At 42.8% G+C, this 121896-nt stretch overlaps 4 protein-coding genes and 1 long non-coding RNA gene across 18 annotated transcripts; 1 reads left to right on the forward strand and 4 right to left on the reverse strand.

Annotated features, from left to right (window-relative positions):
• Positions 1-48313: 48313 nt before the first annotated feature.
• On the reverse strand, positions 48314-53632 carry CH25H (cholesterol 25-hydroxylase). Its single transcript, XM_037399222.1, is given in 2 exon segments — positions 48314-49309; positions 49311-53632. Coding segments are annotated over 2 exon segments (825 nt in total). The 5' UTR covers positions 49685-53632; the 3' UTR covers positions 48314-48858.
• A 304-nt stretch (positions 53633-53936) lies between these two features.
• Positions 53937-69783, reverse strand: LOC119153184 (putative lysosomal acid lipase/cholesteryl ester hydrolase). 2 transcript variants are annotated; one of them, XM_037399221.1, is made up of 9 exons: positions 69370-69783; positions 67567-67687; positions 63578-63776; positions 63068-63177; positions 62315-62451; positions 60748-60894; positions 59509-59580; positions 58359-58430; positions 53937-57601 (listed from the first exon to the last, which is right to left on the reverse strand). In XM_037399221.1, exons 1-9 carry the CDS (start codon positions 69472-69474, stop codon positions 57368-57370), a joined length of 1197 nt encoding a protein of 398 aa, XP_037255118.1. In that variant the 5' UTR covers positions 69475-69783; the 3' UTR covers positions 53937-57367. The 2 variants fall into 2 exon arrangements, with proteins under 2 accessions (XP_037255118.1, XP_037255117.1); XM_037399220.1 differs by lacking the exon at positions 69370-69783 and adding an exon at positions 68354-69244.
• Positions 69784-70890: 1107 nt separating this feature from the next.
• On the reverse strand, positions 70891-77343 carry LOC119153864. The gene is made up of 3 exons (XR_005106246.1): positions 75738-77343; positions 75270-75370; positions 70891-74659 (listed from the first exon to the last, which is right to left on the reverse strand). It is a non-coding gene; the product is annotated as an uncharacterized LOC119153864 (long non-coding RNA).
• On the forward strand, positions 74593-79379 carry LOC119153862 (interferon-induced protein with tetratricopeptide repeats 5-like). Its single transcript, XM_037400790.1, has 2 exons — positions 74593-74693; positions 77350-79379. The coding sequence occupies exons 1-2, from the start codon at positions 74689-74691 to the stop codon at positions 78788-78790; spliced, it is 1446 nt and encodes a 481-aa protein (XP_037256687.1). The 5' UTR covers positions 74593-74688; the 3' UTR covers positions 78791-79379.
• A 3692-nt stretch (positions 79380-83071) lies between these two features.
• Positions 83072-121064, reverse strand: SLC16A12 (solute carrier family 16 member 12). Of its 13 annotated transcripts, none has more exons than XM_037400782.1 (13): positions 120670-121064; positions 119283-119421; positions 118001-118164; positions 117257-117703; positions 105573-105688; positions 105241-105479; positions 104587-104688; positions 94314-94396; positions 91855-91955; positions 90471-90614; positions 87508-88099; positions 86120-86379; positions 83072-85005 (listed from the first exon to the last, which is right to left on the reverse strand). In XM_037400782.1, the coding sequence occupies exons 6-13, from the start codon at positions 105262-105264 to the stop codon at positions 84746-84748; spliced, it is 1566 nt and encodes a 521-aa protein (XP_037256679.1). In that variant the 5' UTR covers positions 105265-105479; positions 105573-105688; positions 117257-117703; positions 118001-118164; positions 119283-119421; positions 120670-121064; the 3' UTR covers positions 83072-84745. The 13 variants fall into 13 exon arrangements, with proteins under 13 accessions (XP_037256679.1, XP_037256676.1, XP_037256672.1 ...); XM_037400779.1 differs by having other exon boundaries at positions 91852-91955; positions 105241-105467; positions 120670-121059; XM_037400775.1 differs by having other exon boundaries at positions 91852-91955; positions 120670-121059.
• Positions 121065-121896: the final 832 nt, after the last annotated feature.

Raw genomic sequence — 121896 nt, forward strand, 5'->3', positions numbered from 1 at the left:
ACGCTGCAAGAGCCTAGTGTGCCTCTTTGCTCTCTACCCCCAGGGAAAGGCAGTGACTCTCTGTGCCTGGCAAATTTACCATGACGTACACCACCAATGCATCTCCCAAAAACACTCCACAAAAGGAACATATTCCCAGCATTGCTGTCCAGAGGGAGTTTGCTGGAGAAGAAACAATAGGCTGTTTCCACAGTGTCATAACTATCTTGCTTCCTGCCTTCTCAGTAAAGCAGTCTTACGAGGTCTGCACTAAGTGGAAGCAACAAGGCTACCACCAGTGAGATGAAATAAAAGACAGGATATGTTCGTGGAACAGCTGAAGTTGATGGCATCAGCTGAAACAGGACAAAGCAAGCATGCTGGAAACAGAGATGGGAGAAAATGTGTTGCAAAAGTAGACGACTGATTGTGTCATGTCTCTGTGGCAGTAGCTAACAGAGATGCTGTACAAATGGACAGGCCATTGCAAAAAGGAGGATCAGTTATACCCCTTGAGTCGGGCAATTCTAGAGTATGTAGATTGCTCTGCTGTCCTGACAAAAAGCTCTGGGATGCTGAGTGTTCTCATTTTGCCAACAAGATGCAGTGTTCACCCATTAAGCAGCAGTGCCAGGCATGTTTATCCTGCTTCCATCATGGTTTCATGACAGAGGAAGATATGGATCTCAGCCCAAGCTCCTCCACTGCTCATCTGACCCAGCAGCACATCTTCCTCTTCCTTAAAAAGATGAAGGATCTTCCCCCTCTGCCCCCTAAAACCTAACGATCTGATCACTAACCAAAGCTAAGTCTCTCCATCTTCCCACACCACCACTTCTCACTTCCCCTCCAGAGCAGGGTTTTGTAATTGTCTCTGTGTTCCACAGCGCTGGCGGTACAGGCTCTTCTGCCCCTCAATATTCCACTTGATGTGGCTGAAAAGGAAAGAGAAGTAAGACGTTGCACATGGAATCAATGTGTGAAGGTCTCGTGTTCTGCCTTGTCCCCTGAACTTGGCACGATGTACTGGCCGCAGTTTCTAGAGTGTTTACATGGAAGTGGTTTGGTTTTGTCTGGCTGCTTGCTTGTCATTTGCTTGCTCTGTTTTGTCTGTTTTCTCCACTTTAAATTCTCATCCTAAGCAAAAGTTTTATTGCAGTGGTGTGCAGACCTTTTTCTGACCACTATAAAACCATGCACAGACTGCAACCCTTCCCTCCCTAGTCTGAGCTCTCTTAAAGTCAGGTGCAAACACCAACATTAACACACTGCAGCAAAGTGTCATCTTGATGTTACAGGAAGTAGTTTTTTTGTTTTGCTTTGTTTGTTGGGGTTTTTTTAACTGAACTTGCATAAGGCCATTCAAAATCAGGGGACATTTGCTTTATTTCCTCCCACCACATGCTAAGCAAGACAACTTCTTTCATCTTCTTGCAGGGTGTGCCAGCTCCCTGCCCCTGGACACTGTGCACCCAGAGAAGCTGCCGGAGCCCCTGGCATGGCAAGCCCTGCACAGGGCTGCTCTCCACGAAGGCGCTGGGCACCAGCCTGGCACTGCTGCACCCACACAGCTCCAGTTCAAGTGACTCAGCAAGGAGCTCCCAACAAAACCCCGTGACACAGATGCTGTTTCCACCAAGTCCTTTAGCGTTCCTTGCACTTCAGGCTGGAGTTGTCCTCCCACTGGAAACTGGGGTACTTTTTTTTTCAAAAAAGTTTTTAAAATTCAGAAGAAGCTACATTCCCAGCTGGTTAAATTGGAGAAGCTCTACTGAATTCAATACATCCACACACTGATGCACAAGAAAACTTGCTGCCCATATTGCTTAGACCTGTGGGCTGGGACCTATCTAAATCATCAGAATCAAAATGTAAATTTTCTGTCTGGCCACTGCTAAGAACATTCTAGTTCTTAACACCATGATGAACAGATCAGACCCAGTGTTCACTACAAAAGTTGTAGTGAGCAGTTGCGGGGACTGGGGTCTTCACACTGTAGAGATATTTTCCTATCTCAGAGACTCTAGTAAAAATGATTTTTGGTGATGCATTAACATCATGATTTTTGTTTGTTGATTAAAGTAGCAATTCTATTTTTTTCTCTCACATGAAACTCATATAGATTAAGAACACTCTCGAGGGCGGGAAATGAACAGAACAACAACAAAAACCCCAAACATGATCCTTGTCGCAAAGTTAGTACCATCTGAAATTCTACATCAGCTTACTGTTAATAGGGAAACTATTAGAACATTTGGTCAAAGGTCAGGAAGCAGCAGGGGCTACTCAGGAACTTTGCCATAGAAAATTGATAGATTCAAATGGAAATGTGACTGGAAAATATGTTTTCTAGCTCAAATAAAATCACCTGACCAGGAAGTCTCATCAGAAACAGAATTATTCTATACTCTGAAACAAAGAGCCAGGTGAGTCTGATCTTGAATGCACTGAACCTACAGGATTAATTCCAGTAGGTTCCCTAAAAGTAGAAATAGATCAAATATTTCCTGACTAATTATAAGCAAAAATCAAACCTTTGTAGTGACGAATCATCATTTTCATAGAATGCCTTAGATTTTACTAATTTTCATGAAACACTCAAAAGACTGTGGAAGAGAAATTTTCACCTCCTCTACCTTGCTAAAAGGTAAAAACAATCCCAGTTTTGTATCAATGAGGATTCCTTCAGTGCTGGCTCCTTGGAGCATAGCCGTAGGGTAGGGAAGTCCATTTGCTCAGCAGACAATACAATGAAATGCCCAGGTTTTATTCTGAACCATAAATCAGTCACCACTTACATAAACACCCAGTTCTACTGAATTACAGCCAAGGTTCCTCCAGCTCCCAGAAGAACATGAATGGGGTTTACACAGGCCACAGCTCACTGAGCTTGAAGTTTTGGATTGCATACCTGAGAGGCGCAGCCCAGAACTTTAACTTTAGACTTTCCTGAAGCTGTTGTGCAGCCAGGATCATTTAAAAGTCTACAAATGCTAGTGCAGGTAACTGGGTGCCCGTAGTTGACAGGCTCCTTAATTTAATCTTGCATACTTTTATTTTCAAAATTTTGTCTCAGCAAGTTGCTCTGGACATACCATTCAAATTATAAAAAGAGCCACAAGGATTTTTCTTTAAAGATCACTTAATGCTGTCTAACTTAGCTGGCAACAACATCAATAATGTTGTGTAAGGGTGATACAGTTGACCATTTGCCAACAGAAAATTCATTAGGCATTAGCTATTGTCCGGACACCAAATGGTGAAACTTCAATTTTTATTCAGCCTTTTCAAAGGGAATGTGCCTGTGGTATTGACAGGTGCTGAGATCTCCATGGACCTGCTGTGCATATAAATGCACACTTGTAAGACAAAGAAATATAGATGGTTTGGCAGAGAAGCAAACAGATGCTAAGAGAAACTACTAAACCAATTGTAGAATAGGAAGTGATTTCTACATATCCCTTTGCCTTTTCAGTTACTGCTATCAGAAAACTTTTAATCAGCGTTTCATTTTTTCTGATCTCACACATGCACAATAAGCAACACAGAAGATGGGAAGCAGTTATGAAGAGAAGCCAGCAGAGTCCCTGTGGATTCATAGTTGTCCTCAGGGCTAGGCTAGAGTTATATAAAAGGATGAAGTCTGGTTTATTCCACTCTACCCAGATTAAATTCTGCCAAATACCAGCAATCGGCTCTTTAATCTTAAAGGAAAACATCAAGAGATAAGAGAGAACAGGCATTCAGAATGACTGTGCTTACAAAGGGCACAAACCTGTGGCTGCATTCCCAAGGCAAGGGCTTCTGGGGATGGAGAAATTCCATGGAGTGACCTTTAGCTTCTTGATTCCTGGAAAGAGATAGAGGGATAAATCAGCAGACTCTTCCAATGCCAACATTCCCTCCTCTTTATAGCCACAAAGATTTAAGGGTTCCTGCTCTCCCGCAGATGAGAGCTCCTCAGTACTTGGAAGCGTCCCAGTACTGCCAGAAAGGCAGAATACCTAGCGCCACTTGCATGGCTGGGGCAGCTGCTCCTGCAGCCCGTAGCTGCAACCTACCCAAGAGGTTTATGGCAAAGCTTACTTAGCCATTGCCACAGGTAGGCAGCTCACAAATGCCACCGTCTGCTTCGGTGGAGAAAACTATCCAAATCAGGCTTTGCACGGACCAGAGAATTCCCCTGCATCACTTCCTCCGCTCCACTCTACCTCCCTTTCCTCCCATCACAGAGCAGTAAAACTGTCACATTCAGCACAAAGGTTTATGTGATTGCTCTGCTGTTGTATGGCAGTTTGTCTGTCGTTCATGCTGTTGCCTCCTTTCCCCCATGGCTTTACACTCTCTGACCAATTTCAAGCAAATCTGACAACAGGATACCAGCCAAAGAAAAGACATTCTCCAGGCTGCAGAAAACCAGACAACAAGAAAGGAGATTTTAAAACTAAGAACAGGCTGCAGTGTGGATGCCACTTAGGTTAGACAATGGGGAATCCAGGCACAAGCCACAACTCCACAAGACTGGCATCCCACTAACTCTGCTGCTTGTGCAACACTTTGACAGTCACGCCTGCAGGAGCATTCAGTCCTTTGGTTATTTACCTGGGGAAATTGGGTATGTCATCGGTACAGGAAGTTAAAATAAGTTATTAACTGCGTGATGTTTTCACATCTGGAGAAACTTGCTGTCTTTAAGATTATTATGCCACCATCAGCCTTTCTTGGAAGTGGCCAAAGGCTGGTAGGAAGCTGTTGGAAAAAGGGAGTGAGTAGGCAGCAGACAACTGTGTTAGTCACTAACATAATTCTGTTTAGACAAAGATTACCAAAACATAACAAAAGTAACTGGTAAAAAGTAAAGCTACTTCTAAAAGTGTTTACTTACGAAGCAGCTTCTGCAAACATAGAGCTATCTCAGAACCTGAGTATAATGAATATCATAACATTTTCAGGGCAGTACAACTTCCTTATGCAAGTAGAAGATTGTTCAAGAGTTCTCTGTTTTAAACATGACAGTATTACAGAAAAGTCATACATTGAGAAATCTCAGATTGCACTGTAGAAAAACTTCTGTTTGTCAGACGCCTGTCTGCCTCTGTATTTTCTGCTCTGCCATTCAGTAACTAATCAAACATATAATCAGCTCTTTTGTGCCTGTAAGGAAGTCTGTGTGAAGGAGAAAGGTTATTACAATGATTCAGTAAAAACAGAGTAGTAGTGTGGTTATCCACCACCATGTCATGGTCATTCGGGCATCTGTAGGAAACTCGATATTATGGTTTTGTAACACAAGGCTTTGGTAGCAATACTGCCTTAAAGTAGTCCTGCCCAGGCATGTCAGCCACGTACTCCTGGCACAGTGGCCCCTGCCACACCTGACCATATCAAGGAACAGATTTGACTTAAAAAAAAAAAATGAAATTAAGATGACCCTTTTTCTTTTTTCCTCAGAGTTGTTTTACCAGGGCAGATCAACTTCCCGAGGTGGCCCACAGGATAGCTGGGAAAACTTGGACCAGCACTCCTGAAAGAGCAGCAACAGACCGCCGGTGCCTGGGGTCTGGAGCTGGAGCAATAACACCTTTGCTGAAACAACATTCAGGACTTTCTGCTGTAAATCACCGTCTCAGGCTCCAGCTCAACTATATGCAAAATGCAGCTGTGGCCTTCTTATTGCCAGATCTGGCATGCCACAGGCAGATCAAACAGACTGTTGATCCTTTCTAGAAACATCCCAACATCTCCAAAAAGTGTTGCCGGTTTTCAGCTGTGCCCCCAGGGTTTATGGTAGCAGGTGCTGCCGTGGGACCAGGGGCTACCCTGGCATGTGTTGACATCAACCCATTCCTTCCTTCTGGTGCCCTCCGCTCTTCCTTAAACACAGGTTTATGCTCTGTTTTCCATTACAATTTTAAACCCAATTTCTAGTCATTTAGACCCAGATCTTGACCTCAGATTACTTCTTTGCCTGTGACTTTAAGAGTTACTTGCCTCAGTCCCTCTCCAGTCCCTGGCTTTGTGTCCAGCATGCCGTGTGACGTGTGACATAATAATATCGGCACCAGGCCAGAACCTCTCCCTCCGCGCTGCAAAGGCTTATCCTTCTGCTGGATCTCATCCCACATCACAAGCCCTGCATGGGAACCAAGTGGAGCCGACAGACCTGTTAGCACTGTGGCAGGTCATCTCTGGCTGGCTGGGGGCCTCAGCAAGATGTCGTGTCACACCGGTGGCTCAGCATGTGCTCCAAAGGGGGCTGGCAGAGAGCAGAGCCCAAGGCGGGGTCAGGGTGCAGGACAGCATAGGATGCCAAGGATGGCTGCACATAGGGGAAGATGTTTTGCCTATACTCCTGGGAGCTTATCCGCATCCTGAGTGGCACTGTATGTCCTGAAGAGGCCCTAAGGACTTCACAGGAGCATCCTACAGCTTTCCTGCACTCCAGAACAGACAATAGATTTGTCTACATAGGAGAAGGGGGAAGGACTGGAAGGGAGGAAGAACTCCCTCATAGACAGACAGGGCCTTTGGGAGTAAGAATAACCTCAGTTCCCCAGTGTAAACTGCTACTTGGCTCGTAAAAGGCTTGTCTTTCCCACCTATCTATGTTTCTCATTACTTTTGAGCTTTACAGGTGGAAACAATTCATGCAGAGTGCTGTTGCTCCCTCTCCTAGCCTGCTCTGGCCTCAGCCTCTTTGCATGCTCAGCCTCTGGAGCAATGCCACATCTTCCATGACACCACCCAGCCTGACCTCGCAACACTCTCTGGTCCCAGATCCCATGTCTGCCCCACCTCTGGAGCAGCTCCCAGAGCCATACCTCTCACCATGCCTTCCCAGAAGCCTTCCTCCCTGCTGCACATACTCCTCCAGTTGCATGCTACTAGCTTCCACTGCCACTTGGATTACCTTTTTTTGGGAAGAGATGCAGACACAGCACAGGCACAGACCCAGCAATAGCTTACTGAGCAGCAGTTTATGACAAGGGTGCGGTACATAACAGGACACCAGGCTTTTTCATTAACCTGCTGGGATGCTTTCCCTTGTTCACATGGCCTGGACCCATCTGCTCTTGTCTTGGGCAAGTCTTGACATGGATGGATGCTGTATTAAGCTAGCCTGCAAAAAGATACTTGTGGACCTTCTTTCTCCATTGCATCTGACTGCCCTGCTCCTTAGATCCCATTTTATCAGTCCATCCTGCTCACACAAGAGGTCCAGACCAAAGATGACAAAACTGCTAAGGCTACTATGAAGCCATACATGTTCCAGAAAAGCAGCATTCACTTTCCCCCAAACATACTCCACATAGGATCGTCACTGCTCAGGATTGTTCATCAAGTGCTAACCACCTCAAAAGATGGCCCAAGCAGAGAACTGCAGCACTTTGAGCAAAGTATTGGAATGAAGAGCCCATGGGGAGAAAATGATAGGTTTTATTTTCTCACTTCAGGAGTAGTGAAATCCTCATCAAAAGCTGGATGACCACTAATCTCCAGCCCCAGAGCCCAGGCGCAGCAAATGGACTGGAAGCCACCCTCTCGGACCATGATGTGGACTGAATTGTTCTGTGGCTGCCATGAATCGGAACCACACAACAAGTACCCTGAGGTCTTGCATACAAGCATCAACTGGGAGCAGTGTGGGGCAAGACAAAGCTGAAGGCTGCGTGAGATGTAGTGCAGTCACTGCAGAGCAGTCACCTCTTTACCTCTCCAAGACCTGTATCTCTGCTCCATGGATCCAACCCCTCCAGCACACAATCTGGCCCAACAGAATCCATGATCTGGCGGACCAACAGCAGGCTGCAAGACATATCTCGTGTCTGAGCATCAGCAAGACTCCATCTGTGATTTGATCCAGCACTGTAGCTCTGCAATCTCTACTGCACACAGCCTAACACTGCAGGAAGCCAATGGCCTGCAATATATTTTGCTCTGTGCAGAGGCTGGCAGAAGCTTAGCCAAGCCAAGATCCATGCTGCAAGGGCTGCTACAGCATTCCCTGGTAGCTCTTGGTAGGACGCTAAAGGGGAACACTACTTTCACAATGACAAGATGCACATAATGACCAGCTCTGGCATTGCTTAGAAAAGCTGCTTCCTGAGACAGTAACTGGTCTGAGAAACAGAAGGTTCAACCACCAAGAAAACCGCCCCAAAATCCCCACAAAGAAACAGACTATAGACCAGGAAATCTGTGATACAACACATCCCTAACTCATGCCAGCACAAAGTCATCATTTTCAGATGATCTTACTTACTGGGCCAAACGAGTCAGATCCAACTACAACCACACCTTAAACTGTCCCATAACTTTTGAACTGGCAAATCTGTCATGCACACATGTTCTAACTGCTCGTAAGAGCACATTCTCACTGATCTCTGGAATTCCACAGGGTATGCGGCTCCTGCCACATCTTCTTCCAGCTACCCTTTCTCAGCTTTGGCAAGGCAATCAATCATTCAGTGAGTGTTCTGTTTATCCCTCCAGGGACTGAGTTGCAGGTCAGGTGTTGGGTATTTTATGCTGATTCAACCTGCATTAACAGGCAGAAATTCCAAAAGGGAATGCCTAGGTATGCCAGGAATACTGCCACAGGCATCAGAACAGCCACTGTCCTTCTGTGACACTTCAGTGCTTCACATGTAGTTCTCAAAGCCATGAAGCCTCACAAACAGGACATTCCTGGCTGATATCTTCTCTTGGTCAAGTAGAAGGGCTTGTTCTTCTACCTCAGCCAGTTTTGGAAAGTATTTGTATTGTTTCAGTTCTCTTATATAAGACACAATAAAGCAGATGGATGACCAAGCACGTGGTATTTAATTAATTAATTGTTCAGTATATCTCCTAAAGTTGTTACTGAGGCATTACCACTGCATCTTTGCCCATCTTCTGCCGTAGTCCCATTTTGCGATGCAGAGAATGATGACTTGTAGTAGTTGCCTCAAAATTGATCTTTTATATTTCTGTAAGATCTGGGGCAATGAGAGGATCCAGGTAGGGAACAGAGATAGTGAAAATGTATTCCACCTATTATGCTTCACTTTGGCATTCAAGTGCCACGTCCACAGAGATATTTAAATAAACACCAAATTACTATATCTACCAAATATCTAAGTGATTTCCATGAAGGTCTAGGTGACTAAGTTCCTCTGTGAGTCTCAGTTAAGCTTCCTGAGACAGACCAAACTTACTATTTTACAAAAACTAGAAGAATAAAGCTACAAAATTATGTGATGGGGGAGAACAAGAAGGAAAGGTCATGAGAGCAGAAAAAGGGTAAAATGTTTAACTATTCTTGTCAAAGCAAAGAAAGATGACTTAGAATGTGACATGTGGATCTGAAAGAAATATTGGGATTGTTAAGTCAAGAATTAAAAGCTCATAAATTGTCAGTCTGGCCCATCTGCATGTGGGCAGTGGGAAGGGTTCCTGTAATTCTTGCTGTTCAAGCATGCACACCAGCACCGAGCTGTGTGCTGGGGAGTTTCCAGGATATCCCAGGCCACCAGTTATCCATAAGGCTAACAAGCATGCACCGCTTACCCTTTGGGTAGGCTGGAGAATGCACTAGAGAAAGCAGGTAGTTGTTATGACAAGGCCATGGCCCAGCTCTCAGTTCCCTAAACAGATGGTCAAGGAAATTATGGAAGGAATCAGAAAATTCTTATTCTGATATCCAGATTATTTGTTTTTTAAATGGAATTGAAAGTATATTGCCCTTGACTGAGACCAGATGCAACCAAACAGTTCAGAATGATCATTACTTTGGGGTGACTGTTCCCCACAATCTTTAAAACATGCTGTACCATGCTCTGAGTGCGTTTCATGACGTAAACTCCACACCAGCCTTTTCACAGACTGGTGGAAAACACCCAGGCTCTCTCAGGATGCATTGAGACACGTTTCAGAGACAGAGAGTGTTAAAAAAGTGAAAGAGAAAGGTGTGATTTCTCTTCTTCCCACCGACCACAGCCTTCAACTTTCTTCATCTCACTCCTGTATCTTGTCCCTCCCCGACATCTGGTCTGGCTTTTGACTCCTCAACATTCAAATCAAGCATGGGGCATCAGCTCACAGTCCCTTGCCCTTATGAGTCAGAAAGGACCAAGCATGCTTGGTTGCAAGAGACCTTCAGAAAAATTTGGTCTTCATTTTTAAGAAGCCAGTGCTGAGCTACTTGTCAGTGGCCCAAATCTGGAACATGCTTCATTAGAAAAGCAACGTGCCTGTTACAGATTCAAAGGTCACCCTCTGCTGATATCTGAGGCCCTGGTCTAATGCACAAGGGCAACAGATCACCTGAAGGTATCATCAGAATAGTTTTAGCATTGCAAACAAACTCATTCTCAATCCCTAATGTAAACATATTTCTTTTGTCTATTATGGGACTTAATCCATTGTCTTCAACTATTGTCAGTTTTATCTTCTGATCTTAAGGAAAAATTGGCAGTAACGTATTTGGAACAGACTTTGTGCAATGACTTTCATGAGGCACTGCCTCAGGATTTTTACTTTTTAAGGTTTATACCAAAAGCAAAGCTGACCATTTTGCAGTGTTGCAGTTTGGCAAGAGGTCATGCATCCCACTTAAAGCTGTGTGCAAAGTGTACAGGATTTTAGATGTAATTTCTGACCAGGCTCTTTATGTCCTTAGTTAACAGTATGTCATGCATGTTTGCACAGATATGTGTATAATCTATGTATGTATTCTTGCTGAAGTACAATTGCTTTTGCTGTGTGGTCTGCAGAGGTGAATTTTTGAAGTGTGGCCTCAGTGCAAGCTGTAAAATCTTTGTATCACACAGCAACTATGACAGTAAATGGTCAACTACACAGTCCTTTTTGACATCAAAGTGTAGAACCCCTAATAAATTTCTCAAAAGAAAACTGAATGCATTTCCAGCTTTCGGCAGAGACAGTTTACAGTATTTAAATAAGAGGAAGGTCAGACAGACTACACTTGACACTGCTGGGAACTGACAGATGTTTTTGAGAAAAACCATAAAAGGTCACTTTAAAAAAGCAGCTGAAACATTCCCATTTCTTTACTACATTGTTAATAAAATGAAGTTTCAGAAACAGTCACAAAAAAGAACAGGGAATTTCCCAAGATTTTAGGACTTGTCCATCTATGTCCCTATTCATATTTAAAAGCAACTACACGTTATGCAACAGAAGGGAGACAGCTATAATATATACCGTTAGCCAGCAGTGCATTTCTAGCAACCAAGTAAGAGATTATAAATGCAGAGAAATAGAACAAGAAACGTGAAAAACCCAGCCAGTAGGGGAAGTAACTTAAATTCACAAAAGATCATCGTTTCAGTCTTTCCATGTTATATCAAATCTGTTTGCCTAGATCACATTCACACTCGCATAACACGATTGGGCTGTCTTCCAGCCCACTTGGGCTTTCCTTACCTGAAATGAAACTGCTGACTTTCCTGGTTACTAGTAATTTTATTTATAGTTCACACATGGTTTCCTTTTACATAGAGGCATAGAAAAAGCAGTTCACCAGGAACTGAACTGAAAGTGCCCAGAGGATAAAAGGGGGGGCAGCCTGGGGGCACAGTAGGGAGTGGGAGTTCAAGCACAGATTAACAGTGGCAATTAACAGCGAGCTGCTGACAGGGCGGCAAGATGCTCCACACAACACAGAACAGGTCTGTGCTGCTGCCCCCAGCCAGCCATGTGCTTCTGGTTTTTCCCAGGACTGTACAGAGCTGAGCAAGAGGAGAACACTGTTAACATGTACACGTTAACACTCCCTGTCTTAGGGCAGAATCACAAATACATATGGATGCTAATGGATGTCTCTGAACTGCTCTTTCTGATGATGACTGAAAACCCTCCTCAGAATCACCTTCCAGCTTTTCATGATCCTTACCCTCATACGTTTTCCTAATACATTTCCCTAATGTCTAACCAAATACTCCTTCATTGCAGTTGAAACTCACTATTTCTATCCCACTTACAGTAGGTATACAGAAAAAAAAGCTATTGCTTCTATCTTTGAAGCAGCTCTTTATGCATTCGAAGACCAGTATGTCTCCCCTTAGTCTTCCTTTTGATTAAGCAACTCCAGAGTGCCAGTTTTTTCTGTCTTTCCTCATAGGTCATGTATCTTGAAAGCTGCCTTACTACTTTTACTCCTCTCACAATCTCTAATCTGTCTACATCCTTCTAAAACCATACTGCTCCAAGGAGACATAGTGTTTTAGCTAACATTTTGCTAATGTCAAGTGGAAAAAACTTGATGTATCCTGCAAGCTACACTGTTTGTTTATACGACCCAGGATTTGTCATCTGCAGAGTAGCAGCACTGTTGATGCGTTTTCATGTTTTCACCCACCCAGTTATTTTTCTGCCACTTAACCACTTGTTCCCCACCAAAATATGTGACAGACTGCTTGATCTGTTTTAAAATCACATCCTATTTTTATCAGACTATTTCTTCAATTTGTCAAGATCATTTTGAATTCTACTGCCCTTTGTTTTACTGAAAATATTATCACACAAGACATGCTCTTGAAGCAGCTGATTCTTCCACTTTATCCATCCTATACTAGATTAATCCCCACTATGTTTCCTTGATTTGCTTATCTGAACACCATCAAAAGCCTCAGTAAAATCACAAGTATCTGAAACTTACTCCTTCCTCCATGCTCGCAAGGCTAGTTACATGAAGTCTTGAAAGGGAAATAGCCTCACCTGCTAGGAATAGTTTTATAGTCATTATGACTTGGTTAATTAATTACTTAATTAAGATGATGAGCCTTAATCTTCAGTTCTTCTTTCCTACTTCCCTTCTCACTGATGGGAGAAAATACAAAAAAGGTAGTGGATACAAGTATGTATTCAGCTCATCTCAGAAGAATTTTGCAGATAAAGTCACTGAAGTCAGCAGTATGCAAGGAGATACAAGGAAAAAAAAATAATTACAGAATTAAACATAACATTATGTATGATCAATTTACTGCAGCAACACTGGACCTACTGGAAAGTCAGAGACCTCACAGATAAGCAGTAAATAGCTAGTGTTCAAAAGGAAATAGTAGAGAGAGTCATCAAAAGTGCATGAAAATTATTAGCACAATGTGAAAAATATTTCTAAACTGTAGTCCAGAAGCAAGTTTAACAATTGAAGGACATCCTGTCATTTCCAGGAAAAGAGAAAAACCTGCTTTATCTTGTATATATTCCTGGTAAGAAAAAATAAAATCATATATCTGAACTTGCTTTTAATTCAAATAGCCTGAAAATTCTGAGGGGATACTCTGGGGAAAAAAACAAACAAAAAAACCCCCAACCCAACAAGAAAATTATTGGCTCATTAGGCCTGGTCTGTAAAGTGATTTTAATGGGCTGAATAGGACCTCTTTACCTATAAAAGTGCTTCAGTCATCACAGTTAAGTATGCTGATGGTAGCGGGGGTACATATAGACAACCCTTCTGTAGCTTCCTATTATGACAATGCAAAATTTTCATTTTCATCCACTAGACCTCATGAAATCATTGAAGTTAATCAGTTAAAAGATCAGCTAATGTATGGATAGAATCAGTGAAGTTGGAGAGGATCTCTGGAGGCCATCTGCTCCAACCCCATGCTCAGGGCAGGGCCAGCTTTGAAGTCAGATCAAGCTGCTCAGGGCCTTGTCCAGTCAAGTTCTGAAAATCTCCAGTTCGTATTAATATCCCAGCAGTTATCCACCATGAAAGCTTTTCTTGAGGAATGCTGTTGCAATTTCCATGTCAGTTGGCTTTACCATGCACACTGCATGTGGTACAGCTCAGTCCTCTCATGCTAGATGTGGCCAAAGTCAACAACTGCAGCATCAGTGCTCTATCTACCACGTACTTTTTATATTTTACTCAAATAGGCACTCCTAAAATAAGTGCTGCCAGCATATATGACAAGAATGGAAACGACTAAGTAGCAACCAATTAACTTGAGGAGTTTCTTCTCCCATAATATCTTTGTGCTTATAGAACCACCTACAAAAACCTTCCAAAAGGTATTAGAACTACAAGTTCCACACATATTTATGGTACTATTTAGTGAAGAAAGAAACCTTTTGGGGCCTAATATAGAACAAGGAAGGTGGGATTTGGCATCAGCAAGCTATTTGAAAAGCTTTGCAATTTTTCATAATAAGAAAGGAGAATTTGTCTGCCAAGTAACTGTGCTGCACAGAGCAATACCAAGTGCCCCCAGGGGGCATGGCTAAGTTCTGGAGCACCTCACTGGTAGAATGGAAAGTAGGAATGCCTCCAAATGCTGACAAAAACATGTGTAGGAGTGGAAGTCCACAGGCCTACTTCAGTTTCAGCCACCTGACGTCAGCTAGTAGAAACAAGTCTAACACAGCCATGCCTTCTGGTCCCGGCACTGCTGGAAGGCAGCGTGGGTAGGTAACTATTATCATTAGCACATTTCCTATTCACCTATTCAGCTTCAAGAAATAGGAATCCCTTATAAATCAAGAGGAATGCTCCCACATTCTTTCCCATGTGTTAAGGCATGCAGGTTGGCATAATGCTCAGGGCCCTTGGTTTTAATTTGTTTAAATTATCTCTTCCCTGTTGATCCCTGTGCAGGAGGGAGAACCTGACATGTGAGGAAAACTTACAGATCTTATGTACAAGTTTCTTTTTAAAAAAACTATTAATTGAAACACACTTCATCTAATCTTACCACTATTTTCAGCCAATTTATCTCATCCGCTAGAGATTCACAGCAAAAAAGGAACCCTTCAAATAATAAAAAAAAAAAAAAAACAAAAAACCCAACAAACCAACAGAAAGAAAATTGCAGAACTAATTTCAACATTCAAAAATCATTATTTTAATTTAGACTCCTTTGACAGACAGCCCTATTCTTAATATATTTCATCCCTGTTTGATTCAGTTACCACTTTACATGTTTAAAACTAAACACTCTGAAAATAAAAACATGTGATCTACCACAGAGTAAATAATCTGATGGAAGTGTTTCCTGGGAGAAAAAGATTTACAGCGTGTTTCAGCTAGTCCAATTCCCACCTGCAGCCATACAAATTTTTATTTTTATGTCCAAAAATCAGTAAGTTCTCACCACTGAACATCCCTGCCATTACTGAAACCGGAAATATATCTATGCAATGCAATGAAGTATACATCCAGCTAGGCTTACCATGGCCCAGCTTCCTCTAAAGAGTTAAATGATCTGACTGATCCTACTTCCAGCCATCCACGTCTGCTTTTTACTTTTACTGCTCCCAGGAGTCCAGTTAGATGGATGCGCACTGGAACCCTTGAACTGAGTTCTCTCCCTCTTTGCCAGTGCTTACTGGCTGACAAAATATCCCTTATTTCCACATTCATAGCATAATCCTTACCAGTGTTGCAAACACGTTACTCCTCAGTTTATATTTGCAGAGAGACAAACCCTACAGAGGCTTTCAGCCTTACGGCTCTCTCCATACCATAGAGCATGGGGAAGAATATGGAAGGACGCTTTGCATTTAGAAAGGATTACCATTTATTAAAGCTGATTGGGAGAGTGGTACTATCCTGGTGCCGTTTTCACTGCCATCATGTACCAAAGTAAGAGTCCCTTCCTGAAACAGCAACACTGGCATTTTCTGTAATATCAAAGTGTTGTTTTGGTGGACGCTCCACCCAAAAAATTATGCCATAATAAACTCATATGGTTTTTTTTGCCAGGCACCAGTTCACAGTGAATGCTGCAGACAATCATAAACAGATACAAGAACTACCAAAGACTAGTTCAGGGTGACAGTTATGCTTATGTTACATGAATTGAGGCTGGCTCTAGGGCAATCCAACTTTTCCAAAAAACTTTTGTATAATTACATCAGGTGGTCTTGTTTGGCCTCCATTTATCTTATCTACTATTAAAGTGTTATGTGACTGACATCCCAGAAGAGAGTTCAAGATTATTCCTACAAATTTCCTAGAAATGCCCCAGCATCGCCTGCTATACAGATACATGTTTTGCAACATGAATGATGGGCTTAGTGCAAACAAACTAAAGGAACAATACGGAAATGAAGGATAAGAATCAAGATCACCCAAAGTTTTTGGCTGCTCTAGGCCTGCCCAGCTTAGGTAGAACACAGACATGGGCAGAAAGGCTTTGACCATTTGGACCTACCCACCTGAAGGAAGATGCCCATAGCGACCACCTGAGGAATGCAGAAATTCAGTTTCTCTGGGAAACTGCTCTGAAGGGAAGGGTAGAAAAGAAGTTAAAGCAGGTTAAGGGGAAAGAACAATATAGTATTAGTGTCTTGGATAAAACTTGTAAGGATTATACTCATTTTAGCATAGAAGTTGAGAGAAGAGGACTAGAGAAAGACCTAAAGGCTTAATGCTAGACACAAAATCTGGTACCTGAGAAGTCATCTGATCTCCTGAAAGTGGCTGGCAAAGGCACAATGAATGCTCCAACTAAGGAAGCGCTAGATTGCTAATACTTCACATGAGGAAACATCTCATTAATAATCTCATGAGAATAAACACTTACCCTGACTACAAAAGATAACTCTCCTATGAACATTCCAGTCACTCAGTTCTCACCAAAAAGGAAACCTTCAGTAGTTTAACAAAGGCACGAACACCGAAAGCAACAACTTAATGACTCACCAAACATGTTGAGATCCCAAAGAGAAGGGTGTGTCTCTAGAGGAAACATCTGGACAGATCAAAGCTTTCTACCTTGTTTGGTTCTGGAAAACAATGTTTCAAGCCTAGCTTCTTCCCGAAAGTAGGCAAAAGTCTTCTTCGTGGAAGACAGATTTTTGCAAGAAGTATTTATTGGCTTAGTTATATTTGGTGAAGAAAATAAATACACATATTACAATATGTGAGTGATACAGAGAATCTCTCAGAGATAAACATAAGCCAAGGAAATTTCTTTATTCTTATCAGAATTAAACTTAATCTCAAAACCCAAGGGTGTTGGGTTTTGTACAGTAAAAGTTGAAACCACATTAATCTCTTTTTCTAAATCTCAGGACTTAGTTGCCAAATTGCTCTGTCTCAGCTCAGACTTGGTAACATCTAATAAGTGGTGGAAGAAGCAGCTGACATGCTGAATCTTTGAAGACTACAAATAAAGCAAATGTACACAAATTTCTCTGACTTCATGGTGTTGACTTCTCAAATGAAATTTAATCCAGTACTGACTTCCAGCTGTCTGCAAATGTTGTTTATACTAGGCTGACCACTCTGCAAGTATCTTCTGTTATTGAATACCGCTTATTTTGCTGTTTATTATGAAAGAACCCTAACATTTTGGTTGTCACTGCTGACATGGAGTACCAGTAGACGTCCACTGCTGTCAGAGTGGAACTGGTTGGCACATCAGAAGAGTGCATGCACTACCTTTCTGGGTATATCAGTGAGAACCACTATAGGAAAAAAAACCCTTCATTCTTACTCTCAACTTGCTCGATAAAAGGCACCATGGATTTTCGTACACCGTAATGAACACCTGACAATTCTCAGACACCTCTGCAAGCTGATACCAATGTAGAATAATTATTCTCTTCAAATATTTCCCTGGCTCTCCCCTCTCACTCCTGACTTCACCCTTTTACTTGCTTTGAGTGGGAGCATAACCACTCAAAAGACCACTTCAAACTTGAAACTGGTCATCTCTATTTTATACAGTGGAGAGGTACACATTCAAGTAAGTACAAGAAAGTTTGGAAATGAAGCAACTGTTCTAATGAGTTGGAAACTACGGGTTATTGAACTGTGTAAGAAAAGAGCAACATTTCTGAAAAAGCAGCTTTGAAATGCACAGTAGGAGTTGCTATGTGGGGTTGGCTACAATTTCCCCAAGCACTTGCTGTGCTTTGGGGAAAGCATCATAGAAATAGGAACTTATATGGTGTTTAATAAATCAAAATGTTTAGTTGCAACATAGGTCACAGTTTCATGCAGGACTTGTTCAAAAATATTATGTTCATTTACAATCCATACAGTTTATAATTTAAATAATGCCATCCAATTTGTCAGTAAACATTGCCTTTAAAGGAAAATGCAGTAAAGTTTAGCTTTTCCTGTATTTACATAACAGTCTGTCCACTGAGACTTATTGTTGTTATTGGCTTGCCTGAAACCATAAATAGCATAAAACTAATCCTACTTAAAAATCATGTATTAGTCTTGAATAGACTCATCATCCTTACAACACCACCAGGGAGCCAACATGAAGAAAATCAGCTTCCAAAACAGGTCTGCAAGGACCACAAGAAAATGAATACAAGATTTTGCATCATCAAGTAAAATTAAGTAACTTTGGAGGCAACTGTTAATCAGACAACATCACAGACTGGCACTACACATTTCTGAGAAAAAGCGTCATGCCGCACCCATGTTTTGTCAAGAGGAAAACAAAGAGAGGAAAGGATGCTGCTAAAACACATCTAAAACCATAAGCCTGAATCCAAAACTATAGGTCTTGTATGTATCCTAAATATCAGCAGGCCTGTAATTTCCTTAAGAAACAGAATAGGGAAGCAGAGTACTGACAAAGCGTGCTTTTGTGATCATAAGAATGTCACCTGGAAGTCAAATAAAGACATCAGCCACCAGTGTCATCTGCAACTGTGAGACTCTTAAATGGAATATTATCAACAACAAAAGCTTTTGATATTGCTAAGTAGGACAAAATAGGACATGCTAAAAATTTAAGAATACATGTCTACTATTAGTACTTTTAGTTTTCCTCAAGACTTACTCTTGCCCATTCTGATGGCCACTGATGCAGTCTGAGGAGTCCTTACATCCATGAGGTAACTTTGTTTAAGGGTAGAGGAGATTCTACAGGAAGAAAATACACATGAATAGTATTTTAAATGAGATTAGGCATATGAATACAATGTCTTCAGGAAGTAATCACTAATATAATAGTGATAGCAATAGTAGTGACACTTTCATCACTAGGAAACTGCAAACTAAGGAACAGTTTACAATCCAGGACAACTTTCTAATAAACTGTACCCTGCACAGACAATTATTTTGAAGTAAACTGCCACTCCAGAAACAAGAGGGGGAAAAGCTTGCTGCTCTCACTACACCTTGCCTTTCCTTTCAAAGGAACACATTAACAAAACATTGTTCACTCTTCATTTCATAAAACCACACAATCTGAATAGCCTTTTGAACAGCTCCCAAAGTAGAAAACTTTTATGGCAGTAGGGTGTTGAGAACATGTGTTATACTTCTCTCAAAGCCAAGAATAAAAACATTAAAAATGCAGGAACTGATCTGTATGACATAGTGCCAAATGCAGTCATAGTATAAATCAATAGTTTTGTCCTGTATTTTATCCCCAGCCTAATACATCCCTAAACCAAGCTCACGTGGGTTACTTCAACATGTTCACGAAAACCAGAAAGATCTACCATGCCATTGAACTCATGCTTTTTCCCCCCAGAAGGAGAGTAACTCTCATGTTCCAACCCACCCAGTTTCCACAGCATGTTTGACACAAGCCAAAGTACAGGGTGAGGTCCCAAAGCTATTTGGTCCATTACTGTTATGCCCAAATGAGGGAAGAGTCGGCCTGTGAGTCCTAGTCGAAAGGCAACAGATGCCATGTCCACCAAGAGGCCAAGGTAAAACTGGCACCCAAGAGCAGAAGTGCTTCTCCATTATCTTGGAGGTAAGCGACACTGGGAAACTTAACCCATGCCTGGCTTGAATTAATGTGTTTGCTGCTGCATGGGAACAGAGGAGAGCACTATAGTCTCTTCACAGTACAGTCTGATCACTGTACTGGATGTTAATTGCTGTATTTTCCATTGCTCATGTTGGAAGGAGCTTAAAATATCCTGAGCCAGTGCCTGTCCTCTCACATGTTGCTCCCAGTTGGCTTCCAGAATGGAAACATGAAGCCAAAGGAGGTACCAGAAGATGGACCAGAAAGATTAACTGCTTGAATAATCCACAATGCAGTTCAGAAGCTTTGGCCTGACAGGTCTCACTAATGCTTAAAAATAACCCCAAAAACCAAACCAAACAAAAAAAGTCCCAACACTTGACTTATCCCATTATTTTCTGTGGAATAGCTGCTGCGTATTCTACAGAAGTGAAGCTGAAAAAACTGCTCCCATTAAAGTAAATGAGAATTTTACCATGTGACTCCAGCTAGAACAGAGCATTTCCCAAAGACCTTTTTGGAAGTGGCCTTCTCCGCTTTTAAGGGCTGTTTGTGTGGCATATCTAATGATTAAATAAATTTCAGAAGTCTCGCAAAATGATCGAAATTGTTTGCTTGGGCTAGCTGCGGTCCTGCTACAAAAGCAGGCAACCTAATTCCCTCATTTCACCCTCAGAAGGACTCTGGAAGCTGAGTGCTTGTATATTATCTGAAGGAAGCCCCGAGTTCTCCTTACAGGCAACTGAAATATTTCCAAGATACACACACTCCTTGCTGTTCATGAATTCTTTGATTTCCTAAAAAAATCTGTTTAGTTCAAGAAATAGTCTTCCATGAAGGAAGTATTCACCTACTACTGGTGGCACAAGTTTTGACACAGTAAATTAAGTAATTTCCAACTCTTTCTGGAAAACAAGTCAGACAGATCCATAGTTAAGACCGCCACCTTCCTAGCAAGGACAGGCTCAGGCATAAGTTGTAGAGACCCCTGCTGAGGATGTGAACAGGTCTTTGCATCCTTCTCTTCTTCCCAAAGGCACATATTTAGTCTCTAATAGGTTGCAAGAAACTTGTTCCTCTTCAGTTACTTACTAGCCTTCTAAACAGTTAAGAGAATGACTTAGATGGATGTAGAGGTTCAGATCTTCAACAAGACAGAAAAGAAGTACTTGGCATATAGCATGTATCAAGCAGCCCAGCTGACACATACAGATAACTGTGCTCATCGTTTGGGTGAACACAGCTCTGACAATATATTCTCAAACTACACCTTCACATTTTGTGGCATTTCTTCCAGCTCTTCCGTCACTGCACTCATCTGAACACACTTTTGTGATAACTCTGTCTCTGCTTAGGGAAGAGACCCATGTAATTCAGACACTATGTTAAATAAGGGAATGAAAGTATCTGTATAGAAAGATATTTATATTCTGGGTTTCTCTGAATTAGAGTTGGTCTCGGTATGACCAACAATGTGCATTTATCTGCAACGTGCCAGTAGTCCGAATCAACGTTGGAGCTGACTACCCCATTTCCTCTAAAGCTAAAATGTTTCTTTCCTCTGGTTGTTCTCTTTTGTCCTAGACAAACAAAAGGTCATAAACGTCTTAATTATGGATTTCAAAGAAAGAAGATTATTCATATTCATGTCATCCTGTGCCCTTCTCTGTAAGAGAAGGGATCGAAGACTTGAGTCCAACATTCAATCACTCTGATCCCTGACTGCCTGAGTTGTTTGTTCTCATTAGGTCCACTGAGATCATTAGGCCACATAATCTGACCTCCTATATATCACAATCCATACATTTCACTCAGATTGGTGCTGACCAAGAATATCAGTTCTCTAAAACAACCCCTAAAATAGGTGCAGAGTGCAGGAGAAATCAGATGTTGTCACTGCTACTTGGAACAGTGGTAGCACTAGACAGCTGCAGGTACTAGACAGGTTTGCGGGTGCTGGTAGCAGCAGGGGGATCTCAGGGCACAGGGGACACTGCATGAAAGGAGAGAAAAGTAAGAGAGTAAAAATAAAAGACATCATTGTCTTCATCCAAAATTAACTCTATTATTACTGCTTTATCTCAGTCTTAGAGCCCCCATGCAATGCCCTTTCCCTGTTTCCTTTTTATTTTACCCCAAACACCAACAACATTTCCCTGCTCCCAGCCTTCCTTCTTTTTTTTCCTCTTCTGCTGATCCTCTTTTTGCTACTGCTAAGAAAATAAATTTGGAAGACTCCAGGTTCGTCTGTGTAGGAACATTCAAATGGGCCTATGCCACTAAAAGAGTTTGGATGCCTCTATTAACCAGGGGTTCCCCGGCATATAAAGACCTGATTAATGTGAGATTTGAAAGTCAAGTATCATTCATACCTACATTTCCAAAACAGATCTAAAAATACTAGCAGAAGTTATTATTATGCTTCCACAGCACAAACATTCCCTGATTTCCCATAATTATAACTAAGCCTCATGCAGAGAGGGTATAATCAGGATAATAAAACTGTTTGTTGGAGTATTCACTTGGTAGGACTAAAATTGCAGTTTTAAGCAAGATGCTTCTGCTTTCTGAAAGTTGCAAGCATCAACTCTTTTAACAGGAATATAGCATGGAAATCATTTTTACGTAGTAATATCAAGTCAGTTTTACATTGGAAAATAGAATTTTCTGGAATGCAGAAAGAAGAGACAGAGCTGCTCACCCTATTCCCTGTAAAAGTCAGCAAAGACTGAACCTGATTTCAGGCAAAGCTGATACAAACCCTCCAACAGAAAGAATTCCACTGATAGAAGGAGGCTTCCCACTAACCTGTGTGGAAATGAATTTGTCCTTTATGGTATGAACTGGAAAAAATGTATTCTGCAAGCATGTTTGTAAACTTATTCATGACCTCTCATATATAATTAACCACTGCCCTTATTTTTTCAAAAGAACAAATTATATATGGCAAGAGTTAATTTGGAATTAACGATAGATTCTACCTTATTATATCTCCCCAGGCTGGTTCTCGTCTGTATTCAAATTATGTCAAATTATTCCTGAAAATCCTGAAAATGACCGAAAAATTCCTTTGAGCTCAACTTCAACATCACAAATGCTGTTCGTCCAATGTGAAGATAAAAATATCTATTAGATATTCCTCCAAGAGTCTTGGCTATAGAGATTACTATGATAGATCTCATCATCACCGATGACTTGTACAAATTACAAAACTACCCTTGTGATGAAGGAATTACGTAAAGTCCTGTACACTGATAACTTCTTCCTCCCCTCCCACACAGGCATATACTCATGGATTAGTCTGCCAGCTGCATAGCTCCTTCTACAAGTGAAAAAATATTCCTACTACCCATATCCCATATGATATATGGAGATATATGGAGGCTCTTTGTGTTGGTTAAATTGTGACATCCAAGAAATGGCAAGGCTGATAGAAAACAAACATCAGAGTAAGAAAAAGCCAGAGCTTAAAATGTCCTTCTGGAAAAAGAAACAACCTTCACTTTGAAAATCCACAGAAGAAGTGAGTTACGGACATCAAGAAAACTCAGTCCCGCTGTAGAAGGTAAGGCAAATCAATACTCCAGTTAACTAAGACAGTAAGGTTGACCTTCATGTATGAAGTAGATTGGTTTGATGTGCATTTAAACATCAGTCATAGTTCTCTCACATGTCACCTGGACCCTCCAGAAACTCTTGGTGATCTAAGGACACTGCAAGCTCAAACAAAACCAGTCACATTAAGTGCACACAATTAAAAAGGAATGACCAGCTATCATCCCAACCAAATCCACCAGGTTAACAGATCCTTCAAAGCCCTTATGGGTACAGGTGTCTTCGCAGTACCAGAAATATGGCAGAGAGTGCCAGCTGTCATTTCTATCTCTGCAGACACTACAGTTTCTAACAGTTAATACCATTTTCCAGGCTCTGCTTGCTTGAAGCCCAGTTCTAAGTCAAAATCCCCACCCTAACCCTTCCTCAGCAGACTCTGAATTCAACATAATCTTTACTGGCCATCAAAGCTCTCTCTTGCTGCGTGACCGTAAACATTTCGTGGTGAAACAGCAAGCCCCCTTTCAAGACTTTGTTTTCTGCAGCTGACTGAGGTGCCATATGGTGTTAAAGCTACCTTGAGTTTTGGGGCTGGAATTAACGTTTGAGAAAGCAATGACAGCCATTTTGCTTTCAGAGATCCCAGTTTTCCTTTCATCTTTACATACGTTACAGGATCCAATAACAAACTTTGCTCTCCCAGCCCTACTTTCTTAAAACGTCCCTGAACTCAGCTTTATATACTGCAGATATTTCAACATGTCCAAGAAACAAACATAAGGTGTTTGTTCCCAAGTGCTTAGGGTCCTGCTCTACTACCTGAAAATATCCACCAGTAAAACATACTCTCTGGGTCTGGGTTTCTTCAACCACCTCTCTAACTACAACTCTAATTTACTCATCTCCATAACCACAGATAAAGCACTTCAGTCATCACCAGACCTAAATAAAATACTTTCTGAAGCAGTCAGTCAGCATTTTGTTTCTATAGTTTCTGCCAGTAAACCTTTCTCATCATCTCCAGCTGCCTCAGACACTAAGCCTAATCCCAAACAAAACACTGTCCCTAGGTCTAACATAGGTATCATCCCAGCTGGCCATTGAACTTGGTGTAAACCATTCTTTCCTGTTGGTACAAGTTCAAAGCCAGTCTTCACAGGCGGTACAGGCTTCCTCCTCATGTGAGCAAGACAGATGAGTAGGGAAAGCTATGCCAGTATGAATTGGGAAAGGTCTTCTAAGAACAGAAATGTAAAGGCAGCAGATCCAGCTTTCAAGGGTGCACTTTGAGTGGCAGGAGATGGGGTGGGAAAGGGGCTAGTTCATATGATGATGTCAGTGCTGACTTCAGTCAAATGATCTAAGCACAGTGTCCTTCTGTTCACGGAAAGATGGAGAAAGAAATGCTATTCAGAATTTGTATGACAACAATTTCACTTCCTCATTAAGGTTTACATTGCTGATTACATTTTCCCATTATATTTGCTGAGCCAAGCTTTTGTACTGCACTTGAAAGAACATGATTGAATGAAAGAACATTTATGCTAGGAAACTTCCTGTTAAGTCATTAAGGGAAAATAAAACCACCAAAACCCAACATCATTTCTGACAGCCTGTTTTTTTTATAAAAGAGTTTGTACTTCTTTTTGTTTCTTTACCTGTTATAGCTTGGACAGCAACAGTAATTTTATAAATCTCTCCTGATGATTTTCAGTTCAGCTCTAAAACATCCCTTGGATATTTTCTGCTGTCACTAAGTTTAGATGCCAGTGAATTCATTCTCAGTATGTTAGCGAGTACATTAAAATAAAATTAAATATTGGTTTCATATTAATAAGCAAAATTTTAATGTCTAATATTACTACAATATAGCTGTTTGTATTAATAAAATTACTATAATAACTATTAATATATATACTATATCAATACATTAAATATCATTATAAATAATATAGTAGAATTAAAAATCAATTTAATTTTTAAAAGAAATCTGACTGAAATCCATCCTATGCCTGATCTAGAAATGTCACAAAGGTGCCTTTCTTTCTTATATTTTGGAATATTAATGCTTTGACTTATCTATAGTTCCAGACCTAAATATAAAGACCCCAAATAGCATTTTGTGACAATTGAAACCAATAACCAATTTAACCAAACACATGAATAATTTCAACCAAGGAAGACAACCTGCAAGAATGCTTTTTGGAGGTCAAAAAAAGCAATTAAGAATCCCAAAGGTATTGAAAAGTAAGCAAAAGCCTGGATTCTAGGTTTTCATATTATTTTTTATATCAGAGTTAACTGTTACTCTGAAGCAATGTTTATTTCTACACTTGAAGGAAATAAGTTTTATTTCCTATCAACCCCACATTATGTATTTGGGTTTTGAATATGCTGTGAGATTGAAAAAGCCATTATGTCAGGTATTATACTTTACAAGGCAATTCAATATTGCTAAAAAAAGCCAGATTGTTGGTGTGTTGTTTTCCAGCAACACTGGCTGGTCTAGCAAAATCATACAACTTCCTACAAACTCTGTCACTCATTTTTGTAACAGTTAAATTAATTTGTAGTCTGCTTGGCTTCCTTCCCTTCTTCCTTGCTAAAATCAATTGTTCATGTCTCAGTACATCACCAACATCCTTCCTGAATCTAGTAGTGAAAGCAAGTTTGGATTTTAATTCTTCTCTTTCACTTTTGTTTTAAGACTATTTTTTCATTCTGCTTGACTTCAGGATTGGGTCAGTCTAAGACAAATTGTTCAAGAAGTTTCAAATATATTGTGAAACTCTCTCAGCCAACTATGTATTGGTGCTTCTATATTCACAGCTTAAATCATAGTGCAATTTTTTTTCCTCAGTACACAAGGGGGAAATTTGGAAAGTATTTGTGAAGTCTGATGAGCAAACTCACAAGGTTGCCTTCATAGATCCCTCTAAAGAAGCTCATTCAGAGCAGGAGCCTTACAGGTGATCTGAAGTATCTCCTGCAGGAACCATGTCCCCTTGGCTATAACAGGAGTACTGGGAATCAAACTCCTATGTGTAGAAACTAGTCTTTGCAACTAACCTGTAACAGCTGGATTCCTGTGAAAGTTACAGGCAAGAGAGCTTTTTTTTTTTTTTTTTCCAGATCCAGAAGCCTATTTAAGATGGCTATGTTGCATACAAAACAATAGCAATACGGGAAGCTTTAACTGCTGAACCCAGGTAAACTGACCTATACAAATCCTACTTAGATGTACTAAAATTTACAAATGCAAAGTTTAATTAATATCCTAGGACATAAAGCCTTCTAATTTACATGCAAAAGAAAGAGCTACCAAAGTTTCTCATTTGACCTCTCTCTCTCCTTACTTCACTTGCCCCCATCATTCCCTTCTGAGCATGTCCCCTATCTGTTTCAGGCATTGTCATGTCACTTCCATTTCCTCCTAATTATTTCTGGATATTTCCTCTAAAGGCTCCAACATGCCTTCACTTTTCCAGTATCAACAATATCCAAGCCTATCACTGGCTTTCTTCTGCCTTTCACCTCCAAATTCACTGAGCAGCCACCACCTGGAAGCTGCTTCCTCTTCCCTTGCCATCCTACCACTTTCCTAATCTTGGCACCCAAAAGAAGCTCCTCCCAGGCTATAAACAACCTGAGAACCAATATCTATTCCTTACCCCTTCTGAGTGTCAGCTCTTTTCCAAGTTCACAAATATGCAATCCTTCCCAATTTTCCATTTACACCTTATCTCTAGTAAATAGTAAGATTTGCAAACTCAGCTCCCATCTATAATCTGACAGTTTACAAATCTACTACTGAACACCAGGTACTTTTGTCCCAACAAAAACTTTCTTCCGTGTGTCAAGCAACTTCTTATAGATGTTAAGACCACATCTCAAGCCCAGCAGAATCTAAAAAGGGTGCATAATTCCCTTCCAAACATCTGTCATCCTTTTTCTCAGGCACAATGGGTAAGGTGAGTTGCCATCACTAAAACATTCATGACACTTTCTGACACTGGCTTGTCCTGAAGTCCTCATAGTGAGGCTATGCCTAAGTCTTGCCAATTCTTTTTGTACAACCCCACCAAGATAATCTTCCTTAACCTTTTACATATCTAAGACTTGCTCTTCAGGTAGTCATCACTGTAATGTCTTTCTCCTTAAGAAGAACATTCTTGACCTTTTCATACGTACTCTATATGCTATTTCAAAGTTAATTTCTTTCCTCTGAACTTCTTAGTCCTCTTTGCATCTTCCCTTTGCTGTAATACATCAAACATAGACTATTGATCTTCACCTTCAAGATTTTTCATAATACTACCATTTGTATTCACCATCTCCCTTGTAATACCAAGGTCAGATTTCAGCTTGCACTGCCAGTGATGCTTGTTGCCTCATCATTAAATTTTACATTTTAAAACTTCTGTGCTTGTGCTTATATCCACTTTGCACTCCAAACTTAAACGATCTCTTTGTTAAAATTTGCAAAATGAAAATTACTATTCTCTTTCAAGTATCTGCTTAAAAACCTTCCTTTATTGTGATACATACAGAATCTCGAAAACAACTTGGCATACGATGACCACAGTCCCTCTTGGTGAACATTATTGCCCTATTGTCTCTGCACATATGTCCTCCAGACACTCATGTTGTTCTGTACTTAATCTGCAAGCCTTGTGAGGCAGGGACCTTTTCCTCTGTGCTACGGTTAAAACAGAATCCTCCTCTGTAACTAAGATTTCCCAGCATTGCAATAATACTGGCAGTAATAATAATAACAAATAAAATGCAAACCAGAAGATTTGTGAACTGGAAAAGAATGAAGTTAACTGAAGAAATTATTCACAAGATATAGCTCTACTCATTGAGCCTGAACTAAGGAATAGTTAATCCTTTTGTGCTGAGACAAACGTTTTTTTTCAATTTAAATTTCTCAGTCTTCCATAGCCAAGAAGTTGGATGCGATGCAAAAGGAAGACTCAGGACACAATCACACACAATCACAAAAGAGTTGCTCCTCCATGACAGTAAATTCCTCTAGGAGCTATTCTGTAAGAGTATGGTAAAACCCTATTTCACAGTTTTTCTGCATGGGTGATATTCTCCAACATAAGGGGCATTCAGGAGGTTGATTTTTGTTGCAGAGTGAAATATATTTCATTTTATACTATCTGAAATTTGATATGAGAGTGAGGAGAATTTTCTCTTAAATGAAAACAGCCTTTGGGGAGTAGGGCTTGTTTACTTTGCATTTTTTCGCTGTGACCTTACTTGTGAGACTTTGTGGTTTCGGCAACTATATTATTGCTAATCTGTTCTGGAAAATTTAAAATCTTGAGTCTGAACGGGTTATTTCTGCATTAATTTTATTTTTTCCAAAACCCTAAAGATAAAAGAGATAATGAAGATCTTATTTCATCACTAAGGGGAAATTTTCTAAAATAATGATTTAAGGATAAGAAATCAGTGCATATGACAGACTTATAAAAAAATAATATTAAAAAGCATTACGGTATGTTTTCAACAGTAACACAATACCGAAGGAAGACAACATAATAAAGTAGAAAAGGCATATCTGACAAAAAAATAGAATTATTTACTATATCATCATGAAATAGGATTCTATAGTAGCTAAATATTGCAGGAAATAGCAAACGAATCTTGCATTTTTCCCCCTATAGACTTTAGAAATGAATGCTTAATTTGGAAAAAAAAGGATTACTAAACAGAACTATTTGTAAGAAAAATGCGCATTTATTTTTTTAAATAAATGTCTTTCCAAAAGCTAGAATTATCTGCCGTGTATCAGGTCAAGGTAGGAAAGACAGAATGGAAATGGGAAAAAGCAGCTTAAGTTACATTTTTACATGTCATATGTAAAAAAGACTGAAAACCAAGGGAAGTCTTTGGAATTGGTGAGACCCCTTGGAGACTGGTAACTGTTACAATTACACTGGTCACATTTTTTTCTGTATGCAACACATTGCCTGTGAGGTCCTTCTACAAGATGTATGGTTTTAAACCCTGGGAGACTGATTAGGGTTGCAGCCGTGAGGTCCATAAGCACTGTTTCCCACAGGAATTCTTCCAAATTTCCTCCATCCCCTCAAGCTTCATTTCCATTCCCAAGCTGCTCTTCTCGGACCTAATTACCCAGTGGTAATTAATTGGAGGATGAAAAGCTGGACATGAGCCAGCAATGCACACTCACAGCCCAGAAAGCCAGCCGCATCCTGGGCTGCATTGGAAGAAGCATGACCAGCAGGTCAAGGGAGGTGATTCTGCCCTTCTACTCCGTTCTGGTGAGACCCCACCTGGAGTCCTGTGTCCAGCTCTGGAGCCTTCAGCACAGGAAATACATGGATCTGTTGGAGCAGGTCCAGAGGAGGGCCACAAAAATTATCAACAGGATGGAACACCTCTCCCATGAGGAAGGGCTGAGGGAGTTGGTGTTATTTAGCCTGGGGAAAAGAAGGCTCTAGGGAGACTTAGAGCAGCATTTCAGTACTTCAAGGGGGTTTATAAGAAAGATGGGGACAAAATTTTTAGTAGGGCCTGTAGCCATGGGACAAGGGCTAATGGTTTTAAACTACAAAAGGGTAGATTCAGGTTAGATACAAGGTAGAAATTTTTTACAATGAGCATGGCGAAACACTGGAACAGGTTGCCCAGAGCTGTAGATGCCCCATCCCTGCAAACATTCAAGGTCAGGTTAGACAGGGCTCTGAGCAACCTGATCTAGTTGAAGAAGTCCCTGCTCACTGCAGGGGGGTTGGACTAGGTGACCCAAACCATTCTATCATTCTATGGTGTCCCCTCTCAGGTTTCCCTCAGGCTTTGCTCACTGCTTACACTAATGCAAAACCCTGAATTCCTCTCTTCTGGCAGGGCTTGGCTGCCTGCACCCTTTTCCTGTTGGCCTGCTTGTGTCTGACTTCACCCCAGGCACCCCACTCTCAATAAGTAACTGACCCATACACATTAATTTTCATATAAACAGAAACACTAGCATCCCCCACATATCCCTCTTTGCATGCATGAGAGGGTATAAATAATAGCAGGAGGAAGTTTGATTTAATGAAGGGAGATGTTAGAATAAACCTGTTACCATGGGATGCTTTGTTCCATCAAGGAGATCTATAGCTATGCACGTGCAGGCCACTTCACACTTCGCTTTTCCTGCCAGTTTGGCCTATTTTTTGGCTGTGAATGCTGTTAAAAACTACGGGCTGCAGACCAGCAATTTTTATTAGATTCTTCATTGGCACAGGATTTTCACATAAGTAAAGCATGTAAAATATATTAATGTAGCTAAAAGACTATATACTGAGCTTTCTGACAGCAGTCAAATGCCTTTGTTAACTTCAAGGCTGACCCTTGCAACGTTAAATCACCCTCCCTTGAAAGAAGCACCATTTGACATGGGAAGTGGGGCCTGGAAGTTTCAACTTTTGGACTGCCAAGGCCCCCCCAGTCATGGGCCCTCGTCCCTCCATTGCCATCAGCGAGGGGAAGTGCAGCTGGGAAGGGCCTGAGTCCTCCCCCATCACGAACAATGCAGATGACCTGCAAGAAACCCCGCACAGCCTATGGTCAGCGGTCCTGCAAAAGGAAGGAGATGTTGCCTGGAAGAAGTAGGCATAGGGTGAGCTGTAGAGGAGTGGGATAAGGGAGGAACAGAGGACAGTTTTAACTTGTAATCTCTAGGGATAACTACTTATTATGCAACGCTCTACTTGACTCGTCTTAATAATGGTCCACTGCATGCCAGTGGCCTAAGACCAGAAAGGCAATGAGATACACCAAGTACTGGTCACCTCTCCAAGATACGCTCCCGTCCTCCATGAGTGAAGCCTTTATTTTGAGACAAGTGGGTGGCAATTTTGGACAATGCAAGGCAAAAAGGAAACTTAGCATTATACATATCAGTCTATGTAAATCAAGATTAATGCTCAGGCCCTTTGCAGGTGATTTATTCAAACCCATGTTCTGAAGGACTGCACTGATCTTGAGATCGCAGGTTCCCTGAGCTACCAGGAGCTCTTCAAGAGCTGTCTAGGTTACTGTGCACAGGAACTAAGGCCTTTTCGGCTGCTGGCCTGAGACTGGGAAGTTCACTCCCACACACTAAAAATGGCCACAGATCTCACCACAGCACCGTCCTCCTAGCAAAGACAATTCTGACCTCCCCTCCCAGAACCTATTAACACTATGCTAACCTATTAAACAATAAACACAGAGCCTATGAACACTAAAAAATAACACTGAAATACAGAGGAAATGTTGAGCTCGATTACAAAGCATACCTTCCACAATATGGGACAAGGAAGCAGAGAACATTCATGCTGCCAAGGCAATTCATTTCATACACGATGCTTCCTGAGGTGCTCTGATGCTGAAGCACAAACCAAACACACAGAGTGGTGCTTACCACAGAGGGGCACCAAGCTGTGAAATTCCACTCTTGAAATAGCCATTTCTTGCTGTTTCGTACCACACACTCTATCTGCAAGGGCAGGCCAGAAGAATTTTTTGACACAAATTTACTAATTGGAATTTTTTGTTAAAAGAAACCTCCTACAATTTGTGCACTGAAAACTGTAGCAGGAAATGTAACATAAAAGCAGCCCAGTCAGTAAGCACTCTGGTTAGGGTAAAACCAAAAAAGAAGAAATGGCTTAGAGGTAGTTTTATGTGCTATACCTGCCAAAGTTCCCACATCAGGTTTCACGGGTTTATGCTCATATTTTCCTTTAAAACGTATTTTCTCCTTTCTCTGTAAAAGAAGCTACAGAATCATCAGAGGAAACCAGTCAGACAGAGTACTTTATAATCAAGTTCACCATAAAGTCAAACTGAAAAAAACCTGATAGTTTGGCTCTGTAATTTCTCCCATTTAGCTTATAAAAAACAAGTAATGCAGTGTTTTGCTGGTCCTTGTGGTTGCTGAGCTGATAAATGTTAAGAGTCTCTGCTTGGGAATTTCCCAATCTCTACAGCAAGTGGCTTTACCTATGATCTGGTTTGTATGCATTGTTCAGCTATCAGTGTTAAACATGTTCAAATATGTCTAAACATGTACTTTGATTTTTTTATATTTAATATTAGCACTTACCATTGTGAACTGCTTCTCATTACATTTTTTAATTTTGCAACTCTGTATTTCTGTATTGTTCTGCATGGGAACTGAAGCTTCTCAAAAATCTGATCCACTCAAAACTCAGCTTGGTTATGTGCTTTGCACTATAACAGGACTACATCATTATTAGGCAAAAATTATACACTCTAGGTCTAATTCAGTAGTAAATTCTGCAAATACTTCTAATTCAGCAGTAAAAAAAATTCCAACTGTGAAATCAGATTCAGACTCAGAAGGTTAAATGAAACTGCATCCCCCAGCTGCGGGGAGGGGATCTGTCCCTCCAACTTACCAGCCACTCAGAAATGGCAGGCAAGGGGGCTCATCCGCCCATGGGACTGCCTAAAGTGTGCTCGTCATTGCCCTGATGAGCTCTGGTCTCCAGCACAGGAAAGGAGGAAATATGCTGCCTTATTTTATCCCCCCATGTCATCGTCCTTCCTTGTATTGTGACTGGACTAACCCACATGTCATCCACAGATGGGAGCCACCTCCTGTGGCTGCTGAATTCAGGGCCATAAGGCATTCATTACCTGTCTGGTATCTGCATGCCAGATGAGGGGAAAAAAAATGTTTCAACTCACCTGTGGGTGAGTAGATGTTTTTGGCTTCATCCCACTACAGCTCACATGTGCTGCTAGCTCATGAGTTGATCCGCCTGCAACACCAGCACACACTCCAATTGCCAGACTTTCTCATGGGGCATAGAAGGGATTTTCTTGTTTGAGAGAATTTGCCAACTGCACCGTAAACATTCCAGCAGTGCAGGCCTCTGGTTACATTTCCATTTGACAGAACTCTTGAAGTTTCTAATGCATCTGGCAAACAAACGTGCAAATCCATTATAAAAGCAAAAAACCTTCCAGGGCTACAAGATCTCCTTTCTATGCTTTTACCAAACCAAACATTCCTAAAATTATAATGCTTAGGTTCTAAAATGCTGAAAAAGTATTTTAAAAATGTTTAAAAAAATTACAGGAATTGCCTCTAAATGAAAACAAAAGGATTTACGTATTGCCCTCTGATGTATGTTGTGGAGATGATGCTGACTATTCCAATACATGAGGTGCAGACAGTCTTCTTAATGTGAATTTCCTCCAGGTTTCCTGCAGAACTGACAGTTTCCTATAACAGTATGTTTATCTGTGAGAAGCTATCATCTTCTCAGCAGTGTGCCTGATGAAGACAAACTCTTGCTAAAGAGAAACTGAGCCCCACTAGGAAGACAGTGAGAGGGTCATTGCATCATTCAGCACTGATTAATCTTCGCCTTGACTGGTATCTGATAAACTACAAATAATCTAAGGTACGTTTTAACACTCTAATTGCTTTCATGATCATTATATTTGTCCAGATCAAACATAGGGAAAGAAAATGTGATAAAACTAATCCTTATGAAAACCACTCTCTTCAGACCTGCAAGTGGTACCTCCATGCTGCAAAGAAACACCACAGCTCCTTTTACAGAATTCTGGAGTATACAAAAGTACATTTAATTTTTTGTTCATTACTGGGGACCAGATGCTCCAGTGTCCTTCAGAACTCTTTCCACCTTACGATTTCCACTGCTTTCTCTAAACTCTTGTCTCACACTCCATGATCTCCGCTTCTCTTCCCTCACTTTTCACTTTAATCCTCAGTGAAAAAAACTAAAACACTTGTAACAAAATTAGCCTGCTCAGTCCACCTATATACTAAATCCTTTTCATTTTCTGCATTCCTATGAGTCAGTGTTTTAACCACAGTGTATTTTCAGCAGATCTGACCTTTTGAATATCTTCCTTCTACCCCTCGTTCCTTTCCTTTATGTACAAGGCACACCCTGATAGCCAGTTCCTATCCTCTACCTCCAAGTGTTGTTATCTGCCCTCATAATTTTATCAACCAGCTTAGGTAACAGAAGTTTGTTGACAAGCTGCAATCTCATGTACATAAAACTGAAAAGCGAGGAATGTATAACAAAAAAGGGAAATGAGTTAAAAGGCACGCTCCTGATAAAAAACCCTAAGAATGCGCCATGCTAGAGTGCCAATGAACTGTAATGCAGACCATGGCCAACACTATTCAATAAAGTGCTATACAAAACTCCTGTAAAATAAGAGCTGCAATCCAAGTGTTTACTTTTATCCAAACATGCTTAACTTTTCATCTAAATCAATCCCCTATTTTTCCCCTGCGTGCTTTTCATGGCTAGCAACCACTTCCCCAACTAAACCCATGTAAACACTCCAACTCATCAGTCATACATTAGATGTCACAGAAAGTGTTTACTTCCACAGTACAAACTGGCAGCTTCAGTAAAACTAACTAGAACAAGTCCATTAATTAATGGACTTCTGCTTTTGACAACAAAGAGAAGAAACCCTCACTAAGTATCTCACCAAATGGCTGGTTTAGGTTCAAAGATAATGAAGGAGCTATTGTGAAAGGAATAATGAAGTTCAGATGTCTGTTGCAATGTGTTCCCAAAAAAGCAAAAAGAATATTACTGTATTTGCATCCTCCACAAAACTTTTAATTCTTCTTATTCTCCTGTCTCCTCACTCGAAACTATGACTTTTGTCTACCCAAAACCAAGGGAAGAGACTTGGAGACTGGCTTCTCTTCAAGTCTTCTAGTTCAGCTCATAGCTAAACCGCAGCAGCTCTTTCTATGATATTTCCTACCTCAGCCAGCCAAACATCCTATCCATGTTCTCATCATGTTGAGTATTGCAACATCCATTTCTCAGGATTTACCAAGCAGTCTTACCATGCTCTGATTCACCCAGAAAGCAGCTAGAAAATCAGCTCTCATCTTTTCTCCATCGCACCCTTCCACTGTTGGTTCTCACATGAAACTGAAGCTCTTTGTCTTCACTTTCAAGGCCTTTCCAATTTCCGCCTATCTATCCACCTATACAGAAGGATTAGCTCCTAGCATCCATCCGCCTATTTATCACCACTGTTTGTCTCAGGAAGGCATCTCTTGCAAAAATTCACACTTGTAAGGAGCTCCCATTAAACAAAAGCAAAAGCATTTTTTTATCCTTTTCCAAGGATACACAATCCTTTTTGCCATGGTACACAGATGAAAGCAGTGGCCAAAATTGCATCCCTATCTCCTTCCAATTGCTTGGACCTTCCTGTTATCCCCTGCTTTACACTCAGTGCATACAATGTATTGGAGGGGGCGTGAGAAGGGGAAAGGATGATGTTGTAGGTGCCATATGTTCACACTGTTCCAGTGGTGGTCTTCATCCATAAGCACAGTTCCTAGACACTACGATTAAAAAAAACTAGTAACAGCATGTGCGGCAGAGACAGGCTTCTCAGTCCAGGCTGCCAGCGCTGAACCGCTCTCCAGCACAGTGCAGATTTCACATACAATTGCTAGCTGCTCTCCTTCCAGTTTGGTTCCCCTGAAGAGGCCACTGCTGGTGTCCCCAGCATGCAGCACTGCTCTCACTCATTTCACAGGAGCTGCCAAAGCCGTGACAAAGCTCCCCAGGCAGCTGGGGACTTGGAGCAGACCCCTGCACTGACGTGCCCCAGCTGCTGGCAGGGCCCCTTCCTGGCTGAGCGGGTGTCAGCAGCCCCAGCGCTTGCAGCGAAGGAGGGAAAGCATGCTGGCAGCCCCGCAAAGTGATTCACAGATCCCCAGTGTTTTTCTATTGAGATGACTGTACTCCCTGCCTTACACATGCTCTGCTGACAGGCTGCAAACGAGTTCAAAGGGTCAGTGATCCTGCAGCAGAAGCTGGGGGAAGACAACCAGCAGAGCTGACTGTAGCTACATCACCCAAAAGGAGGAAGAGTGGTGCCACTGCACCACATCGCAATGGGAACGGGGAGAAGGGGGTCAGGACTCCTCTCAGGGAGCATCACAGCCAGTTCTGTAACTCCATGAACAACATCAAACTAACAAAAAAAGTTCATCTACCTGCTGGAAGAAAACAACGTAGAAGTCTTTGCACTTGGGAGGGGGTCCTGCTGGGATTCATTGCTCCTCTTCCAACTGCGAAGGCTGAGCGCTGGTAAGGGTAAGAAATACTTGGGAAGCAGCAGAGAACTGGAGAAAAATCAGAAGCCACCCATCTTCCCCATGAAGTGGCAGTGCCTGGCACAGACCAGCACTAAGCTGGCTGGTTCAGGACAATCTGGAAACAGGGAAAACCATGTAATTCTGGAGGCTGGCAGGGACTTCTAGAGGCCAACCTCTTGCGCATAGCAAGGCTAGCTTCAAACAGCGCCCATAGGCGTCAGGGAGCTCTTCTCTCTGTGCTGACCTGACAGCTCATGGGTTTCAGGGCCTGAACTGAAGGGAAAGGTCTGTAGTAACAGAAACAGAAGGTGGCTTGAACCGGACTGAACACACCATGTGAATGCCCATAGCTGCATCATCAAAGGGACTGGGGATACCTCCACCATACACACACGTTTGTTCCTCCACCCTTCTGATTTCTCTGCATCTTCAGTCAGATGCAGTTCACTGTCTGCTGGAAAGCCAAGCAGCCTCTTCATCTGTGTGCAAGAATAAAAGGACAAAGAGCCAAGAGTGATTTGCACAATGAAGACATTGTGTCACAGACTTCTTCATTATCTGTGCTGCTCGTGAAGGAACTGGGGGCGGGGAGGACATCAAAACCCTCGGTATGGGAAGCATTTCAGTTGACATTCAAGCACAAACAGCTTTGCTCTATTAGACTTTCTGCCACCAGAAGTGATTACATCAGTCAGAATTTGAATATACTCTGACCCCCATTTTCAGAAGCCCATAAAGAAGATGGTCATCCCAATCCGCTTTCACATATATGTACTGATTCACTTAGGAATTGCTGTTCTATTTCTTGAAAAAATAAAATTAAATAAATGTTAAAAATCAATGTATACAGACAGTGGGTTGAGAGTTGGATTTTGGATGAGGATGCAAATGATCTGGTTAGGGAGTGGGAGCAACAGGATTTTTCTTCCCCAGAAAAGTCTGGAAATTTACATCTTGTTTCACTGTTTGAGTATCAGCTGGAATGTTGTAAGCAGATTGATCTGCTGACAAAATTGATTAATTTCCTGGTCCTGCTGCTATGTTTGTTATTAGCCAGTGTCAACTAATGCTTAGACAATGAGTCATCTCATACTTATTATCAGTAATATGTTGGTTTTCCTTATCAATATTTCTAAGTTCACCTGGGAAGCAGAGTACACCGAGAACCTTATGGAAATCTGCTGCTGCTTCTTTTGGGAAGCTACCTGGCAGACCTGGGCCTTGTGCTAGGTACCATCACACATCTGCTGTTGTCTTACAGTGATTTATGTATCAATACATTAATGAGGAGCCATAAAAAGCTGTATTTCTCATAACATAAAGACTGAAAATTATCGGAAGTTTTCTCCAAGAAGCATTAAGTCAGAGCTCTATGATGGCAAGGAACTTAGGATTTTTAGCGGAGAGGACAAGTGAGATGATAGTCCTGATCTATTTTCTTTGACAATTTTTTAGTATCCCCTTTGATGTTTTTAATATATAAGAAGAATGTTTCTAATTAAACTGAGTTGATAGCAAACACATCTCTAACCTCTAAGAGACAAAATGCTTCTATGAGCAATCAAAAATAACTCACCATTCAGTCCACTTTCATTTTCCTTGTGGGTGTCCATGTCATAATGTGCCTAAGTTACCTCGGGCAATTTAGCAGTAAGCAGTTGTAACCAACTGTTACCAGCCTCCTCCCCAGCCTCACCGGTGATCCAGCAGCTCACCTTAAGCCATCTTCTTCCCCCTCCATAAATCACATCCTACAGCCCTGCTATGCCAACCTCCTTTCCTTCTGCACCATGCTCAGTTTCATTCCCTGTTTGTGATTTCCTTCAGCTCCACATCCCCCACGGCTCAACTGGTTTCCCAATCAAAATAATCCATGAGGATTTTGACTCCCTCCTCCCTAAGAAAAGTGGTAGCATCCAAAGCTACTAAATCTTCCTTCTCAGAAGCTTGTTGCTGCTTTCTTTTTCTTGCCCCCCCCCCCCCTTTTTTTCTTTGTTGTTATTTTTGGTGGGGGTTTTGGTTTTCCAGAAAATACAAGACAGTGATGCCAGGACACACTGTCTTCCTTCAGTTTCAGATTCAAAAAGCCTTTAAAAGTTGTGGAGCACCATTAGGAATCTCAGCTCTGATTCTGACCACATTTTTTGCAGAAAGTGGTGTCCCAGGCTGCTGAACTCTATGTGACTTTTAAGTTCTTTGAAATACAGGCCACCCTCCCCTACAGCCCATTTCCAACAGGCTGAGGCTCTACATCTCTTTAATCCAGCTCTGCCCAGCATGTTACTGGGAGTTTCATTGCTCAGTCTTGCCCTCATTCATGCAATACACAGAGATTACACTGGCCTTCAGAAAAGAAAAGAGTTCAACAAAAGAGCTTTGTAGATCACACTCGTGCAAGCTTTAGTGACCTCTTCAGTAAAGAACTAACGATTAGTTTCAACTCTGAATGATATGTGATATTCTCTATGTGACCTAGCACCTACAGTTATGACTCCTGTTGAGTTAGAAGACATGTAATCAGAACACATTAAGAAAGCAGGAATGAAATTTCATTGTATGTGGCAAAATCATTATTGGGTATAAAAAAACCCACGGCAATTAGGGTGAAAAACCTCAGAGTTTATGTAAAATAAACACAGAGATGATTCAGCTGCAAAACGCTGAATGATCAACTGCCTTTAGGGGTGGTAGGATGCAGGTTTTTGCTTGCACCATTAGAAAACAGAAGCAGCATTTACAGCCTTTGCTTCTAGATAATCTCCAAACCCAAAATAAGCCTCAATTAAAATGAGATCCCAATGGTAGGAATGACATTATTTTCAGTATCTGGTTTATGTAAATTCCATGTATAAACTGTGCACAGCACCTACAAAACAGACTGCATTTTTCATTCCCTCCTGACATCAAATCATCCATCCAAATAAATTAAAGGATTTAAATATTCAATAAACGATAATATACACTGTCAGTAGCCCAGCTAGGAAGAGCTTTTCATTAATGAGCTTATTAAATACACATAATAATATGTGGAAAATAGATGTCTTGTATACATTCCTGGTTGCTACACAACACCAAGAAGATAAGCCAGAGTAAAGAAAGAAAGGAAAACACACTGTCTTTTGATGTCAGAGTTGAAATATGAGGACATATCCTCCAGAGATGTCATGCATCAGAGTCTCACATAGCAGCTAGGTAATTTTTTTCAGAATAAACCAAAAATTTTACTTGCTGAAAAGATGTGTATTTGGATTATTAAAAAACCTAGGAAATTTGTATTATTTTCACTGGGGCTAAAAATCAATTTTTTAAAGTAAAACACCTGTATGATTCATTTCAATTTTTCAAGATTAAATGCTTTTAGTTTTGTCTCCATATTAAGCTAATACTTTTGCATCAATATAAAAATGTAAAATACCAAGAAATAGATAATGTAACTTTCTTTCTAAAAATGGAAAGGAAAAATACCCCACCTGGTTTGATTCCAGATGGCAGTTTTTCCAAGTGAGACCATTAAAGTCACAGAAAACACTGATTTTTCCGTGATGCATGCAGCTGTTCCTGGACAGCTCTGCACATCTGTGTACCCCTTCCCGTGTGGCCCCAAGGCTCTGCCCCTGTGGAGGCAGGTGGAGAGACCAGGGAGCACTGTGCCCTGATCCAGCCCAGAGCCTGCCCCCCTTACAAGCTCCTCCACTGCTATCAAGCTGCCGCTGCAGAGCCGCCATGAGTTATGGCTACGCTACGCTGTGAGTTCTGGGAGGGCAAAGGAGCCTGAGATTAGAAACAGCAGATGTTTGGGAGGAGAACAAGAGTTTGAGGGCAGAGCAGTAAGTCTGTGGAACTGGTCATTAGGTTCAATATGGAGATGGTACAGGAAACCGGTACATGATAGGATAAAAGATGAATTGAAGAGAAGAAAAAATACCCAAAACCCAAAAAGACATTTTTAGCAAGTACTTCTGAAATGACATGCCAGAGCTTTGCGTCCCAATGAGATCATAATGTTAAGTCTCTGTTTTCACTTCAGAATGGGTTTTATATAAATGTAATTTATCTGAATTCTTAGATTAGATAAATGTAATTTATCTAACTCTAATTTCTTGCAGAATATTTGCGTGTCATTAAGCTGATACGCCCCAGTACTGGCCAGCTTTATTCTCTTCGTCCTCAGCTCCCCTGACTAGGAAAGGAGCAGGGAGCCAGACTCTCTAGTTCTGCAACCCTTAGAAATGAAGTCAAACTGGATGCTAGGCACATGTGCTCAAGCTGCAGCTTCACTGTCTAGACAGAAGGCAGGTCCACCACTAGAAGCTGACCACTTTTGAATTTCTTTTTTCTCAGTCTTTTATCCAGACTGGTTAGTTTGCCTACAAAAGGCACACAGTTCTCATTACAATTCTGAACCATTGCATCATCAGCATCGCACAACCCTCTTCAAAGTTGAATCCACCCTTTCCATTTCACCTACGGCCAGCCTGCATCTTGTAGAGTAAAATACATGTAGGCAACACCAGTCATAGATCTATGCAGAATATATTCAACTAAGATTTAGTATCTATGTTGCTCATTACTTCCTAAGGGGTCAGGAATGAACATTTTTAATCAAATGAAGTCCAGTCACCCAGCAGCCTCAGCACAGTTTGGAATCTGCTTCAGTTGAGCAGATCTGCAAGAAAATCTTTTGATTATCCTAATTTCCAGAAAAATGTTCCAGAAAGTTATAACCTTAGCATTCATTTTAAAAGTATATATTCATGAGTGAGACTTTTTTTTTTAAATAAGGCTGACAGTAGATAAAAATAAGAGTCCCAAAACCATGACAGATTAAAGGCTTTGACACACATTATCATATAGTCCTCAGTGTGTGATTAGAAGAGTTGTGAACTAGCATCACTTCTAACTGTTGATAGTCTCTCAATTTTCATTCCCTTTAAAGGAGGTCCAGTAATAAAGTTGAGCAAGAACCAGGAAGCTTTTGGAGGCAAAACTACCCTTGCAGAGTGTTATGGCATCATGAAAAAGAAGGAAGGGGGGGAACACCCAAGAGAAAGAGGGGATGAATGAGAACTGTAAGTAGAAAATTATCAGTGTTCAATGCAGGAGCAATTCTCCTTGCTGCAAGACAGAGACAGTTAACCTTAGCCAGTGTTCAGACTAGTCATTTACACAGATTTTGTTTTACTACCTTTACAATGCTGCTTGAGGTCTAACCCAGGATTTCATGTGGAAATAAAACTCCCCCTTTACCACAAGAAAAATTCCACTCTCTCTGTCCTTAAAGACTGTTATTCCCCTTTTTTATTACAAAGTTGAGAAAACCCCAGAAAATATTTCAGATCCTTGTACTTTTGAGTAAGCTTTTTTCCCCCACCCTTCCAGATTCAGATGCTAGTTTCGGCCCATAGGAAACATTGCTGAAGTCTTCAACAGCACTTCCTTTTTTCAGAGGAGAGGTTTAAACTTCATCTTGACATGCTGCAGCCTAAAACCAACCTTCTACTTGGCAGGAAAGAATTAGGGCCCACTCAGGTTTGGGGTTTTTTTTTTTTTTCATTCTTTCCACTCTGGATGCAAAACAACTTACATCAGCCAGATTGACACAACGCAGATCAATGCGATACCTGCAGGCGAGGGGGAATGCTTTCGGAGTGTTGCTCAAGCAAAGGAAGCGCAGCTTGTTTCAACCCATCTACAAAAGAGGAACCATTTCTGGAACTGGTAGCATGATGTTATAGCCAGCTGTTGCTGACTAAACAACGCTATAGAGAAACTAAAATTAAATAAAAAAGAAGAAAAGAGCTGGAGTGTTTTCATTTTCAGATATGCTCCAGAGCTTGTTCTCTCTCTGATTGGTGCAGGGATGTACTAAGCCGTGTAGGAGCAGAACGGGAGTTAGGGGCAAGAGCTGGAACTACCCCATGCAAAGAGGCTTTCTGAAGGTGGGGATGCAGAGCTGGGGGGACAGCTGAGCTGGATGAGGCTAGGGCTGGTTTTGCTAGGTTGTGGGCTTCACAGATGTTTGTAAAATGAGGTATCGAAGCAAGCAAACAGCCTGGATTGCTACAGTCAAAGAGACTGGAGGCCAGAGGTCACAGTTTGGGACAGAGTGATCTGTTTGGATCTACGGGACAATCACAAGAAGAAAAAGCCAGATGAACCTGAATGCACACATAGCTTCCTGGCTAGTCTGCTCAATTTTCAGACCTTACAGTTTTAGAGGCAAATAAAAGCAATTTGCAATTTCTAGAAAAATTCTTTACAGTGATTTCATCTCCACTTAATGTGGAGTACCATTTTTCTCAGAAAAGGCTACTTCATTTGATGATTCATGTCTCTACTCCCAGAATTTATATGTTTACATTACTATCAGGCAATCTTGAGTCTTAAACTAGATAAATTAAAAGAGAAGCGACTGACCTAGGAAAAAAGTTTACAATAATGATACTGCAAAAAATTTTTCAGGGATAGAGATGTAGAAATACAGAAAATTACATATTCACACAATTAAATCACAACATTCCTGTGCTGTCACTTAGAACTGCTGCTAGTCCATAGAAAAACTTCATGGGCTACAATTACCAGTCCTAAAATAATGTGGGCTCTGAAGTTCACAGAAGGCCTTCCTACATTAACTTCCACAGACTTTGGAAGTTGGTTTAAGGACAAAGATTATTTAGTCAAGCTTGAAGCTACCTTTCTCAGTGAATGTCAGGCAAGCTGCAACTGTCCTAGTGGTTTTAGCCACTCAAAATACCACTAATCTTTATGGTCATGTTTCTATCTTGTCTCACCCTTGGCAGGGTTTCAGAAGTTGAGCATCCCTAGGCATACTGTTTCCCTTTTATTTTTTCTTTTTAATTCTTCTTTTTTCTTCTTTTTCTCCTCTTTTCTTAAATCAGCCCTATATTTGTTATTAAGCCTCAAAGGCCACGATTCTTGTTAGACAGCATGTTCTTACTGTGAAGACATCAGACTTTCTGAAGACCAAAAGCAAACACTTGAAATCATTCAAGGGCACTGTACCTACAATGCATTACACTATTTGAGTTAGCTAGTTCAAATACGTTAGCATGCAGTGGGAGCCAAAATAAGAAACACAGCAGCAGTTTTACCGACTGCCAGTACTCTTGTTGCAATGAAAGCTAAAGGTAAGAAGATCCCTGTCATAAAAGACTCCTGGTACTATAACATATCAAACAGGCTGCTGGGAGTAAGGACAAATAGGTGATTAGTATGCGCAGAATGTCTGTCATACAAGCTACCTCCTAGAATTCACTCCATGCTTCCCACCACTCACTTTTCCTTGTGGTCAGTCTGCCACCATTCCCGCTCCTGCAGCACTGACCAGCACCTCCTGCAAGAGCTGCTTTCCCTTTTTGCAAGTAGGGGTCACAGCCCCGGAGTTCAGCTTCTTGTGCAGAAGCATGACACTGCTGAGCTCATCATCAGGCCTTTTCTGCAGAACGGTTCAGTTTGGATCACGAGTTGGCTCCCTGATTTTGTCACATTTACCTTCACCCTTTTCAACAAAAAAAAAGCGTAGCATAGTTCAAATCAAAGAAACTGCTTGCAAGTTGTAAGTCTGTAAATCCTTGTTTCCTGTGAATTATTGTCTTTATGAGGTACACAGTGTGACCACAAAAACCACAGAACCTCTGCCAGGTCCTCCGTGATGCAGCATACCTCCAGCTACCTCCAAGTTTTCTATACTGTCCCACAAAGTCCTCAGTCATCTCCCATGTTCCCAAAGCTCACCGACACCCCCCAGCCCCAGACACACACACCGCACCATCACGGTTCTATCTTGTTTGGCCTTTTGTTAAAGAACAAAGAGTACAGGCTGCAATTAAGTCAAAGCTGCTCATTTGTGCAGGGACCAGCAGACTGCTTTCACACAGAGCACAGCAGAGTTGGTTCCAATCTGCTTCTTTGTAAATGGGTAAATAAAATGGTGTAAATATCTCTCGCCTCTGCCCTGCTAGTGATTTTCATAAAATGTGAGAGCACTTTGTATCTTGGGACCTCTACTGCTCTGTCCAGTTCTGTTAAATTGTGTAACAAGTCCGCAAATCACTGGGCAGACGCTGCAGTTGCATAACTGTAGTTTCCTTCTGAAACTGAGCGGAAAATGACACTACTCCACAAGTTCAGCTGTCTTTTCTCTGTCAGCATGTCCTGACTTGAGGGAAAACCCTTAGGCCACTTCTGAGACTGAGCACACGTGCCCACCTCTCCCTATCAGTGCTCCTTCATGGTCCTTTGTGGAAAAGTTTGCCTTTCTCAAACTACCAGCCATGACACTGATTTGTTGCCACCTCCAGATTTCTTTCACCATACCTTATATACTATAGTTTTACTTATATATATAGAGAGAGAGCTATAAACACAAACAAAATAAGTAATGGGGCTTTTTATATATAAAAAATATATATAAAAATTATTTATATTTAGGTTTATATATATCAAGAAAATGCAAAAATATATATACACATATGTGTGGACTATAATGAGCTACCTCACATATTGCTAGACAATCAGCACAAGTGCCGTACATCCACTTCTAATAATCTCATCCTGGAATTCCCACCCAAGCAGAACGGAAACGCAGTTCAACCGTGAAAGCCACTGGCAAAGGTAGTTAGACTGAACACCAGTCACCTTTGTGTGACTTGAGTCCAAACCTTGCAAGGAGATACCAGTTTGTCATTCAATCCACGTAACACACTACAATAACCAAGTCACTAAATCCATTAATGACTTAGATTATTTTTCAAATCATAAAAATCATAGCAGTAGACCATAGACTGTGTTTGTTTTCCCCTGTAAAGTACTTGCATTTGATCAACATGAATACGGACGAAGCCTTTCCCAGAAGCGCATATTGACTCAGCATGGCTCTAAACTTCATACGCTCTCTCCAAAGCACCTGAGCAGCACACTTTGCAGCACCGCTGAGAACACGTCCACTAAGCAAAAACCTGTCCCTTCACTGTGTTGTATACTGTTACCTCAAATTTGCCAGACTGGATTACCATTTGAAAGACAGCCTAGATTTCAAGTATACTAACTAAACTGCCAGTGAGAATTTGGGAACTCATGCAATTTGTAAGATCAGACAAACAGTTCAATATTTAACCATATGCCTAAGAACTAAGATACATTTACAGAGAGAAATGCGTAAAACCTTATGACTTTTATTAAATTAGGATTTTTAAAGATACAAAGTGGACAACAGGAGCATCAAAAAATCTCATTTTATAGCTTCAAAGGTCTGTGCAAACATCCTCTATTTACTCACAAATGACAACAGATTAGCTTTCAGCAGATTAGACAAAGTCTGTGTGGCACGTTGTGGCATATTATAATGAGGAAGGAAGCTATAGCAGAATTTTGGAACAGAAGAGAGAAAGCTGGTTTCAGTTTTCTGACATAAACGCTTACAACAGAGAGTCATGCTGTTCTATTTGTCTGGTAAAGATTTGTGGCAAAGACCATGGAGAAATGCAAATATAGGAAGTAATGTCTGTAAAATCCTGTTTTAAAATCTCAGCACCATCAATACACAGAACTCACTGTGCTCTCACGCTCCCTGGGACAGTATATGCTGAACTTTCAATGAAAACAGGGAAAAACCACAACTCTTATTTGCTTTATCTTCAACATATATTTTTGTCTATATTTTGCTTTTCATTGAATGGCAAAGGCCTAAACTTACCTGTTTGTCTGGGTCATCTGCTCATGTGTTTTTCTTATACATACACCTAAAGTCATATTACAGTACACTTTCAGAAAGTGCTTCAAAATACACACGATATGCAAATGGTTTCAATCCCTTATAGTTTAGAGCCTAAGGTAACTTCAAAGCATTGGAGAAATAGGGACAAGGTATGCTAGGATTATGTCATGATGACGAAGGGCAGATATTTCTAGCATGAAATTCAAATAAGCCATTCCAGACACATACAAGTCAAGTTTTCATCTGACAACTATTATTTTTTAATTTGCCTTTTTTTTTTTTTAGTATTCCAAGTTCATGCAATAACGAGCCGTTACACCAAGACTCCAGGTCTGATTGGCATGAGGTTCAGTACAGATATACCCTGGGGGAAATTCCACATTTGAGGAAATGCATTCTTGGTGTATGTCTGAAGTCATGCAAACATTGAGGATGTGAGGGAGAGAGGAGTAGGCGGGATCATCGTGCAGTACTTGCCTTCTTCCATTGCCCCTTTGATCACCCTCACCTCTTACGCTATGCTGCCAATGCCAAATGAGACTTACTCACCTGACAAGAGCAAGCATAGTTTTGCCTGCATCTGACTAGGACTCTTTCTCCAGTAGTAAAGCATTTGTTATATCAACTCTTAAGCTTCACGTAAAAAAGTGGAATAATCCCTGTGGGTTCAGCGACAACCTTTCTTGTGGGATTTGCTCATAGGCATCCTATAGCAACATATCCAAGTACCAGTTAGCCTTAGCCTTGCTTACTTAGAGAGCCAATAGTACATGAAATAGACTGTTATGGTGTACAGTTACAATATATACTTACAGTATAAGGTATAACTCATTGAAACCACAGAGCACCCCCAACAGATGCTCAGTATTTCCCCAGATGAATTAAGTGGGATTTCTAGAACTGAATGAGTAACTTTGGGATACCTCAAAATGGCTAAACAGCTCAAAGAAATCAGAGACTGTATTTTGCATCCTGTATTTGGCAGAAAAAAAAAGAATACTTTCTTCTCTTTGTAGCACACCCCAAAATACTTAAATTATAATCATCAGAAAGATTTGGAATTATTTCTCTCAGCTGAATAGATGCATGGCAAAAAGTCCAGTTTTTAGTCATTTAAGTCTCAGGTTTTGCCCTCAGGATGTGTCATGTTCTTACCACTGAAAAGAAGGGTTGCTGTTCTGTGATATCCAGAGAGCAGAGGGAATAGTTAAGTATTAAAATTGCAGCATTTCATACTGTTTATGAAGATGTTTACGAAGATTATTTCCTGTTACCAAAAAGATGCAGTCAGTGTCCAAAAGCGCTGTTCCCTTTATAAGTTCAGATTGTTGGAATACTAAGGCTTCTCTCTTCTCCTGGACAAACAGCCTCTGTAAGGTCACACAACCCTCCAGATGTAATGAAAAAGACATTTTTGGATGATGATGCATAAGTGTTTGTTACACACTCTCTACACTATTTGTACTTTCTCTGCTCCCATCACTATCCTGAGAAGTTTATGAGTCATTATGATAGAAAATTACAAGCATTAAAATGTTGTGTAGCGTACATAAGAAATCCATGTGGATCTCCGCCAAATGAGGCATGTAAGACATGCGCATCTTTCATGCCTTTTTTTTTTATTCTCAGTGTTGACTTCTGTGTGACTACATGGCAATGTTCTGTATACAACTGTTCTTTCTAGCAACATGTAGCCAGTTTGCTCTGCAGGTTAGGATCTGAAGGTTTGATTCCATTCTTCTAAAATCTGCTTGAAATAATCGTTAATTCTGTAGAACCCTGTTTATTTCCTTTCTATTAGGTTTTTGCATGCAAGTAGCCATTAACTGATGTGGTTGTGAAGGACCAATACTCCCCCTTTATTACGAAGCTGCTTAATGTTCTGGTCTCACACCATAAATTCATGTGAAAAATTATTAAAGCTTCTCACAAATGTAATAATAAAATCTCACCACAGCTTTTTTTGAACTGCATTCCTCAATTCTTCTGTTTCTACAAATTGAAGACTAGTTAAAAATAACATGTGATTCTGCAGAAAAAGTAACTGGTTCGCTTTTGCAATAACATGACATATTTTAGTAAGAAAGTCTGAAACTCACACCCAAATTATACCTACGCAATAGGAATCATGCCTGTTCCTACTATGAACAGAGGACTGAATAAAATGAAAGGAATATAATTTTTTTTAACTTACCATATTTATTTTTTACTGAAAACAGACAGAACATCAAGGCTTAAAATAGAAATACTGAAATTATTGCACAGTTAGCCAACTAGATTTGTTTGGCAGCAATGTTCTACAACCTCATTGTGCATAATATGCTCTGGCAGATTAAACTCCACAATCCCATGATATGTACCTTTTTCTGTTTTACATCATAATCATCCTACAACAGTAAGATAATTGTTCTGGCGTATGCATAAAACCTCATACAGTAATACACTGCATGCTTTTATGCAAAGCTGGAAGAAGGAAAGAAGAGAAAATGTCTCTTAATGCTTCCCTTACACCTTTGACTCAAACAAATTTAAGCAACAGATATTTACCCTCCTCCCATTTGCAGTCATTTAACATAGGCAGCTCCAAGTATACATACCAATACACATATATTAAGAGGATTTCTTATAAATAGCTATTGCTTTTATAAGCAGCTTCAAATATACAATCTTCTGTATGTTTCTGAAAAGTTAATGTCCCAGTTCAGTCCATAAAAAAATAAGAGATTGTCCACAGGTAAATATCCTTAATTAGAATGCGACTCTGTGAATGTCCCAAAGAGTTTGTCCCAGTGGGTGAAGTAAGGAGCATAGTTTGACTTGAATTTCAGGTGATGGAGATCATGATGTGGTGCTCCTCCATACAAACCAAAAGGCACAAGTCGGTGAGTTGACCACGGAAGGTCATATCCTGAATGGTCCTCCACTGACAACCAAATGTTTACAAGGAAGAAAATCATTTCAGTCAAAGGATGGCATCCGAGGAACACCGGGTTGATAGCAGCAAAAAATCCCAGTGAGAGCAATTCCCATACACTGGAATACTGTGTAGTAAGAGCAAATGTTGACACATGTTTGTGATGTACCTTGTGGAAGGTCTTGTAGAGCCAAGACACCTTGTGATGAAGCAAATGCCACAGGAAGTACTCAAAATCAAAGAGAAGCAGGCAAACTCCTACTTCCAGCAGGACCTCGGCAGCTTGGAGCTATCACTGGTAGATTCACTGGTCTCCAGTACCAGTGGAGAAATGTCACTGGGAAGATTAAAACAACATGGTGATATGCACTTTGAATAATGCAAGGCACCATCATTCCAAGAGTTGGATAGTTCTGTGGCTGGATTTTGTATTTTCTCAAGTTTGGTAGCCTGGTGCTTAAAAAATCCAGTGCAATATATGGAAGACAGAAAGCCATGTATGCTGTAAAAGAAAACAGCACTGGAAAAAATGGTGACTTGATCAATGGCTCCTTTGCTGTGACAAAGTCCCAAAGAGACTGAAGGCACAACCTGTCCTGCTGTCCATCCATTGCGTGGCGGCTGAGCAGCGCTCTGCCTGGCAGGCTGCAGTTCATGCTGACTGCAGTCTGAGACGTCTGTAAATCCTGCAAGCCTTTATCTAGCCCGCTCAAAGGAAAACTCCGCCCATCAGAAATCCTCCTTGCTTAGTAATACGTAGCTTTAAAGAGGAAGTTCCCTTTCCTGTTATACAGAAGCGGTATAATGCATTATAACCTCAGAACAGAACTAGCTGGACAAGGTAATCACTGGAGCTCTACGAGAGACTTGCATGGTAAGAAAAACAAGCAGACATTCAGAACTCTTAACACTGGAATACAGAGCTCTAACACTGGAATACAGAGAAAGAGGATAGGAATATCCACACACTTGAAAAGCTGCTTCTCTTACTAGTTTTAAATGGTGTCATCCTTTGTTAGCCTTTTGCCTTTATGAGTATGGAAATACAACCTAACGTGGATTTTTTTATGTGACTGCTACCGAAGATGTATGTGTATCTAAACCCCAGGTCTGAGCTGTGGATGCTTGGTGGGTAACGGATGGACGTGTGCAGACACATGTTTTCTTAATGATCCCTTGGGTATACAAAAGGCTAAGTCAAAACCTTAAGGAGACCTACACTATGCTTCCAGTCTGAAAATGTGGTTGCTGTGACTCGTCTCCATCTACTTTTGAGGTCCTATTTTCCCTTACGCTCCTGTAACTACCTTTCCTGGCAAAATCCACCTGACTTGACGAGATGCAAAACTGAGCCAACAACTTTTGAAGAATAAAACATCCCCAGTTGCTGGGATGAATACAAGGTAAAAATCTCATTATGCTTCCAAATAGATACTTAATGACAAGTATTATTGCATTGTTACAATATTCAGTCCACATCCCCACAGCTCTTTGAGCAATATGATATGGAAATCATCCTTTACCTGTGTAACAAACTAACATATGCAACTAAAAGCACTACTGGTTAGACGTATGTCCTTTGAAAGATCATCTTTTGGCCATGGGCAAGCACACAGCTGGCAGAAGCTAGCAGGCTTGACTCCCAAGATTTCTAATTTGCCAGAAGAATTTTAGGGGTAAATGACGGAGGTTTTCATTTAACCACTAAGACATGACTTCTTTTGTGCTTTTAGAAAAAGAAAAACAAAGCTTTGTACATTTAGGGAAACAGAGCTTGCCACGAGCTTCCTATGAACTCACGTCTTTTGTAGGTACAGCATTTATTCTAATATTGGAAATGAGCTCAACTTCCTGGATGACTTTATTAGCTTGTTCAGACAGTTTTAGCTCTTTGCTATTCAGAAACAAAACCTGATGGGGGGAAATGGGAGACAGAATTTCCTTGCCTCCCAACAATTAAGAATAATTAATTAGCAGTGACCTTTTTTGAACTATGCATGGATTTCCAATAGTTAGGTTTGCTTTCAGTCACAAATGTTTTCTCTTCAAGAGATTCTCCTCTTAAGGTAAGCGCAGATTTTGCTCTCTCGTTAGACTTCAAGGAGTTTACTGAAACGGTAACATCTGTGCTATTATTCAGGCAATTAGAAGTTTTTTTGTTGGAGACAGGAATGGTATGGCCTTCGAAGACTACCCATTGCATATGCATTTTAGAAACAGATTCAGATCCTCTGCTGTTGTGAGATGCTTCTGCTGAATTTTGAGCTTGAATTCAGACTGTTGAATGTAGTGAAACTAAAACCCAGTGAGAGACACTAATCTAATGGATAAGGATCTATATCAAAGAGCTTTATTTCAATCTTCTCATCATACTCTATCCTGACCTCCATTTCACAATAAGGACATGAAAAATGCATTTGTAACTCAATCACCATCTGGATCTGAAAATATTTTTGTGAGAGATGCTTTCTGTTGATTTATGTAGGTACAATCAGAAATCAAGCTTCCCAGACAGGATATGTGATTTTCGGTTAGAATTACACAGGGACTAAACGAATTCTATAACACATTCCAAATCTGCCTAAAGGAAGACTGACAGAAATTGTTCAACTGCCCTGAAGACACTCCTCTGACTAATCCCTAACAGCCCTGTGAGTCTCAAGAAGTTTTAGAACCACCGCAGCCTGTAAGCTAAAATTTAAAGAATAGACATTTTGCCTGCAGATTAGGTCACAGAAAAGTATTTAAGTCCTTTAAGGAAAAATAACAGAATTCTACAGCCCCCTTACTAGTATACCCTGCATCAGCAAGCCCAAGCAAGGTGAGCGGAACTTACCTGGGAGCCTGGCGCTGCCCCGAGCCGGGCTCTGCACGCCGCAGTGGGGCCGCACAGCCGCCCGCGCTCCGCACCGCAGCTGCAGGCGCCCCGCAGGGCGGGCCGTGCCGAGCCGTGCCGAGCCGTGCCGAGCCGCAGGGCTGGCGCCGGAGGGGGACAGAGGCCGCGCAGCAAGTGCGTGTGCTCGGAAAGCGAACCCTCATGCATCGGAGCGGGCAAGTCCTCGCCCTCCAGAGACGCCGTCCCAGCGGCGTGGCAGAGCCACCGAGCAGCACTCAGCACGTCCCGCTCCGCGGGCCTGGTTTTCTTTGTCAGCACAAGGTACGACGCGAAGAACCGACAAAGCGCACGCAAACCCCTGCCTGTGCTTAATTCAGCAACACGACCCCAGCTTTTTTCACTCAAGCGACGACGCTGCCAAACTTTCCCATGTGCTGTGAGGCTGTAAACGGGTCTCTCGAAAACTCCTGCTACGGAGTTTAGGTTGAAGGGCACATAGTTTGGAATGAGGCCCCGCAAAGGGTCTTAAATAGATTCCACATGAGCACAAGACGCAAGCACCTACCCCAGGCTCCACCGCTAGGTACAAGTATGAGGTAAACAGCGAAACACTCAGCCGGCAGGAAAATGAGGGAAAGTTAGCAGGAGGGAGAAGCGGGATCAACACGCTGAAACTAACGGCACGGCAGCAGAGGCAAAAGTTCTTTTTCCCTCCTCCTCCTCCTCTCCTCCCCCTCTGTAGGGCAGGATACTTGTACCAGGGGCCAGGCAGCACCCCCAGGGCACGCCGAGCCCCCGGCCCTGCCGCAGGAGGGGGCCGGGAAAGCGGGCTGGTGGCCCGGCCAGGGCCGCAGCAGCCGGGGGAAGGCAGGCAGACGCAGCCCCTTCTCTCATTTTAAAGGAAATCGTTACCGCGCTGGGAAGACACGCCGGGCCCGCGCCCCTCACGCCCCGCTCACCTCACTCGGGCGGCCGGTGCGAGGCGCGGGCGCTGCCGGGCGGCGGGTGGCGCCAGACCCCGCGCGCGGCCGCACGGGCCGCTCCGCGCGCAACGGCGCCCCCCGGCGGTAGCGCCGCGCAAACGGGGCCGCCCCCCGCCGCGACCTTCCCGGCGAGCGTTTGCGCGGCGCTACAGCTAGCGGGAGGCGGCCCGCAGCGTTTGCTCGCGTTTGCAGGGACAGCGAAACACACACCGTTTCGCCGCAGCACAGAAAGTCGGCAGGCACGGATCTGCCGCAGGCCTCGCGGGGGTGACCGGCGGGGCGGGGGGGAAGGAGCTCTGCGTAGTTACGTCTTTTCAACCTATGGTCTCCTTACGGTCAGGTATACGCCGAGACCCAAGCCCAGGATCCGAATCCACCCAAGGGACTTGAGCCGCCACTCCTGGCATCCCTGGTGAGCTGCCCGAACCCTGGGCCCGCGGCTGCACCGAGTGCTTGGGGATGAAGCACACACGTTCCCCCCGTCAGTCCTGATGAAAAACTTCAGCTTCAGCACAACATCCTTAACAGAACTAACGCACTGTGTTCATCAAAATATTTTCACGCCAACGCTCCACCTCCCCAGCCAAGCGCCACTGACAGCCTCTCCAGCCCCAGGGAAAGGGAGCGCAAGCAAAGGTCTAATCAACAAACTCAGATAGAAAGCTGCCAGCAAAGCCGATTGTTAATTCTCAAGCTGTTATCAGGATCAGTTTTCAAAATAATAACCATCAGGAAAAGATCCTAAAATTCTTTCATTCAGAATTCGTAATTCAGTAGCGAGATACTGATTCGCATCCTCCGCAACTAACACATACGCATCGTCTCTGGAGGAGTCGGGAGGCAATGCAGACACTTCTCAGCTCAGTATCCTCAGAAAATAAGACTCAGGCAATCAATCACGTTACAGGTGTGACAACTGTCCACCCAACCTTTGTAATTTTTTATTTAATTGATGACTTCAATGATTTTGTTTATATTATAAAGTTATTTGAAAATAGGCTACTGAAGAAGAGAGGCCATTAGCATGCTCACGATGAGCGATGCTGCAGCATGAGTTCGTATTTTATAAGACATCAAAGAAAGGGAGAAGACGTTACAAATGCTTTAATTATAGCAAAATCTTCCACCAGAGCCACATTTTATTATATATCAGCAAAATTATTCAGCCATCAAGGTTTTTCTCTCATGTCTTACAGATTAAAGCCATTTGTAGCTTTTCATGATATTAAAGTATTCCTATTTCCTTTTTTTTATGATACATTCACTGCAAAGAGTAATTTACAGAAAATGGGTTTCTTTTGTTCCCAAGCTGACAAAACTGTTTCTTTTACAGGCCCCAAGTTTACCACCACTTCCTATGCTGAAGCACTTCTGTGTTGAGTTGGTGTGTAAATTTTTGTCAAGAGTTCTCACCACCTACGGAATCACTAAACAGTGTACAAACACTCTGCACTGAGCTAGTACATCATTCGGTACGCACCACTAACGTGCACGCACTCTACCATCCTTAGGCCTTCTGCCTGAAACAGTGTGCATATACTTACAGGTGACTATAAAAAAAATCCTTTTCAATTTTCAAGCACAACATGGACAAAACCACCTGCCTTTATGTCTGCGTAAGCCCTTGTATGCCCAGTTGTTTTGTACATCTCTAAGTCAAATCCCTGGATCATGCATTTACTTCAGATGCACACAGGTCTGTGAGTGGCAATCCATCAACCGAACTGGGACTACCTCCTTCTGGATTTCTAGCATAGTTTGTTTGCATCACAAAACGCTCAGACTAAGTCAGCAGAAGGTGTCTGATGCCCTCTGTTATGCTACTACACTTTTTTATGATCCAAAGCTGAAGTTCAGCAAACCTTCAACATCATATATGTCCTATAACACAAAGATGTCTCCGTAACAGGCCCAAGTACATTAACACCTGCTCTGAAAAATGTACCGTTCGTCACCGCTCACTCTTACCAGACCAAGCTTTTGCTCTTCTCCTCTACGTTCAGGGTGTCTCATTTCCCACACTTGTTTCCACTGACACCTCTCCAAGTTTGTGTCATACAGCGTGTGTAACTTTAGCAAGCCAGGGAAAACACAGCAGCTCACAATTCCCAGTCTCAGCCATGCTCCAGTGAAGCACAGAAGCTCCATAATGGCTTTTGTGTAAAGCTTCCGCTATTCTGGCTTTATTTCCAGGCACACTGGGGGTTCATCAGCTGACAAAGCTGGCAACACGCAGGATTTAATCACACCCTGCTATCTTGACTGCATATCTACTGTATTCAGAATGTACAGAAAGGTACAGCCTGAGCTTATTTATTATTGAAGATGACAAAGATCAAAAGCTGGGTCAAACATACCACGACAAAGATTAGTTCCCTGCCTTACTACATGGTTAAATGCAATTTATGAGGTTACCAGTTTGTCAAGCAATCCAATTACCCAAGGTTTAAGAATGTGATACAAGAAACTTTCTACCATGCCAGTGGTTTGAAAGAAGCCTCACCTGGAGGCTTAGAAAATGACTCTGTCTTGTAAACAGTTAGTCACTGTTGGTACCTTCCTTAAAAGTCATAGAGAATTTCCTCAGAACAACATGAATGGCCTTTTAGACTTAGGAAAGACCTCTTTCAAGACAAAAGTAAAATGGACACTTACTTGGCTATTTTACTTTTTTATTTTACTTGTTGTATGGATGAGTAATTGTGACAGACTCAGCTTCCTAGATTCTGTCCCAAAGTTTCACACACATTCATGAAACAAGAAGTGAAACACAGCCCATCATTCCAAACTCCAAGCAGATCTCATGTTTATTGCAATACTCAAGCTTAATAAACATGATGCACATGGCTGTTGCTGTATCACATCCCCTCACAACTGCTAGGTTAACCACTTTGGACTCCTAGAGAAACTTCCTTTCAGCACAGCAAGGTGAAGCAAATACGGCTGCTACAAACATAAAGGAAACTTAAGAGGTCCTGCTAGGAACTGCAGCTGAAATATCATGAACCACTTTTTCCTTAAACAATGTCTGAGGATTCCCTGAGTCTAAATTAGGAGTACAAAAGCCCAACCAAAAAAACCCCTAATTTATGGCTTATGCTTTTTTTATCTTATTTTAATTTTTTTACAAAAAAGAAGCTTGCCTCAGTTTAAAACACTGTTTTCTATGCCATATAGAAAAAACTTTTTATCCCGTTAGGATTACTGACAGAAATCTGGGTTTAATCCAACCATGGCACAGAAATTATCTGGACTGACGTAACTGAGTCTGGAGATTGTTCATAGATCTATGTTTGGCATGGAACTTTTGTGCAATTCAGAGAAGCCAAAGCCCTCTGCATAGTGAATGGAAACAGCAAGGCACCTGTACCACAGACAATTACAGCTCCAAAGTCAGACTCCTGAAGCAGCTGTGAATCATTTCCCCATTAAATGGGGACTTAGTCCCATTTTGAAGTGGAAACTGAGACAAATGGAAACTGCTGTTAATACTGCCAGGCTTCACCAGGTTGTTGTACGGTTCCTGACCATAATGGTGGCAAACACCATATAAGCAGTTAAGAAGTAAACACATCTTCAAAGCAGCAGATGATTAAGGGAAAAGTTCACGCAAATTAAGTCACTAAAGCTACAGAATTAATGCTTTGGCTCTTCCCTTGCCAGTAGTATACCGGGGGAGCTTGTTTTCTAGTAGTCAGTGCAAAGAAAACAAACCATGAGTACATTACCATCATTCTCCTTGAAAGTCACAACCTATTGACAAAGCTAACCAAAAGTGGTATTTCTTCTAACCGCTTCTCTTGTTCCAGGAATCTGCAAGCGTACACAAGGATCCTTATCCATAGCTGGTAATGTGAAACATGAAAGGCTTCAGGGACACCATTAAATCAAGAAAAGTGCAGCAATAGATCAGTCCCAAACCAAGAGATTTCAGCTGACAGTGGTGATCTTCTCTGGCTTCATTACAGTTCTTCTGGGCAATAATAAAATAGTAATCTGATGTAGCTAGCTTGTATGTGATGGCTAAAATACTAATGCAGCAAAAAGCCACCAAGTGCTTTTTAAAAGTACCAGCACCAAATGGGTCACTGCAATACAAGGAGTACTTCTCAAAGGTACTCAGAAATGGCAACATACTGAGAGATGGCAGTGTTTTATGCACAATGAAATACTTTTCATTTTAATTGTCAAGCACATGAGCTGCTGAATGGACTAACTTGTCTTTCAGACATGTCACTAAATTTATATATGCACATGACATACTCCTTTTGTGCACAGTCACACTGCTTTTTTTTTTTTTTTTTTTTTTTGAGTACCACGCCACTGTGTGCAAAATCAGCAGGATACAGTGAGTATTTCTGCAGCAGAGAGAAATAATACTGAGAAAAACAACCAAATACAAATCCAATTCAGTAGTTGTTGCTGGCATTTTAAAAATGCATCATAAATAAGCAATGTAGCATTATTGTTCCAAAAAGACAGGTTTCTGGTGAACTAATACTCTGAAATACCATGTCAGTTTAGAGGTACTTCCTAATCATGTTAATTATTTCATTATACATGCGGTAAGGTGCATCAAGGCCCCAGATGAAATCCAAATGTTCCCATTCTGGAATGCTTTTGTAGTAAACCAAGTTTGTGATCTGAGTGAGCAGCATAGCAACATCCTTTGGGTCTGCCAGCCAGTCCTGTCCACCAGTCCACACTGCAGTTGGTACAGTCATCTCTTTCACTTTGTAGAAAGGGGGAGCAGACTAAGGAGGGGGGAAGTAGAAACAAAAGCATTAGAAAGAAGTCTTCAGTGTGATACTACACTGCAGCGTAACATACTAGCAAATGCAAAAAGAATGTGTCAGATTACCGTTTTCCCTTCCTCTCTTGGGCAGCTAGAGATGGAGACCTGACTCAATAGAAAATCTACCTCCAAGAGTCCAGCAGTATTATAGCACACATGGCAGTAAAGGTGTGGTTTGAGTTTACAAGACAGCAGAGTAGCAGAAGCCCCAGAGAATGCATCACATTCAAGTTATTTCCGAACCCTAATCAAATGCTAAAAGTACGATACTGCAATATTTTGCAGTCACAAAAGTGACATAAGGCAAATGTTATTAGTATTGCACACAGCAATTTAGAAACAAACATGTGGGGAGACTAAACAAGCTGAAGATAAGCAATACACATGAATTGACAGTCTATGCCTCATTATGAGCAGTGCAGTGGGATCTTATGATCCAGGCAGGCAGGTCCCCCCCTCAAGAAACAGTGTGCCACCACAACGTCATATCCAAGCACGGGCTCCATACTGACTTAGGATTACCTTACAGCTCGATAACCCTGTCTTTTTTTTTTTTTTTTCTCCTTTTCCCCCCCCCAGAAAAGACAGATCTCCAGTCTGGTTACTGGGTAACACTAGTGGCTCTCCAGCATGCAGCATAAACACAGCACCCAGAGAAGTGCCCAAGGACTCTTTTTGTGGCACTCAATTTTAACATATCCATAAAAGACATCTACCTGATTGTAGTGAGCCATATTTGCAGCCTTGCTTCCCCAGTCATAAGCTTTGAGTTCCCCAGTCTTCACAGCCTAGAAATAACAAATATTCACACATACAAAGAACTACACTACTTCCATTGTAGGCATAAGAAAAAAAAGTGTAAGTCATCTGGAGAACTGGCAAAGGCAACTGACACAAGAAGAGTGAAATACCAAGTATTAACAATGACAAGTGTCACTGCTTTGTTGAGTATCACAGGGGTGGGAAACATTTACCTTTCAATACCATTAGACTTTGCCCCTCAAGATTTCACACTCTTTCATAGCAATGGCAGGAAAGATTAAAGAAAACAGTTCAGTGTACCCAAAGCAAAGATGTGACAGCTCCACGGTTACTTCTGAAATATTTACCTTGTTGTCTAAACGTATATGAATACAGCGTGGAGCTTTCTTAGAAAGTCTAATCTGTGTATGATTTACCACCTATTCTTTTCAGAAACTAAATTCTATATTAACAGGGATCTGGGGGCAGGAGAAGGAAGTCTTCACAAATCTCTTTGTGAGCCCACACTTAGACAGCTATGTACAGGAGATTGGATTGTTTCTGAATCGCGACCAAGTCCAGCTACAAGATCACAAGTAGCACTGACCGCTGCTTCCCTGGCAAACGTCTTCTCTTATTTGTCAGCATGCTGAGCAAGTTTCAGGCACAAAAGCATCACAGACATGAAACTGTGCCTTGAGGTGAAATTCAAAGTATACTAATAAAATATGAAATTAAGTCCAACAGAATAGAACAGGACAGAAAGCCTGCTGCTTTTCACTGGTTAAAAATATAACTTGTAATCAAAACAGGGTTTGCTGAAAGGGAGCAAATACTTGTTACAGCATCTCTCTAAATTAAGTTATTCTGTTGTATTATTTGTTGGCATGAAGTACGCAGTTAGCGTATCTTCAGAGAAACAGGGGAGGAACTGAGCCACCATAAGCCACTATTACCAAAGCAGCTGCAGTGAATAGCTGCCATTCTGATAATTGGCAGCTCTGGAATTTCACTTGGGCTATGCTGCATGTATATTTTGGCATTTTATTCCATTTAAATATCAAAGGCATCAATATTCTACAAACAAGTGAGAGTCATGGAGATTTTAGATTCTGGAAACTCTACCTGGCTCCAGTGGATCATGTTTTGTACAGATGTCCCCGCAGGGCAGTGTGTTGAATACACATCCACTCGGCTCTGCAACAAGATAATTAACATGGTTTACTCCTCACAGTGCAGCAGTTCTACCCATTATTGCTTCTTGAACAACTAACAAAATTTTCCATTCTACTTAAAACAGTTATAAACAAAAGTTAACTGGAGCCATACATACAGATGAGGTAAAAGTTTCAAATGTTTAAATTACAATTAACCACAGAACTTCACAGATGAACTTTAAAAATAATGATGCTACCCCTTATGAATACATAAAAAATGCTTAATATATTTTTGAAGTGCTAGTATTGTAAGAATTGGAAGCACGTTAACTAAGATTTAGATGGACCTCCACAGAAACCTTGCATTATTCTACATCTAAACTAGTAGCTGTCAGTCTAAAGATCCAGAACTTCACACACTTTGAGTTTAGAAGTACAAAATACCCAGGGGGAACTTAAATCCTGGCAGAAAAAAAGATATCCACCATTAAACCCATGAAAACTGTATGTGCTGGTCAAGAAAACATAAAACCCCAGCACTTTCACCTTGATACAAAGTAAAAAGGCACACATTTGTACACAGAATAGTGACAAAAAATAATGCTAATCCTATCTCACTGCAATAAAAAATTCTCAACCTTCATCCACCTGCGTGTAAACAGGTATCACCTTCTCGTTACCACAGGGTGTCAGCAACACTTTTAAGAAGCATTATGAAAAAAGGCGGTCTCACGCCAGCTGCTGTTAACTAGCTTTTAGATACTAAGTACTATGAAGAAGGCTTCCCCTATGGTCTGAGTTCCAAAAGACATCAGCAGGGTCAGAAATTGGTCCCAGAGAAAATAATTGCACACATCCATCAAAAGACCAGAACACTTCAACAGTGCTCTTGAAAAAGGTTGAAAACTGTATCTTTATTCCTCACTTCCTTGCAAAAGGAATTAAATACTTGCACCATCATATTAATTCACTTCCCCAACAGATCTAAAATAACGTATTTTAGCTTTCCAGTAACATTTTACAACATTATTCTATGCATCCCAACTGGGCAATTAATCTATACCAAAGAAAGATAATCATCCAAACTCAGTATGGCGAAAGCAGCATTAGTTTTCTAATTACATGTAAAGGACTATCAGTACAGTGATATGCAGCCAATACTAGGTTAGAGTTCATAACTTAGCTATTAGAAGACACTAGAACACACCATATTCAAGTTTCTCTCATTAAAACCACACAGAAGAAAGAACAGGTTGCCGCAAAGGTCATCGAGTATTCTGTGGGTACAAACATGGGTAGCAAGCCACTTCAGCAAAAAATTCTGAGGGAGAAATTGTTTCTTTCCAAACATGTCCTACAAAATAACAAACACATAGGACAAACATGTAATTGTACAGAATTACCTGGATTTAGATTTTATACTACAGCATTCTTGAGGCTATTATTTCCATTTGCACTGGTGACAAGTATGTCATATGAAAATGATTTATCTCCTTATCAACCTTGTTTACAGCTCAAGGGGAAGACGGTTAGTGCTTCTGCTACAAATGATGCAGTCCATTAGCCCCACAAAAAGTACATGGGAACTGGGACAATCTTTCAAGAACTCCAAGCTTAACCTCAAATTCAAATAAATTTTGAATTCAGCATTTTACAGGAATACTGTACAGCTTCTTGTCATCAAAACTGGTTAAGGCTAAAATATGTTAAGTTGTGTCTGTTAATATTAAATGGCTTTGTACTTGCAGCTTCCTTTCTTCAAACCATGGAGAAAAACAAGTTTCATGACCTGTGGTCGCTACTTCCTCCTGATGGGTATTTTTAAAACAGCCAAGGATTTGAAAATGGCCCACTGAGAACTTCCTTAAAAGTGACAGCTTTTTAAAGGTACAACTGACTCATGGGCTTGCCACTGTCATGTACTTCCGTACTCCAGTTTCTTGCATGTCATCATGAGAATCAAGTTCTTCAGCACAACATGAACAACTGCACAGGGCGTTGATCTCCCGCTAATGTCATTAGACAAAGTTCATTACGTGAGGAACAGGAGACCACAATTGCTAGTATCGCTTTTATGTTAACTGCCTTTGAAGCGGAGAACTAGTAATGCCAACAGACACCCATTAAATATGTACAAGGTACATTAGAGAAGGGTTTATCTCACAGAACAAACAGCTGTGTGTGGGAATCTCCATGGGTGGTGGAAGGAAAAGTGACGGTTAAAAACCAGCAGGGTGACCACCATGTCTGACTTCAGGCACTTTATGCAGCCTGCCAGTCTGCCTACATTCCCTTTGATGTTAAAGGGGAAAGGTAAACTCCTCCAGAGGATGAATCACAGCATCTATATAAAGCTGCTGCTCTTTATCACCCCCTGAAGGATCCTCTTCCAATGCTAAATCGTTAATTGTGAAACAAATCTGTTAAAGTTCATGACAATGCAGAAGTATTCTGTATAAAGCTATCATATGACTTCTAAAACAGACCAACTATTTAATTAGTCATGTGATTTCTGTAGCTTAAATTCTAGAAACATGTACACGGAAAAAAATAATTACTACTTTAAACAGATGCAAATTGCCTTATTAGACAGCAATAAACCCAGAGAAGCCACTGCTGACCTTCCACAGCATTATTATGAAAAAACTGGCCTAGTATTCTCATCCAGTATGTTACTCACTAATCCACAGCTATTAACATTCTTTGCTATGCTGTTTTCAACTAGAAAGGAGGACCCCTCATCTGGCTTAAAACATTTACACTCAAATACAAACCTTGAGTAGCAGGTCAGGAAACACTCCCAGTTTTACCAGAGGGCTAGTGGCAAACTTGACTGTAGCTACTGGTGCCAAGGCAAAGAACATTTTGATTTTCTTAGCCAGCTGTGGCAAAGTTGAAAAAGCAATGAAAGCTGTAAACAATATGAGAATAATTAACCACCTCACTGACACAAGTTAGATGAGAATTTTACCTAGCAGTGATTCTATAAAATCTAAGAGAAAGTGTGCAAAAGTATTTTTACATTAATAGTTTGTTGTATCTAGGACCAGTTTAGATTTGTAAACTGATCTAGTTACTACAGAACACCAATTAAATGTGGCAAGTCAGAAGGATTGTTTTCTTCTGAAAAACAAGTTCATGGTAACTAACTCAACACTCTTCTAGCTCTTTCTATTTGCAGCTCTAAAAGCACCTGAGCCAGGCCCTACATAAGCAAAATATTCTGGAGATGGGAATCTTTTATTCTACATGTCTGATAATTCTAATTATGCATAGTTCATCAATTTATTGCAATAGGAACTGTACTGCTGGCTAACTGACCAATTTTCATTTCAACAGCTTCCCAATTTATGTAAACACAGAAAGGTTAAGTCTTTTCATTTTAATGTTTAGTATTTCATGAAGCAGCTAAAAAACCAGAAGTAGTAGATTTCAAAAGCCCTGTTTTTTCATCATTAAACCACCTATGTGGAACTTGATACCATTTCAAACACAATATATTCTAACAAATGCATCTCTTCACATACCCATTGTGGTGCCCTGTGAATGGCCAATGTAAAATACTTGTTCCTGGCCAGTCTTCTTCAAAATAAAGTCCACTGAGGCTGGAATGTCATACTTGGCCATTTCATCAAAGCTACAAAGCAAAGAGGAAGAAGTCAGTTGTTTTCTGTAAAGTCAGTAACTTTATCATTGTGGAACGGCTGCACAGAGCTTTACTGCACTGCAGAGCAGTTGTTTGGACATAAAGAAAAGCTTCCCTTGGATGAAGCTGAACACTGGTGATTGACTCTTCGCATCAAGCACCAGTGAAAGCAATTAACATTCTACTGACCACCTACGAGGGCTGTCTCAGGACACTAAACTGACCATAAAACTCCCCTTTTACTGTCCCTACAGATGTGACAGTACATGCAACCAGGAAAAAAAATATCTTGTACTTTCACAACATGACTGAACTGAGAAGACAGGCAAAGAGAGGAAGAGCAGCCTGCTTGCAAACAGCACGTCTAGTTTCTCTAGCAAGATGAGGATACCTGAAAACCCAGAATTCTTCTTGCTTCACTGTGAAGTGTGTATGTTTCCTGGACCATGTGTTCCCTCTGCTGTTTCCCAACCAGACATCATACCCAGCATCCGCCAGCATAAAGCCCAGGCTGTTGTAATCCAAGTTTGTGATCCAATTGCTGGCATCTGCAAGCAAACCATGCTGCAGAAACACAGCAGGCCTTGGACCTGAAAAATAAAGCGTTTACTCTATATTCCTGTTCATCTGGAATTGAATGCCTAAGAAGAATTCAAGTGAATTATTGAAAGCCTGCTTTAGATTTGCACTTTGAATATCTAATCTACTTGATTTAATATACTATATAAATTGCTAATCTTAGCACAGTGCCATTAAATCTTGTGTTTTCACAAAAAGCTACTTTTTATCATTAAGAATTTTAAACTAGCATCTTGTTAGTTTCCTAACTACAGCAAAAGACTCCTTGAAGCTCAAAACAGACAGCAAATGTACAATAAGCAAACACAAGAAAAGCAAAAGCTACAAGAAAAATACAGGTAGCCCTTACAACTGGTTCTAGCTCATAAATACTCAGCAAAGTGGCCCCAACACAGAGACAGCTGAACTACTTATGCCCCTAAGCCTGGGGAAGGCATTCCCAAATATGTGCTACTGAGATCTTTGTTTTACGGTTAAGACAATGCCAAACTAGGGTGCAGAGCTGTGGAAATCTCTGCAACTGGTACTGACATTGTCTGTATGCGACTCCTTTCCATTACTAAAGCTCTAGCAGCAGGACACGAAGAGCAGTAGCCAACAAGGCAATCTATGTTTTAAAGGACCTTCTCCCCCTGACTTAAGTAATCAAAAGAACCACAGACAAGACCCAGGTGGAATTGAGGAAGGCTCTCACCTGACTTCCCCATCCTGAAAAGGGCAATGACACCTTTATGTCAAATACAGATTAAAAAAAAATTTGAAGAATCCTGCTTCTACAAAAAGAAAGTAAATTAACATATAATCCTTTAGGAGGAACAGGACCTTCAGAAAATCCAAAGATCTGTCTCTGGACCTTGCAGTTGCACAGGTGTTTTGGTTTTTTTTCCTGCTTTAATAACTGAAATCCGATAACATGGTAACTTTACCTCACTGCCAGAGATTACTCAGGAATTTACCTCCTCCAATGACACATCATTCTACCACAACACTAACTCACGCAATACTTCCTCCATTGATAATTTAGACTTGGATCGTTCAGCAAAACAGCCCAAATACAACTGTTTCAGTCACCTACACCCTCCATTCCAGGGCATGTCCATTAATGTTGGCCAAGTTCCAAAATCCAAATTAGCAATATTCCTCCCTGCTGGCAACCTTTATACCTGTGACAAGGAACCTTTCCAGTGCCTGCTTTTTCCATTTTTTTTAAAAAACCCACGTGGCATACTGTCCCTGCAACCAGAGCAAATCTCCAGCAGTGCCAAATTGGCATTGGAGACAGTACAGTTCAACACATCTGATTGCTCTGCTGCAATAATACTTCATTGTCTTATAAACAGAGTGCAGGATTTTCAAGCCTAACATTACATTCCTTTTCAGTAGTGTTCACTTTTAGTTTAGTTTTTAGCCTTCCCTTTTACTAAACTCAGACCAACCAACTTCTCATATTTTGAAGAACAGGCTCTCCTCAAGCTGCTACTTGCATGTTTCATAATGTAGGAAGGGGATAACTGCTTTAATGCTTTCTCTTCTCCCATTAGCCTCCGATTTCTGCCAGTTCCTTCTTCACCTTCCCAAGCAGTCACCAGATCTGCACATGGACTGCACAATCATATGACAAACTGACTTGGACAATAATAACTGTGTCACATCTGATCCCCAAAACCCCAGAAGGGGAATAAGAAAGGTAGGTCCTTAAACTACCCTTTCTGTTATAGAACAGTTTGTTCTTCTCACCGCACCCCCAAGAAGATGAAGACAGACTTATTTCCATGCCCTTCTTACCCATGCTATGCGGTTGCTTTAGATTTTTAGTTAATACTAAAACCAAAAATCATTGATGTTTTGCTTTTAGGTTCTCCAGACATTCCCCCTCCCCCCCCCCCCTTTTTTTTTTTTCTTAGCTGAAGAACTGTAGGTTTTGTTCCAAAACATCATGTGATACATAATTACAAGGGATCCTATTCACTTTATGCAGGTATTGCAAAAGAAGAATTATGACATATATACGCTAAGTCAGCAGTAACACATCATTGGTATCTTTCTGAGAAAAGATACCAAGTCTATAAAGACTTAAGATCAACATGAACTTTGAAATCTTCATTCTTCTAGGAGATCATACTCGCCCAAATATGCTCAGTAATCCTTGTTTTTAAAATTAAAGCACTTTGCAAAACATGAATTTGGGGTCGAGGGTGTAACAAGGGGAATGTGGAGAATTCCCACAGGTCAGGAAACTTGTGTTTGCTTATATCACCGATGAAGGATTCAACAAAATCAACAGGTACAAAGGCAACCTGTCTTTGTCCTGTGGGCTTCTCTGAAATTCTTACATACAAATACACCTGCCAGGTTAGACTGGCCTTGTTCGTGCCTTGATCTTTACACACCCACCCTGTAAGAGACAGCGGACAGCGCAAACATCCTAACTCACACAAAACGAACAGATAAGGTCAGGAAGACTGTTGCTTGGCCTTTGGCAGAGGAGAGTGTTTTTCCACAGGTCTTGTTCACACCCAAGGCTATAGGACAATCACTGGTTTCTTTTGAGCTCCATGTATTTAACTTTCATTCTAGTTTTTTTTCAATCCAAAGGGTTCTAAGAATATGTACAGTTTCTACGCAAACAGGCTGCTGCTGTATGCACGTGATTGTCTGCAGGATTTTTTAAGGGGTGGTGACAAGACTGATGGCAAATTCACTATTACTGTTCAAATAAACTGTTAATTCCATACGCAGTGTCCCATTTTTTAAGCATTCCTCATTCAGTCCTCGCAAAAACCTTTGCGTGTATCATTCCTTTAAGTTCAGCTTACACTCCCCCTAGCCTTCCTTTTCCCCACCTCCTCACCTGTACAGCCCCTGCATCCCTTTCATGGTTTTATACCAGCTTTCACAGTACTTCTTACAGCTTGTAACAGTGCTCTAGCGGCATATGCCAATGCTCCTGCCAGTCCCCTACCAAATCACATCCATAAAACAACCTGGTCTGCGCTGACTGTTGTCAACTACCTGTTACACACTCTAATTTGCAATATATATTTTAAATGTATTGTACACAAGAAGTTCTGAAGGGATTTTATCTTACTATATTGTTTTACCTATTTAAGCAGCTGTGTAAAATATGACGCACCAGTAGCATGCATTATTGGTCTGTCTTGTACCTTACTGCAAAGGGAGCTTCAGCGAGACTAAAATTAACAAACAAATTCTTATTTCATGTAGAAATCAGGCAGTAACTATTTTGTGAACATTCTAGTGGGAACTCTTGTAGTTTAGTTATATTTTACCAGAAGAGGCAAGTGAACTGCCTGTACTTCTGAAAATGCTCACACATTTTTAACAAACTTAATTGTTATAAATATTCATTTTTTTAAAATGGCCTTTGAAATAACTCAACAATGTTACAATCAATCTCTTTCCAAGAAACTCTATGACTTAAACTTTTAAAATGAACCCAACAAATCTCAACCTTTATTTCTGACTTCCCAGAAAATACAGGCCTCTCATTCCCTTAAAAAAAAATACACAAAAATCAAACAAGGAAGGACTTGTATTAATGTCACGAAAAGGCAATGCCAGGAAACAACAGCTTTCTAACCCCTTCTCCCTTCCTTTACCCAAGTCACTCCACATATGTCTAAGCTACTTTGGCCGTAACATTCACCTATAAAACATTCTAACTGCATAGGTCATACAGTCTTCAATCTTTTCCTGGATTATTACAGAAGCAAAAGTTGTATAAATCAAAAGAGAGTTTTTTCATGACTTCCCATTTTTCCAAGCAGACATAAACCTTACCTTGACTCCTCTCACTGCCTTTTTTGCCATAAGGAATTCTGTTAACAGAAAGGATATACCCATCTTCTGTTGTCACCTCGTACTCCTCACTAGGGTATCCCCTGAAGGTAATAATTTGACTCTGAAGAAAAAAAAGAAGCCACCTTGTGAGTCAGGCTGCCAGACTCCTCAGTTCATTAACATGTGCAAAGTATTTTAGGTTCCTTCCAAATACCGCCATGTGAAATTAAAGGATGTGGTAGGAATGTGCCATACCATCTGCCCGCCTGATGCAGACAGGTTTTCTTATGAGACCTACCCCAGTACAGAGTCAGGAACTAGCCAGAGCACAAACCTTACCTAGGAAAATGGGAAGGCTCCCTAGCCTGTCCCCATCCACTGTCATATTAGTTACTCACATGCTGCTTACAGTGAGAAAGAAAGGAGACTGAAGTGCTGAAAAGGAGATTATGGTAATAGGGCAAAACACCAAGATGTGGATTTGGCAGGCAAACATTGAAACTGTCTGCTCTTGAGAAAAGCAGTATCCTCCACTAACAAACAAGTGAGGACAGCAAAAAGCCACTGGCACCACAGCGGCACACAGAAGAGAAGGAAAGAAGAGTTAATCTATCCCGAAGGGAAAGTCTTCTTTGAAAACATTTCAGGTTTATACCTGAACCTTATGCTAAATTCTCTGTTATACAGAGGACACAAGCATGTTCAGACAACAAATGAATCACAAACACAGAAGCTTTAAAACACTAAGGTCACACTCTTCACATGTGCAAGCTGCTAATACTGCTACCTCAGCTTGTAGTTTCATGTGCCAATTCTTAGTCACTCCTCTCAAACTTATGTCTGTTGCAGACCTTTTAAATGACTTTCCTGCCAAGCCAAACAAGAAAATAATAAGAAAAACCCTGTACTTGCTTAATACTATGATTTCATGAATGGGTTTATCTCCCATCTCTTGCATCTTACGTTATTTTCATTTGATACATCTCCATTAAGGCAGAGAACTTGCCATTTAATTGGGTTTATGACACCAGCCATGCCCTGAGAAAAATGTAAGCAATGCAAGATGTGGTCAGAGTTCTACTCTTAGGCTGCTGGGCAAGGATGAGAAGAAGCGTTTAATTAGACATGCTATTTCTTCTTAATATATCCTTAACCATTCATAGTGACATTAACATTCCAAAATTATTTTAAGGCTAAATTCCAATCAAATGCTATTAGTCTCAGACTAAATGACCATTTTCAGTCCTCAAAACGGTATTTAGATGATGCTGACAACCCAAGCACTTCTTTACTCATGGACCTCAAGCAGTTCTAGCTCAAAGTATCTAATCGTGTGCCTGAGAAAACAGCAGTTTATACCGGGCAGAGGAATGAGCAGCTACTACCAGTTACAAACAGCCAATGGTTTCTGGACTTGGCTGTTGCAGCAGAAGTGTAAAGCTGAGAGAGTCAATGCCAAATGGGCAGGAAGGCAGCGGTGAAGAACGGGGGTGCGCGGTGCCAGCGCGCCTCATGAACATGCCCTGTCCGGCAGCCAAGAAAGCCGGCGTCCCGGCTGCAGCGGGGAACGCGGGTCTGGAGCAGAAATACGCGAGAAAAAGATGAACAACAGGGGACCGCAGAGAGCCTGGAAGGAAAACGCGACGTACGCGAGCAGCGGGGCTAAAGAGCAGCCGGCTGACCGCTGCCCAGCGCCGGGGCGCCCGGCACCGCCTGGCCCAGCCGTCCGGCTCCGTTCCCCGCCCGCCGCAGCCGGTGGCCAGGCTGGGGCACGGTCCCGCCCCGCCACACCACACCACTCACGATGTTCATGTTCGTTTCGGGGTCCACGTTCCTTCTCCCTCTGACGGGCGCGCCCGGCGCGGCGAAGCTCAGCAGCAGGAACCCGGCGACCACCAGGCCCCGCATCGTGGCGCTGCGGGACGGCTCCCGCAAAGCGGATCGCGGCGCTGCTGCGGCAAGCGGGCCTCGCCGAGGTTTATGTGCCGCCTCCGCCGTGCGCGGCCACCGGCACGGGACCGCGTGACAGGGGCGGGGGTGGCCGCGGCCCCGTCAGCGGCTGGGAGGCAGCCGCGGGCCGGCGGCGTTGCCCAGCCCCGAGCGGCGGAGCGAGCGCGGCCGCCGCCGCTGGGCTGGGCCGGGCGCCCGGGCGTGTCCCGCACCCCTTCGCGCCTCCCCCCGCGGGCGACCGCGGCCCGGCGGAGCAGCCCGGGGGCCGCACGGCCCGCCCTCGGCCGGGAGCTGCTGCGGCCGCGCCCGGGCCAGCCCGTGCCCCGCGTGAGCGCGGCGCGGCGGGAGGCGGGCGCTAGGCCGGCGGCGGCGCTCAGGCGATGCGGCGCGGCCTATCGGCGGCGGCAGGGGCCGCCCGGCCCACCCCACCCCGCCGGGCCCCGCGGGGCGGGAGCCGGCCCGGGGGCGGTGGCCGCCCAGCCCCGCGCAGCCCGCGGCTGTGGGTCGCCGCTGCTGTCGCTCCGCGCCACCGGCTCCCCTCGCCCGGCGGCGGCCCGGGGGTGCGCGGCCTAGAGCCGCCCGAGCCACTGCGATTCAGCGCGGCTCTCGCAGCAGCTGTGTAGTTCTCCCCCCGCCCCTCCCCAGCGGACACCATTTGCGGAAACCTTTCGGCGCCCGGAACGGCGCCCGGCGATTTGTGCTGCCCAGCCGCCCTCGTCTTCCGCGCCCGCTGCTCATCTCCACGAAGCCCCCAGACCCCTCACGGTGCCGCCCGCGCTCCGCTCCGCCCCGGCCCGGTGCCGCCGCGCCGCCCGCCGCCGCCCCCGGGAGGGCTCGCCCACCGCGGGGCAGGGGGGCAGCCTCGCCCAGCACGCCCCCGCCGCGGGACACCACACACCACCCCCCGCCGCGGGAGCCCCCCGCAATGCCTCCCAGCGTGCGGGACACCTGCGCCTCGGCCAGAGCCCGTCCCGCCTAGGGACTGCAGAGCCTCGTCTGCAGGCGCTGTTATTCTCAAGGCAAATAGATCATCTCTCCATCATCTTTGAGCGCAGCCTAAATACATCAGACCTGATACAGCTGGGCTTAAGTTACATGCCGGCACACCGTTCCGGCAGGGTTATCAACACGGCTTCTTGCAAACCTGTTTCATTTTCATGCTCCGAGGCCGTGAACTGGCATTGCATTGCAGAGCCACAGTTTCCCAGAGAAGCACGTCTGTGGTCAGGGGCACGTGTGGCCAGGCTTGCAAAAACTTGGACCAAATTCAGTCCTACAATATAAATACTCGTGTTACCAGGTCCGAGTCCCTAGTAATATCCTCAGAATAACACAGAAACCAGATACAAAATACACAGTAGTAGAGCAGGAGCGTGTCAAGAACAGAAATGTTGTTTATTTAGAAAGCATTAAGATTTTAATTGAAAAATCATTGAAGTTTTCATAGCATCCCCTTGTTTTGATACATGGATGCATCGCTCAGTACCAGTGACACTATGAAACCCTTTGCATTCCTGGATCACAGTTCCTAGGGTTGTTTGGTCTTACAGAACTTGGGCGGCAAAAATCCTGCTCAGTGAGTCCCTTGGGGCTTCTGTCAAATTAATTGCAGGGTACCCCTCCCCCCTAGAGGAAACCGCAAGTTATAAAGTGCCACAGCTGCTGCAGTCTGACACAGTAATTGTATGATAAATGGAAACCAGCCTAAAATAGGATATTTAAAGCTATCCTGTCATTTACTATGGCATAGTTAATTTACATTATTTTAATGACGAAAACTGCATTTCAGGCAAATGTTTGGCTGGGCTAATGATACCAGGGGAGAATTCTTTGTGAGCAGGTATCCATTTCAGCTCCAATGAAATTTACAGATACAAGTTTTCTCTGTAAAACGGGTAGATATTTTTTAAACCATTCCCTATTCTTGTACGTGTACAGAACAGTCAAGCAAACAAAGTCTTTGTATTAAATATGAATGCAGTTGTTGTTTCCAGCCCACTTCTGGACAAGTGTTTTCCAAAAAGCTCTTGCATTTGCTGCTGTGCAATGCAGCTCCCCCTGACACCGGCCAGCCCAGCTGCAGCTTTCCCTGAAGTGAAAGCAGCAGGGCTATAGAAGTGTTCTGAATTTCCCTGCTCTGTGCCCAGTGAGTTACAAGATGGCTGCAAAAAGGCATTGCATAACCATTCTTTTCACTTACTCTATTTGAAGCACTTCCCTCCACGTATTTTAGTCAACAGGCATCTGCATCAAACTAAAGCATATAGATGCAACCAAATTTTTACAAATATGGGTACTAGGGCAAATTTTTGCATTCCAGAAGGAGAAGTCCTGCATTTTCCTTTATGTACCAGGCTAGGTACCAAGGAAAACAGGCACAGGGATAGAGGCAGAGACAAGAAACGGGTAGGTACTTAGTAACATAGTGAATCATTAGTTTCCATATTTGGGTTTGGCCTTGCAGAAACCTTTTAAATAATTTTTTCTACAGGTACTTGCAACTTTATTTTCCATAAAATATATCAATCTGTGTAGATACCCTAATCCTTTTTCCTACCCAGTTCGTTGCCTCTTTTCACCACTTAGGAGATCCTTGATTGCTAGAACATTGCATGCTACTCAGAGTAGTAGCTGTATTAACCTTTGTCGAGCTCCCCAACATCAGGTCTAACACCCACCCACACCCAACAAAAACCACTAAAGTGAGGCACAGAGGAGGGAGAGTGTACTAAGGCTCTCCAACTTACTGCAGAAACGAGAAGTTCTTGTATGTGTGTCTGTTTTTAAAAGAAAGGGAAAGAGAAAGAAGGTGAAAGACAGTGTTGTCATGAAGTCACTGCCTATTGGGAATTCACTCCATTGCAGGCTGAAGCCCTCTACAATGCCGGGAGCCTTCCTGGAGTGAGTGCTGCCCAGCAGCTTTGGGGTGGCCCCGGCTCCCCCCAGCATCTCGAGGCAGAGCCATGACCCCGCCAAACCCGCAGGAGCAGCAGCTTGCTCCCAGATCCAGGGCTTCACTCTGCCCTCTGCAGATGCTTCCTAGACACTTGTGAGGGTGGGCAAACAGACTGCTCATGCCACAGAAGATAAACGTTTATAAGCCAGCACCCAAAATTCTTGAAAACATACAAATTGGCAGTTAGAGATTATATAAATTTATGAATAAAAACATGGGATACTGTTAATTCTTGTCTGTAGTTGCAGAGGTTGAACATGATGGCAGCAGCAGCAGTTCCGAGGTGATAATGAGGTTTGATATAAGTGACTTTCTGGCCTGTTAGGACAGAGTGACAACCTTGTGCATTCTCCACTAAAAGCCTCACAAAAAACGAGGAGGGGAGCTGACACTGTCATATGCCAGGAACAAAGAGAAGCCTTATGAGGAATTTTTATTATTTTGCATTTTAATGTTACTTTATTATTATTATGCAATTTTAGTTGCTCATTCCTATAAAGGGGGGTGGGAGGTGGACAACAACGACACACCCCTCAAATCCTACAGATATTAATTATGAAAGGACATTAGAGAGTATTTAATTAAACATATTTCTTAGCAATATGCTCTCACATTTGAAAACAGAATGGAATCAAGAATGGAGAGAGGTTCTGTGATGTTACTTAAAAGATCTTGTTTATAGGTAAAGAGGAAGCAAATCTTCTATAAATGGGTAAAGAAGATTTTTTTTACTAGTATAATGAAAATCTTATTCTAATGCAAGAATTATCTTTAGTCTAGGTCTAATTATTACAAAACCAGAAAGAATTAAAATGAATTTAAAGCACTTTTTTACAGAAAAAAACCACAATAATAGTAATGTTATGGTTAAACTTCTTACACAGGCATGTGCGCCTGCATGGACACCTCTTAGTTTCTATTCCTTCCCCTAGAGACTGCTCCTCTGAGCATTCATATCAGTAGCTTGCAGCTGCTGAAGGGAATAACACCAACAGTCATCAGCCACTAGCATCTTTTCTTGGAACAAACACAATGCTGATGGTGGTGGTTTCTGCTTCCTCTCCCCAGGATCCACTTCGGGTCATATTTATATGTCTGCCAGCAAGCTTTTGCACCTTCCTTTTTCTTCACTGGTCTGCAGCTTCAGGTTACATCTGAATTTGCTATATATAGTGCCATTTACTTACGTTAAATAGTATTTCTTTGATCTCTTTGTTACCCCTAAAATCAATTTTATCAAGCCAGATCTGCATTTATTTTCTTTTTTTTTTTAAACTAAGCATCAGCGAATTGTTTATATCCATAGGTGTTGCAGTACCCAGCTCGCGCCCAACCTCTGTTAACATGTAGTCCTGTAACACTTGGTGCTAGCCACAGGCCGTGAGCCTTGCACTGAGTTTGCACCATCTGGGGCCTGAAGCTTGCCAGGACTGCTCTGCCTGACCCTGTCTTGACCTGCCCGCAGCTTTGTTCTTCTCATCACAGCGAGGACAGCAATTTCTTAAATTGCCTGTCTGTATCTGATTTGTTTCACTTTCATTTATCTTTGTGCAGTACAACTGCAGTTTTCTGTAGGGAGCAGAAACAAGCAGTTGTTCTTAGGTGGGATGAGGTATTTGGACTCTCTCATACAAGGGAATAGCGCAGAGAAACGCAGGCCTGGTACAACAGCAGAGACCTTGCGGGGTGGAGACATGGGACAAAGGGATGCAGGCAGGGGTGATAAGGTGTTGTCTGAATGTTATGTGGGTGACGCAACACCAATAAAACACCTGAAGTATGGTGCAGAACTGTGCAAAGATGCATCAGCAGAGAGAGGAGGGGGAAATGACCCTTTCCTAGCCTATGCATGATAACCAGGTCAGCCTATACTAGCCTGAAACATTCTCCTTATCGTAGATGCCTCTGGATTCGGACAAAGTAAACGCTGAGAGCTATTAGGAGCTGTTGCCACATTCTGCACAACACTGTAATGCATGGCACAGAGCCAGGCTGAAAAAAGCAGCTTAGGGACTCGTAAGTTTCTATTCCCCTACTGGCGACTGTTCTAGCTTCTTCTGCAGATTCAGATACATGCTGAAGTTTCACTTTCCGGTTCCTGGGAAATTGCTCACAGATCACGTGAGGGATGAGCACATAAAAGGGAAGTCACAACAACACTGCGCGGCACTCTGGCTTTGAAGGTACCTGAGGGCAAGGAGCAGAGAAAGAAAACCATGAGGTAAGTGAGCAACCAAGTCTCTGAAAGATGTTTTTTTGTCATGCCATGGGAAAAATTACACTTATTATTTACATAAATGTAAGTAGCGAGGGACTTTGGGAATGATCTGAAAAGCAGAAAATATTTTACAGAATATTTACTGGAAGAATCAAAGTAAAATAAAGGTGCTGCTGAATATTGTGATGTTACTGCTTTTCCGACAAGGGCCAGTCTCTGTGAACAGGCTGGCAGTCAGAAAAGCTATGTGCATGCAGTTCAGGGATGAAACCCAGGCTGCAGCCACAGCTGGTACCCAGCCAAATGGGCGACTGGCACTGATGCATTTGAGAGTTTGCTTCCTGATCTCTGCTGTTGTGAGGAGCAGCAAAGAGGGCAGTGGAGGTTCTGTGCTGCAGCTCTGAGCGTGAGAGGGGGTAGCGTTTCCCGAAGCCTGTCACACATGCACGGAGGCACATGTGTGCACACACACATGCACACAAACAGGGCAAAGCCAAGGTGTTTATGACAACTTTGGAAACTGCATTTATCAGTTATGTGTTGAACTAAGCTAAACTGTATTTGATCTGCATCACAAACCTGGTTTTGTGACAGTCATGAATATTCGTTTTCCACAAATGTCTTTTCATTAATTGCTCTCCACTGCTCTTTTCAGCCATGGACATTGTCATGGTACTCAGCTGAAGCAATAAAAAACAATACATGTTTCGTTTTAATTGAATGGGACTACTTAAATGATTATTTGTAATACAAAACTATTCCTGCTGATTTGGAAGTCAACATCTGTTCTGTGGTATTCACATATAGCCAAGGGTTTCTAACAAGGTAGTGGCAATAACAGGAACTCACTCTCGCTTCCCCTCCATCCCAGAACTGCAATTACCTCACATATAGCTTTCTAATTAGGAACTGTTATTAATACCAATCAAAACCATGAGTTAGGCAGATGAGATTCTTTGAGAAAGGCAAAGAAGTCTGTAAAACAAAGGTATGCATGCATTAACAGCATTTGTAAACACTGTTTTTCCTCTGACCTTCCTCCAGTACCTCTGTGTCAGATGGTTTGGGTGGAAATGTGTGTTCAGTGTCGCTTTCCCCGCTGTCCTTCATGCTGTCCCAGAACCTCTAAGAACTGCTTCCCAATTCCTCCTTGATTTGCCTCCTCATAATTTTCCAGTCTTTCCACTCTCTCTTTTTTTTTTTTTTTTTTTAAACCAAAAGATGTTTCCGCTTTTACCTGATTGTGCAGTTGAGTGGCAGCACACATACCATGCAGGTTGTTAGACCCTCTGGGTTCTACAGGAGGGAGAGCAGAGAAATCTTTCTGACAAAGAAGGATGTGACTGAGAAGCTGGGTTATAAAGTCATATGGAATTCCTCCTTTAAAGGAGAGCACAATATGGACTAAAGTGTTATCTCTGTGTTGTAAAGGTTTGTCCTCGATAGATGGTGGGATAAAAGCTGGTCTGCACACCACACAGAGGCACAGGCAGGCAATAGCAGGAGGGGGAACCCAACTAACACCCTGCCCCAGCTGCTTCCCGGCCATTCCTAAGAGCCATCAAGCCCATCCCCACGCACATGGAGGAGTACAGAGGCACAAGGGCAGGTGGGGACCTCCCGGTGCCCCAGTCAGGGACATGAGCCCCCCACCCCCACCCCAGGCTTCCCCAGGGGACCCTCAGCCCCATGGGCCACGGGGACACCCAGCACCAGGGGTCCATGGGCGTGCCTAGGGATACGGGACACATTACAGGATGCATGGAAAAGCATTTGGGGATTGCACAATGGGATGTTTGGGGAGGGGACCAAAGGAAAGGAGGGATCTGGGTGATTTGGGATGGAACAAATGTTGAAAAATAGAGAGGGGTAAAGGGGTATTAAGGACCAGTTGCATGTTACCAGGGTCTGGTCAGTATGTGTGCCTGCACGTGTGCGTGTCTATGGGTGAGGCACCTGGGTGAAGAGAGGATCCCCGACCAGCTCCTGGAGGTCCAAAGCCAGCTTCTGGGGATCCATAGCGTTAATAAGCAAGTGAGTGTGTGGTCTGTACCAGCAAGTGGTTGCTCCTTCAGGGGCCTGTACACCCAATAGCCAGCAGCTGGGAGACTGGTGGGATCAGTAGCCAGCTACTGGACATATTAGTACAATCATAACAAAAATGGTGCTATGATCTAACAAACGAGGATTTAGAAATACAAAACATTAAAAATGAAATTTATAATCCAAACCATAAAACAGGCAGAGATACGGGAAAGGCACTACATCAATTTCTCTGTATTCTGAGGTGAAGTTTTGTATTTGATTACCTCTTTTGGGTAGGCTTCAGCAATTGTTCCCAGCATAGGAAATACATTCCTGAGGCCCGGAGGTATGCCAGCTTTACCACAGAGACTAGCCCTCCTCTTTGAAATCCAGACCACCAGCTCTGTTGCTGCCTAAGAGGTGTCCTTATTCACTGGCAAGGGGAATTACTAAAATAACTATTCAGCTCTTCAGACCTATGGCTTCCCACAGCTTTGTCTTGTTTGAAGTATCGTTGACTAGTGGCACCAGAGGAGGTATTGCCTGCTTCTGAAGTACATTGTGCCTGGTTTAAAAACAAGAGTAACATAAAAGCAAATGGAGTATAATTAAGTTTTTCTTTGATTTCTTCTAGTACCATTTCCAAGAATTCCTTGAAGAGCTCCCTGTTGAAGCTAGAATGTCATTTTACATGGACTTTGCTGAAGCAGGACGTGGATCTCGATGACCTAGAGGAAACAATAGGCGATCAGATCGAGTTTTTAACAAAATCCAACATCAGAAATTATAATCTATTATCCTATATATGCCATCTAAAGAATTCAAATGAGGAAGCCCTGAGAAATCTCCAAACAGCCGAAGAATTAGTTAAAAAACATCATCCAGATGAAGCTGCCAAAAAAAGTCTTGTTACCTGGGGGAACTATGCCTGGATCTATTACCACATGAAGAGATATGAAGAAGCTCAAACTTACGTGAGCAAAGTGGAAAAGAGCTGCAAAAAGCTTTCAAGTACTGCCCATTGGAAGGTTCAGCTTCCAGACATCTATGCTGAGCAAGGATGGGCATTATTAAAGTTTGGGAGAAAATACTATGAGAGAGCAAAGAATTGCTTTGAAAATGCTCTGAAGAATGAACCCAATAACCCAGAATTTAATACTGGCTATGCAATAGCAATGTATCGTTTGGAAGAATTTTCCTGCCGTCCACATGAAGATGTAAGTGCACCCTCCCTTCAGCCCCTGAAGCGTGCAGTGGAACTAAATCCAAATGATACTTTCATTATGGCATTACTTGCATTAAAACTTCAGGACTACAAGCAAGTTGATGAAGGGGAGAGATACATTGAAGAAGCAATGCAGAAAACTCCTGATCTTCCTTATTTCCTGCGGTATGCTGCCAAATTTTACAGAAGGAAAGGAGAAGTGGACAAGGCACTGGAGATTTTGAAAAGGGCCCTATCAGTGACACCAAAATCTGCCTTCTTGCATCACCAACTAGGACTGTGCTACAGAGCAAAGCTGTATCATTTGAAAAAGACTACAAGATATCCACCTCAAGAGCAACTGGAGGAACTCATCCGACTTTCCATTTTTCATTTTAAAACAGCAACTGACCAAAAGACAAAATTTTTTTCTGCCTATACTGACCTAGCAAGCATGTATGCAGAAAAAAGGATGTACAAAGAAGCAGAGGAGGCGTTTCAGAAAGCACTTGACACAAATATTATGTTGTATGATGATAAACAACAGTTCTACTACCTTTATGGAAACTATCAGCGTTTTCATATGAAATCAGAATCTGAAGCCATTAGGTGTTACCTGGAAGGGCTGAAAATTGAAAAAGAATCTCATGCAAGAAATAATTGCAGTGATGCTCTGAAAAAATTGTTGGAACAGAGAGTTCGGAGAGGTTTAGAAGATGCAACAGATTTTGGTGCACTTGGACGTCTTCATAATCTAAATGGTGAGAAACATAAAGCAATTGAGTGCTATGAGAAAGCCATGGCATTGTGTCCCAACAATGAAGAATATCTGAGTGCATTATGTGAGCTACGACTTTCCATCTCAAGCTAAAGTTCCCAAAAATCCTTCACACCAGAAAAAAAAACAAACCCAAGGACATTTCAACACTCTCTCAAATTTTTTTCCTTTATTTATTTAATTTTTTTTAAAGATTGAAGTTATAACCAGATGGAACATTTGGTGGCATCCCTAGAAACCGCAGATGATGATTGTTCATTTGTTCATTCAACAACAGAGCAAGCTTGGAAAGACTAAATAATAGCTATCTTAGTCTTCAATGTTAATGTTGGTATAAAGGTGATGTTTAAGTAGAATCTGTAGAGCACAGAACTTCTAAGCTGGAAATCAGATCTTACCTTCTACTAAGAAAAAGTTAAGGGAATCATAATGTACTATTTCATCCATCCACTTGAAAGTCATGTTTATACACAAATGGAATTTCTGACGCTTTTTCAAATATTAAAAAAAATTGGGGTTTTTTTAGTGTTATTTAGAAGAAGCTTTTGTTGAAGACTTGTTCAGTTTACTACCTTGCATGCTGTTTAACTGTGAAAAATAACCACTGTTTGGCTAGTTCACTGGAAACCTTACAAAATATTTATTATTGTCATGAAATATTAAAGAGCATTGCATCCATCAACTGTTGCTTCTGGTGTCTCTTTGCTGACCAATCCTCATGTTAGTAGATGAAAGAAAGGGAAATAACCATTCAAAAAAAATAGCAGGGAAAAAGGTTTGGCAGGATATGAAAGGGTTGGGAGATAGCCCCATTTATTTTCCCAAATTTTCAGTAAAGCTGGCTTCAGAGGTGTTGCACCAAAGAATTAAACTGTGCAGAAACCAACATCCTTCTTGTTTACCCAAAACCACACTCTCAGGAGCCACTACAGCGAACATCTGGAGAGGAAGGAAAGGCAGTTGTTGACATGCCAGAGAGATGGCTATCTGTAGCCGTGCTTGTGAAAGAAACCAGGGACAGAAAACACACACTAGGAATGTACAAAACTGGACACGGAGGGCAGAGCGCAGCTAGAGCAGAGTTGCATGAGCACCGGAGAACAGGGCAGCAGAACGCGAGGGGCATGTGGGGAAAGGGGTGGGTGCCCACAGAGCCTGCATGAATGGAAGGGTGGGCTGCAAGGACAGAATGTGTGTAGGAGTTGTTTGTCTTCAGATATCAAACTAAAAATCAGTATTCTTTACAACAGGACGGCCTAATTCCATGGTATTGTGCCTTAGTACAATAGCTCATGGTGCTCAGGGAAAACTAATGCCATAGCTTCAAAAACACTTCTGAGCCCTAGCCAGCAGCATAGAATGAAGCAAACTGGCCCATCAGGAAGGATGTGCACTTTTGTTTCCAGCCAGCCTGGAGCATTCCTGCCCCCGCAACAGCAGTCCCATGTACAGACAAGATGACAGGCCTGAAGGCGTATAAAATCTGATGCCAGACTATGAAATATCAAGAAACCTCTCCCCTCTCAGCTTTCCCTCGAAGTCTTCCATAATACAAGCAAAAACGAGCATAACAGCAAATTACAAGCACCCTTTCTTCCTATGAAAGGGCTGGGGCAAAATCCATCCTTGTTTTCCAGCCATTTGCCAGGTTCTGTATTACAAAGAAAGATGGCCCTACCTAGGGAAAGGGTGGGGAGGAAGAACGGGAAAGGACTGGGAACAGGACTGACCACTCCTGAGAGCTGGTAGGAACACCAGTAGGGTTGAAGTCAGGAATTGGTGACTACCTATGGTGTTGTGCTCAGCGGTGTGGGCAATAGGGTACGTTAGGGGACTTCACTGCCTTTCTCAATCTTGAGGCTTCTAATACCAGCATCCTTACCACCCAAACCCTCCTGAGCGCACGGAGGGCAGCAGGGAAGCATTCGAGGAAGAGGTGGTGCAGGTTCCTGCGCTAGCACATCTGTGCTCCCCTCCGCACCCTGCCACCAGGGCCTCTCCCGCCCCTCTCCAGGAAAGTGAAGTTTGAAGGAATAAGGAGAAGCAAGAAGGTATTTGAGGAAAAACATGAGCCTGAATTTTTACGAAGAGCCAGAGCAGCTCAATCTCCTTCACAGCGAAGAGACTGCCGGCGAGCTCCGGGGGACGGTGCTGGCCGCAGCTGCCCGGGGATGCTCTGTCCAAACGCAGCGTCCCGTCCCTGCCTAGCGCCGTGCGAACGCGCAGAAATGCACCCACCGGGTGGTGCTGCTGCATCGCCCGGCGTGGGGACCGGGCTGGGGAAGCGGGCGAAGGGAAACCCACGTTCCGCCGTGCCCCAGCCCAGCCCTCGGCTCGCCAGGCACGAATCCAGCACCGCGAGTGGCGCAGGGGACAAGGAGGGAAGGCAAGCCTTCAGGAAGTATTCATTTATGAATCAAAAGCGCCGTCTAAATTACATTGAAAACTCTGCGGGAATACACCAGTACGGTTACTTAGAAGCTATTACTTATTGAGGCAATCCCAACTAAGGTATTTATTGAGGCAATCCCAACTAAGGGCTTCGCTATGCTGACCAAGAAGTACCGTTACAGCTTAACTTAAACAAGCTCTTCCTTCTCATATAAGTATTTCTAACACTTCAGAAAGCAAACAAGGAATTGTTGTGGCAATATAAAATGCATTCACCATATAGTAGCACAGAAAATGTTTGTTTTTCATGAGATAAAATATCATTCAAGCTGGCAGAAATGTTTCAGGCTCAAAGTTTTCTTTTTTTTTTTATTCCTCCCCCCCCCCCCCCGCCCCTGGAAACAGGGTTATTGTTCAACGGAAGGTACTTGACTTTTCCAATGCTGTTTTCACACGATTTTTCAGTGTAGAATGCATTAAGTGTTCCAAAGCTGTTCTGATAAAAATTATCACTAGAACAAAAGCAATTTCAAAAGAATGATGATTTCCCCATTTCAAACCTCATGCAATGGGAAACAGGATAACTTCAGCAGCTGTAAGCAGTTTCACCTACACGGAATTCCTGTTCCCTGAATGGAACGGAGTATTATCCCAGGCAGGATTCATTTGAGGTAGGCTCCCCCTGGCTCAGCCAGACGTTACCCCAGCCAAGCCAGACCACCGTCCCAGGAAGCCAAGAGGCTCGGTGGTGCAGTGCCCCATCCGGGCTCATACCCAGCAATGCTCCGCAGGGCTGGAGGGAAGAGGCAGTGGCAGCCTGGCAAATTGTTCACAGCTAGCCCAGGTATCTCTGCTTACTGCTGTGCTGCGCCATGCCGGGAAATGCCCTCTATGGAGGACAGCCCGAATACTGTCACCTCTGAAAAAACATTGCAGATACAATAAATCATTCTTTAAGAACAGAGTAATCCAGAAACTTCCATATATGCGTCACCTGAAATATTTCACATGGCAGGATGAAGGTGGACTGTTCAGTTTGGGTTGTGTGGACCAAGGGGTAGAAGTTTGGCATGAGGTTTCACATACCTGGATTTATTCCCGTCTCTTCCACTCACAGGTCATTTCTTGTTACTCTTCTTTCCTTCTGTTTCTTGGTGGGAAGATTCTTGACAGGGTTGATGTTTCAGTGTGTTTTAGGCACAGAAAGCATCATTCTGGTACACAACCTTTTGTCCATTGGCTTAAGTCAGAGCAGAAACAGTGTTAGAAAACCCTGAAAAAATTCTACCATTTTCTACAAAAGGTCTGTATATAAACCCACTTGAATATTTTCTGCTAAATCTGATATTTAAAACAAGAAATGCTGCCTTAAACACATAAATGGAAAAGCTATGAAAAAATATCTTGAAATAATAATAATAATAAAAATATTTTAAAAAGCTAATAATTCATTACACAGTATTGTTTACTAGGATAAAAATACATATAGTATTATTCCAACAGGCTTTTACAATATGCAGTTCTGGCATGAACTGCTGACACAGTGATGTCGTAAAGTTTTTTGTAATGTAAATACAGTGGTAATTTATAACCTGTTGAAAATAACTTATCTTCTTTGTAGACCACACTATTTCCTACTTTTTTAATATTAAAATTTTGCATTAACATCTAAACCAGTATCTTAATCTCTAATTAATAAAGCCACTCCCCAATGCATATTTTTCCTAACTCATTAAGAAATAAATACTCATGAGTAATTTTTTGTCTTTTTTTATGAACCTTATGTTTAAATTAAAATCAGTACCCAAGACTTAATTGCCATGCAGAGCTGGAAACTGGAAAAAGGTTATACATCATTAGTTTTAAGCAGTTTTTGCACTCCCATCTCTTATTCTGTGGTCTGTGCACATAAATCATGCTACTGGCTCTGACTGTACTTCTGAAGCAGGGCAGTAAGAAATGCTTTGTTTGAGCACAGACAACCGAAGTCAAAGAACTTTAATATGTTATATTTCAAATATGCATGAATAATAAAACTACTTGATACACATACTATTCATATATATATATATGTAAATACATTATATACCTATGGCTGTACTCTTGATCTAAATCAAACTGTTAAACATCAGTCTATGTTGCTTTCCCTTCTGAAGCACAGAGCTGAATAGGACACCACGAGCAACCATTGCTACACTGCAGATGATTAGCAAAACTAGTAGTTCAGCATTGATTACAATTATTTGGACTCTGATCAATTTGCTAATGAACAGAACGCAGCTGTACACAGCATCAAATGACAGAAATGATTTGCATTGCAGACTGTGAAGTTCCTCCAATGCTGACAACTCTGTCTCACAATGTTGACAACAAAGTCTCACTCTGGAAATGTACAATCATCCCATTATTTATTAGACCATCACATCAGTAATTTAACCCATGAGCTACACTCATTCCATAGCTCCCGTGTCACAGCCAGGCTGTAATATATTCCTCATACACATGGCAGGAAACCATCGGCAAATTGCCACAGTTGTGTTCTGGCCATCCAGGACAAGTGACCTGATCAGCTCTTCAGCTGGCACAAACGAGTAATTTGCACCACCTGAAGCCACAGCTCCTGGGCACGAAGAGAGACAGACTTGTCACTGCAACGCACAGAAAAAAACTTTGCCAACATTCTCTTTACTAATAGCCTGTGGAGCGGGTAGCCTCTCACTCATCTGCTTGTACAGCCTCTACATTTCTTCAACAGCTGCTGATTTTACAGAAGGAAGAGGCTCTGTATTTGGGAACACACGAGCTCCTCCTCTGCTCTCCTGAGCTGCCTTTGGGCTTCAAACTAATGCAGCTAAAGCAGGTTTGTCTATCAGTGTGCTTAGTCCCCTGGCACAGATTTACTCTTGTTCAGATAGGAGGGCAGCCACAGCACCTCTTCCACCCTCCCAGACACAGATCAGCTCGATGATCATACCTGGAAAGTCAATGCTTAAAAATTCAAGCTTTAAAGATATCCAGGAGAAAAATAGCAAGCACCTCAAAATTTTGCTGTAGGGGCTTGCGAAAGTAGATCTAAAACCATATTTGAAATGAAATTGCAATGTATGTACAAAATTCAGGCACATTGTAAAAACTAAAGCTGCTTCAGAGATACTTTCAGCATAAATCACAGTTTCCTGCCTGATTTTCTAAAAAACAAAACAAAACAAAAAGAGGCTTTGGCATTTGAAACAGTCATTTGCAAAGAGTTTAATGCAGACTGATAGACGTGGAACGATTTTTGTTGTGTGTGTGATTACTCCATTGAAACATAATAGACCAGAACACCAGTTTTGGTGACTGATTACTTTATAGTTTTATTTTGATTGTAGCCAATTATCATCTTTGAGATTACCTGTGGAGCTGACATACTGCATTTCAAATAAATCTGTGATCATTTGTATCTACAAACTCTATTTTCAGTCTAGCTTTCTTCTATTACTGCATTGACTTGGTATTACTGTTGCTGTGCATAGATTTTAGACAACTAAAACATGACAGAAAAATCTAAATGAGAGTTGCCTTGTTTCACAGAAGTAGTATCTTCAACAGCATAACACTATAGAGCTACCACCGCCTCACTCATGGCTGTGCAGTACTGAATCTTGTCAGTACTTGTCATCTGTTGTAGCTGTTTTTATCCACCGCCAAAAATTCAATGTCCTTTTGGTCTAATTCTGCTGTGACAGAATAAGCTATTGCTCCATTTGTCCAGATGTGCTGTTTTGTGCCCGTATCATTGGTGAGTGACCGCAAATACGTTCTTTTGATTTTCTTTGCTAGTCTTGCAACGCACAATAATGTTGAACTACATATCATAGAAAATCCACACAGGAGGAATGATGCAGTATAGCTGCCAGTTGTGTCCACAAGCCAACCTGCAGGAAAAAAAATCATGTTTTTTTAAAGGTCCACCAGAATACTGATAATTTACAAATGCTGTGATCAACAGGAGTTTTATGAATGTCTGGAGTTATCATGTTTAAATACAATCCAACAATACAGGTTCATATCACCATCGGTATACTTCTACCTCCTGGGGCAGGGGAGGGATTTGTCCTCAGGAGGCAGATAAGATTTTTATGGGCTTTTGTTTGAAGGTTAAATCCATGAGAAAAGGCACAGCAGTCATCACCACAATATTAAATAAACATCTTTTGACTGCATGGATTTAACTGGTAGTCTCTAGACATGCTTAGAGCGCCCTGGGATTAAATACTGTGTGCATGAGATCCTTTTGCAGAAACATCTAGTGAGTTATGCCCTAGGCTCATGCATCACCTAAAATAATTCAGTTTTGCAGTAACTTTTGCTGTGGAAAAATAAATTAAAAGCTTCAGAAGCAGGGATTAATTAGGAATTGAGGTGAACAGCAGACAAAATACGCAAGACATATGTATACATGGTTGTTTGAAAAAAAGATCTCTGACCTTCCACAGTATTCAAAACTGTGTCAAGCTCTTTCTAAAGAGAGTACAGCTCTCATCCTTACTTCACTGTAACAGAACCAACAGGGAAAATGATGACTAGATATTACAGTGATGAGCTTGTGACCAAACAGTAGCAAAGCTGACTCACCCACCTGTTCAAAGCAGTTTGAAGATGAAAAGATCAAGCCCTCTAAACCAAAAAATACTTTGGAATGAAACTCTCTTTAGGCTACATTTTCAAAATCATGTAATTTCACAGTGAAATATTTTGTTCTTTCTACTTGCACAATTTCTGAACTACATGGTGACATAACAGCTCTTAGAAGCCCCATTCCATACTGTTTTTTTTAAATTCAACTCCCTCTATATGTAGAAATCAGCCCATCAAGACAAGGCTTAGGTGGGATCTAAGTCTTATGAAGGTCTAGGTGTGTTATTTCTCTGCCTAGGGGCTACCTCCACATTTAGTGTGCATTTGCTGTCTTTCCTCTCCTTTCACATCACACCAATAGGCAAATCTGAAGTAGCGATAAGATTACAGGAAAGTAATTTGTGAACTGACCTGCAACAGGCGGGCTCACTAAATATGGTATGGCATGTAGAAAATACACGACACCCAGTGCTGATGATAAGGAAGAAGTTCCCACTACATCTGCTGTCATAACTGGGATCAGCGTTACATAGGCTCCATCGAAGTAACCAAAGGTAAATGAGAAAGGCACAAGCAAGGGGAAGTTTTGGAGAACTGGCAGGAGAAGACAACAAAGGCCATCCATTCCCACAGCAAAGAGGTAGCAAAAGTGCCGATGCTTCTTCAGACACCTGCAAATTTCAAAACAGAAAAGAAAAAGATTATCACTAGACACAGCATCTCAGTTTCTATGTCCTGGCATGCAGCACTTCAGTTTCTCTCTTATACATAGCTCAATTTTAAGTCCATTTTCTTACACAGTCTTTAAGATGAAAACCTCAGCACTGGCAAGCCCAGGTAGGGAAAGCGGCCCACTTGCAGCTGCAGAAACAGCTGGTAAGCAACGGCCCATGCTGCCTGCAGTGTTCTTCAGGCTGCTCCTAGTGAGGGGAGCCATTCCACTGCAAGGATTTTGCAGTCCTCTGAAGTTTCAATGTACAAAGCAGTATTTCATCAGGCTTTTTACATTCCAGCTCAGCAAGGTGCTCCAACGATTACACAAAAAATATTATGGTATACCTCTCTTAATCGTCATCCTTCCCATCAGCCCTTAAACACTGGAGATAGCATGAGCTAAGTGAGATGGCAATTCCCTTTCTCCCTGCCCCACAAACCCAATAACTGATTTTTCCCACAAACTGAATAAGCACGAAGAATGTGTCCTTTAGAATCAAAATCTTTCTTAATTTAGCCTGTCTCTACTGATGTTACAGATGTCTGGAGTGAGCTGAGTTAGCAAAGCATGGTGAGCTTTACATACTGGAGCATGTGAAACAATTTTAGGTCAGTCCTCCTGAGTACGTGTCTGACAGTGTAAAGCCAGCCCCTTGACCCTCTTCCATAACTCCTGTGCCTCCCCAGCAGCACGAAAGAGATGAAAAGGCAGAGGAAGCAGAGTGTGATCCTCTAGGAGACAGGTACAGAGGATCACACTCAACATATCTCAGGCAGGGGGTTACATTTCTACTGTCAAATGCGAGTGCTTTGCACAAACACATAATTTCTTCAGGGCGAAAAAAGGTACTAAACCAGCAGAATTGAACAAACTCAAAAGAGACAAAAACATTAAATAGTAAGCATTTCTGAAAGTTAGACTGTGTGGTGCTCTTTGTTCTGTTGTTGTTGTTGTTGTTGTTGTTATTGTGTGTGTACATGCTACAGAAAAAGTCCATACTGTTAACTTTTAAATGTATTATACCTCACCTGGAGCCAGCCTCCCACCAGCTAAAGCTTACACTTGCTTAGCCATAAGCCATTACCTTCTGTCTGTTAGCCATCCAAAGGTGATATTACCAATGATGTCTATGACACCAAGTATGGACATGAGGAAGGCAGCCTGGTGATGACTCACTCCAACGCTCAAAGCATAAGGCACTAGGTAGACAAAAAGAGGGCTACAGCCATATGCCATAAATAAAACTGACACTGCCAGCACCATGAAGCCTGGCATCAGTAAAAAGTCATATTCCTTCCATGAACAGTAGCATAAAGATTCACGAGACCACACTTTGATTACAGGTGAACAGATGGACATTCGCTTTAAGTCTTGTTTCTGCGCTTTGGGGACATAATCCTGTTCAAGAAACTCAGGAGCAGTTTTACGGTCCTCTTTAAGAGCAATAGGCCGCATCAAGGCACCACAGACACAGAGGTTTAAAACAAAACCTCCCAGGATGAGTAAAGCTCCACGCCAGGAAAACTGCTCGATTAAGAGCTGGACCACAGGGGCCAGGATGAAGGTACCGATTCCACTTCCTGACATGGCTATTCCATACGCCAGTGCTTTTCTTTCGTTGAAGTATTTGCCCACCATGGCGATGGCTGGAGAGTAACAGAGTGCAAACCCAAGTCCTAGAAGAGAAAGCACAGTGCAGATGGCTTAATACTACGCACGACATACGGAACACATTAAATTAAACCACATAACCTACTTTCATTAGCACAAATGACTGGGAAGCTTTTTCTGATTCTGTATCACGCACAGTGTGAAGAGAAACCAGGCTGACTCCTTTACTCCACTGTCAGAGTCATGGGCTTGACAAACGTAACAGATCATCATTAACCCGCAATAACAGGGCTCAGCAAGAAGTGATGGGGTTCACTTAATAACAAGGACAATCAATAAACATCAGGGAAATGGCGTGTCAGCCTCTCCCGGATGCAAGATGAGGTCTTGTTTCAGGGACTGTGCAGATGCTGGCACCAAGCACACTGTCCTGATGAAGCACCACTCTGTGTTTCGGTCTGTTGCAACCCTGAACATTAGTTTCCAGGTCTCTGAAACACAGTACAACAAGTCTGTCTCTATTACTAATATTCTACAATAAACCTTTTTTAGTCAGCTGAACAAACTCCACACAGCAGCTGCTTGGAGTCCTGACCAGTTTAAATCCCTTCCTACAAGTAAAGAGGGGGGAAAAGCCTCAGAAAACAAAGCCATGTCCAATTTAGTAAACAAGTAAGATATATCTCTTGGATTGGGAAAAGGATTGTGGTCTCTGCTGTGGAACCAGAGAGCAGATTTTAATCATCACATGCTTGCTCTAACACTAAAACATGTATTCCTGAATCAGCCACAGAAATGAGTTCCTGACTGGGGTTTTGGAGCATGTTGTACATTGAGGGTAAAACGGTCCCCACTGCCTTTGGCAGAACTTGGCAATCGATGAGATAATCACCTGGTGCTGTAACCAGCTTGCCACGTCCTCCTCAAAGGCTGCACTGTGCAGGGTGGGCACTAAGCCTGCCAGGATGGGATAAGCGGATTAGAGGGACTCTGGGCAGCAGGTCCCCACTCTGGCACCCCTCAGAGCTGGGGTTGGACCTGTGTGGGCAAGTAGGGCCAGAGGGGCAGCCTTGAGCTAGACATCATCACTCAAGAGCTGTGAAAATCAGACTATTTCACATACACACCATTTATTTTTTTAGTGAGATGGCAGGGGGAAATAGGTCCCCAAAAAGCCAATAAATATCCCGTGAAAAGTAGAAATGCAAAGTTTGGGGCTGAAAACTTTTTCATACTTCTTAGAAGGAGCTCTGCTACTTATTGCCACTCCCTCATCTCACCTCTGCTTCACTCTTCACAGCTTCAAGTCCTGCAGCTTTTATGGATTTAGACATTCACCAGCTACAACATCCCACCTCCTCTCTGGGTTGGGGCACCACCTCTAGCCTTTATGAACAGTTCACCTCTCCATTAATCAGTCCCCATGGAACAGAACTTCACTGCTTGTAGAACCAGCTCTTTGCAGCTCCACCTATACGGCACAACTGCTTTTCCACCTCAGTATTCGCAGTGGTCCTTGCTAAGGAAGCTTCAGTGGCATTAGTATGGTATGTGGCACAGTCCCTCGAGTTACAAGGAGTCTTTTTATTTGTTATGAACACATTTGTCAAAGATTAACATCGTAATACAGGAGTGACATGCACGACAAGAAAGAATTTTTTTATTTATTTTTTTTTTAACAAATAAGCTGTTGGCAGCATGTGAACTGCAGTAATTCCACTAACTTGTTACTGAACAGCAGGGGACCAAGTACAAGGGCTTATATCACCGTGGCTACCAGGTCAGTATTAATGAGGAAAGAATGTCAGTGTGACCATGGGCACCTCTCAAGTTCCTCTGTGCACAACAAACACAGGGAGATAGCACAGAGCAAAGATATTTGTTATCACCATACCTGAATACAAGTGGAAGAGCTGCTACAGCAACACTACTAACCAGCAATTTGTTTGCTTTTCAACTGGACTGTAACACAGACAAAAATAAGGTGCGCAGCTAAGGTACTAGGTATTCACCCACTGTTTCTCTGCTAACTTTTTTTTTTTAATATGCAAATATTTTTGGGCAGTCTAGAACTCTCACTATATCAAACTCCTCCCAAATCACAGGGAAAAAAGGAAGACTTTTTGTGTATCACTTGTTCCTGACCTCCCATACTTTCAAAGCTTTACCTATAGTCTGCTATCAAACAGAAATTAAAGGATTACTTTTGCAGTGTGCTGCATTTGGACTGCAGGAGAGACTGAGTGCTGAAACCCTCACGGGGCAGCCAAAGCCACTCTTTTACGATGAAAGGAATGGGTCTGAGTATCTCTACTGACCGGTGTGGTGCCAATAAGACAAGGAGAAGAGATCACCCCTCTTAAAAGGAACAACCATCATTTTTAACATTCCCGTGTTGTTTTCCTGGCAGGAACAAAGGGACTGAATGTCTCCTACCTGTAAGGACTCCTAATGATAAGTAGAGATGTTCCAGGCTGGTGGCGAATGAACTCAAAATTAGTCCAGTAGATGCAAGCAGCCCTCCTAGCATGATACCAGCTTGGCAGGACACATGATTACTTATTAAACTCCCAAGTGGGGCTTCAAAGAAACAAATAAATCTAGTAGTTAATGACAGGTTCTCTCAGACAGTTTGTTGCAATGGTCATCAAAGAAAAGGAAGCAGTAGGCAAGCAAGAGAAAATGGTGATCACAGCTACAGATTGGTCTTCTAACATCTTCCTGATCACAATGGTGTGAGCACTGAAAACCTAAAAATAATTTTCCTGAAAGTCAGGATAAAGCCAGAATTTACAGTAGCTTCTCAGCAGCCATTTTAGTAGATCAAAGTCATTACAGGACACAGCTACTAGCAATTTTGAGGGTCAAGAGAGGCCACAGCAACAGGCCACACAGTTCATTACTCCACAGTCACAACACTGAGACCTTCCTCAACCTGGAATTTGCACTTCAGCCCTCAGTAAGTTCAGGCATCCTTCCTCAGTGCTCCCTGACCTTGTGGACTCTGTGTCAGACTCAAATAGTAGAGGTCTCACATCTTTTTGACCATCTCCAGGGCTGCTACCCCTCTCCTGCACTTCTCCAATGTTGATGGCTCTCAGATCCCCTGCTTCTACCATGGTGTGTCATCACCAGCCCTCTCCCTCACACTACCTGCAATGCCAGGTTATCCTTACTTCTCTTTTTCACCCCGCAAGACATAACCTGGCTGACACAGGAGAGCAGCTATGTTTCACTCCAGCTGTGTCTCTCCTTTCTGTCTTCATAGCAATTATCATGGATTAACCCTCTTCCACAGGATTAGGCATGGATTTTCAACTAGCTGTACAATTTTAAGGTAAATCCACGAGAAACTTGGTACAACTGCTGCATTGATACATGCCATTTTTAGTAACACTGAATTTTCTTTTAAGGGAAGACTATTTGTAAACATACAACTTTGCTAAAAGGAGGATGACTGTGTCTTGATCTGAAGGCAAGATTGTGTGCTAAGTCTTAAATATGATTCCAATCAAAAGGCAAAAGAAAGAAGTGCTCAGTTAATAGCTCTTAAATGCAACTTGTCCCACTAGACCTTGACAAAAGCACATTTCTGAAAACTTAGATCATTTGACAAAACAAAGTTCTGCTTTTCTGTAGTATGAAGACACTCCCTTCCTTCACAACTATGCTGAGGGAAGCAGCTTGGATATACCATACCCCAGAGAGCCCACAGTATCTATCTTTCCCAGCTGACTACACCAACTTGTGAACACGCTAAAACCAGATGGAGCTGAAGAAAAAGCAGCCACATTAGTCTTAAAAGGGTAATACACACCACAGAGCATCGTAGCACAGTCGACAATGGAGTGAATCCAAGCTGTTCTGGCATAATCCTGCCCAAAGTATGCCTGAAACTCCACAAAAAAAATGGAGATGCATCTAGGAAAGAAAACATGAATACCACTCTGTTGAACATGGGATATTTGCCTCACAGAAAACACTGGTCACGCTCTTCAGGTGTAAAGAATACCCACTTGAAGGTCCTCTCCAGCTCCCAGGAAAATCAAATCTGTGTTGTTCCAGAATCCCAATGAGATGGGGAAATTTTTAAACACTTTCTAAGGGATATTGGAAATGAAGGGCTACCTTAATGCATTAGGGACAAGATATGAAATGATGTCTCCAAGCTGAGTAATTCCAACATGCTCTGTGTGAGGCACCTAGGCTGGAGTGATCCAACCGGAGAAGAATCCTTGCTTTGCACTGGCAACAAATGAATCACAAACTGGTGTCCAACTATTATCCCAGCAGTGGGGTTAGACACTTGAGCTGATGTAGAACCTAATTCAGACAGATAACTACTCCAGAGAGATTATGAACATTACAATACCACGTTTCTCACTGCAGTTAGCTGCTGCTAGATTTTTATAACTCATATTATTTTTAACTGAACTGAAATGGAAGTTGTAATTATCACCAGCAAGTTATAGGTCACATTGTGATGTTGCTTCCTCGGTACACAAGGCCCCAGCTCCCCAGTTCTTCACTGACCTGGTTGCTCGCTAATGGTGGTATTCACATCTGCACAAACTGGCAGGGCAGGGTCAGCCTGAAGAGCCAACACCACCTATAGCTATGTGTTCATGGATGCACAAGTGCAAAGCAAGTGAAAAGCAAGTCATCATGAACAGAGAATCAAACACAGCAGGAGCCCATGGGTCCTCCAACAGTTTATTCAGATGCTTCCAGAAGAGGTTACTTTGCTCTACTTAGTGAGTGTTACTGTTCTACCCGTCTTTGCAGGGGAACAGATTAAAAGGCTGCATAGTTTCATTCTGATTTCTGGATCAGCAAGAGGTCCCTTCTCTCTCTCTCTTTTTTCCTCCTGCAGATCAACAAACAACTGCTTCCTTTAGCTTTTTTCTTGCACATACTTGATTCCTGTACATACTTTAGATGTGTGCCAGCCATTAGATGATTTATCAGATGTAACACATTTCACAAGTGAAAAAGGAATTAAATCCACCAGGAAATCTCTACTGTCATTACAGAATTGGAATATTTGCATACATAAACTAACCCTGTGTCAATGTTTCCATGCCCCTTTTATGCTGTTGACTCCAGGACCCCAGATTTTAGATCCCTAAACCTGGCAGCTTTATTTTAAAAGCGATATAAAATTTAAGTAGGAAACACTGTATTTACATTATACTGACTGTCCAACAAGACACTGTCTCAGTGTTCCTCACTTACCAGGGTGCTTCTCTCTATGCTTAATATAGCTTAAATGTCCATGTTCACACCCACCACGCTCCTCTGTCTCCAGCTAACATTAAAGTCTGTGTGGGAGCCATCTCACCCCATATCTATACATTATGTTTACGCAAGGCAGCATTCTATTCCCGTTCTATTTTTGAGAAGCATTTTTTATGAAATATTTTCTGCATATTTCGGATACCAGAAGGGTACAGAGAGGGGCCTCCCTCCTCCCTTGGGCACGGACCTTCTCAGGCAGGATGGTAACTGAAATGCTTGCAGTAGAAGGGGGTATCCACAGGTTTCTCAGACAGGCTCAGGAGCCAAGTAATCCCAAGTAAATCCACTGGGACTAGCAAAAACAAGCAAGGCCATGGGGTCAGAGACACACAGCAGACCCAGAGAAACCCTACATGATTCCTCCCTCCCTGACCAAACTATCTCAGCCTGAAACAACGCTGCCTGCTCCGAGCTTTGATTCTGCAGCAAATCAAGGAGCGGGTGTTGTGAGAGGGAGCAGCTGTCAGAGGCGGCGAGGCTAAAACCAGAGGTGTCATTGTGATGCCTCAGCCATCACCCACAGCCTTAGGGGCTTTGGGAAGCCTTTAAAAAGGTAGCAAGAGAGAGATTTGTACCTAGCCAGAATAACCCCTGAAGCTGTGGGGCACCAGGAGAGATCCCAAATCCTCTTTCCAAGGGGAGGGGGGAATAAAAAAAAAAAATAATCATAAAAGGGTAATGCCATAAACAGGTCAAAACCAAGAAGCAGACCCTTTACCTCGTCACGGCCCTGGTACAGATAGTGACAAGGAAGCAGCCAGCAACGATCATCCACCCCCAGCCTCCGTCGGGAGGGCTGGCATGCGGGGCCCGCCGGGGCGAGGCCATGGTGCGGGCTGGGGTGCGTCCTCCCTCCTCCCCGCCGCAGCGGCAGGGGCCACCCCGCCACCGGGGTCACCCAGCGCATGGGCCACCGGCCATCTGGGGAGAGAGAGAACACACAGGCAGAGGGGCACTCAGGGTACGCTGCGCCACCATTACCTGCACGCCGGGCTGGGACGCGCTGCTTCGGCTTTGTGGCGTGAAAGCCAGGGCACTCCTTCAAACCGGTTTGTGAAAATTTGCTGGAAAGCGAGAGCGCCATCAGAATTTGGCCCCGTGATTGGTACCGATCGTTCCAGAGTAACTTACCCAGCAGTTACATCCCAGCACCATACCCTCGCCCCCCGCAAATATCAGCACATACGTGTAATCCCCATCCATTGCCAGTGCCAGACACTACAGCTCATTTACCTCCAGCGGGCTTCCCCCGCTCACACCGGTCTCTGGCCCGAATTGTATTTTCAATTGCAGTCTTCACTCCAAGTAGCTATTCTTTCTTGTGCACAGTTCAGCGCAAAATTTTTGTTTGAAGGAATACGGTTTTCACCTTTGTATGAAAATGGAACATTCACTGCAAAACCAGAGCAGATCTGATGATGAAATGACCTCCTTGCTCTCACCAGGCAAACCCTAGATGAAGGCTGTAGCCAGGCAGCACACAGGGACTTTGCTGAGCGTGGACAAGTCACTGAAGGTTAGAGCTAGCCTGTCCCCGTCTTCCACCCACTCAAATCAAAGTAGTGCCTCCATCCAGGCCATAACGTGGACTCTAAACGCACAGCGAGTGCTGCAGGACACGGCAGGAGACCAAACAACACCCCCTGGACCCAGGACGAGAGGACGAGTCACACACGCTGGCGTAGCTTTGCTGATGGCTGTGGGTGACACTGGCAGCATGGGACCAGCAGCCCTTAGTCCTTCCTGCCCCAGTGACTGACCGCGTGGCAGGACCAGTGACCGACTGTCCGGCAGGGCTAGACAGAGAGACCCAAGACCCTCCGTTTTGCTCAGTGCAGGAACACGTAGTGCTGCCTGTCAGTGCTGGGTTTCAAACCATGTTTTAGCCATCACCAGCAGGCACCTAGCCCCTGGATGAATCAAAGATTTTTAAGACGTAAGCAAACTATCTGGGATGTCTTTCAGTTTTGCTTGGAGAGAAACCTCAAATAGCTTCTACATCACCTAATAGGACAGATGCTGAATATGCAACATTCCCACTGACAAGAACCACAGGCTTCCTAGGAAATGTTACCTATTACAGCACTTAAGAGAGCTGCAGAGTTACTCAAAAGTACAACGCAAGGAAGCAGCTACATGGCTAACAATGTGCCTTCTGAGTCCTTGAAGCTGCTCAGCCAGGTGATGCTCACGGCTTGGTTCTGCAAAGCCCAGAGCTCCCCGATGCCAAACAGGAAGGCAGCCCAGAGCCAACTCTAAATGTCACCACAGGTGAACTTTGAGAATTATTCATCAGCTGCCTCCCCTGAGATATCAAAAGGTACATCTCAAAACCATTACAAAATTATTTCAAGAAAACATACAAGAAAACTTGAAGGTGAACAAACTAGAAGAAAACAGGAATGACAAAACAAACAAAAACCACAACACACTGAAAGCTTAGCCAAATTCCTACTAGGCTATAAATAATACCCTGTAACAACACTGTACAAAAGAATGAGTGGACTAATTTTAAAAAGTTTGGTTAGTCTTCTAATTTAAAAAGGATAAGAAGAGTTATCCTAATTATCTGCTTGGCTTTCAAAGCCCAGGAACTGCAGCTGATCATACAAGGCATGATCAAGCCCTAGATGCAAACACAACTCAGCCCATAGATGTTAAAAACAGGAAAACCAAGTGCAACTTTCAAAGATAGGGGTTAAGTCCAAAAGCCGGAGTCTGTGCTGTCATGTGAGGCACCTGAACCGCCACAGGAGGCAAACAGCAAAGAGAACCATTCATAACCTCACAACAAAGTATGTGCTCGTCAAAGCTTTTGAGCAGTGATTTAAGGTAACCATGTTTAAAACAGTGAATAAAATAAAACAGTTTAAAATCAGTGAATAAAAATAAATACAAAAGATGCCAAAAGCGTGTTACAATACCATCCAGTCACGCAAGCTGAATAATAAATGAACATTAAATTATATGAACATTAAATATCTGTTCCAGGTCTTTGTGTATTCCTCAAGTACCATTTATTTTTGCCTCTGTGCTACTCAGCCTGTTAGCTATCACACATTTTACTTTAGCCCAAAAATGCTGTATACTATTTGGAAATAAAAATTACTGTCCTGTTTACTTCCTTCGTATAATAGGCTTTGATAATATTTATTTATAGGTAAAGAGTTGTATAAAGCTTTCTAATGATTCAGAGCCCAAAGCAATGTCCGCTAAGCATTAGAACATGTACTAATGCTGTCTTTATTATTCTCTTCTCCTCCATTGCCACAAACATCCGTTTCATCATAAGTTAAACTGCATTATAAGGTCTTGGCGAGGTCTATGTTATTCCCTGTGTTTATACGGAGTCTAGCATGACAGGGATCTTCACTGCAGCATGAAGTACTATCACAATGTAACCTACAATAATGAACTTGAAGAGAGCTCAGGTACAATAAAAAGAAAATCTCTAATGACCTGCTTTGCTTGTCACTTCTGTGGCTCTTTGGAGAGAGACACAGTGCTCCGCTTGCTCTGCCTGACTATGTAAATGCTTCAGTCCTTGTACAGAGAACAGGACACCTCTCAGATGGTACATATGACATAGTTACGGTTTGGATTATATGTCAATAATCACAGCAGCTCACAAAGGTCAAGCAAGAATTCATGGCTGGGTTACAGGAGCTTTTGTAAGCAGCCAACAAACCTGGCATCTCGTGCATCAAGGCTCCTAAATGAGTTTAAAGGGTCCCAGCTGCATACTGTCTTTAACAAATTGTTCCCACAGCGGATTAGAAAAACCACACAAGGCAAATGAGATCCAAATGAGTTTACAATTTCAAACCTCATCTTTGAGGTATTCAATTGCTAGGACTTACGTACATAAAAGATCAATGAAAGCTCTGGAATGGAGACCAGAACAGTTTGCCTTTTCTGACACAACTTTCTAACACAGCAAAAAATGGCAATGTAGCTGATGGAGCATTCTGAGCAGCCTCTGCAGGTGCCCACATGACCCCAAGGACATCACTGGCCTCTTCACAAGCCTTTTGACATTTTGCCTGAAGTGTAAAGTTCATTTTTTGACCTTACCTATTTGCTTCAGGACAAACACACAGCAGTGCCAGTGTTTGTCCCACACCCTCCATCCCTCCCCACTATGTTCAGAAACAAATCCTCTGACACAAACAAATTGAGGAAGAAAGGTACAACAGATTGGCTAACACAGTAAAATAAGAAAGCACATGTGTAGGCAAGTGTAACATTATTCACAAAATCTATGAGAGAGGCTGAAAATGCCTGCAGTCAAAAGTTAGAGGATGCCAGGGACATGATACAGAAGACACATCCATGAACTTGCCACACACACTCCGTATTTGCCTTCCAGCACGCACTGCTAATTTGTGGGCAGACCACAGATCTCATGTGTAGATTTCATCCAGATGACCGAGAACTTCACAGGGTTTGTGTTACATTTTGAGTAAGCTGGCATGAACTATTGGCTGATACTTTATTTTTAACTGATTTTTTTCCCATGTCGCTCCGAGCAGTAACAGTCTTACTAAATATGTGCAAATATCAGATCAACAAGTTATCTGATGGCTAAGGCTGTGGTCACATGATTCTTCATGTTGGATCAATGATGACAACCAGGTCATCACGCAGTAGAATTTGATGCAAACCACCATCACATCCCTGTCTACTTAGATGGAAAACAAAATTCAACACTTTTGTGGGTGTCTGCATCTATTCTAGCCACAAAAAAGCTGATATCCAATCTAGCATGAAGCCAGAGCAGCACAAATAGATTATACTCCAATTTGGTGATAAAGCGTCCCATTACATTGTCCTGCCAAATTTCACTTGAACAAGCAGAGCAAGTACCAGTGCTTTGCACCATGTGGCCACCACATTTTGCATCTAACTCTAAGGCCCTCAAAGGTGGATTTATTGTATTATTGCAAGTTTAATATGTTATGTTCAAACACCTGGTTGATTGAATAGCCTGTAAGAATCCATGACAGCCACCTAAATTAGTTTGAACTTTACCAGTGCCCTGTTATTTTGCTCAAGGGTTTCCTGGCAATCACAAGTAATGCAGTTAGATGGAGTTTGCCTAAGCACACAGTACATCGCAGGGGGACCCTGAGCAATTTAGATATACCTCTGCAGCACTTTTGCAGAGTCCTGGCAAGGTGGGGCTTCTTATTTTGGATCTAAGCAGTATATTTCACTGGCCCTTCTGGAGGGATGAAGATTTCATTTCAAGTTCTGATTATTAAGAGTGGAGGAGGAAGTTCCAGGAGTGTCAGAAAGGATAACAGTAACCCTTCAGTAAGAAGAAGTATACACAAAATTTTTCAGAGGAGTCAACAGTCTCCATACAGAGCCCTAACTAATTTTAATGTACAAGCAGCAATAGCTGGGTGCCATGACCTCTGCCTAGATCTCTGGCCCAACTTCCCAGGCAAGCTTCAGATTGGGCCTCAGACCCTAGTTTGCATTTTAGCTGTATGTTAACTTACTTGGGAAGAATTTGATGACATATCAGGCTAAGCAAACATAGATTAGGCATTTGGTTACATGATCGCTTGCTGTTATTTTCACAGAACCCTGCCTGCCAGTGTACACACAAATGGCAAACATTTAATGAGGCTATGAGCAACCAAACCAAATCATATTATATGAAATGCCTGGCCAACATAGAAACAGGCCACCCAAGCTCCCCATCGTAGGATCAGTGCAAACCTCATCTCCTTGACTTCACACTCACTTCAAGGAGTACTGTGCCTTTCACAGCCACTGAACTAATAGGCAAGTTAAATATTTACCTTTCTTGTTGCTGTATGTCTCTAATAAACACTTATTATGTCAACCTAGCAATTTTATTTTGAGTTTAGAAAACGTAATTTGCTTACACTCTGGTGTGTTTCCTAATTATCCATATAATGGATAGTACAGATCGTGGACTCTGCAAATGAACTTGAACAGGCAGAAAGCACATACCTTGTCTGAGCAACAGTGCCCTCCTCCCCTTCCCAGCTCTACCTTGGTTTGCTCTCCTGTTGCATCTTTTCCTGTACCTTTCTGGTGCAGGGTAAGACCGTTACTGTTATCTGCTCCACTGTTTGCACTGTGAGGCCTGATCCCCACTGTCTGGGAGGGATATAGCGCTGGTTGCTATTGGAACACCTCCCAGACATGCATTGAAGTTCCTGCTGCTTGAGGCAGCCAAAGGAAAGCAGGGTTTAAAGAAAACCTCATGAAGGAGCTCTGCACTTTGCAACCTTTGCTAAATAATTTTCACTCAAGCGTTAAATAAACGTGCTTTGCTATGAGTTCAAAAAAGATTTAAGTGGGGTGAAGGTGGCAACAAATTCTGCTGATCCCTAAGAAAGCCTTAGTTACCCAGTGTGCCCTGACAGCTCACTAAACAGTGACTCTGCTCCCCAAGTTAATACATTAGATTTAATTTGGTGGGATAAATAACCTATCTCTTTACTTCAGCAGCTGTTTTTGAGAACCCTGGAAAGAAAACAACTGTTTCTGAGAGCATCTCTCCTAACTCTGTCTGCTCAGCCAGCAGAAAGGTGTGGGTGAGGCTACTAAAAAGGCACCACTATAACCTCGTACCTCATCACGAGGTCCCTTTTGCCAGGGGAAAGGAGCACCGAAATGCACGGCAGCCTAGCAACTGGCCAGCACAGCGATGGGAGCCGCTGACCTTTCAAAACACTGCACGCAGCCAGCAAAGCACTCGCTTCCCCCTCCACCTGCCCTTCCTTCCACCGTAAAGACTTTCTTTAAACAAATTGATTCAATAATGATATTGCAACAGCGTGAAGATGTAAAGCATTTGTGTGATAAAAGACAGAGGAATAGCAGGTAACAGTCACACTGGCCTGACCAGGGACCAGGGGGCTGCTTTTTTCCTACCTTGTTCAGCTGCTCCATTTACAGTGTTGATCTTACATTCAGGTTGGAAAAGACCTTTGAGATCATCCAGTTCAACTGTTAACTCAGGACTGCCAAGTCCATCACTAAACCATGTCCCTAAGCACCACATCTACCTGTTTTTTAAATACCTCCAGGGATGGTGATTCCACCACCTCCCTGGGCAGCCTGTTCCAATGCTTCACCACCCTTCCAGCGAAGAAGTTTTTCCTAATATCCAATCTAAATCTCCCCTGGTGTAACTTGAGGCTGCTTCCTCTTGTCCCATTGCTTGTTATCCGTCAGAAGACACCCACCCCCACCTGCCTACAACCTCCTTTCAGGCAGCTGTAAAGAGCGATAAGGTCCCACCTGAGCCTCCTCTTCTCCAGACTGAACAGCCCCAGTTCCCTTAGCTGCTCCTCATAAGACTTGTGCTCCAGACCTTCACCAGCTTCGTTGCCCTTCCCTGGACACACTCCAGCATCTCAACGTCCCTCAGGAAGTGAGGGGCCCAATACTGAACACAGTATTTGAGGTGTGTCCTCACCAGTGCTAAGTACAGGGGAAAAATCACTGCCCTTGACCTGCTGGCCACACTGTTTCTGATACAGGCCAGGATGCTCTTGGCCTCCTTGGCCACCGGGGCATGGTGCTGGCCCATGTTCAGCCGGCTGTCAGCCAGCACCCCCAGGGCCTTCCCCGCCAGGCAGCTTCCCAGCCGCTCTGCCCCAGCCTGTAGCGCTGCGTGGGGCTGGTGTGACCCACAGGCAGGACCCGGCACTGAGCATTGTTGAACCTCATACAGCTGGCCTCGGCCCATCGGCCCAGCCTGTCCAGGTCCCTCTGCAGAACCTTCCTGCCCTCAAGCAGATCAACACTCCTGTCTGACTTGGTGTCATCTGCAAACTCACTGAGGATGCACTCAATTCCCTCGACCAGATCATTGATAAAAGATACTAAAGAGGTCTGGACCCAGTACTGAGCCCTGAGGAGTGCCACTTGTGACCGGCCACCAGCTGAGTGTAACTCCATTTACTACCACTCTTGGGCTTGGCTGTCCAGCCAGCTTTTAACCCAGCACGGAGTACACCCGTCCAACCCATGGGCAACCAGTTTCTCCAGGAGAATGCTGTGGGAGATGGTGTCAAAGGCTTTACTAAGGTCCAGGCAGACAACATCCACAGCCTTTCCCTCATCCACTACATCATCTTGTCATAGATCAGGTTCATCAAGCAGGACCTGCCTTCCATAACCCCATGCTGGCTGGGCCTGATCCCCCATTTTCCTGCATGTGCCATGTGATGGCACTCAGGACAATCTGCTCCATAACCTGCCCCAGCACCAAGTTCAGGCTGACAGGCCTGTAGCTCCCCAGATCCTCCTTCCTACCCTTTTTGTAGATGGGCATCAGTTTGGCTAACCTCCTAGTTAGCTAACCTCTACACATTGGCTAACCTCCAGAATCTTCTGGGACCTCGCCAGTTTACCAGGACTGTTGATAAATTATGAATGGCTTGAAGAGCTCCTCTTCCAGTTCCCTCAGTACCCTCAGGTGGATCCCATCCAGCCCCATAGACCTGGGGCATGTTTAAGTGGAGCAGCAGGTCACTGACCATTTCCTCCTGGACTGTGGGGACTTTAACATAGTTTCTAGCTAGGTTAGTCCTTAAATAATGCAGGTTAACTATAACGGGTAAAAAATATAAATAAATATTTTTGTAGCAAAACCCCTTTGCACAGAAAGCTTAACTCTAACCTACTCAACTCCACTTGGAAATGTGCATTTTTGAGCAACATTCTGAAAGGTTTTTAAACTAACACACACAGCACTCACCATTTCATTGTTCACTGTGATGAAAATAAGAGCGCTCAACTAGTTTCCTTTACAGCTCTTACTGAAATCCTATCTGAGCCTGTTAGCGTGCCCACCCTTAGCAAGGTTATGGACACGCATGTTCCCTCCAACATGTATTTTCTCCCTGAAAGGAGAACACCGCTGACTGACTAACTGATAGACAACAGCCATGTCTGTCTCCCAGGGGGGAGAGGGAATGATACCCATCACCGTCTCCATTTTAACATCTATGTTCCCCTTCCAGCAAATAAGTGAAAATAGCCAAAAATAGTTACAAAAAATATCATGGGGAGTCCCTGCTGTCCAATAACTGCAATTACGTAACACAACTCCTATGACAACACTTTGAAATTTTTGTTGGGGAGTTGCCGATGACATCTTATGCTTTCAACATACAGATGTGTCAGAATTTTCTGATAGTTGCTATTTTTCTAATATATCTACATTTTTCAATATCTCTTCATTTTCCTAATTTTAAACACATGGTGGGTGTTCCGTAATGGTTGTGGAAGATTTTTTGTTTGTTTCTTTAAGTTATGTGTGTTTATTGATGCATAATTACATTACATTTATCTGTTACTTCGGAGTTTTATAACATATCATTAATGATGACTAAACATTTTGTCAAGCACTTCTCATTTATGGTTAAACCTAAGTATGTGATACTTCAACCATTTTCTGAGTCATCCCTATCTCTCCCAGGATCTACGCAATTCTCTGGATCAGGCAATTATTAGTATCCTATTATATCCTTAAAGAAATGTTATCATAGGACATTGTTCTTTGGAAATTCTGAAAAAGTTTTATATTCAGAGTGGTCTTCATCTGACACTTTCCCCACATCTGGTATATTAATTTTTCCATCTTCCAGAAAGTCTTTCCCTGAGAAAGAATATCACTGCAAAGCTGCCATGGGACACATGAGAACACAGCACTTTTTTTTCCTCAGACCATTAGGCGGTCAGTCTGTGGAAATCACTACTCTCCCTTTCTTTTACCAATTCTGCACCCCAGATTCCACTCCAGTGATAAGGATCCAAAGAGCAACCTCTCTTAGGCTAGCTGGAGATGACCTGGCAATGGAGATACCAAGCAAATGTTCTGATCGCTCCAGAGAAAATGAGGATGTTATCAGGCACCCCAGGAGTACTCAGGCATCAACAGTGCAACTGTGCCTGGATAAAACTGAGGGGCTGAAGCCTATGGAGACACATCTTTCCGCACACACCTGGAAGTGCCAAAGGTCACCCAAAAGGCCAGCGCAGCTGCTGACAGCTTTTATATCTTGTCTCAGATAAGAGATCAGTGCAGATGGACACTGGTTCCAGCACACACTGCTGGTGGGGGGTCACAGCCTGGGAGGTGCTGGCAACCGTACTGCAGTGTCCTGGGAGAGCTGCCACCCAGCACTCAGGTGCCCCTTGGCAGGGGGGAAGCCAAGAAAGCAGGGGGCAGAACCACGGGAAACTGATACGCCCTCACCTAGAAGTCTCAGTGATGAATTTACAGAGAACGCACTTGTGCTTTGAGATCTTTTGCACTTCTCATCTTTTCAGCCCTTTTGTTTATGGGAAAGCCTTATTCAAGTTATGCAAAACTAATTTGGTTTATAATGTCCTTGAGGTTCCTGGCTGGGTTTTAGTAAAAGGAAGAACTGCACTTAAAGTCATCTTTTTACCCTGTTATTGAAGTTTTCAGAGCCCAAGCAGCATTGCTGGGTTTTTAATAATTCACATGGAAAAATATTTTTCCCTGTTAATTTACAATATTTGAATCTTACACAAGTGTTTTCTAAAGGGAAAAAGGAGATGACTATTCTAGAAAACAAATTCTGTACCTACAGAACAAGCTATCCAGAAGATTGCCTCTATTTATCTGATGTTCCAGGGCTGCTGTTATCATCATTCATCATCATTTCCTTCAATATACAAGATTTGTTTGCAAAAACTAATCAGGCATGAAAAGGCAAGGTGGGTTATTTCCTTTCGTTCACATGTATTCTGAAACAAAGCTATTAGGATACTCAATGCCATATGTGCTTTTCCAATCTACAACACACACCATATGAGAGCAAACGGTCACTGTGACCGTTATTTTTTGTGGGAGGCTTTCAGCTTAAATGTTCAACTGTAAAATTAAGATAGCCCTACTATCATTTCAAAGCCACTGTTAATTTTCCCTTTAATACTTATAACTATTATTGCAATTAATATATTAATGTAGTGGTGCATTAATATGATCCTCAGCAGGAATGGAAGACAAATCTGTAAATACTGGAAGGACAACAGTTTAGGACAAACCCCAGGACGTCTGCTGTTTCCTGAAACAGGTTTCCAACAGCAGCTACTGATGACCATTGCTTTACAGGGTAAGGTATTTCTGAGAAGTCATTGCACAGTTAGTGACATTAAAAAAATCAAATATATTTTTAAATATACACAATATATACCGTATATAAATAATATAGCCATAGATACATACCGATGAACACATCTCTGTACAAGAAGGCTTATATGTGTATCGCTGCACACCACTCCAGAAAATAACAGGGAAGCTACTAGGCTGGGAAGGAAACATCAAATACTAAAATGAAAGAGAAGGAAACAGATGGAGGCCATGAGGAAAAACTCTTAGCATGCCATAAAGAAAATAAATCTCTGACCAGGAAGAACATATTTGACAACATGCACATTGTGAAAACATGCATCTACTCACAAGTAACTGTGTCTCAGTGAAATCACACACTGAAAATTAACAAACCACCAACTCGTCTTGGGCAGATCAGCACATTCTTTATGCTCAGTCTTCCATTCAGCCTCACCAAGCCATCCATATTTCAACTAGATCCTTGATTAATAGCTTGTTTTAGCTTTTAGGGCATCTTTAAAGGTTTGAGAAAAAGTGCCTCAGGTTCCCTCTGCGGAGTGAACACTGATGCAGCTGCTCCATTACATCATTTTCAGGAATGATCAGCAGTAACTTTCCATGCAGCTTAAGGGGGTACTTCTGCCAATTAGCATTGTGGCCCAGAGACACAGTTTCTCAATTTTATGTTAAAGAACGTTTATCTGCATGGAGAATGTTTTTGCTTTGGTAAGTGAAACATGAAAAGAAAAAAAAAAAAAAAAAATCTACCTGTCCTGTTAAGTGTTTTACCATTTCTCTCCAGATTTCTGGCTATTCTAATTCTTTAGAAGTTAATTTCCATTTTCATTTTCTCCGGTGTTCCCATACAGCTCCTCAGCTTGTATCCTCTCGGCTCCATAGACACACAGAACCGTTAGCATGCAGAATATTACAGTGGGTGTTCACACATGCCTGTGTTCACCATTAAGGACTGGAGATGCATTTGAAGAGAATGCCTGAAGAGAGAGCTGACCACGTAGGATTAGTTTAACTCATAAAAAGCACAAGACCAAGGACTCTGCAGCAAAGGACCCAAGGGTTCCTCTGGCAGGAAAACTAACCTGCAAGTAGAGAGGGCAGAAAGTTACAGATGAGACGTTTGAGTTATGCAGGAAATCACCTTTGCCAGACTGTATCGTGTTTGTCTTTTCAACAGCTACACTGAAAAGGCAGATAGCTGTAAAAAAAGAGTAAAAGAGCCCATGTAGAGCAGCAAGACAAGACGTTAGGGAGCCATCTCATTAAATGTTAGACAGCAATGATAAGAGCATCCATAAAAGGCAACATTTTAAAGGACTTGAAAAGGAGAAGGGGGGTAAAGACAGAAAGAGACTGATGTTATCTACAAAAAAACACCTAGAAATTTACGTAAGAACTGGTCATAAAAGAATTTATAAAAATTCTCCATCTCTTCCTCCTATTAAATCCAGTCCTAATTAGAGCAGTGAAAGCAGCCAAGCATTTACAACCACAGAACCAGCCCAGCCTGCCAAGCCTCCTGCAAAACACCCAAACACTTCCATCAGCAAACTTGCAAATGGAAGCACTTCAGAAGCAACCTATGCAGGCTTTGCTGCTTCATGGGGTCCTACGGACCAGCTGCGGCCATTTATCACAGCATCTTGCACAACTGCCTTAGAAAGTTTATAAAAACAAACACCTGTTTGCTGGTTTTGGCTAGGGTAGAGTCAATTTTCTTTGTGGTAGCTAGGATGGGGCTGTGTTTTAGATTTGTGCTGAAAACACTGTTGGTAACACAGGGATGTTTTCGTCACTGCTGAGCAGCGCTCGCACCATGGCCCTTTCTGCTCCTCACCCACCCCACCAGCGAGGGGCTGGGGGTGCACGAGAAGTCGGGAGGGGACACAGCTGGGACAGCTGCCCCCAGCTGACCAAAGGGATATCCCATGCTATTGAACATCATACACAGTATATAAAGCTGGGGGAAGGAGGAGTAAGGGGGGTTCGGGACATTCGGAGTGATGGCGTTTGTCTTCCTGAGTCACCGCTACTCGTGCTGGAGCCCGGCTTTCCTGGGGATGGCTGAACACCTGCCTGTCGGTGGGAATCAGTGAATGAATTCCTTGTTTTGTTTTAATTGTGCGCATGGCTTTTGCTTTACCTATTAAACTGCCTGTATCTCAACCCAGGACTTTTCCCACTTTTCCAATTCTCTCCTCCATTCCACCGGTGGCAGTGAGCGAGCGGCTTTGTGGTGCTTTACTGCCGGATGGGACTAAACCACGACAACCTGGCTAAGAAATTCAGTAAAAGATTGTAGAAATAAGTATAGGCTTTCAACCTGACACCATGCTCCCATAGGAGTTATAAGAAAGTTAGTTTTTTTTTAAAAAAGTAGTCCTGGCTCCTCCATCTCAGCTTCCTTGTTGACATTACTGGTCAAAGAGCCATCGTGAAGAAATGTATTTGCTAGCTGTTCAGATTGGACAGTCATATGAGTATCATTTGCTCAAAATCTCACCACATGTCAACTTGGGAATGAAAAAACAAAAGACTTAAAAGGAGGACTCAAGTTATCCTCTTATCCCATTATTCCAGCCAGCCTTGTAATTGTCCCTTAGCTAGATCCCCTTATCAATAATCCTTTTAGTGGGATCAGTTTCACTTTAAACAGCTTATTACATGGAAGACAAAAGAAGCAAAAATAATTCAAGAACGATCAGACAACAAAAAGCTATATCTAAACCAAATGTTTATATCTTGACACACAGAGAAGGATATTCCTTAAAATCTTCTCTAGGTGACATTAAGTTTTTTTCTGTGAAAGAGAACAGGCCCTGGTGATTTTTTTCAATAACAATCTATTTAGGATGGAAATTCACACCATGTAAGGAGTAAACTACAAATATTATGACAACATAATTTAAATTGCATCTTCTAAATTGCCTGAAAGAATAACTTGGAGTATCCCAAAGAACAGCTGTTACTGAAAACCGTTGGTTCACCCATAAGTTCATCAACACCATAATAACAAAAAAAGATAATCTTCATGTCATGTTAAAACTGATAAAGAGAAATTTTAAAGTCAACTTAATATCTATTTCTCAGCTAAGAGGTCTCTCACTGAGCTAAGTTTCCATTTCCAGCTATGTAACACCTGTGTAAGTTGGTAGCGTGAAAAACACTTGGAAGATGTTGCTAGCAATGTCTGCCTATGAACCTTCCCCAACAAAGCTCTGTTGCACACTCCAAATCCTGCATCGGTAGATCATTATTCTTCTTGAGCAGGCAGGTCACATGAGGGCAAGTTGCATTTGATAAATTTAAAATTACTACAAACTTCCAAATACACCTGAAGAAACACAAAATCCCAACCAACTTTTAATTAGTCCTGCAGTGCCAGCTGATTTCCCGTTCCTCCTTCACAGCCACCCTGAAACACACTCCACTTGCTTCACACATCATCCTGCCCGTCACCACCTTCACATCCTCCAGCTCTTTCCCATTTTTGCCCCACCCAGTTTTTATTTAGTGCCTCAGGGCCAACCGCACTGTCCTTCCCTGTCAGGAGGCATTGATACATTGACAACAAAATTTCTGTGCTTGCTATATACTCTAGGAGCAATAAAACTAAAGTTTTAAATTTTCAAGGAGTTTGTCCAAGGAGTAGCTTCATGTACCAGGTTTTCACAACTGTCTCCCAAGATTTACTTTCTTGTTTGCATAAAAGAGTAAAGTTGCCTACTAAAGGAGTTCTCTGCAAAATCTGGCTGCTGATATGCCCAAGGTGCTCCTGCAAGAGCTCTTATTCAGAGTATTTTGTTATACCATCCTTTCAGGCAAACAAGCAGGTACTTTGGAAACTCTGACAAGTGTAATTTTGCCATCAGTCCTGCAGGCGCTGTTTCTGTGCAGCACGCACCCTAAACACAAGGCAGAATTAAGTCACGTGGGTTGCAACTCCCTGGAGATTACTCTCTACTCCAGTAGCTTAATTAAGAATAAACTAGCTGTGTGGGCTAATTCTGTTTATTCTTTCCAACTTGCTACTCCATCAGACTAAATTAAAATGGACGCTGATAGAACAAATTCTGACTGCAAATGAGAAAGAGATGAAACACTGCCGTCATGAAGAGCAGAGGATGGTGGATCAGGCAGGGGATGAGCCACAGATCATCCTAAATTTCCTGTTCTCTCTTGTGCTGTATTGCTTTACCTACTGCCCTGCATACTTTGCATCTGGATTCCTAAGCAAAACAAAATGGTAACTGTTCAAAACTTGATCTGCGCTGTGCACCACTGAGCTAAAGAACAGGATATAGAAATAACAGTGTTTGCTTCTGCAGGAAGCCAGCTCTGGCTAGGATGCACAGGGATGTCTCTGCTACAAAGGTTTTTTGCCCTGCCGATTTGCAAAAATGAAGATTAAATCTGACCGATTTATTTGTTCTCTGATTATATCCTGTTTTGGCTGCTGAGATTTTCACATATTTAGGGTGGAAGCCAGGTCCTTCAATTCATAATGACACAAACTGAGTATTTTTGCTGAGAGTTTTAGGGTCCTTTGTGACTCAACACATTCAGTACGTTCTTCATCCAATGCCAGTTTCTCTGTGGTCATCAAGTTGTATTTTATGGCAGCTGCATTTCCCAAATTAAATATTTGGGCCACTTGTAATACAAAGTATCAGATTTACAGAGAAATAGTCTGAACTATTTTAGATGAGGAAAGAGAAAATATTAATTCTATACTTAATAATGAAAACAACTTGTATACAAAATGCCCTAGATGCTACTGGAGCACAGCACTAATATTGCTGAAGTGGAGAAACTACCTAGTCTTCGTCTTAACTTGGTCCCTGAGTGCTGCACCTCTCATCTGACTCTTCTTGCTCAAATGATTTCCATTTCAATATTCTCTCTGCACGCAGAAGGGCTTTCTTCAGTCCCTTCAAAAAAGGCACTTCTGCTTGCTACTGCTGGTAGCTATAGCTGCCTCAAGGACCATTCAGACTAATAAAGAAATGCTATTACCAAAGTTTAGCAAGGAGAGAAAAAGGGAGTCAGCAGGCAAAAGGCACTTTATGAAGAAGCTTCCCAAATGCATATTGCCTTTAGCCAAAACAAGCAGTGTTGGCATATTAGATTAAGCAAGTCAGTGTAACTTCCAGGCTTTAATGGAAGAAAGTGCCATTTAAGAGGATATTTGCATGAACAGGTTGCCAACAGATGGAGTCAGCAGGGAGAGAACTCTCCAGGAATGTTGCAGCACGAGACATGATCATGGTGGTAGTTTGTTGCCCAGACTGATGGGATCTCATCTGGAAGGCTGCAATGCTTAAAAAAACCAAACACCCAAACCCCAAAACACTAAACCAACGTGAACTTCCAGTAATGTTTCTTTCTTTAAAAAAAATGCAAAGCTGCTTCTAATACAAAGTGTAACAACATCAGCACATTCAAATGGGAATATAACATTAAGCAGATTCCTTAAGTGCCGACTCAAAACACTAGGTCAGAAACTCAAAAACTAGCCCATGTGATGAAAGAGGCAGCCCCTATGCTCCCACCAAGTTCAGTGGTGCAATGAATTTTAAAACTGACTATGGATATTTTTTGGACATCAACACTGAGCCATGCCTATATAGGCAAGGCTGAGTGTGATGCCCCTGCACCAGGAAATTTCAACTTCAGTAGCTGAAAGACTGGATGCAGCACTTCAGTGACAGAAAGGTGATGGTGATACATGCCTTGAAAGTGGAACCATTCTGGTTTTGATGATTCTTGTTTCAGGTCTTCCTCTCCCTGTATTTTAGTGACTTTTACGGGGAAATAAAGGTGATGAGCTCAAAGAGCTAATTACAGGGGCCTTCGAAGGAGAAGAACAAACACAAAGCCAAAAAATTACCCATCCAAATACCCCAGTACCTTGGGGGAAACATTAAGTAATGCATATGATTTCATGCAGGATCACTTAGTCCACCACGGTATCAGCAAATGAAAACAGAGCAGAGAGAAGCTAGGACAGTGACCACAGACAAGCAGTGCACAGACCTGTACTACCAGCTTCTTAACTGTGCACCAACCAGAAGGTTGCCTGAATAAGCTCCAAACAGCCCTCTGTTGAAGGAGCTTGATATTGTCAAAACGACAAGATAAGCCCTGAAATGAGCAGCAGGAGGAGGAGGAGGTATCTGCCTATGTCAACGGACTGAATTAAGAAGTTTTGCATAGTTTTCAATAAGCCGTCAAAGCCAGCCAAGTTTAAGATGCATGTACAGTGAACACTAAGAACAACTTAAGTACTGTAACAGCCCCCCCCAGAAATGGTGGCCAGCAGAAAAACCATTTAAATCAGGAGGGACACATGAATTAAGAAACTCAACAGCACCACAGACTCCAAGAAACCCCTAGAGAGACAGAGGAAGGATCCCACTTCCCACATTTGCATTTCACAGCTGGGAATGTGAGTCACCATATCCACATTGGGAGAAATCCAGAAAATGCAGGAATGAAGGGAGGAAGCTTTGAATTAAAAAAAAAAAAAAAAAAAAAAAAAAAAAAAAAAAAAAAAAAAATAAAAAAAAAAAAAAGACAAGACAGGAGACCCTCCATCTTGAGCAAAAGGAGAGAAAGAGGTCAGCACCATCCTGCCCAAGGACTGAGGATGAAGAGTTAAATTTCCAACTTCAAAACTACTTTCAGGTCCTATTCAGAAAAAGGGGTGCAGGATTTTGGTGGTTATTAGCTAAAATGTTGTACTTAAACCTTGCCTCTAGGATCTTGTACAATGGGTGGGAAACGCCCTTCATTTTTTAAATATCTGAAGACAATGTTTTCTTCTTCTATTTGTCTCCTATCTGGAACTTCCAACCTCATAACCAAAACCTGAGATTTCTCTTACCATATTTTCACCAGCACTCCTACCTAATGCTTAAAATGAATTCAAGAGAAGCTTTCAAACGTTAGGTACACTGTTACCCCAGAAGAGATGGAGTGTAAGTGGTGCGCGTAGGCAAGGACACTGGCAAACTGAGACAGTTGAGGAATCCCAGAAGTTGGTCACATCCCTTGGCAAGCTACGGATATAATTATGATGGTATCACCAAGTGTCAAGACCAGGAGAGATGTTTCACTTGACAAGCACAGGCTAGCTCTCACCTAGCAGAAGGAAAATTTCTAATTCCCAGTCCCTCCCGGAGTGCAAAAGCAGAAGGTGACAAAATAGCTCTCCATAAATAACCCACCAATAAGTTAAAAGAACAATAGCATACTTAATAACTAAATAACCACATATGGCCTAGGGCTGTCTGTTACCATTATTTCTGGACACTGTTATGACAGTCCATGGCAGAAGCTAATGTACTTACCGTTCAAAAAGCGTTCAAAGACAGTATTGTGACAACCAGAACAGTTAAAGAAGATAATGCTTAACAGTAAAAGGCACCCAATTTATTTCAGATACATTGTTTTCACATTATTTTAAACTCTATTCACTTAAATAACATCACACAAATTACAGTTTGCATCAGCTTGCAAACCTGTTTCCTGGTGCGTAGAAGTGTGGAGGTACACCCACAACATAGACCAGACATACCTATGTAAAAGAGACAGTTGCTTTATTTTTCTCTATTAACAGAGCACTCCGAGACAGCATTCACACCAAGGCCCTGAAAATCTTCTTACAATAAAATACCAGAAAAGGAAAAAAAGATGCCAATAATCTTTCAGAGAAAACAGGTAACATTGTCTAAAAGCAAACACTAAAGACCGCTCCATTTACTGCCTTCTCACTTCATTATCCCATCAAATGAAACAAGCAGAATATAATAAATGACACACAAAACAACAATAAAATGCAGTGCTTCATTTGTTTTAAGTTCCAATGAAAAGCAGCAAGAATATCCTGCTTTGTGTATAACCTGCAATTCTCCAACACAGAACTGCAGCTGAGAGTGGCTTTTGTATTGTACACAAAGGAACTGATAGAGTTCTACTAGTGAAGACTAAGCTCATCCCAAGTCACTAATAAAATTTATTGCCTTGTTCCTCAAGACAGTTCCACAATTCCCGGGTGCTGCAGGCTCTAGGGAAGAAGTCTGTCACAAATTGCTGGCTAATCTTACCACTGAACAAGTTATCTTGCTGCTGAAGTGATGATCTGTAGCCTCAGGGGCCTGCATGGCTTAAAATGCTGCAGAGACAAAAGTGACGGATTTTGCCTTTACAGTGAAAGGAAAGATACTGTATGTGCCTCTTGGCTATACCCACACTCTGCAGGATCCTGATCCGTACTGCCATGGTGTCTGTGACCATGGCAGGCAGGTGTCACCTGAGCAGCTGGGCACACAGCACCACCCTGCCCTCTGGTACTGAAAACAGAGAATGCTTCTGCCAAAAGCAGAAGGATGAGGGACCTTAACTCCAAAGATTTTGTACTCAGAAGATCATGGCTTGCCTTGCACATAGTTATATCCAGCATCCTACAAGCCTAAGAGAGACAAGGAGACAATCTCCGTCTAAACTGAAAGAGGGGAGGTTTAGGTTAGATATTAGGAAGAAGCTCTTTACTGTGAGGCTGGTGAGGCGCTGCACAGGCTGCCCAGAGCAGCTGTGGGTGCCCCATCCCTGGCAGTGCTCAAGGCCAGGCTGGACGGGGCTTTGAGCACCCTGGTCTAGTGGGAGGTGTTCCTGCCCACGAGGATCTTTAAGGTCCCTTCCAACCCAAACCATTCTATGATTCAGGTATCTTAATCCAGAGCAGCTGAATTGGTATATAGTCCTGTTGGCAACAGCTCTTCCACTTACCACATCACAGCAAGTGCAGACACCTTCTAGAGGAGAAAACAGAGCGCGCTTTGCAGTTCAACAAGCCATAGAGAAAAAAACCTTCATTTTCAGTGAAGAAAAATTTAATGATTAGCCTGGACACCTTTGGTTTTGATTTTAAAGAATTGCACCTTTCCAAATTTCTCCATACGGCAGGCTGGGAGCTTCCCTCCTGCAGGCAAGCTGTAGCTTGCAGTTTTACTGCTCACAGACACATCAATGTACGTCAGTTAATACAGGCAACAATGTAACTCACGGAAGATGTATTTGGCTCTAATACAGCTGCTGGCAAGAAACTCCTCTCCTCTGAGAAAGAAGATTAAATGAAGATTTTAAAATCTGCTTTTTTAAATCTACAGGAGGCTCTAAGAAGATAATCCAAACTGCAGTTGTAGTGACCCACCACAGGACAAACAGTAAAGGTAACATTTTTCTTAACTCTAATACAGTTTCTTGTTCTAGGTTAGAAGAAAAAAAAGGTCTTACGACTTTTCACTGTTAAATAAAGACTGTCAAAGCAAGCAATTACTCCTGCAAGTTCTGTGGACAAGCAAGTGCACCATCATTCTCTAACTATGCCCACATGCTACACAGAAGTTGATGCACTCTTAAGTGTTTTATTACTGGCTACAATAGGATCATGAGAGAGACAAGGTGTCTAAAGTAAGAACAAGAACAAGTCCTAAAACAATACACAAAAGCATCAATGCCTTCCAGACTGAAATAAATTCTAGCAGATTAGAGAAATTTTACATGCCACTGACTTTTCAGTCTCACCATAGCAATTAAAACAATATTATTTGCCTAATTGCTTCTGCCATTCAGAATTTAACAGCAGGTCTATGCTACATTCAAAAGTATATTTAACATGTATGTGTGAAAGAGAGTAAACTGCATGCAGGTGACAATTATGCTTTCTAGGATTAGAGGCACCCTCTTAGGGGTGGTTTAATAGTGCCTTATAGAATTTTAGGCATCCACCTATGCAGCTGAATATAATCTGATTAATAAAACTCATACCCTTACGAGATGCCTAGGTCTATTTTCCAGAGAAATGGTCTTTTGAAATGCTTATACTGCAAGAGAGAACAGTATAGGAAAAGTATCCTGAAATTATGCAAACACATAGCTATGCATCACAAAAGTAAAATCATTAGGTGAAAACTCAGAATTACAACAGAAATACAGATTTGGTTCTTCACGTATACAGCGAACAGCACGTGCACACAACTGTGCTAAGTTATCTGAGCATTCAGCTACATTTTTCAAGCAACTGCCATAACCGCATGTCATCTACTGCTGACCACAATTTGACAAGCAATTACTTCTTCCAGCACCAGAAACAGCCCTTACCTCCTGCTCCCTGCTACACGCTCCCTCCTCCCGGGCCACCTCCTCAGCCCCAACACAGCAGCCACGCAGACGGACAGATTAGAGTGAGAAGTAATCGACAACAAAGAAGAAGAGGCGCTTCTGAACCCCCAGCGCTTCCCCCACAAACGGCTGTACTAGCACAGCTCGGAGGGTGGCAGGGGGCTGCTTACGCAAGCACGGCTCTCTAAGGAAACGCATGCCAAATTTCTCCCCGAGGAAGCAATTCTGTTTGCACCAAAACATCCGAAAAATCTCTCTCCCACCCGCCCCCAACCCCGTGCCCAGTCTGTTGGATCTTGGCCTGGGAATACAGATCTGGAAGGGATCCCTGGGGGTCTCCTAGTCCCCTCCCTCACAGTGTGGGCAAGAACCAACTGAGCAAATGCAAGCAGTCAAGAGAGGTACTGTAGCGAGCTGCTTGTTAGGGAAACGAAACACAGCTTGAAGCTGGAGTGAATGTGGAAGGCTGGGGAAGAAGAAAGCTCTTGAGGTTTCCCCTCTTTACATACTAAATCAGTTCTGATAACGCTTTGTGAAATTAAGTTACACAGTGTTCTATATTGTCTTTCATCGTCGCTTTCCAGCTTGAGTTTAAGGCAAAAGTTAATGATTGAATTTTAAAGGCATTAACATGGAACCCCCTAGGGGAAGGGCTGAGAAACCTGCCGTTAAGATACGGCTTCTGTTACACTGCTGCAAAAGACAGAAAAGTAAAAATTAAAAATAATGCAGGTGAAAAAACCATAACAAACCCCACATGATGAGCTACGTATAACTAAAGAAATAAACGTGAAAAGGCAATAACAGCTAATGATTTAAGGTAAGGTAATAACACAGCCCTAACTGAGGCATAATAGAATCACCCTGAGCAAAATGCAATCCTGTTTCCCTTCATTAAGTTTCATGTTATCCTGCAATTTCCCAGCGCTAACGGAAACGTTTCCTCACGGCCACCACAGGAGTGGATTTGCAACAACAAACAGACAGAGCCACCCGGGCCAGCTCGGCAGCTCCACGAGCCCAGTCACAGGGCTGCCACGCACCCCACACGCACCCCAGCACCCACCTAACCACCTGCCCCCCCCCAAGCTACTAAACACACCACATCAATAAACGAGCGGCAAATTAGCAAAGAGTTTGAAATAAGGATAACGCTTATTGTATCTTTCGTTGGGGTTTTTTAGTATTATTGGATGGTTTCCTGAACTTAGCCTGCCTGCAAACACAAATTTTCCGGTGAGACACATGCCCTCGGTACCACCTGGCCTGCGCCTGTTGCCGCACACCTGGCGAAGTCCCACACGGCACTGAGTCTTCTTCTGGCACCGAGGGACACTAACGTTCCAGAAGGAGCAGGGAGGCTGTTCGGGCCGGGGGTCGCTGTGCCTGCGGGGGCTCTGCCCGGCCCTGCCAGCCCGCTCCGCGGGGAGCCCCCTCCCCACAGCCGGTGGCCCCGGCGCCTCGCTCCGCCACCGCCCGCGGCCACCGGCGCACAGGTGCCGCTCTTCGGCGGGCGCCACGGAAACCGAGGCACCGGAGCTTTCCCCGCACCGTCTGGGAACCTGAAACGGCGTTTGCCCTCGTAACTGCCGTTACGGCTAACCGACAGCTCAGCAACAGGCACGCACATACACGGTTTCTTAACCGCATGGTGGGGTTTGCATTTATTTTCCTTTCTCTTTTCCCCACGCTCCCGCAGCGCGGGGCAGGCAGTGCGCGAACGCCCGGCAGCTGCAGCCCCTCCGCCGCCCGCCCCGCGCAGCCCCCAGCCCCTACCTGCAGGCTGCGCCCCGCGGGGGCGGCTCCGGCGGGCCCGGGGGTGGGGGTGGGGCAGCGCCCGCCCAGCGGCGCTTTGGGCCGCGGGTCCCCCGCGGGCTGGGCCGGGGGAGCGGCTCGCCGGCGTCTCGGCTCCGTGAGGAGCTGCGGACCCCACAGCGGGAACCTGCCCGCCCGCCCCCCCCCGGGCTCGGTCGCCCACCTGGCCGCGGGGTCCCTGCCCCCGCTGCCCCCCCGGGCCGCGGCCCCGGCTCTGTCACGGCGTGCGGGGACCCCTCCTGGCGCGGCGCCTTCGCCAGCGCGAAAGGGGCGTCTCAGCAGTGCCACGGGCACGCTTCCATCGCATTAAGATGCTTTTCCCCCGCTCATCAAGGCAAAGCCTGCACCGGAATGTCGGGGCCGGGGCTCTCGGGCATCTCGGGAGGGGTTTTTAAAGTGCCCCAGCGCCCGGCGACGCTGCAGAGCGGCCGCGCCACCAGCCCCCGCGCGGCCCGACGCCCCGCCAGGCAGAGCCCCGCGGCTGCTGCCGGCTGCACCCGGCGTGCTCAGGCTCGATTTGCCTCCCCCAGACCAGGGGAAGGACTCTCACGGATTTCAGCAGGCGTTGGACCCTAGACTCCTGGAACAAGTTTCAAATTCCAGCAGCCTTTTGTTTATCCAAAGAAGATAAACTGAAGTGGCCGGCGGAATCCTGCACGGGTTTTCAGAGGAGATCTGGAAAACAGCAGGTCTTTCCTCAGGAGGCACATTAAACATCCTGTGACACTTTCCATGAGAACAAAGATAAAATGGGATCTTTTCTTACCCTTCCCAAACACTGTCACCGGACAAGGGCTTCTTGGTTCCCGTCTTTCACCCAGGCCCTTGCTGCCGTTCCACGCTCCTATGAAGAGCGAGCGCAGAGCTCCCAGGGGTGCACGCGCAGGGCTGGCAGAGAGGGGGGCAGGGAGGCGGCTGCTGCACCGCTCTTCCAGGGCAAGTTCAAAATCCTTCAGCGTCAGGAAGTACACACAACTTGGGTAAGCACGGCAGCTTTGGGGTAGATTATTAATTGGAAAAGACTCCCCGTCCCAGGTGGCAGAGCTCCTCTGTACAGGACGGTGGTGTGAGGCAGCCAAGAGAGACTGGTCTACACGTGCTGCTCCCTCCTGCAGGCGTGGGGTGAAGCTGCGCACTGGGCAGCCCACACTACCCACGCACGGCTGCCCTGGCACGAGTGCTCCCCTTCCTGCAGCATTGTAGCTCACAGCAGCTGTAAAGAAAAAGGGTCAGGTTTTCCCCACCTGCATGGGTAACAAAAACTTGTTCTTGAACAATAAAAAAACGAGCTCTTACTTTCTTAGTTTCTGATTTTTTTCCACCCTCTTTTTTTATAGTTCTGTAATATTTTGGAAAAATTTTTAACCTTACCTGGATTGAGTTGTGCTTCATGTTGAAAGATTTTCCTTGCCAAACTAATTGCTAACAAAATTGCAAGACTTTATTTGTAGTGTGTAACACTGTAAGATAATCAGCAGCCCTGAACAAGATGGCCTGTGCGTTGACCTACCGCTCAAGAGACTGGGATCTCAGCGTCGCAGCAAACGCCCTCCGCAAGTCTGGTTGGCAGCGTCTCTGTGACAACTCCCCATCAGCCACGGGAACAACAGTGGTTATCTATGGCGGCTGCTGACATTTTGACATCTGGGTCAACAACAGGTAATGCTTCTTGCTCTGTGGTGTGGAAAGGATATTGTCAGAGTACCACGGAACCACACTGGATGTTGTACATACCAGGAATACAGAGAGAGGCAGTAGCACCACTCATACTCCGCTGACCTGGCCATTGGCACTACATCACCTATAACATACTTTTGTAGTATTTAATTCTTATATAAATTAATTTTAAGCACTGAAGTATCACAAACTAGCTGTCACCAAAGTGATGTACATGAGTTCATTTGGCTTTCTGGAGCAACACTAACAGTAACAGAAATACAAGGGTTTGGTGTACATTCATGTTTCACACATTCATGACAGGTTTCCTCTCGCCACTGCTAGAACAGATTTTTCTTGTGCAAGTTTCAGCTGCTGACACCAGGTAAGTGATTCGTTGCACTACTCCATCTAGCAGTTTGACAACCTATACACAACATACCACCACCAAAATATAACCCATCTGTAATGAACTTAATCTCTCCAGGGTTGCAGGACTATTCATGTTGCTCCTCTAGAACTGCTGTAACCAAGATATGACAGGAGTGCATTCCCTCGCCTGGAACGCCTGACCAGGCAGAGACAACGCAACTGAGATGGGGGTTGTTTTGGTTTGGCCCCTATGCAAACAAGAACAATATCTGCACTCTATTACACTTTCCAAGCCACAAAAAATAATCAGAACGTATAGCACGATAGAATTTAACAGGTAAAATAGATGCTTTTACAGTTTGAAGGATGGTTAGGTACCATGGTACAGTTGACGAATGGCCTTCCTACGCACAAATGTTCTTAAATTGAACCTTTATATACAAATATCTGCAACAAACTGAAAACCCCACTACCCTCCTTCCTCTGCCCTCTTCTCCCACCTCCCTGTTACAGCCAGCCAACAGCACAGGGATATACTGTAACAGCACGCTCAGAGTAACATTTTCAGATCTCGTCACTAACATTTGGATCTACAACCTCTAGCATTTGATAGCCAAGCAGACATACCCTCCCTGACATCCCTGGAAATTAAGCAATTACATCACAGGCTGGAGAAACTGTAGTCCCCATGGTTCCCACGGTCCCTGCTCTGCAGCTACAGTCCAAATCTTGCCAGCTCCAAGGCAAAAAGATAAAGTACTTACCACTTGTGTGCGGGCGGAGGCTCCTTCCTGAGAGTGAAGACAAGCTCTGTTTTTTACCAACATACAGGGCTCCAACAGAAGATGAAAAGACTGCAACGAATTCCTCAAAATATGTGGCTGTGTAAGTCATATATGGAACCTAGGTTAGAAAAAAGAGGGTGTGTAACTGTTAATCCATAGCCTCCTCACTTTTTGCATGGAAATTAGCAATTCCTGGGAACATAAGACCATTGTATGACATCAGGCTGAAAGATACATTTAAAACCAGCCTTGTTTCTAACGGCACCCAGAACTAGATGCAGGTATGTCTTGCAACTTATTTCACCTAATCGAGTGTATCTTATTCCAGAATCTTAGGAAACTTTGCCAGAAATAACCTCTCTTTCTTGATATAAAATAAGTATAGGCAGATTACTATTAACATTAGTTGAACAAAAGGATGATTTATATCCTTTTAGTAATTACAAGCTTCCACATTTCAACCTCCTGCCTTGCTGCTGTTTATCTGGGGTACCCCTTCTGGCCTCTCATTGAAATCCTCTGTCCAAGCACACATAGTAAGCTTTTTGGACACATTTTGATGCACATATTTTATAAAGATCAGCACTCCAGCTGGCCAGTGCAACATTTTTTCACTAGAAAACAGAGATTCATTAAAACAAACGTCCTATGGAAACACGGTTCTAACAAAATCTTGGCTGTACAAAGGCAGGAGCTTTAAAACAAACCTTATCTACTGACTTTTTTTTGGCAGCCTGCTAGGCTTCCTGCTAGCAGGCTATATATATATATATATTTTTTTTTTTTGTGGAAAAAGGGAAATTTAAAAATGTCTAAATTTCATTTCACATCAGAAGAAAAACTTCATTAGATGTTTGAATTTTTCACAGCATGGGAATAATAAATCTGAATTAGTTGTACTGGGAAGCAAGCCTTCGCACAGCCACTCCAGCCTCTCTTCCGTATCCACTTGATTGTGGACCTGAGGCTTGGGCTATTTTAATCCATACAGGAATCTGACACCAAATACAGGCTGTAATGTCACTCTGCTCTGAGAGGAGCCAACCATTTCCATGGCTCTACAACTTTTCACGGCGTTATGTTTTTGTTTTTCCTGCTGGATGACAAGTGTGGCTTGCTGTGCTATTCTGCAGAGATGGTGATGAGCAGGGTAAGCTGCTAACACCAACAGCCCTGCCTACACCAGCTCCTGGGGAAAAACACAAGCTAAACCAAGGCTGAACTGGGGTTCACAGCCTTAAATCTTCATCCTATTCCCCAAACCAGCACACAATACCAAGTAAAAGAAGATAGCGAGCCACTACTGACTGACTCCCCACACCTCCACAAAACAGAAAACCAGTCACTTGGCAAGAATTGGCTGTACCTTGGACAAAACTCCAGCTGGCATTTGCTGACTGCTGGGGCTTTCAAGGAGAGCTCCTCACCCAACCCAGGCTATGCCATGCCTCCGGACATGTTTTTGCTCCAGCTCACCTGCAAAACATACAGCTTAACAGCTAGGACTGTTTTCAATTCAGATTTTACTACCTAATTTTTGTATTTGTTGTGTTCACAAGCTAGGGGAAGAGTTTCTTTGCTTTAAACTTTAATATACTCCTTTAAAGAAAATATGCCCATTGATAATATCTACAGCAAACATTCAGAGAGTTAACACACACAGAAACTATTGTCATTCCACCAGAGAGAAAGTTGCAAGCATCAAAGATTTCTGTTTTACTTGGAGATGTACCAGATTAGTTCTAGGGGCACTTATGCAACACAAAACCTTACAGATATTTTTTATTATTATTTTTAATTCTGTGCATGGCAAGGGCTTCCCCCCCCTCCATTTGTTTGCTTTTTCCCCCCTCTCTGAGTTAAGCGTGTGTGGACAGAGACCTAAACCAGAGCTAGCTAAAAGTATAGCAGAAACTATCTGCTCTGTGTAGCAAGATATTCTGGTAAATATTAAAACATTGATTCTCCACAGCCTTGCATTTCAGTATCGGACACATGGCTGCAAAGCCAGACAAACTGCCGGCATTGTGACACTGCCAGGGTTCAGTTCTGCTCTGGCCACACAGCAGTGGCTAAGCAAAGCATCTCAGGGGTTTTCAGCTGTCTTTATAGTTTAAAAATCCAGAAGCCCCTTGAAATGAGAAGCACGTTTGTGAGACAGGCTTCCCGCAGGAGTGGTGGGGTGCCCTGAGGCGGGCAGAGGAGTGCGGGTGCAAGCTGGCTTGAGGCTGTGCTCACCTACATGGGTACCACGCCAGCCTCAGGAGGGGCAGTGGCTGAAATGGGGCTGGTGATGCATCACAGAGATAAACAGCATCACTGCATGACCCTTCTTTGTGCTGCTGATCGTGTTTGGTAGGAGAAGGTTTGAGGCACCACCCCTTCAAGGGCTATAGCAGGTCAGCACAAAGCAACTTGCCCACCTTCTCACTGGGTTTTCCTGCTGTAAAACCACACAGAAGCTGTATGAGGTGTGGGGACTCTGCCATGGACCTGCAGAGCATGAGGGCTGCCACCTTTGCATGTGCATGCACCCAAGGGTGCTTTCAAGGTGGACCTGGGTAGAGGCATCCTTTACTGCTCTTGGGTGACA

The sequence above is a fragment of the Falco rusticolus genome, chromosome 9 (genome assembly GCF_015220075.1).
Source record: "Falco rusticolus isolate bFalRus1 chromosome 9, bFalRus1.pri, whole genome shotgun sequence".
Classification (NCBI taxonomy): domain Eukaryota; kingdom Metazoa; phylum Chordata; class Aves; order Falconiformes; family Falconidae; genus Falco; species Falco rusticolus.

Bases quoted from the DNA above. Each gene is read 5' to 3' on its own strand.
- LOC119153184 (XM_037399220.1), bottom strand. From the start codon at position 68,524: ATGCAAGAGATGGGAGATAAACCCATTCATGAAATCATAGTATTAAGC. The intron at 67,688-68,353 runs GTAGCAGTATTA...TTTTTTCTTCAG, and splicing joins ACATGAAACTACAAGCTGAG to AGTCAAATTATTACCTTCAG. The intron at 57,602-58,358 runs GTAGATGTCTTT...CCCCCTCCTTAG, and splicing joins ATATGGCTCACTACAATCAG to TCTGCTCCCCCTTTCTACAA.
- SLC16A12 (XM_037400781.1), bottom strand. From the start codon at position 105,264: ATGGTAAAACACTTAACAGGACAG. The intron at 91,956-94,313 runs GTAATGGTGGCG...TTTCTTTCCTAG, and splicing joins CGTCCCAGCCCGGCGTGCAG to ATGCATCTCCATTTTTTTTG. The intron at 86,380-87,507 runs GTAATGGCTTAT...TGAAATTTGCAG, and splicing joins GGATGGCTAACAGACAGAAG to GTGTCTGAAGAAGCATCGGC.